The sequence below is a fragment of the Chlamydotis macqueenii genome, chromosome 2 (assembly GCF_036417535.1).
Source record: "Chlamydotis macqueenii isolate bChlMac1 chromosome 2, bChlMac1.mat, whole genome shotgun sequence".
Lineage (NCBI taxonomy): Eukaryota > Metazoa > Chordata > Aves > Otidiformes > Otididae > Chlamydotis > Chlamydotis macqueenii.
The window spans coordinates 142428857-142554244 of record NC_141557.1 but is presented as its reverse complement, the minus strand read 5'-3'; the positions used below and the strand labels follow the sequence as shown (position 1 = coordinate 142554244).

Below are 125388 nucleotides of genomic sequence, written 5' to 3'. Positions count from 1 at the left end.
GTTGAGGAAGGACAAAAATATACACTGCAACAATTTGTGATTCCAAGGCACTCTACTAAGTGCTTTCAAACCATCATGGACTGATTTACTGGTGCAGTCTTGGATCTTTCCCAGTTTCTCCTGTCTAAATTGAGGAAGCTAATTATATTGTATAATGTCACCTACATTTTCATTTGTTCTTTTTCAGAGGGATTTTGCTTACTCTGTCTGTATTTTTTTTTCTCTTCCAAGCAAATTTATTTTAGTTGGATACTTCCCTACAAGTGATTTGAAGAATGCTAGATATTTAGGGGTAAAAGTTAGTTTTCTTTGTTTATTACTCTCATTTCTCACAAGAGAGTTATCCCTGCTTAACACAGTAAACTATGTCAACCGTATTAGATAAAATAGCCCCTCCTAATTTCACTGGTGTAAATGAACTGTCTGCAGTAGGTGGAAAAAAAGTTGGTCTTTTAGCGAGTGCCACCACTTTTTCCTCCTCTCTATCCATGTGATCAGTATTTTCACAGACGGAGAAGAAGGGAGAAGTCCTTAAGTTGTGCTGATGAGGGTAACTTATTCTTACTATCTTATAGAATAGAACCATAGAATCATAGAACAGTTCGGGTTGGAAGGGACCTTTAAAGGCCATCTAGTCCAAGCCCCCTGCAAGGAGCAGGGACATCTTCAACCAGATCGGGTTGCTCAGAGCCCTGTCCAACCCGGCCTTGAATGTTTCCACGGATGGGGCATCTACCACCAATCTGGGCAACCTGTGCCAGTGTTCCACCACCTTCACTGTAAAAAAAAAATTTCCTTCTGTCTAGTCTGAATTTACTTCCTTCTATTCTAAAATCATTATCCCTCATCCAATCACAACAGTCTAAAGAGCTTCTGCTAAAGGGTTTCTCCCCATCTTTCTTGTAGGCCCCCTTAAGGTACTGGAAGGCTGCTATAAGGTCTCACCGGAGCTGCCTCTTCTCGAGGCTGAACAGCTCCAACTTTCTCAGCCTGTGCTCACAGGAGAGGTGCTCCAGCCCTCTCATCATCTTTGTGACCCTCCTGTGGACTCACTCTAACAAGTCCACGTCCTTCTTATGTTGGACGCTCCAGAGCTAGATGCAGTACTTCAGGTGGGATATCACGAGAGCAGAGTAGAGGGGCAGAATCACCTCCCTTGACCTGCTGGCTACACCTCTTTTGATGCAGCCCAGGATGTGGTTGGCTTTCTGGCCTTCAGGCACACATTGCTGGCTCATGTTGAGTTTCTCGTCCACTATTGCTCCGAAGTCCTTCTCCTCAGGGCTGCTCTTGATCCATTCTCTGCCCAGACTGTATTTGTGCTTGTGATTACCCACATGTAGGACCTTGCACTTGGCCTCGTTGAACTTCATGAGATTTGCATGGGCCCACGTCTCCAGCCTGTCGAGGTCTCTCTGGATGCCATCCCTCCCCTCCATCCTATTGACTGCAACACACAGCTTGGTGTCAGTGAACTTGCTGAGGGTGCACTCTGTCCCACTGTCTATGTTGCCAACAAAGATGTTAAACAGGGCTGGGCCCAATACTGGCCCCTGAGGAACGCCACTCGTCACCAGTCTCCACTTGGACACTGAGCTGTTGACCACAACTCTTTCAGTGAGGCCGTCCAGCCAATTTGTTGTCCACCAAGTGGTCCGTCCAGCAAATCCATGTCTCTCCAGTTTAGAGACAAGGATGTCATCCGGGACAGTATCAAATGCTTTGCACAAGTCCAGGTAGATGACATCAGTTTCTTGTCCCTTGTCCATTGATGCTCCAACCTTGTCACAGAAGGCCACCAAATTAGTCAGGCACGATTTGCCCTTCATGAAACCAATCACCTCTTTGTATTTCATGTGCCTTAGCACAGCTTCCAGGATCCTATGACCTTGCCAGGCACAAAGGTGAGACTGACTGGCCTGTAGTTCCCCAGGTCTCCCTTGTTTCCTTTTTTAAAAATTGAGGTTAAGTTTCCCCTTCTCCAGTGAGTGGGAACCTCACCTGACTGCCATGACTTCTCAAATATGATGGACAGCAGCTTGGCAACTTTATCTGACAGATCCCTCAGGACCTGCAGATGAATTTCATCAGGTCTCATGGACTTGTGCACCTTCAAGTTCCTTAGATGGTCTCGAACCTGCTTTTCTCCTACAGCAGGCAGTTCTTCATTCTCCCAGTCTTTTGCCTTCTGTGACTTGAGGAATGTGGCTAGCATTGAAACTTCCAGACTCTTTCTCTGCCTACTATTAGCAAAAACCTTTTGGATTAGAGGAGTGGAGGCTCGCCATGGGCATCATAGTAGCTGCTCTGGGTATGGAGGGCTTTCAACCGTATTCCTAAATGAGCTTGGGTGGTGAGAGACTGATTTGCCTCCTCTCTCTGGACCCAGGACCTGGTACCAGCTTGTATTTTGAAATGCAGTGTGGGAGAGGCCCTAGCACGTAGGTGTTCTGTAAGCACAGTTGGCTGAAAACTGAAGAAAATCTCAAATTGGTTAGATAGTTTTCTGGTTTAAGGCTGAGAGAATTGGGGTTGTTCAGTCTGGAGAAGAAAAGGTTCTGGGGAGACCTATTAAGACTTAAAGGGAGTTTATAAGAAAGATAGAGATAGATATTTTTAGCAGGGCCTGTTGTGATAGGACAAGGAGTGGTCGTTTTAAACTAGAAGGAGGGTATATTCAGACTGGATATAAGGAAAAACATTTTTTTTTCAGTGCGGGTGGTGGAACACTGTCATAGGTTGCCCAGAGAGGTGGTGGATGCCTCATCTCTGGAAACATTCAAGGCCAGGTTGGACGAGGCTCTGAGCAACCTGATCTGGTCCTTGCAGGGGGGTTGGACTAGATGGCCTTTAAAGGTTCCTTCCAACCCAAAGTATTCTATAATGCTATGAATGGGATACTTTATAAACATGATTTCTATGGCTTGGGATGTTTTGTCCAGAGCAATTTTACACAGAAATACAGTTCATATGATCAATTCTAAAAACTTTATCATGTCTCATTCCTGCAATTCTGTTTACATGCTCAGTTTGAAATATTCTGACTGAACTAAGTGTGGCATATTACGTGCTGAATTAAAGGTGTAGGTAAAAGTCTTTATAGGATCGCAAACTTACTCAATATTTTCTCTTTGAATCTGACAATTCCATTTTGATTATTGTTCAGTTAGTCAGTTGCAACTCAAAGGAGGAATTTTTGAACGAAGCTAAAATTCCTGCGTAATGAGAATTCTTTATACATTTCTGTTTTATTCTTGACCTGCAATAGCAATGTTTCTAAGTAACTGGGCAATAACTGAATTCCTGTGCTCTAAGAAGCCCTGATAGTAATAAGTCAAGGATTTTTTTTTGCAAGAGTAAAGCAATTATCCAGCTAATTTTCAAGAATCCTACCAACACCATACAAGAGTCTATTTTTATTGGTCACTCACAGGCCATTCATTCATATTCAGTACCTTCATTGGTATTAAAAAATGTACCCAACTTGGGCGCTTCAGTTTCTTTTTGACTGTTCTGAGTTGTCAGATACTACACGGGTTTCACAATCCAAAACAATGAGTATATAGACGTTATTCAACACATAAACCGTGGGCTCACATTGGCACAGCAGGTGCTTAGAACATCACCACATGCCCCTGTAAGGTATGGATGCAGCATTGCCTTCCCTGTTTGCTGCCTTCTAATCTCTCTTCCCTGACCCCTCCTACATTTCTGAAACCCAAGCTGCTTCAGAAGAAACATCAGTATTCTTCAGTCCTATGTGATTTTTTTTTTTTCATTCAGTCATAAGATTGTCCTTCAGAGTTAGTACAGAGTATCCTGTACCAGATCTCAGGAATATATTAATTCCTAATGTAGTGACAGCTTGAAAGTCCCAAATCTCCTGATTTTGTGCAAGAAATAAATTATTTTTTGCCCTTTTTCTCTTTTCTTTTATGGAGTCTACTATGTCATTCCATCTCTCAATTCATTATTCATTGTTAAAAGTAGTAATAATACCCTGAATTATTACTACTCTTACAGTGGTGCCTAGAAAGCTTAGTCATGTATGAAGAGTCTAGTGCCCTAGATATTGATAGAAAAAATAGCACAGACAACAGCCTGTTGCCACAGAAAGCTCAGAGAGCTGTAGACAAAACACAATGGGTGGGTAACTCGGATAAACGCAGCAGGCTGAAAGGAGAAGACAGTGAGGTTTTGGAGATGGAGGGGCATTGCTGGAGAAGAACTGTTTAGGCCTTTCCCAAAGTATTACACGAGCAGGAAATTCTCACAGTAACATCCATCCATGCAAAACCAGCCAATTACTGAGGTCCTGCTTTCACTGCACCCAGTTTGAGCTGTGCGCTCTGTTGGTGAGAGAAAGGAAATACTGGTTTGCCTGCTCGTTTTCTTCAAAATCCAAAGGCAGCTGTGCTTCAGCTGTTTGGATTTTCAACTAAGGTTAATTCTCACAGACCTGGAATAGAGCAGCTTTGATAATGAAAACATGCCTGAAAGGGATGATAATTAAAGCTTAGCATATGGTATTTTCTATCTAGAAATCTACCTATCTAGGTTTCACATCTGCCAAATGATCAGAAAATTAATCAGGAGGTTCAATTAATTCAAATAATAGGCAAAGGCAGAAGTGGTAGCACTGCTAAACTGCTTCTAAAAGCATAAGGGTACAGGCATTTTTTTTTTTTTTCATTCAAGCAAACAGTCTTTCATTACAATTTTAGCTCCAGTACATGAAGAAATGAGCCAATATTTTGTGAAAGTTCAGTTTACACTCCAGAGACAGAAGGCACTAGAATGACAAAAGCTAAAGTCTAATTGGAAAACAATTTCTTTCTTTTGTATTGAGATCATTAGCACTTATCTGACACTTTCTAGTACTGTTTTCCTAAAAAAGCTCCACATGATACCAGCTGACATACCTCAGATAAAATCAAATTGTGCAGCATGAAAAGTTTATGAAGAACAGTATTAATCAACATTAATCAACTTTGGCATTTTACTAGGCTAAGGGAAAAATTGCATTAGGCCAAATGAGAGTCAGCAAACGCACGGTAACATGACGATGCCTGCTTTATGTTCTGCTCTCCAGACCAGGATTCTGCCGTACTTAAAAGCACAAGTATGACTAAAACAAGATTCATTCACTAGCTACATGAATATAATTACATTCATAATGAGTTCCTAATAAGTAGGAAATCAAAATATTCTGAGAAGGGATTCATCCACACAACAGCTTCGCTATTTTTACTAGCAATATTAGTCTAAGAAAATATATGACCTTTCAGTACAACTGTCACCTTCCCTAGGCTACAGTATATTACAAATCGATGTGAAAAGTATATGTTAGGATTGCTGACAGACTGCAAAGATATTTTAAACATTAAAGGATGACAAATTTATATTTTTATTTCCAGCTTTTCCTGATGATAGTGAGGTAGGAGAAGCAGCAGCAGCTGGACACATTATCTCTTTTCAAGTGGACACAAAAAAAAAACACCACCCCCAAAAAAACAAAAACCACTGCCTATGAAGAATTGTCTTGCAAAAGAAGAGACAGAAGGGAAAGGGTAATAAAATATGAGCTAATTTTTGACATTTCATCTTGCATTTCAAAGAAAAAAAAGAAGAAAGTGTAGTGAATTTCCTTCTTTGAATGTAAAGGGAGTTATTTCACTCTCGGTGTGCAAGCAATCTCTTAGTGAGACAATACTCTAGACTATCAGCTGTTAAAGCCTGTCTTGTCTGTTACAAAAGGGACTACATCCAGTGCTATACAGTTGATGTACTACAAAGCTCAAACAGGATACACTTCTGCAGAAAGACTTTCCAGCTTCATCTCTACTTTTGCACAAGGAAGATTTCCACAGCTAATTTACATGGTCTCCCGTGGAGCAAAATGAGCAGGCATTGAAGCTTTCTAGCCTCAGCCACACAGTGGATTGAATTTGTTCTACACGTTAATTTAGGGGAGCCATAAACCTGTTGCATGAGCAAAAGCAAGAAGGTATCCAGCTGCACTGAGGCTCAGATGTTTCTAGTTGCTTCAGCAATGCAGTCCTGTCCTTACAATGCTTGTCTCATTACTGTTGTACTTCTCTCCATAACAGTGGCTAGATTAATCTGTCTTGAACATGAGTTGTTCTGATGAGCAGCCACTTTTCTGCGAGTGTATTCTTCCCTGTGCCAGCTATTTCAAAGGACAGCAAGTAAGAAGCCATCAATAACAACTGATGGCATTTTGTTGGTGATACTGTGGATTTCATAGGTATTCACTTGTCATTCACCATCATTTTCAAGAGCATTAATGGTCATCAGCAGTTCAAAAACCATAAAGAGTAGCCTGTAACACACCCATGTCCAAAACTCAGTCATAAAATATATAGAAAAATGAGTTGGATATGGAAATAAAGCATTGCTATTTATGTGAAAATCACTGCACCCCAAGAAGAGTGTAGGAAAAGTCAAAATTTGACAAATCTGCATCAAAAATGGGTTACATTTCTGGTCATCTAGTTTTAATGAAACTGGCAGCTTGTCTTCTCCAAGGAAATAGTGATTTACAGCAGTGACCTAGGGGTTTTCCCTCTTTGCTTTCCCTAACTATACAGACCATGGATCCAGTCTCCAGATTGCAAGCTTTACCAATGGTGTCTTTGGTAGAACACAACAGAACAGAATAGAATAGACTAATTCAGTTGGAAGGGACTTACAATGACCGTCTGGTCCAACTGCCTGACCACTTCAGGGCTGACCAAAAGCTAAAGCATGTTGTTAAAGGCATTGTCCAAATGTCTCTTAAACACTGACAGGCTTGAAGCATCGACCACCTCTCTAGGAAGCCTATTCCAGTGTGTTTACCATTTCTTCCTAATGCTTCTATGATTCTAATGCCAAATCTAAATCTCCCCTGGCACAGCTTTGAACCATTTCCATATATCCTATCGCTGGATACCAGGGAGAAGAGATCAGCACCTACCTCTCCACTTCCCCTCCTCAGGAAGCTGTAGAGAGCAATGAAGTCGCCGCTCAGCCTCCTTTTCTCCAAACTAGACAAGCCCAAAGTCCTCAGCCACTCCTCACAGGACATTCCTTCCAGCCCTGTCACCAGCTGTCTTGCTCTTTATTGACCAATAGATGAGATTTGATCTCACTTCAAAGATAACCCATTTCATACCAAAAAAAAATGTCATTTGTCTGCAGCAGAATATCGACAACCTCATTTTAAAACAGGCAGTCAGATTTTGCCCATCTGGCTATTACTGAAAGCACTTCCATTGCTCAACACCTCAACCTTTCTGTTGTAGCAGAGAAAGTTAAATTCTTTCTATCCTTTAGTGGATGCAGCCTAAGATTTAAAAACGGAAGAGCTGCGTCTAACCTGTAGTAGCAAATGACTGCAGGCCAGCTAGCGATGACACTGCTGACTCACATCCTGAAAGAAACTAGGATATGCTGGACACATGGCTGCTTGCTTCTCTCATAAGGAACTGTTTCTCATTTCTAGTCAGAAAGTTGCCCTCCGTGACTCTGTCCACCTGATGTAGCATCCTAAGCTTTCACATATTCATCTGCTATTGCCCTGAACTCTACACTGTTACTGTCCATGATGTCATACCCAGCAACTATTTAACTCCATCGCTTTATATAATGTTTTTCTTTTTCTGTAGCAGTATATAGGATGAGAAATACATGCAAAGATATCTCAGCTTTGCTTTGCTTTTTCAAGAATAGCTTAAAGAGGAAAAGGTAAACCTGCCACTGCCTCACTAATCCCTTTCATAGGGAGGAGTATATTGTCTCTCTATCTGATAATGCCCATACATGCTTATCAATGATGTTTTGCTGCATTCAGACCTTCATCCTCAGAAGCAGGATGAAGGTAGCATGTAGGAAGTAGCATAAAATATTCTGTTTGTGTTTATATTAACTTTTTTCCTAATTGGTTATACATCAGGTATATACCGATTGCCTCTTGTACTTCTCCAGTTTTGGTACAATGAATTCTACATTATTTTTGGAAAAGAAGAAAAATCAACTCAATTCCCCCCCCCCCCCAAAACGGTGATGTTACATGAAGTAAAAAATAAATGACAACAGAGTAGAGTGCAACAGAACTAATCACTGGAGGAAGCAAGATCTGGGGCGATAGGAGGCAACGTTTGCATGACTCAAGAAAGAATAAAAATTTCTACAGGGCATAGATTCATGAGTCAGAACCACATATAGCAAATAAGCAACAGACAAATTTTGATTTATAGAGATATAATTCTATTGAGAGTTTCTGTTAACTGGACCATAAACTATCTGAACTTCACTCCTGTGGTTTATAACAGCACTGAAACCTCTTGCTATACTCCATTATGCCTCTTTATTTTCCCTCGTATTCTCACACACACACAAATGTAGGAGCCTGCAGGATCTGAAGGACTAGTTAAATACTGAAAGGATCAAATTTATCAGATTTCTAATCACGTGCCATTTAGAAGCATTTTACTTCAAGACATTATGTAAAGAAAAAAGCATTTCAGAAAACTGATAAAATAGTCCACTAGACAACATATAACATTTGTAGTAGTTTCTACGTAAATGAAATTAGCTGATGGCTGAGAATAGGATTTTCAAAATCCTCTAAGCACCAGATATGAACAAATAGAGGAAAAGCTAAATTAACCTGCTTAATTCTGAGTATACTAGAATACAAATTGCCAGAATTATGCGGAGTACACACATGCATGCATACACACCCCCCGATACAGGCAAACCCACATTTTTCCCCATTTCTGAAACTAGTACCTGGCTGTGTGGGGTTGCTTAGGAGACTCTGATCCAAAGAGTTATGTCAGCGGGATTATGTAAACTCCCAACAGGTCTACCAAGGCTAGATACATCAAAGACAGAGGCCAGACAGAAATTTCTCTCTTGATTCTTCAAGCGTGGGAGCTGGATGCAAGGCTGACCACCTCCTCCTTTAAAAATATTACTGGCTAAGTCTTCACTTTGTCTCCATGACAATTTCCATCTCAGCTCCTCGGATTAGTGGAGAGTCCCAAATGAATTTGTGCAACAAGCATTAGTCTAATCCTGCCTCAGCAAGAAGCTGAAACCTTGAAGTAGCTGATGCTCCAGAGCCACTCCATGTTATGTATAAGATTCTGGCATGTACATACAATGCTGCAAGCTGGAAAAATGAGCTCAAGTTATGAGGGAGATGGAAAATTACAGTATTGATATTCTCAGCATGAGTGGGTACAGATGGTCAGGAACAGATTGTATCAAATTGAAGAACAATAATAAAATCATGAACTACTCAGGTTCCCCAGCTGGAGGGAAAGAGAGAGTTGCACTGATTGTGAGTGACACCATGTAAAGAGGCCTGCGAGACAGACAACGAACCAATTAACAGCAAAGGAGCAGGTACACAGTGCAAGGTAGTAAGCGATGATGAAAATCCTCCAAGTGCTATCACAATACAAAACCACCTTCTAAAACATCCTACAAAACCCCATTAGCAGCAGCACGCCCTCGTTGATACGGCTGGGTATGAATGGGAGAGTAGGGACAACTAATAATGGGCTGAACACGACCTGGGAACCTGGAATTTGTTCACACAGCAGTATGGATGAAGAGCCAGCTTTGATAACTAAATCATCCATTGATGGCAGGAACATGCTTTTCTGCCCACAAAATCACATCTGACTGGTTTTAACAAAACCACAGGCATACCAGGTTTTAATCTGCAGAAATCTTTGTTCCTCTGAATGTTTGGGCATGTAAGTTGCATGTGCCGACAGTGAGTGCAACATATGTGCTGCCATCATGAAAATAAACTTAAAGCAAATACTTGCGGAAGCAGCAAATAAGAAAATCGCAATCCAAATTTATGGAATTTAAATGTCAGTTCTTAAAAAACACATTTTCCACAGACAGGCGTAATTTTCAGCTTTCACATAAACAAATTTTGATGATCTTTAGTAAAACATGTTAGTAGAACTAAGAATTTTCTGGTATTTTTCAGTGTCTAGAAAAAGGAGGGGTGGGTCACTGCAATGCTGCAGAGTGGCATCATCAGAGAGGTGCTGGCAAAGGAGAACCTCCCAAATGCTCAGGCCAAAATGCAATTAAAAATGGAAAAATGGAAAAGTGGAATAAATGGTTATGAAGAAAAGACAATCACATTGGCAGGCAGCAAAAAGGGGGAACCTGAGGATTGTCTTTCAACCACAAAGAGCTTGCAGGTGATTTTAATCATAGCTAGAATGAATTAATAAAAAAAAAAAAAAAGAAGAAATTTTATTACCATAGAAAAAAAAAACCCCTACAAGTTAAAGAGGAGAGGAGACTCTCATTGCATACTAAAAGTACCCTGTCCCCTGAAAAAAATTAAGTTGGATAATGCAACTAAGACAATAACTATGAAAAAATCATTGCATTAAGCTGAAGCTAGCTTAAAAAATGAGAACAAAAGCACAGTGCAGGGTAAAACAGATCAGATCTGCTCAAAGAAGGCAGCAAGAAGGAACACAAAATTATGCTCTAAATCTTGAACTGAGCACAAGAGAATAAGTCCACTGTAGAAGAATTTAGAAGAAAAACCTTTAAAAAAACTACCTGAAAGGCACTTTTAATGCCTGTAAAACTGACGTAGCATCACAGTTCTCTCCAGAAAATTATTTTACATACTTACGCTGAATTGGATTTGGAACATTGCTGCATCTTCAGGTACTTTAAGAACAACAGGCTGCTTTTAGCAGCTTGATCTTACGCTAACCGTATTTTCAGCCTGTGCACTGTCACTGAACAACCAACGTGCACCAGCAACACATGGGACATACCAAACATATCTAGGTTGTGTTGACTTTCAGAAAGCCTTTGAAAGGATCTCTGAAACTTTTCCGTGACTCTGTAAAATACTCAGAAAATTTTGTGGGTTTCATTAAGACATCAGATGGGCCAAGATCTCTAACCAGCTAGTTTGGACTTAATGCTGAATTTACCGTATTTTGGAGGTAACAGATCTTCAGAAATTCTGTGGTCAGGTCACGCACGTGTGGGTCTGGACATTGCTGATGGTATCTGCCTCCCGGCGACATTGATAAAAAACATGCCGCTAAAGAACTGTCAGAACTGAATAAAATGTCCTGAAGTCAGAAAGTCAAAAAAACAAAGGTGGTGAAAAGCAGTGTGTAACCTCAGGCGATTGTATTGCTCCATAAGAGGGAAGTCTTGAGAACTGCTGTTTATTAGCTCATTTACTAAAAGAGCAACTTTTGCGTGATTGCATCTGTGAGTAAATGACAAGTGGAAAGCCTTGCTTTTCGGTGGCTGGCCTCCAGCAGGGAAATCTAACACCCTCCATGACAAGCTAGGAGTCTTTTGTAGCTATGCATTAAACATATACCTTTGGGTCAGGAAGGAATAGATGGAAAAATGCTTTCAGCATTGGTATTCCCCTTGGTCACTTGGGGAGACAGAGCCGCGCAGAATAAAGCAGGCCCTGTTCTCGGACTGGCCCAAGACACATGGACTTTGGCATTCCCAAAGCCAAGCAAGCCAGAGAGACAACTTCAGCAGAGTATTAACTGAAGCAAAAGTTTTGCAAGAAAATTTGGAAAAATGTGAAGGCATTCGCTTCTGACAGTACAGCTTAAAGGCAGCCGAACTCTTACACTTCCGATTATATGAGAAGTGGGTTGAATTAAGACAGACAGATAAAATGAGAATCTGACTGATCTGCAGTTTCTTCCTTTGGATATCTCTCACTGAAGGACTTAACTGGTTAGTTTAGCATCCCACTGCACACTATTTCAGCTCTTCCCATCTTGTGAATAAAGTTTTTGGTCACTAAACATTTTAACAAAACTTTTTTTAATAGATTTTTTTTGAGCATTTAGTTCTGATCTGTCCTGCCACATTTTTCTGTGTCTGCCACCTTAAGTGCATCCCTTAGCATGACTACCCAATTGAATTTTGACTCAGTCCAAAATTCACCAAGATGTTTCTTCGATGTACAGAGGTCAGTCAAAATCTCTGTCTAGGGCAGTTCACGCAAAAGACTCTCCACACAGTAAGGCACAAAACCCATAAAGGTATTTGTCTTTTGAAGCAAATTACTACGTATTGTCCACAATTTTAAAACTGTCACTCAGCCAGATTCCTGGTTTTATTCTTTTTCTTCCCCAGGGAAAAAAATCCTCTTCTGATTAAACCTCAGTTTCAAATCACATTTAGACGCCCAATTACTGTCTTAAGTTTATTCCACAGTTTGACATCAATATCATAATCCAGTTACCTACTCCATGCTGATTTAACTTGTGATAGTGAATATTTTCTGCTTAAGATATTGTACTGCAGCCAGTGGACAGCCATAACTGACAGGATTATGTAAAAACAGTGGCTTATCATGAATATCCTAATGTTTTCTGATGTTAAATACTCACTTGAGAATGATGCAACTGCAAATATTGCCAGTGGTTTTGTTTGCCAAGGTTATATTTTGCCTTAAGTCATGCAACAGAACACAAGCTCCATTCCTGAAATAGCTGGTCTATAAATATGATACCTTTAGATATCCAGCTGAGCCAATGAATCTTTTGCCGTCACACTTAAGTGCTGGATTATCCCATTTGTCGGGGGAAAAAAAAAAAAAAAGTAGGCATTTTAGATATTTCACCTTACATTCTTATGACATAAAAGAGATTGATTTTTCCCCTATCGTCTTTACTCAAACCGAGTGAGAAAACTGCTGACACGCTCCTTCCTTTTCCATTTGCACCTCACAGCTCCCCTGACTCCTGCCATGCCAAACCCCACCCCTTTGGCCAGTTTGCAAATCCTTGTTATATTCTGGTAATAATCCTTCCCCTTTGGCTCTCCTCTCTTCTCATCCTCCAAGCATTTTTGATACCAGGTTTCCTTCCCCCCAGTAGATCCCAGACACTATGCACACCATAGTGTAGGTTCATAAGCATCTGCAAATGATGAAAGCAACCATATGTCTTCCAGAGCTTAACGATCCTCATTTTAATGGGATTCAGGGTAACGTCCCACCAGATAATAGTATATGGCAGAAATAACCTCAAGAAAGACATATTTCTGTTTTCTGGTTAGCAAAAGCTAAGTGATACAGCAAAGCCAATGATGACCATAGAGAAAGCAAGAATTTCTGAGGCACTATTTAGGGAAGCAGGGATGCGAAGAGAAAAAAAAACAGAAGAAAACCATACTGCTGGAAAATCTGTAATCCTCCGACCAAACCCATTTTACAAATATGGAGAAGTGATTTCACCCTCAGGTACTACTCCATGTCTAATCTGAATCTCAAAGTGCAGAAAAACAGCAAACAGCTGTTCTTGCAGGACAGTGTGAAAGTGAAATGAGTAATGACCGAATGCTGCTGCCGAGCTACCCAGGGATGTTTGCCTCAGATAGGAAAAGTAGGAGCGCTCAGACTGAGACTCTGCAGCTGTTGATAAGGTTTGGCTCTGTCATGAACGAGTGGACTTCTCTGATGCAGGTGTTTGATACAAAGGCCTCTCTCAACAGATGTACCAGATCCTCTATCCCTTGCTACTTCCTGCCATTCATCCTACTTTATGCCATAACAGCTTTCACATGCTGTTTTGTAAATTAATGGTATTTTTCAGGTTGCTGTGAAAAAAAATTGTCATATTCTCCAATAAGTCTCTTAGAAAAAAAGTCACATCTTCAAATAATTCCACTCTGCCTGAACACAAGTTAGAGGCTTGGACATCAGTCTTGCAATAAATATGTGTGTGCAGCACGTCTACTAAATCTATATTAAATCTGTGGTTTTTTTATCACATTGTGGTTTTTAATCACATTTTTACAATGACAGTCAAAATACCATGTCCATCCATTTATCGTCTTAATAATCAGCAATGCTCCTTTGTCTGCTGAAAGATCTTTGGTTTTGCCCACACAAGCCCTAAAAGTAGAAAACATGATGCAACATGCTATAAACTCCTGATCATATCCATCTACCCACTGAGAAGACATTGTTTGCATCTGCTGAAACTGCTCCAGGCTTGGACAAAATGAAATCACTAAGTATACTAGCATTTATTAATACAAGAAAAACTTCAAAAAACAAGATCTTCCACCTTTATCCTAAGATCTACAGAGATCTCAGATCAAACTTTCAAGGCCCTGAAAAACAGCAGCTCTGCCTAAAGTCAGTATGACAGTAATTACTCACCACCTTTGAAAACAGGTCCTTAAGTTTGTTTCAAACTGTGTACAAAGAACATGATCTTCAACTCAGAGGAAGTCTGTATTTCTTTCATTTAATATAGTAAGGAATGATACTTTCAGCAGTTTTTAGTTGGTGGCATTTGAACTATGATCTTTGATTTTGTCCTAGAATTCTTCATATACCTTCTTAAAGGCTCAGAAGTCCCAGGTGAGCACACCACAGTCTTTTCTTTCCAATTAAAGTCCCTCTTCTTCAGATGTCTTTCCATCTTTCTCTATTGAGAGCTCTTCAGGTTTCCCACAAGCTATTATCTGCAGAAATTTCTTTGTCCTCAGTTACAGAACCTCATTTATCTCCCTTCAAACGTTTTTAGACTTTTGCGATGTTGAATAGCAGACAAGAACTTCCAGGTGTTCACTTGTCGCTGGTTTTGCTCATCTGAAACCTAATCGCCTCTGTGTGCGATGCTGCCCAAACCTAAGCAAATATTCACAAGTTAACCAGCCACCTTTGGTATAACAATGTTAATTATAAAACAAAAACATTTTAAATAAATCACTGAAGTATGGAAGAAATGTCCCCTAAAAGTAAACATTTATCTTTACTGAGTATAGAGCAAGGTGTGCAGAGATACTCATCGTGCCTGTACTATAGACATCTAAGGTTAAGCAAGATGAATCCTACTCCAGCCACCACATTCTTGGTCCAATAACTAGGATCAGAAGGCACTTGCAGAGATTTTTTCACGTGACAGAGCGTAATAACTGAGGTTATCTGACTAAAGGCTAAGCAAATCAAACACAAGGATCAGAAGAGTTAGTGAAAATCTAATCACTAAAACCATCTAAGAATAATTCAGATCATTGTTCCTGGTGCAAAACTTGCTAAAACAAGTGTAGGAAAATCCCTAGAAAGCTGTGCAAACTGAGGGATTATGTAAAGAGGTGTAAGACTTCTTACATGATACAAGAGGATGAGAATTTAGAGACAGAAGAGAGAATTTGGGGACTACATCAAATTTATCATGGGATTTTTTTTTTAAGGGGATTGCAGCAATGTGCAAAACTTACTATGGGATGTTTAAGGGAAGCCCCAAAGGTACGTAAAGGGAAGGACTAAGGCAGACTGGGGAGAAACAAGTAAGAGAAAACCGAGGACAAAGAGGGTAAATGGGGTCAGTCCCACGTGCACAGCTTACTGATTACGCTTCAACACATAAGCCTTGCACTTCATCGCTGCCGTCCATCTGATACTCTCATTACCCTCTACTTCTAACTGGTCTTGTGTGCATGTTGGTGTCAATGCCAGCAAACTCCAAGTGGAACTAGCCCATGAGTGGGACAATAGGACTAAGTATGAGCCACTGGAGCAGGACCACATGCCTGAGGGACTTGGAATCATAGAATAGTTTAGGTTGGAAGGGACTTTTAAAGGTCATCTAGTCCAATAGTCCAACCCCTCTGCAAGGAGCAGGGACATCTCCAACCAGATCAGGTTGCTCAGAGCCCCGTCCAGCCTGGCCTTGAGTGTTTCCAGGAATGGGGCATCCACCACCTCTCTGGGCAGCCTGTTCCAGTGTTCCACCACCCTCACTGTAAAAAAATTTTCCCTTACTTTCAGTTTGAATCTACCTCCCTCTATTCTAAAACCATTACTCCTTGTCCTATCACAACAGGCCTTGCTGAAGAGTTTCTCCCCGTCTTTCCTGTAGGCCCCCTTTAGGTACTGGAAGGCTGCTATCAGGTCTCCCCAGAGCCTCCTCTTCTCCAGGCTGAATAGCCTGGACTCTCTCAGCCTGTCCTCATAGGAGAGGTGCTCCAGCTCTCTGATCATCTTCATGGCCTTGGTCTGGACTCTAACAGGTCCGTGTCCTTCTTATATTGGGGGCTCCAGAACTGGACACAGTACTCCAGGTGGGGTCTCACCAGAGCAGAGTAGGGGGCAGAATCCTCTCCGTTGACCTGCTGGCCACGCTTCTTTTGATGCAGGCCAGGATGTGGTTGGCTTTATAGGAATCATAGAATAGTTAGGGTTGGAAGGGATCTTTAAAGGTCACCTAGTTTGGGCTGTAAGCACACATTGCTGGCTCATGTCAAGTTCCTTGTCCACCAGCACTCCCACTTCCTTCTCCTCAGGGCTGCTCTCAATCCATTCTCCACCCAGCCTGTATTTGTGCCTGGGATTGCCATGACCCATGTGCAGGACCTTGCACTTGGCCTGGTTGAACTTCATGAGGTTGGCACGGGCCCACCTCTCCAGCCTGTCAAGGTCCCTCTGGATGGCATCCCTTCTCTCCAGGGTGTTTGACTGCATCACACAGCTTGGTGTTGTTGGTAAACTTGCTGAGGGTGCACTCTATCCCACTGTCCATGTCACCAGCAAAGGTGTTAAACAGCACTGATCCCAATCCCGACCCCTGAGGAACACCAGTCGTCACCAGTCTCCACTTGGACAGTGAGCCATTGATCACCACTGAGTGTGGCCATCCAGCCAATTCCTTATCCACTGAGTGGTCCGTCCATCAAATCCATGCCTCTCCAGTTTAGAGAAAAGGATGTTGTCCAGGACAGTGTCAAATGTCTTGCACAAGTCCAGGTAGATGACATCAGTTGTTCTTCCCTTATCCCCTAGACTTGAGGGTCTAGAGGCCAGCAGCTGGGGGCAAGGGGGGCTGGATGCCAGTCCCTGCACAGACTGAGTGTCTCTCAGCAGCTAGAGACCCACACTGCAGGTGCATGCACACTCCACAGGTGAACTTCAATCCTGGCCAGCTGGAGAGGAAGAAAGAGGGTGGAGCTGCAGTATCTGAGTGCAGCCTATGTTTACACAGGTGCCAGTAAAGGCACTGCTCTCCCTGTGCTGATTTGTGGCTGGCAATGTGTGTGTTTATATTGTGTGTAGGTGTGCACACAGGTACTGTTTTGTATTGTTACGGGCTTGCGGATATAGAATCACAGCAGCCTTGCATCCTGTAGATTGGGAGGGGGAAAAATCCTCCAAGTCCCAAAGGCCATGGAATTCTGTTACCACAAACAAAGCGAAGAATATCCACAGAGATACCAGTAAAAAAAAAAAAAAAAAACAAAACACAAAAAACTCCAGTGGATTTTTTTTTTTTTTACTTCATCTAAAACTTTTATCTAGATCCATACACACCTCAGATCATCTGAACAGACTGTGAACACCACCTGCAAAAGTCCAAACGACTGACTTCCAACCAGAAAGCCCTAGCCCACACCTACACTGATTTTAAAACTAACACGTTTCTAGAAGTCATAGTGAGACTGGATTTTGGAAAACACATTTTCCTGGAATGCTAAGAGGGTGCCCCACTTGATGGCACAAGACCACATCCATCAAATTTGGAAAAGGAATTCATAAACAAATACACAAGCCTCCAAGTACCCTTCTAAATTTAAAATTCCTTTTTTTTCAGCATACTCTTACAGTCTCTCTAGCACAGTTTTAGCCAACCCTGATCCTTTGAGTTGCTCCATTTAGGGGCCTGTCTGAAAGCAGTAGCGCACAGAGGTCTTTGAACATGAAGAGATCCTTTGGACATGGCTCATGCAGTAGGGCTCCATACCAATACCACACTGTAACCAAACTAACTTCACAACTGAAAGCTCTCTAGCTAGATTTGGAGTTCTGCGCCAAAGCTAATAAATTCCAAGTGACAGGGCTTGTACACACCAGAGGTTATCATGACTCAACAAATCAACAACCAACTACATCAACTCAAGCTAAACTGACAAGGCTGAAAATTTTTAATCACATTCCAGAAGATTAGTCTGGTTTTGCAAATTGTGCAAGACTTGACTACAGCTGTGTCACAAGCCGTACTTTGGACGGCACATTCTCCCTCAATTTTCTCAGTGTTTCAGGAAGGAAATAAACTGTATTTGGCACAGAGTGCGCTGTATTAGTACAACAGGCACACAGCCAGCATCAGTCAATTCCCTGATCTGTTCCACTGCTTCTCATCATCCTACTTATAGCTCTTCAGATCTGCTTCTCTTCCTGCAACACCTCATAAGGTAAGTGACCCAGAGAGTCAAAGATACATTATGGCCACTTATCACCAAATAGCCGTAATTTTGCCATGATGATCTGGGAATCTTGCCCAAACAGTGCTGGAAGAGACAAGTCAAAGAGTAAGAACTAGAAACGCGTATGGATGTTAGTGTCAACAGATACATTAAACAGGATACTATATGAAGGCAAGTGCTCAAAGTGCTCAATCTCAAGATTAAAAAAAAAAGTTAAACTATAACATTTATTCTAATTAATAGATTTTTTTTTTAGTGTATAAACCCAGGAGGGAGTGTAGTTACAGACTGCATAGTAGTGCAAAGGTGTAAAAAAATCCTTTTGTACGGAAGTTGATAAGCAACATTTACTGTTATTAAATAGATCCTATTTCTGCAAGAAGAGCCTTCAGAAAAGCCTTGTAGGCATAGCTGAATTCCAGCATAGTCTTCTGATCACCTTAGTATCTTCAGCAACAAGCTAAGCCTATCCCACTAGAAGAGAAGCAGAGCACTTCCCAGACAAACGGTAAAAGAACTTTGGGCTACGGGTACCTTATGAAATGCAAAGATTTTATTTTTTATATATAAACTTAAAATAGAAGGCTTATAAGAAAACTCGCCTATAAAGTTTCTAGGTTTTATATAAATTTGTGTCATCTTTCATCCAGATTTTGGAAGTTTTAAATCAGCTAAAGAGACAAGATATTTATTCAACTATGTCATTATTAATATTAGCAACTTCAACAGTCTGAAGTTTTATGAAGTCACATAACAATAGGTAAGAAGACAGAACAAAATTATAAATATATTTACAGATGTCTGATATTTTTGTTGAACTCCTTTCGGATAAAAGAAAAATAACGTATTGTGCTGTAATAAGTATAATGCAGTATATTGTCAGCTGAAATAATCATATCTAATCCATGGCCTTAAGGTCACTTGTTTACTTTATTAAAAAATCCAAACAAAACAGTATAAGGACAACTCCTTTTACAACTCTATGAGGAAAAAAAGGTTTTTTTGGCCTCTGACAAATCTGAATCCATTTCATCCTTCTTTTGTGGTAATGGTACCACGGAACAGGTCTGGAACTACAGGTATCCTCCACCACCTACCAAGTTATCTGCTTATAATCAAAAGGGTCAAATTCCACTGCAATACACAGTGTTGAGCCGCTAACGTCACAAATGGAGGTGGCAATAAAAGATGATAGGGCCAATGCAACTATCCAAAGCAGATGATGACTTGAGAAATCAGAGCATCTGAATACTTGGGAGAAAAGCCATGCTTCTAGAGTCATATACTGCCTTACCAACGTCCATCAAATTTTGTTCTGTGGATTCATTCAATAGTGACATTTTCTTTCATTGTGACATTTTGAACATGTGAAAACAGTTATTTCACTACTGCCACAATATGTTTCTTCCTCTCTGACACAAATGGCATAGATCCTGGTTTGCTGTGCTTACGACGATTCAGCTCCCTAGAAACAAAAAACAGAATAATGAAGTTCAGTAGTCAGCACAAAGATTTAACAAATACTAGCTTCCTCCTTAAGCTACTAATGGAATAATACTCATGGATATCCTACAATTTTAAAAAAAATAAAAATTGCTCTGCTTTATTAATCAAAAATCATGTACTTCTCCTTTGAGAAGAAGGATTGTCCCTCTGAAAAATAACTTTTAAATTGTCTAATTTAGAAAAGTTTCAAATTGAACCTTTTCTTGGGAGCTCAGCGTACTTGGTTTTCACATCAACAGGATTTGCTGCTCAAGTTTGTAGATTCTTTCAGCTGAGAAAGATGATTACAACCCACCCCTTCCTGTTTTACTGTTAATTTAATGGCTCCAGCAAAGTACACCACCTTCTTCTCCTAGAAATACCAATAAGTCAATGATCCAGGTGACTCAAAACACTCATCCTGGAGTCTGTTCATGAAAAACAACCCACAACCAATCAACCAAAAAACCCAAAACCCAAACACCAACAAAACAAACAAAAAAAACCTCCACATAGCCAGAACAGGGCATTTTGTTTCCATTGCCATGTTGCATCATGTCATGCTTAGCAGAGCATTGTTGCTCCTTCCAATACAGTATTTGCTCCCATTTCTTCAGTGTACTTTTGGGAAGCAACCAGTCCTCGCTGATACTGTCACTTGTCTGCGTTTTCCTTACAATCAAAGGTTAATCAATCCAGTAGCTCATGATCACTTATTCAGATATTAAAAGTAGCTCATACTTGTTCCTCCCACACACTGTAGATCTACCACTCCCATACATTGCTGCTACAGCACTGCAGTGATGCATTTTAAGATCACCAGAAAACAAAACCAGAAGAGGAAGACATACTTTCGCCGACGAGCTTCTCTCATGATACGCTGTTCCTTGATTTGGCAATATATGCTCTTAGGCAAGTGACGGTGTTGAGCTATGCGTCTGATCTGTGGGTGATACTGGAACTTCTCCTTCAGCTTCTGATTGTAATTCATAGCTGCCTTCTCTCGTGGTGCAAGCTACAGGGAAAACGACAGACAACCATGTTATAAAAGAACAGAGATTTAACTGTCACTATTTTCTCTACAAAACAAAATTCAAATTTTTAATTCCAACGGCATCCTTCTCACAAACGGCTGTAACCACAGAAACTTCAGAATTAGGGCAGGTAAGTAATAAAACCCTACAATTTCAACAATACCCCAATGCCCAAATGCAAAACATTCTCAGTTTCAAAGCTCAGTGAAGTAACTGAATTTACTCCCTGAAAATTAGATTTCAATTTGCTGTAGAAAAAGAAGAGAGAATAGAAATAGCTGATAGTAAAACACCTTTGATCAATGTCTGCCTGCTTTCCTAACCTCTGATGATGATCAACTTCTGCTTGTGAAAAAAAGATTTGCAGGCATTTTAATCACTAGCCAGTGTAAGTACAAATGCTATAAATGATATAAAATGCTATAAATGCTATAAAATGTCTCCATGAACAGCTTTACAGATAGCCCTTTAGGCGGCCTAAATCTTACCCAGCGCCTTGATCCATTAGGAAGCACCATGTACATATCAGATTTCAAGTATTAGCCTGACTATATGGCACACGGGGACTTACAACTTGCATCACACAGCTAAAAATATCTTAGTATCACAAACATGTGCAATACAGGTAAGCTAGTATTACCATAAAAGACCTTAATTTTATCCATGTTTAACATTATGTCTGAGCCACCAGTGACAACAGCGAAAGTGAGTGTTGTGGTTTTGTTTAGTGAGGAGGGGCTATGGTGGCAGCTTCTGTAGGAAACTGCTAGAAGTCGCTCCCCTTTGTTCAGTGGACTTGGCTGGGCCTAGGGCAGACTCGCTGCTGGCCAAGGCCAAGCCAATTGGTAGCAGAATGTTGTGTGATAACGCCTCTGCGATAACGTTATTAAGAAGGGGAAAACAGGAAAAAAAAAAAAAGAGAGAAGATGTGAAGAAGCTGAGCGGGGGCAGAGAGAAGGAGGCACAGGCCTCGTGGGCCTTGCAGGCCTCACCCTCTGGTTTTTTCCACTAGGTATGTTTCCTTTCATACTAATGCTTATTTATCAAAAGGGAAAGATCTGTGTGCTGTATTTTTGTTTTAAGCATGCATTGCTTCACAAGGAATATCAGTTTCTGTGTATTTTGGATTTGCTCAGAACTCTGGGAATTTCAGCTGCATTTCGGTCTAGTGAGCTTTCATATAAACAGAAAATCTGTTAATATTAAATACTAGGAGAGGATAATCCTATCTTCTTCCTCTTTCCCAAAATACACTCTAACTCAAATATTTCAGACATTTAAAAACCCTCCATATTCTCAAATAAGCAGTAGCTTGAGTCTTTTGCCCTCCCACATCTGTTGCATCCACTATTACCTGCACCTAAAGTATTAAAAGCAAACAATAGTTCAGCTTCTGTGTATTTCAGCTTCGCAACCAACTCTGGTTCACTAATCTCTTACTTTCCAGAAACACAGAACCTGAGTTTCAGACACTAACAAAAAAAACAAACAAACAAACAAAAAAACAAACAAACAAAAAAACCAAAATAGTAACAAAAGCAACAACTTTATTACACAAAAAAAAAATTTGGAAATTCCACCTACATTATTATAAAACATGCTTTTCCCCCTGCTTTGAAATCAGCAATTGGCTATTTCTTCTCTACTCTGGAGGTCACTTTTAGAAGTAATGTATTTTAGAATATTTCATAAACCCTGAAAAAACAAGTATCATTCTCAGATAACTTTATTCCAAAATACCATTAATGGTCTGAAAGCAAGTATTAATAAAACATACAGCAAAGAAATTTGTCCTCTGGAACAATACAGAAACCAGTTACCAGATGCAGAGTTGCTCATTGTTTAGAAAATTCTTACTCAGGCATCAGAGACACATAATACTCTTAAGCTCTGTTTCTCCACAGTCTCTTATTTGTAAAAACAAATCCCTCTGCTTTACTTACATTTATCATAACCTCTCAAATTGCAAGTGAGTAAATTTTATAATCTTAACCCACTAAAACTAACTCCCCCTGCCTTTTACTGGATTTCCACCTAGTGAGCCAGCCTGAATAGCTGGTTCATTCTCAATAAATCCCAGGTGTTTCCACTCTGCAGAAAATTGCCAACATAATCCAAATTAAAGAGCTTTTATTTTAATTAAATGCAATGATTTTTCTTTAATTTAAAAAGAGCAAATTGCTGCTGATTTAGTATAACCTTGATGATTCTACAGACAAGAGGTGAATCTGTAAATTAAAGATATATCCAGGTTATCTTATTTAAAAAATTAATATAGACTAAGCAGTGGTTATGTTTGAGTCTGATTCCATTTTTACGTGTAACGTGTTATATAGAAAGGCACATAGCTGGTGACTTTCCATCCAACTACCAAATGCCAGTGCCCGATATACCAGGCTGTGCTAAGTGCAACCTCATCTACATGATGATAAAAAAATTTTGCAGTAATGAGAAGTTTCTGTCTATTTCTGAGAGATAGCAGATAGCTAAAAAAGCAGACTGCAGTGATGCACTGAATTCCAATCTCTCTCTTGAAAGTCATTTTACAAAGGTCAACGTAAACAGCTGAAGAGAACAGCATTACTTCCCATTCTGCTTTGAGCTGGAGAAGATGCCATAAACGCAGCACGATTAAAAGCAGTAGTAGAGATCTTGTTTATGGAGACTAGAACACTCCACAATGTAATAAATTAGGATTTATATGACATCATGAGTGGAAGACATGCTCAAAAATAATGTATGACCCTTTTTTTCATACATTGCAAAAGTGAATGTGCAACTTCCTTCCTCTAGGAGGAAAACAGAAATTATGTGGCAGAAAGACAGCTGATTTCTGCAATTACCACAGCAATACTTCACAGCAAATACCGAGAGTGGAAAAAGGGGAAAAAGAACTCTAAAATGCAACAAAGTTGTCAGCAGTAGGAAAATGCATCCTCAAGTAAACTGTCTATGCCTCTTTCCACCCTCCAGATGATAGAGGCTGGTTATTTTTCCCATCTAAGCAGAAAGAAGGTAAGCATTTTTCCAGAGTCCCGATTGAAGAGCTAAAAACACCTTTAACAAAAAAAAAAAAAAAAAAATCTCCTTTCAAAGAGGGCTGTATTTGTACTGTGCAGTGTTTAAAACTTCACACTTCTAGACTACTATAATTCAGCATGACAGTATGAAATGGCTTTTTATCTATCCTGTCCAGGTTGCCCTTCTAGGATAGCGCAGACAGAGCACAGATGCAACATATTTTTAGAATGCAAATATATCCCAGCAATTTTCTACACCATAGCTTGTCTTTATTTATTTTTTTTCCATTGCTCTGCTGAAAACACCTTTCTAGAATTATTGCTATAAAATTTATTATTCATTGTTTCCTTGGACTAATAACTTAAGGCTTCTTTACAGCTAACTCGACGACACAAAGAGAAGGGTAACACAGATGGTAAGAGCACAAAACGTTTTAAGCTACCTTTGCATTGAATCACAAACCCAAAATCACTACAAGAAGAATGCCATGTCACACAGTATCTGGTACTGCTTGTTATCAGCCTTATCTCACAAAATGGAACTGTCTACTAGAAGCAGACTGAAAGGATATACAATTACATAGACAGTTTTGATGCGCTCCTGCTAACGCACTTTGCTAGATCAAAACCAAGACTTGTAATTGCACTGTCCCGTCTTTTTCAGTCCTTACTCAAAAGTGGTTATTTCTGCATCTTGTGAGAAAGCAGCAAACCTATGCTCCACTACTGTTACACTTACTCCTTACACTAGTTTTACATTTACTGAAATAAAAATAATTCCCAAGGAGAAAGTTTCCTTCTTCAATTGTTCAGTGCACCATTCTAATTCTTAACTACTTTGAAAATGTGAAAGAGCCAAATTTTGCAGCTGTTACTCAGCTTTAACACTCTAAGAACCACAAGTATAGATTTTTTTCTAACATGTTATAGAATCATAGAATAGTTTGGGTTGGAAGGGACCTTTAAAGGTCTTCTAGTCCAACTCCTGTGCAAGGAGCAGGGACATCTCCAACCAGATCAGGTTGCTCAGAGCCCGGTCCAACCTGGCCTTGAAAGCTTCCAGGGATGAGGCATCCATCACCTCTCTGGGGAGCCTGTGTCAACATGTTCCACCACCCTCAGTGTAAAAAATTTTTTCCTTACATCAAGTCTGAATCTACCTCCCTGTACTCTAAAACCATTACCCCTCGTCCTATCACAACAGGCCCTGCTGAAGAGTTTCTTCTCATCTTTCTTATAAGTCCCCTTTAGAAGACTACTATAAGGTCTCTCCAGAGTGTCAACAGATTGAAGAACAATACAGCTTTTTAATGTTTCACTGATGGTCCATTGCTTTCACTACAATTCAAAAAAGCCAATCTATCCCTTTCTTCATATTAATTATATTATTTCTATTTTGTTAACTGAACCCTCCATTACTGCTGCTTTTCCAACCTTTTCACTCAGATAAGGCTCCATTTTCTTATTTTCCTCAAAAGCCAAAGTCATTTACCTTTTTAAAAAAACAAGATTTCTCCAAAAGCACAGGTATAAAAGCCTCAAACATGCTTAACAAGTCAAATTCCATGTACAGTATTTGAACAGTCTAGAGTATCTTGAAAGTCTTGTTTAATTTTAATAATGTCTTTTGCTTCTAGACATGCAGAGCTAGGTGTTTTCTGCTTTAAAAATAAAACCTGTTAAGTCCCAGTTAATAACAATTATTTAACCGACTTTTATTAAAAAACTAAACACTAAGTTCTTTCAAATCAACTTCTGTAGTAGCTCCAACAGAGGGATTTGGAGGTTGTTATCCCTATGTAAAACCCATGTAGACTTAATTGTCAAGGGAATGGAGACACAGCATGCCTCTGGCTCCTCCAGAGATTTTTATTCTTACTTTAATGTTTCACTGATTTTGAATAATGAGTGCAATGCCAGAGACATTAAAAAAAATAAAGGAAACATGCATGTCAGAACTGATGACTGCTAGGGTAGCCACAGTTCAGAAAGTACAACTTTCCAACTAAATAAATGTTCATCAGTCACAACATAAGTACTATATACTCACTGTAACTTCCTTGGAGCCCAGCAATGCTAAAAATAAATAGGACTAACTAGTCACCAAATAAATATACTATTTTTATTACTAGTTTTATTACTATTTTTCTTTCTCTTTCAAGATGCTAGTTTCCATCCAACCCCAACCCAAAAATATCCATCTTAAAATACAATGTATTACAAGATGTTAGCATTATGTCAGAAATACAGTGACCTTTGGATGAGTCATTCAATCAAATCTTCTCACCAAAGAAAACAGCAGACCAAGCAACTAAGCATTAAAGACATATTCTGACACTTCCGATAGGATTACTGAGTGTTCAGCTTTGAATATTCAAAATGTTCAAAAAATAGCTGCAGACTATGGAAGAACCGGGCCTTTTTAAAATAAGAAAGCATATGTCTGTGAAGATAAGAACACCAATCCTCTAAAAAAGAAGGAGCAGGTATAAAGAAAAAGAGTGGAACCTCATAAATAGCCATTAACAGTTGCAACATTAAGAATCACAGGAACTACCAGGTTGGATCAAACAAGGATTGGCACAGTTGTCTGAATCCAAGCAACATTTCCAAAGTATATCCAAGAATATGGTAGGCCATTAAGATTCCACTCTTAAGCTCTATTGGCAGCAATTACTCTCTAAACATCTGAAAAACAAAATTTCATGCTGCTTCTAAAAAAAAAAAAATTTAACAGTATAGCAGCTTTGGACAGTTACTAATCTAATACGTGAATTCTGCATCCTGCTAAATTCAAGGCTTCAACAGCATCATGGTTGAACACATTTCCACACAAGATACAGGGATGTGAAACATTATCTCTTCTTATTATAATTCTTTACTAGTTCATTAGCATTATCCATGTGAAATGAGAGCATTTTTTCTATATCATTCGTTATGTCCCTGTGTTTCTGAATTACTTTGCTTTCTTAAGATGCCTTTGGATGCTGCAAGGTGGTTTTTTAAGATAGGATGACAAGTTTTGTGTCCTAAACAACAGGATGACTTTCATTTCTGGCAGTAAAAAAAAAAACCCACCAAAAAAATAGAAGACAAAAACCAAACAAACAAACAAAAACTCACCCCACCAACCAAAAAAAACACCCTCAAAACAACAAACAAACAAAATCAAACAAAGAACTCCCCCACATGCCACTTGACCTGTGTTATAGATAGCCGTCGACTTAGTTCTCTTGGGAGCTGATAGCCAAAGAGCATTGATAGAAACGCTTACAAACCCTTACAGGCATGCATGCTACAAAAGCTGTATTTGCATGATCCCACAACAGCAGAACTGAATTGTATCCACAGCCTCCAAGAGGCATGTCAAACAGCAACAATGTACTTCCAAACAGGAAAAATACAGACAGGCTATTTTATGTAGGATTCACTGCCAGGTCAAGAAACGCAAGAGTATTCATATGCAGGTCATATCCAAGACCCAATTGTTCTTATTGCTGGGGCCAGTTTTCACTGCAGAAAACAGCAGAATGTCATTTACCGCTCTACATGCTGAACACTTAAACAATAGCTAAGTTGTCCTTTTGGTATGTCAGGTTTCTACGATATAGGAGTAGTTGGGTTTGCCTATTACTGCGCAGAATGAAGTACCCTTACTCTTTCATAAGAAAAGGAGCCAATGTAATCTAAGAATTGATAGAGCGAATTTTCTGTTCACACCTGAAAACATTAGGAATCATTCTAATGAAAATTGTTATTTCTGACATTCTTTTTACCCACTTGTCCTTCACAGAGTAAAGATGCATGGCAAAAATACCACACAATTCTGTTGTAGAACAGTATCTTAGAGAAAGACAGCGTGTTCCTTCTGTACTAAGTGTGAATATAGTGAATAAAGTTTCAGCTAATACTGTAAAACCAGGTGAAAAGGGCATTGCTATGACCATATGGATACAACAGCAGGAAAGCAGGTAATATTTCTGCCCAATACTGCACTGTCTAAGCAAATTCAACATAAAAGTTAAATCAAAAAGTAAAGCCTATAATAAGCTTTGCGCAGTCCTTGGAATTAGCAAGTATGGTGCTGATATTTAAACATTAAATGTTCAACTGAAGCACTACGTTCCAAATACCTACAGCAGGCCATGGCTAGAGATACACATATTGTTTTGGCTGTGCTACTCCATACCCAGTGCTCCACAGTGCACTACATCTCATTCCACATTGTAGTCCTAAGTACTCCTACCATTCCCATTCATCTGCCACCTCTCAGCTCTGCTCCAGTTCCCTCCTGTACAGATACTATCACCTGATGTAGCTTCACGTAACCGCAGGCAGCCCTAGACATAACTAAATAGATCCATCCCCTTAACTGTACAATATTTTCCTCTGAATTACAGCTTCCCTTTCCTCCCCCCTCAATCTTTCACAAGATCAAGTAGAAATTCCCCAAGCATTATTTGACAGCTACGCTGATGGGCTCAGAAAAAGCAATGTAAGCACCTCCAAAATACCACAACAATATAAAGCTATGTAAAGGGATTACTCCCAGCAAAGTGTCAAATTCATTCTCCAAAGTCATTCGATGCTTTAATACAACTGTGCAGACGAATTCTAAATGATGGGATGACCTTCATTTCTGATAGTAAAAAAAAAGACCCAACTACCAAGTAAAAAAAAAAAAAAAAAAAAACCCCCCCAAAAAAAAACAACCCCAAAACAAAATAACGACCAACCAACAAAAAAAAAACCAAAAAACAAAAAACTCCCCCACATGCCACTTGACCTGTGTGGTAACTGTAATAGAACATTTTGGCTTTGTCTACACATAAACATTTGAAGAAGTGTAACTGAAAAGACATGTATCTAATTAGACTGGTGTCTGTTCCTACTAGGAACACTTCAACTAAACTGACTTACATTGAATTAAATGGACCTCAGACACCACACTAGTTTGCCCACTTGATATCTGAGAATTACATAGGTTAACAACAATCTCAGTTATGCATCGGTGCAAATGGTCTATTTTACAACACATATGCTTATCACAGTATGAACTGCATATGAACCAGCCGCATGCCAGTAACAATTTTTAAAACTAATAACTCTAAGCTTCAGTAGAACGACTTACGTATGGCAAACCAGAATTTATTGCTTTTTCTCTAGTGCAAAGGGATGAATTCTCACCTGTTGCACTCAGGTTAAAAAAAAATCTGATTTGGTTCAGTTAGAACTGATTACATTAAACAAGGTCAAAAAAAAAAAAGAAGTCATCTTGTGTAGAAATAATGAGACGTGTAATATTATTATTATAAGCTGCAGTAAGTGCAATGAGCTATACTGCATATGTCAGTTTTCAAATTAAATACAAATGTCAAACTACAATTTCACATTTCCCCTTAAGAAACAAGTTATTAGGAGCTGAATAAGCTGACCAGTTGTAATAGCAACAAAAAAAAAAAAACAAATATCTTGTATTGTGATTAAAAAAAAAAAAACCCAAATGCAACTCTTACCACTCCCAGCTTTTCAGAAGCATTAGCTTTCCACAGACGAATATTCATCTCATCTGAGCCACACAGGATGTATTTGTTATCTGAAGTCCACTTTACGGTGATGACATGCTGCATTCGCTTTGTATGATACACCTCCCTAAAGCAAAGAGAAACATTTGTAAATGATCTATCATCCCTTTTCCCACCAACATTACCTTTCAACAGCAGAAAGCACTCTGTTAAAGGCAAAATATATTTTTGCTGTTGGGGTGGGGTTTTTTGTTTGTTTGGGTTTGGTTTTTTCCTTTTTTTTTTTTTTTTTTCCCCAAAATGACTTATTAAAACACAGACTTGATCTTAAGTCTATATAGAGAGAGATTCAAATAAACTATGATGGTTAAACTGATAAAGGACCACCTAGGATAAGATGCTTTTAAAATAAGTGCTTTCATAGCAATTACAGTAAAAAATTAAAGAATAACTATTTTTGCAAAACATGCCATGGGTATACAATATGATATGCACACTGTTCCTGAAACAATTTTCATTAATATGCTGCTACACTAATCAAGCATTACAGAATGAAACTGCAGAAGAGTGGCTGCCAAAGAATCCGACACCATCATTACAAACAAAAAAGAGAACGGTAAATAAACAGCTCAAACTGTCTATTTATGTCATGGCAATGCTTTGGCTACTCTGCTTTGTGATTTCCTTCCTTTCCACATAAATAGACTTCCTTATCATTGTCTAAAGGACTCTAGGAAAAAAAATTTAAACCCTAAAAACTCAAAGAAAAGTCTCCAGTCCTGCAAACAAGATGTCAACAAGACATGCCAGCCAGTAAAAAAAGGATTTAGAATAGCTGTGTGGCTACTAAAGCATAAACAACATTTCATTTCTGCCGATCAGACTTCTGCTCAACAAGTGCTGGCACCTGTTGAAAAGTGTTTCTACTTATTAGATTTAAACCAATATTTAAATGAAACTCTAATCTAATTTTCATTAAGTATGTACCAAACAAGTAGAACAATATTATTCATAAAGTTATTATTTTATTTCTGCTATAAAAATATAGGACTAAGTACACTTTTCTGGTAATTTTAATTAGTGTTTAGTATTCTAAAGCTGAAGAATAAGTTAAGGCCTACTTATTGTCCACTAATACCCACTCCTTTGGTATATCAGTCACGCACTGCAGCTTAGAGACTATTCTCTTTTTTCTACACAGTTATTTGTACAAACAAAATCCATCCAAGTAGTAATGGAAAGGAAATATGAAACAATATCTGTTCAAGGTCTGTGGAAAAACTAAACTGGAGTTGAGCTGGTGGGGTTGTGAGAAAAACAAAAGTAATCAATATACCACCTTAAGTAAGCTTTAATAAGCTTAACCACCTCTTGTAATTCACACTCAAGTGATGCTCAACAAGAACAACCATGTGGAAGACTGAGCATGAGTACCTTCAGAAAAACATCAATACTTGTATCAGCTTTTTACTGACGTTGATGTTTAATAGTGTATGTGCACATATGCATTTTCATAAGCATTTCTATGTTTACTTTCTATGTTTACTTTCATTTTATTATTTGGCTCAGTAACAAAGCTTTTCTTCCCCCACTTTTGGGGAACTAAGTCCTTTTCCTTTCCTTACTCTGAATTTTCAGCCTTTGTCTCTCCTGTTGCTGTCATCACAAGTTATTAAGTACTGTTCTCAGGGAAAGGAAAAACACAAAACACAGCCAAGGAACTTGGATCTGTCATTTTAAAAAAACTCACACAGACATCCAGTTCCATTTACCAAGAATTTACTTAATTTAATCAACTTCATAATAAATCTTATTTCTTATGGCTAATCAATTTCCTAATTTAAAATTTCATTTTAAAATAAAATAGCAAGCACTAGAAATTAGGAGTTCTTCAGATTGGCAGGAGATCGAAAGTCAAAACCAGAATACCAACAGGATCCCCTGCCCTCCCAGTTTTCCAAGTGGGATCAGATTTTCCATTTGGAGACTTTTTCTCCATTCCATGGGATTAATTTCAGCTGTGCAATTCTGAAAAAAGCCAAGTTTCTAAAGAATTTTAAGGGTCACAGAATGCCCTAGCCAGCTTACATGAGGCTAAGTGCTTCATTTGTAAGGCTCTTCCTCAGTAGATTTATGGCCACCATGCAGAAGTGGAGAAAAGGGGGCGTCAAAGAGGAAAATTCCATCTACAGGTCTTGGCAACAACCTGCTATAATGTGGAATAAAGCCTTTTACTATTACATTATGGGGTCTGCAAATTTCCCCTGAATGCTGTGCTTTAACTTTGCGTATGACCACTTTTGCGAACACTACTCTTTCACAGAAAGGAAAATCTGTAGAACACGAGCTGCTAACCATAATAATACAATAAATATTGGATTATTAAATAATTAAAACTAAACAAAAATAAAACCAAAACAAACCAACCCAACCTACAAAGGAACTGCAATATCTAATTACATTTAAAATACTATTGCAAGACAGGAAGAAAGTGAAAACTACCTGTAGACTAGTTCTAAAGGAAAATTTAAATAGCCCCTCTCAATCTTTAATGCAGGAGCATACAAACAGTTACACTGAATAATGCATACATAACTGCATCAATCAATAATAAAGACTCCTCTCCCAATCAGTATTTCAACATTTCCATCCCCCCAAACCACCTAGAACTTGACATACTAGCAACTTTTTGGGGGACTGAAGTCAGAGAGAGAAAGGGAACTACAAGTAAAATAAAGTCAAGAATAAGGAAAAAAAAAAAAAGATGAAGAACTGACAACAGAGAATAATGAAGGTAGGTTTATGAAGAATAAATGATACCAGACAGATCTGATAACTTGCTTCAATTTTGATCAAATGGAAAAAAAAATAAAAAAAAAAATGGAGACACAGTAGATCCAATCTGAACTTCAGCAAAATATTTAATACACTGCCTTATCAAAACTGACAGGAAAAACTAATTCAAAGTGAATTATATTCAAAGCACTGTCACATGAATCAAAACCTGCTTAAGAAAATACGAACAAAAGGTAATAACCATACTGAAACGGATCACAAAAGTGTCCCAGACTGATCCTCAGGGATTCATACAACACCGCTTTTCACATAATGCCTTTAGCAACCATCCATACAGGATGAAAACAGTCCCTAGAAAACCAAATGCTACGATGTTGTAAGGCACTGTAAACTTCAGTGGTAAGCAATGCAGTACAAAGTGACCTAAAAACATTAAAGATACATATAGAGGGAAATAAGATGGGACTCATCTTGGTAAAATACAAATGAGTACACCCAAAAACAACAAGTCACTGCAATTTTAATCCAAAACTGCATAAAAACTGCTATCCGTTAAGCAGGTTCTTCCCTTCTCCAGAATTATCTGTCAACTACATGACCTGTCAATCTCGAGTTATACACAGAGTAAGATTTCTATATTCACAGAAAGTGAATGCCTCAATGAAGATGTTACTGAATGAATTATGAATTTTGAGGACAATCAGAGGGAGGTTATTGGAATGAACGACAGCAAGAAAGGTGTAAAAATTACTCACCTGCTGTGACCTTTGTCTACAGGAAAAATACGGACAGACTTATCAAAGCTGGCAGAGACAAATTCTTTCCCAGTGGGTGAGTAATCCACATCAAGAACAGCAGATACGTGATCCATATGCACCGTCACAGGTGATTCAAGAAAGCGCATATCGAAAGTATATAAGCTTTAAAATAAACACACCAACAGCTCAATATCTTAACAGCTCCCAAGTAAACAGTACATTTTTGCTGAACAGCTATTGTAATCATACATAAAACAGACTTAAGGATAGATCCATATTGTAGAGGAAACTCTTTAAAACTGTTCAAAACACATTAAAAGAAAGAATAATGCAGTGTTTGGTGCTTGAAAAAAGTTTAATAACCAGAGGCTTTAATTATTGGATCAGAATTAGGTTTCTCCCTCACTGTGAAAGAACAGATAGTTTCCATTATTCCCTTCATCATCTGCTCGTGGGTCACTGACCAAACCTATTTCTTCTATCACCACACTGTCCTCCTTTACTGCATCTTCAGACATAAGTGTATAACCTGAACTTGGACAAGCATCTCTGAACCATTACAGCAAGCCTATTAACTCAGCAAGGTTTCTAGGTATTCCCATACTGGGAACTCCTAGTAATTCAGAGTCTACTGGGAAGTTCCTGTTTGGCTGGCACTCTTTCCTACTGCCTAATTGTTATTAGGCCAGGTAACATAGGAGTCCAAGGGAAGCTTGGTCCTTCGATACATGGAGATACTAGTTCAGCAGAGCACACTACCTGTAAAAAAGTATTACACTAAAAATAAATACACAGCTGCTGGACCAAAGCGGCTTTGCTCTCAAGCACTTCAAAGCTCAGGTGAGGTCTACCTGTACTCCCTTTGAATGAACAAGCCGATTGATACATAGCAAGGTATAATAGCAGAGTAGTTAATTAATTTCCCTAGTGTCAATAAGCAAAGGTGCTTTACAGACAAAGCATTTAATGAAACCTGCTTAAGATATAGTATTTAGTAGAACTACTAGATTAAAAACTTGTAATTTAGCAGGTTTCTCACCCTCCTTGCAGCAGATGAATGCATAACTAGAATAAATTCAATGTCTCTTATTCAATAGTTTACTGACAGCTATTGCTTTTTCCTTCTAAATACCCCAAGAAAAAGTATGCTAGCATCATACTCAAAACCGCTGCTCCATATAATCAGATAACATTTGCATGTGTGTTGTTGATATGCATTTGCCATTGCACTTATACTAATTGCTTCAGCTAGCAAGAAGACAGTTACAGCTACCATTTTTAGTATAGGGAAGGAAGGGAAAAAAAAAACCGTAGAAACAAATAGATTAGGTAATCTGGTAGCCTTACTATACCATAAGCAAAATAGGTGAAAAGCAGTACATTAAATACAGAACCCACTTTTAAGATCTGGGTCAGATTCCACTTCCTTGCAAAAACAACCTTAAGATAAGTGAAAAAATTCCTGTGTTCTAGAAGAAAACAGTGATCTATTGTTAGATCACCGACTTCCTGGAAAAAAGGATATGGAGCACAATTTGCAGTGGCCTAGTTTTGAAGAGACAGCTTTTTCAATATCAGATTAACTGTTCACATAAATAGTATTGTTCAAAAGTAAAAAACTGCTCCAAGACATTGAAGGGATAAGTATTTCAGTCTCTGGAACTGTTTCACAAAAGATTAATTTTAAGAAATGTTCTCATAAAAATAGCTGATCAGTACAATATATCCAGCTTCGCAAGAGCTGGTAAGAAAATAAACACTTCTACTGCCTCAGACTGGACCAACAGTGTTCATTTTCCAGGTCCTGTTGCAAATTACACTTGCATTGGTTCAGCTGCATTTTTTGTACGTTACTCTGCTTTTTTCTCCCCAGTACTGAAATATACAGAAAGAGGTAGTCCACTATCAAGTCTTTTTTTTTTTTTTTTAATCAGTGAGCCTATAATTCTCTAGGTTATTGCTTAAGTGATTCAAATTTTGAATTTAAGTAGGTTTTTTTAAAATGTATTTTAGTATGACAATTACTAAGATATAGATTGAAAACATAATATGATAAGGATTATCAGAAAGCAAGGTTACACTTACTTGTAATCTTCATTTGCTGCAGTAAAAACAAAAGCTTCCATGGGGTTCCAACACAGTGTATTTGTTCTCATGTTCAAGATAACCTGAAAGATATTCACATTGCTTGTGTACACCTTGTTACAGACAGTAAAATACTCGCTATAGTTCAAAGCTTCCTATACCACTGCAGACACGCACTTTCTAGGTACAGCAGAGGAATAGTGAGTGACATGACAGAATGTTTCCTTAGCAGTGTTAGAATTGGAACTGAAGAACTTCCTGCCCCCCATCATACACCCACTGCTTTGTGCTACTGCAATTAAATTTTCCTCTGTAAGTCATCTTAGAAGCAAATTCTTCTAAGTGGTCATTTAACAAGTAAACATGTTAGTGGCCAGCATGTAAACCTGGAACTTCTGAAAAATTTCACTTCTCCACCATATTTACAGGAACCTTTAGTGAATTAATATATAAATATGCCTAATTAAATGGTTATTTCAAACAATATAGTCATTAATTGACAATGTGAACCAGCATTTGCAAAGTGATTGTAACATTTTTGTGTTCTCCTAGTTATTACTAGCCTTTCATTATATTATCTCTGAAATTGCAGTTCATTAACTCTCCAGGACAGCTGCCATTTCTTGTTGAAGTGCCAAGCAACGTGTGCAGAAGTTACTGTGTTGTTATCCACTCACCACTATCCCTGTATTAGCAGTGAATCATTTCCCACACATTCGTAAGATTTGCTTGCTGCTAGTATGCAGATGGCTACAAAGAGGCCAGTTTGCCTTGAAGTGGAGGGCAGGCAGCTGATGACAATGCTTCTGCTTTGCTAACAAGAGGCACTACGAAGCGATATGTCGGATGCCCCCACCCTGGGTGAGGGAAGGGGAGGCAGGAAGGAGGTCAGCTGACCCCCCCTTACGACACAACAGCTTAGGCTTCTGCTGAGTCTTGGAGGAGTTTTCAACATCAAAAGCTATTTAAAAATAAATCCCATACAGTATGCCTGACACAAAGTAGATGTATAATTACAGAGCAACTTATTAACAATCTAAACAAGTCTAAACACAATGCTCCAGGCCAGCCATAATCCTGCTTGAAAATCCTGAAATTTGGGTGTTCAATGCTATGGTACTCCAAACTAATTTTTGTTCTCAGCTTACTATACAAAACATTGTAAATTTACATAAATACAGTTGTACAATTATAACTTTTACAATAATTCCTCTACTGAACTCCCCACCTCCTCCCAAAAAATTTGCCATTTTATGACTGTGTGCATATTCTCAGGATTCTCATTCTCCGTTAAGTCCTAATTTCCTAGATGACATTATTCTGTGCAGTATGAAGTCAGCAGTGCAAGACACTGCTTATTTTCAGAAATTACATGCATTCAGACATGAATGTAATCATCAGATCTCTAAAGTGATCTCCACTTTAAAAAGTTACTTAACTGGAAGAATAGGCCACTGAAAGGCTCTATGTTTACAGCAGTGCGGCAACTAGAATTTGTTCAGATTTCAGTCCTGTTCTTCTAACTATAAACCTTGCACAGATCTGGGAAGCTAAAAGTTAAGAAGGGTTCTTTATTCTTCCCTGTCCAAGTTCTTCAGCCACTGCAAAATGAGTACACAATTAACTTAAACATATATGTATGATAAATATTTTAAATCAAGCCACAAAATAACTCTAATACTGCCAAAAAACTCCTTTTAAAAGGAGTCAGGTTTGGTCAAAATCCATGCTCCAAATCTTGCTTCATTATTTTTTTCCACCCAAACTTCAAGTGTTCAGTTTATTTCAGTAGCGGCATTTGTAATTTAAACAGTGCCTAAGAAAAGGATTCTCCATACAGTTCTAGCATCATCTTCAAGAACAACTATGTAAGCAACCTGGGCTGGATATTAATCTAAAGACATTATTAATGGCATTTCAGAACTATCTAAACTTGTAGCAAAGCCATCTTCTTACACTATTTTTTTATTGATTATAGATACATTTAGTCATTTCATAATAAAAAAATCCTTATTAAGACAAATCAAAGTTGTGAAATCACTGAAGACTTGACTAGCTTGCTTTATTTACTTTTACCATGAGCACTTACTTAGAAAGAGCGTCAGTTTGGAGATTTTGAGATTACTTTAACAGAAAAACAGATGACACAAATAATTAATCTGTTCTCCTTTACAAGGTATTTGGTTCAGGTGATCAGCTAAGATTGTTACAATTTCAAGCAATTGATGACACAGTTCCCGTCAGCCGTTCAAATGCTGAAGTCCATCTTTAAAAGATTCTGAGCTTTCCTTCTGCAATCTTACAGGTTGCACAAGAATGTCATCTAGTTTTAAAGTGTACTAACTTCTATTAAGCCTTCCTCTTGCCATGCAACAGAAGTGCTTCCCTTCATCTTTTCTCAGCTTTTTTTATATTATTCATTTTGCACTTATGCAGCATCTCACCTTCTTATTCATCCCTCTCAGAAACCTAAGACTTTGAAACGCACAGACAGGACAAACAGGCAAGAGAGCTACTGCTTCATGATGTGGGAAGTTGTACTCCTATTTCCACTAAGGAAGAGACTTCCACCAAGTTCCAAACTCAGGGCAGCGTGTGAGCTGCTCTGCTGATTAAAGATGAGGAACACAGCAGTGCCAGGAGCCAGTGGCCATACATAGGTAAGGTACCTCTAATAAGCAGCACCCTTCTCTTAGGAGTTACAAAGCTCTCAGCTCTCAAAGCAGAGATGGACATTCAACTGCCTCACTACAGTAGAATCATCCCTAGCCCAGCAGGAAACCCAGTAGAAGCTACTGTATCCACAGACGGAAGGAAGTATTAATCAGTGTTGGAAATGCACCTAAGCATGCTGCTTACTACACGAGATACACATACATGCACACGCGTATATACTTTCATATATTTAGCATTTATACACATGTAAAATTCTGTTAGACACAAACTTAGTTTACAAAGGTTCAGACTACATCCTTTTAACTTTTAACTGCCGATCTACAGCATTGGCTGTGTTCCTTTCAACACTCACGTCTCCAACTGGCACTGCTGACCGTTTTTTTTATAAGCACTGTCTCAGCAGCCCAAATTAAACTTCATTAAAAATTCACAGAGAGAGAAAGAAATACTGTTATGCCAACAACATTCCTACTTTATAACTAAGTTAAGTACCATTCTAGTGACCGAGTGTATATCAGACCACTGTCATTGCAGACAGCACATAACACACCAGAAGGATACTCAATGTATATTAAAAAGCCAGAATATTGTATTTCAAGAAGAAAATTGTTAAGATAATTCTGAGGTTCAAAACTACTGAACTTGATTGAGCTAAATATGTGTGTATGAATTACTGGCTTCTTGTTTCAAATAAATACATACATTCTCTTAAAGATAAATAAGGATCTCCATGTCATTGGTAAATTCCACATATAGGTAAAATTTTGATTCCCCTGCAAAGGATTTCTGAATGTTTATACTAGCTGCACAGGGGAGGGTTTATCTCCATGCAAAAGAAAAACACTTTTTCAAATGCAGAGCAAGGCTCTCCAATGGCAGAAAGGAAATGCCTTAGAAGTTATCTTGTTTCTTTCTGGCAAGAAGGAAAAAAAAAAAGAAAAGAAAAAAAAAAAATCACACAAACACAGAGAGAATGCAATACAGGAACAGAAAGTTCTTATTGTGAAATTGCTGTCAGGTCAGGCACTTTATCAAGAATTACAACAGCACAAGCATGACAGCCCATTTAAATGCAGAAAAGGGCCCTTCTAATGCTGCATGGTTTAAAATCCCAACAGTAACTCAAACTCAGTCAAAAGACTCAAAACTAGACCATGAAAACTCAGTGAACTCATAGTTCACAGCTTCCTTTTCTCTGTTGACAACAGTTACAGACTATGTACAGATTTAGTATGATTATTAGTGCCATAAGCATCTGTTAAAAAGATTACCTTCTTTAATGGAGTTGATTTTCTCATATCATATAGCACAATATTTCTGTCAGAAGCACAGCTTCCCAAAAGGTATGTCTAAAAAGAGATAAAATAAAAAAGTTCCTTTTTCAATTAAGGAAATACACTCATCATTCTTTCTGTGGAGCTAATTATTCAACACAAACATTTTAAATAGCTTTCCCTGTATAATTCAGAATCCACCCAGTCCTCTCTACTTCACAAGTAACAAGCAAATCCTCATAAACACTTGATCTACTAACACAGCCCACCCAAGAGGTATATATATAATTTTTTTTGCCATGGAGAGGAGGAGAAGTCTTGATCACGGGGAGTACAGTACTGGAACAAATGAGAGCTCCACAGCCACATAACCACTACACTGACGACTGACGTATAAGATACATATATTGCTGTGGGCAGAACAGAGACCACTCTGCTTTTCTTCCTCCTCTCCCCTAATAACAGAGACAAAAGACAAAAAGATAAAAATATATGGTACTATATTCCAAAGCAATATAGCCATTAAAATATACGTATACATCCCCCTAAATATTATATTAAAACATGTACCAAAATCTAAATTTGGAAAAACTTGTTAAAGATGTTGTCAATAAGAGTTTAGATCTTACATTGTTCAAGAAAAAAAATATTTATTTCCAATACACAACAGAAACATTACCTCAATGGGATTAAATTTTACACTGCTTATGCTATCAAAACCCCATGTCAGAGAACACATGGGACTTGTCCTTTGCTCATCCCAAATGTCCACTTGATGGCCACAAGTGGCAAAAACAGCATCCTTCCAGTGGTGATCAATTCCTGTATACACTGTCTTTAAAAGAAAAACAAACAAAAAAACAACACAAAACCACAAAAACAAACAAACAAAATTAAAACCAATTGTATACATAAATATGCAAGTACATTCTCTTACAGTCTGACATGTTTTTATTCACTTACATTACTGAAAATCAAGTCACCACTGCTACCAGCAAGTAAGACTTCTCGGATATACCCTTACACAACAGACCAGCTTTCTGTGAACACAATTAACGTGTGGGCATGCTTGCATTTCTTGTGGATTTACAATGGAGTCAGCATTAGAAGCCCATTTACAAAGTCCTGGTTGACTTTAAAGCAAACAATAATTTTAAGGATACAACTACAAATTTTCAATGGAGACCTGAACAGATTCCATAGACATTATAACAACTGAAGTTTCAAACTATCTATTTACAAAAAGCATTTATTACAGTTCTTAAAATAAGCTTATTATAAATTTAAAGTGCTGAAGTATCTATTTTTAGTCTGCTTTTATCAAAAAGAAAGACATAAAGTCAAAATTTTGTTATTGAATGGCTGCAAGGTATTGGCATGAAAAGGAAGTTATTTAATGCAGACTAAGCACTGACGACACATATCTGAAGAGAAAGAGACTATAGAAAGATCTGACCAGTTTGCAGGAAGGGATTAGTAGTAGAGACAGATTTAAACAGTCTCTGAGATATCCCTTTTTGGTTACATGTAAAATAAATACAATAAAAACTTGAAGATACTTTAAAACTGCTATTATAAAATTTGATGCCCTCACCTTACAACCCACTAGGGTAACAGGTGATATCAAACTATTTCTCTCCCCTGCAAAACCTAGATAAGAATTGGTTCAAAGTTAATACAAAAGAAGAGATGTGGAAAAATCAAAACTTAGATTTACTACCTTTCCAAGAATTGTATGAATAGGTTCTTCTTCTTCTCCATATTCTGGGCTCTCCATTTTCCACTGCTTCACAGTTTTGTCATCACCAACCTGAAAATATTGGAGAAAGCATGTACAGTTTTAAATAAATATATTCTGTTCATTTTAATAGATGTGCTTTGCAGTTAAGTACAGGCAGCCTTTCAAAAAAGAATGATCTAAGACATACACAGAAGTAATGTGCTCTCACTTGCCTATTCACTGTTCCCTTTTATACCTCCAAGCTGAAGATTAGTTCTTTCCTTGTCATAATATTTCACTATAAATTGAGAAGGTACATGCACATCGTCTGGCTGGAATGGAGTTAACACTCTTCAAAGCAGTCCATATGGCACTGTGTTTTGGATTTGTGGTTAAAACAGTACTGATGAAGCGCCAATATACTGGCTATTGTTGAACAGTGCTTGTACGGTGTCAAGGCATTTCCCCCGCCCCGCTCTATCAGTCACCATCCCTGCTTTCCCCACTAGTGAGTAGTCTAGGTGTGCACAATAGACTGGGAGGGGACACAGGCACGGCAGATTACCCAAATTGGCCACAGGAGTATTCCATACCACGTAACATCATGCTCAGCAACAGAAACCAGGGTAGCAGAAGGAGAAAGAGAGGGTGAGGGATCTGACTTCCAAAGTAGCTGCTGCTCAGAGACTGCCCAGGGATCTGTCTGCTTGCAAAAGGAGGTGACTGATTGTCATTGTTGGCGCACCAACGCCTTTCCTTCATCTATTCAACTGTCTCTATCTCGATCCATTAATCTTTTCCAGTTTTCCAAACAGGTACTTCCAAGGTAAAATAGGAAAAAAGCGAGGTGGAATGATGACTGTTTTTTTAGACTACATTTTGTGATTCTTAATTGAATGGCACCTTAAACTGCAAATTGTCTTCCGGAAGTTATTTTGATGAGCACGTAAACAGTTAAAAGGCACTTTCCACTTCAGTTATTCGAGTTGCCTGTTCCTAACCCCATGCCACCTCTCGCACAAGCTCTTGCATGGCTATGCAGTGACCTGGATCAGGAAAACTGGACAAAAATAAGTTAGCTACAGAGGTTTAACTTCCTCTCCTGACAGCACTACTTCTGTTTCTTCTTCCTCTCTCTCAATTGTCAGGTAGAGGGACTGTCAAAAGGGGATTCTAATTTGGAGTTACTTAGAATTTTTTGCTATGGCTTCCCCTGTATCCTAACTACTGTCCTCATCACACGGTATGTACTTCAAAAAAGACAAACGTATTGTGGTGAAAACGGCTCTTCAATGCCCAGCTCAAAAGAAGCAAAACCTCAGGACACTCTACTATTCCAAACCAATTATTTTTAACGTATCATCTTAGAACTGTTTTAATGCACACAGGAAAACATACTATTTCCAGATGGTTTACACGCAACTGAATCAGTTGTGGCTGATGTAAGTTAATAAAGCTTTACCATAACCTTATTGAACATAATTACTCAAATGGAATAACCTTGAATTAATCAGCTTATCTTTAACCACACGGTATGAAAATGCTTACTTTTTTAAGTGTTTGTATGTCTTCCAATGAACATTATCTACTTCTTCAGTGAACATTATCTACTATTTTAATGAAAACTAGTTTAGGCAAGTTTTAATTACATGACATTTGCAAATGACATTTGCAATTTTCTAGTATTTATCCTTTCCATAGTCTTGAATAACATCGATATCACAACACTAAAAAATTTTAATCAGAAACAGAACTGTCAGGTTCACCAACAAATTGAATACATGCGTTCATACAATATTTAAATGTTGTATGCCAGAGGGTAAGCTGCTCACTGTAAAACAGATGGTGAACATGCACTCCGTACTGCTGCACTGTACTAAGGAGATACATTATACTTACAGTAAAGAATGATGTACCACAGAAACGAGCACACATGCCTCGAACAAAGCCTTCATGGGCTTGTATAGTACGAATACACTGTCGTTTGGTCAAGTTCCAAATTTTAACCTGTTAAAAACAGAAAAGTATTCTGTTGTTACTTAGGTTTTCTACAGCCCACAATTGCAGCTCATAATTCAAGTACAAGAGATCGCACATGTTGTAACGAAATGGCATAGGTGGCCTGAACGCTGGCCAGATTTTATAATGTTAAAACTACTTAATTATTCCCTTTGGGGGGGGGGGGGGGCAAGTTATGCTTTTTCCTTCTTACCCCTTCCCCCCACTCAAGCTGTATACTTAGTGTATTTTTGCATTCTCCTGTTTTTGAACTAGAATTCTTGCTATAAGACAGTAGCAGTGATAATTTCAGCAAAAAATGCATGTACTGTTAGTACCCAGTACTTTATGCACTCTACCAGTGGATAAGAAATTTGGCCAATGTTTCATTTAGATTTACTCCCCTCCTCTTTGAAAAGGTTAATCTCCCTTACACTACTGCATGACATACCTATCTTCTACAAAAAGCAGAAGCCAACCAGCTACCAAGAAGACACCTTTAAAACATACAAGTACTATCAAATGAACAATGTAAGGGTGAGAAACACAGAGAAGACAGAAAAGAGACAATTTTCTTCTGCAACTGACTCCAATAAAAGTGCCCTTGCCTGCTACTTGTAATATTTATGTACAATAATTAAATTAATATAGGTTTAGCATTTTTTAGGCAACATGCTAAATTATTATTACACAAATTTTCTGGTTGTGTGCCCCTTCCCCCTAGCTCATCTGACTTCATGTAAACTTCTGAATCTGTAGCAGTTTAACTTCTTCAAGGGGAAGGGAGGTCACAAGGGCAACACAAAGCAATCACTATGGACTGTAAATATTAACATTCACTGCTCCATCCTGCAGGACTGAATGTCACACCCTCTGCTCACAGCTGAAAGCTGCTGCCTAAAGATTTTTGAAACTCTTTCTGCACTGGGAGGCCACAACCTGTTGTTTGAGAACCACTGCCCCTAACTGGGCAAATTGTATCTTCTGAGAGAAGACAGGGTATCATAGCTGAAGAAAGACACAGAAGAGAGATAAGCAGGGCAAATAAAAAAAAAAAAACCCACAAAAAAACCCCAACACACCAACAAAAACAAACACACAAAAGAGGAAGAAAAAAGAAAAGAAGAAAGAAAGGTATCTTGTTTGTTGTGGTTTGTAACTGCAGCTTACCTCGCCATCACAAGCTCCAGAGAGCACTGTAGACAGACTCTTTGGATGTTTGGCCATGCAATTAACTCCATCTCTGTGGCCATCAAGTGAGCTGAGAAAGGGTTTTGCAAACACACGTTCTAGCTTTGTTGCATTCAGAGCTCTTATGTACTCTCTTGGAACCTCAAATGGATGCAATACAGGGTCATAGTTTCTTGGAACTGCAATAAGAATAACACAGACATTAGAAACCCATGTATGTAGTATAGTTCAAGGAAGCTGAATTAGCAAGCATTTCTCTTTGATGTTCCTGCCATGACAGAACTTTCTGCAACATGAACACTTTTGCTATTCCTACTGTTTTGAAATTGGTCTGTGGGATTGTTAATATGCTCACTTAACAAGCTTGAAGTTAATAAAGTCTGAAATAACTCTGAAATTACTTGATGTCCTTTTCAAGGGTATACTGCTAAACTAATAAAGATATAAACGTACACAACAAACTATAAGTTGCAGACATCTTGCAACTATTATTTAAAAAAAAAAAAAAAACCAAAGAAAAAAAACCCAACAAAAAACAAATCCCACACCACCAGCCTCCTACCAGTAAGCTCTAACATACACAGAAAGTACACAGCTACGTGGACATGCACAAAGAGAGACAAATTAGCTGTCTTCATGCTTAGTCAGCTGCAAGCCAGCCCTGGCTCAGAAACGAGACTCATTAGCTTGGAACTTTGCTAGCACTGTCTGGTTACCAAACAAGAGCATTTGCATCCAACATACTCCAGGCAAGGGTCTCCCTGCATCCGTGTACACAGATGTACCTTACAATAAACTGAGAAAGACAATGTATATTGACATTGTGCTTCTGGTTTTTGTCTCTTTCATTCTGTTTCATGCAAAAAGGTTGAAAAGTCAGCAGAGCAACTGACAACAGATCACTCATTAGGAACTTATACTTAGTTCAGTCTGCTGACTTCCAAAGATTATTTGATGGGTATCAAACCCTCTAAAATCTCTGATGAAACGGAGTTGGATATCACTCTGCAATATAACACAGAACTTGATTTAACAGCTTACACACAAGGTGCACTTAGAAAACTAAGATGTATTCTGCTACTGTCCCACTGGATAACTTTGATAATATTTTCCCATGTTATACGTATGTTACCACAATTAGATAACTAGAGGATGCTAGTTACAATGGTACTGTCCACAACACAGCCACATCTAGTTCACAACACCCACCTCAAATTCAATCAAATAATGAGGTATATGCAATTTAAAATACTACAGGAGTGTCGTACAGCTCAAAAGAGTTTGATTTGGGTTGGACTAGATGACCTTTAAAGGGCCCTTCCAACCCACACTACTCTATGATTCTGTTCTATGATTTTGCTCATCCAAGATATCCAGAGTTTTATTCCTGCTCTTTCTGATGAAGCGTGGCCATTTTGCAAGCTTTATTTCTGACCCTACGTAGAAACTAAGCCTCATTTCTATCCTGTTACTGAGGTGTAAGATCAGCTGTAACCGCGCTTTCAGACCCCGCTCCGGCACCCCGAGAACCCGCATTTGGGCTCCTGCCAGGCCCAGTGACGGGACGCGCGCGCACCGCCGGCCCGGGACAGACACCCGCGGCCCCGCCGGCGGGCAGCACGGGGCCGAGCCCGGCGGGGAAGGCTCGCGGCCCCGCCGGCGGGCAGCACGGGGCCGAGCCCGGCGGGGAAGGCTCACCCCCCCGCCGCGCCCACCACGACCGCCCCGGCGCCTCGCGGCAGCTGACGGCCCCGCCGCCACAGGCCGCCCGCGCGCATGCGCAAGGCGACCGTCACCGCCTCCTCGGCCGATCCGGCGGCGGGAGGGAGGCAAGGCCGCAACCCGCCCGGGGCTCCGCGGCTCGCAGCTGGCCGGCACCCTTCTCCGGGGCGGGGGGGGCCGGTGGTTTAGCTCAGCAGCGAGGCAAGGCCGGCGGTCGCCCAAGCTCCTGCCTGCCTGCCTTCCCTCCCTTCCTCTCGCCGCCCTCTGCGCTCCCGACCCACCCGCCTGCCCCCCGCTCGGGGCTCACCGCGCTGCAGGTCCAGCTTGGTCTCGCGGACGTAGTCGTCGGGGTTGCGGCTCAGCACCTTGACCCGCATCCCGCCCGCTTCCGCGCCGCCGGGCAACGCGCTGCGCCCCCCACCCCCGCGCACGTGACCGGATGCGCCCGGCGGGCTGTTCTCGCGCGACGCCGGGACCGGCCGTCAGCCTGCAGCGGGCGGGAAGGAGGGGTCGCGCGCCGCCCCGCCCCGCCCCTTGCACGCGCGCCGCCCGGGGATGAGCGCCGAGGGCTCCGCGTGCGCCGTGGAGGCGCCGGCGGCGCCACCGCCGCCCCTGCGGTCCCTGCTCCGGCACGTGCAGCTGGAGAACCTGGCGGCGGGGCTGAGCGGCGGCCTCGTCTCCACCCTGGTGCTGCACCCGCTGGACCTGGTCAAGATCCGCTTCGCAGGTGAGGCCGGGCCGGGCCGGGCCGGGCTGAGCCCGGGGTGCTGCTGCGGGCCCTGCGCCGCCGGGCCCGGGCGGGAAGCGCTGCGGTTTTCGAGGCCGCCCCCGCGGTGGGGTGTGCGGGCGGGGAGCGCCCCCGAGCCCGGAGCTCCTCGCTGTGGGCTGCTGAGGCAGACAGACGGTGCTTTGTGCCAAAAACGTACCCGTATCCCCGAGCTGACCGTTTCCAAGCCTGTGACCTGCCGGGTTTGGGGTTTTTTTTTTTTGCCCAAGCCCCTGTGCGGCCGCAGGGCAGCAGCCGCGGGCGGGATGGCCCTGCGGCTTGGAATAAAGAGGCCTCAGGCGACAAGGGACCGTCTGGGGCTGTTTTGCCTCTTAACCCAAAGCTTCATTTTCCTCTTGTTTCCAAGGTCTGTAAAATGTGCTGTGTGCCTCGGGCTGCTTTTGGGCAGGTTAGAGAACTGACCAGGCTTTTCCCCTGTCTCATGACCACCCGTGCCATGGGACACGGCAGGACTGTTCTTAACAGGCGGATTGCCTCAAACCAATGTTGAAAACGTTCAAAGTTCACCTTTATGCCAGGAATTTTCAACACTCAAAGCCTAACAGTAGTTTTACAATAATCCGGGTTGTTAACTGTAGTGGTATTGTTTCACAGAGAACTGTTAACTTGTTTATTTTTCCACAGGGAAACGTGTCAGCTTCTCCCTGTTTTGCTGTTAATGTGAGAAACACATTGCCTTTTTAGCGTATTCTGTTTTATGGAGGTTGAAACACTTTGCTGTATCTTTGGATTGTTCTCTTGAATGGATACATGGGTGTTCAAGATATCAAATAGTGAACTAGCACAGAGAAGTTCTACAAAATTTAGAGCATTACATTTCCAAACAGATTTTTTGCAAAGTTGGATTTAGACACTTTCCTGCATATCCCAACGTGGGCACGTCCTGGGCTGTGTTACAAAGAGTGTAGCTAGCAGAAGTGCTCCTTTCTCTCTATTTCACACTTGTAAAAGTGTGAAAGTACACACACAAGTACTGTGTCTAGTTTGGGGCTCACCGGTACAAGGAAGACATTGACATACTGGCGTGATTCCAGTGGAGGCCACCAGACTGGTGACACATGACATAGGAGGACAGGCTGACAGAACAGGATCGATCCAGCCTCACAAAGAGAAGACTGAGAGGAGAGAGTTATTGCAGTCTGTGACTGTGTGATTGGAGGACGCAGAGAAAGTGGAGCAGGATTTACCTTGGAGGTGAATGAGGCAGGAGGGAACAGACACAAGTGGGAACATGGAAAATTCCAGTTATTTATTAGGAAAAAGGATTTTTACCGTGAGAGTGGTCAAATACTGGAAGCGGTTACCCAGAGGTTGAAATCTCTTCAGCCTTGGAAATGTCCAGGAACGGACTGGACATGTCCCTGAGTAACCTGATCTAATGAGATCTTTTGAGCGGGGGCTTGGATTAGATGACCTCTGGAGGTCACTTCCAGCCTAAATTACTCTATGATTCTATATGATTGTTTCAGTTTTGTTTCTGATTTCCATCTGTCAAGTTTTGGTTGAACTTGCCAACACTCACACCTTTTTTAGAAAAGCTTGTTCTGATTCACTGAGATCTGAAATCCATCTTTGAACAGAATAGCTCAGGTACTGATTCCTAATACCTTCAGAATACACCTTTTGGCACGGGAGAGAATAAGATGTAGATATGCTTTGAGTTTAGATGTCATTTAGGGATGCAGGCTGTTCCCCCCTGCTATATATGAGTGTCAGTAACAGCCCTTTATTCCCATTGTTGGACTGCACTGGTGTGTTTTTGAACTATACCTAAGTTACTTGATAGTATTCCAATGTTAAACTTACTCTGCCTTACCTCCAGGTGGCTTTTTAGTCGGACTGTACGGAGAGAAAGAAAGGGATAATTTCACACGTTTGTTTGGATTGAAAATAATAATTCCTCTGTTTTAGAAAAGCTGAGATCAGAAATCAGTGTGTGAAGATTCTCAGCAGCATCCTTTGCAGACAGACTTGCTTTCACGTCTCTGATTTCCCACCTTGTTTAATATGTTTATAAACCTGATTTAAAGACAGCATGGTAAAAAGAGACTTTTCATTTGTGTTTGAGTTGTGAGTGATTGTCAAGGCATTGAGCCCTTGTCACAGTGTGCTCAGAAAAAGCATTTTGTCTTTAGTCCTGAAGTCACGACGTACAGTACTGTACACAAAGTTCAAAGGAGAAAGAGTAGTAAATGTGTCACAGAACAGAAAACAGCTGAAATTCATTATTACCAGGATTCATCTTGATTGGGACATGAAAACTATGCTGACTGTAAAACTTTGAAACTAATTTTCAGGAAAATTGCAATCTAGCCTTATGTCTATATTAAGAATGAAAGCTGCTGCTGTGTTGGCATCATAGAGTAATTTAGGTCAGAGGAGACCTATGGGGTTCACCCCTTTCTCAGATAAGGCCTGCCTAGGTCTGATTGCTCAGGGTCTTGTCTACTAGAGTTCTGAGTAGCTCCCAAGATGCCTGTTCAGGCAACTTTTTTGAATTTTTGACCACTTTGATGGAGAAAAAGTTCTGGTCAGAATTCCCACTATTCCAGCTCGTGTCTGTTACCTCTAGTCATCTCACCATGCACTGTATCACGCATGTCATCAGTAACCAGCTTACTCTCTTGCTGTTACAGTAGGAGCAATAGCAGTTACTGCTGTAAGTTGCAGGAATATCTGTGTTCCAAATGAAATCTCTCCCACAAAAACTTGCCTGGTTTTTGTCTTTTTGATGGTGACGTTTTATCAATACTTGGACAACCAGCTGTCTGGTTATTGGGTGGGAGAAGGGTATGCATGTGGTGTTTTGCTGCAAATCCATTCAATGAGAATAGAAGGACAGCACAGGAATGGAAATAAACTTTGCTTGTTCTAGTAAAAACTGACTTTGGAATCAGTAAGACATGACTGTTTAAAATATTCAGATCTTTATAGAATATTTTAAAGAAGATTGCATTTAGGAGTTGTTATTTGAGACTTGTCTGAACTCCTTATGGAAATGTGTTGTCAAAGACATTCACTTGAAATATGATGCAAAATTGCTGAGACGCTAAAAAGAAGAGACAGAAAACTTCAGTTTGAAGCTGCTGCTCATCAAAAATGCACGGCAGTGTATTTATTTGGCCTTGTTAGATTGATGGGAACTTTCCTCTTGGAGATCTTAAAAGTTGGTTTGTTTTTTTTTTTATTTCTTTTCTCCCTTTTTAAGTTCTTTAACTCCAGACTTAGGAAGCTGTAAACCCCAAATGTTGCACACTTTTAAAATAATACTTTTAAAACACAGCTGACCAGTTGATTTCATGTTTATTTGCAGCTTACTTTGGAGGCTGTGTACTTCTGTGGTGGCTTTTACACAGCTGAACTTCATGCTTCCTGAAATGTTTTTCAGTATAATTTCTTTCTTTCGTAGTAAGCGATGGATTGGAGCTGAGGCCAAAATACAATGGAATTCTCCACTGTATGACCACTGTCTGGAAGCATGAAGGACTACGAGGCTTGTATCAAGGGGTAACCCCAAACATGTTGGGAGCAGGGGCTTCCTGGGGACTTTACTTTTTCTTGTAAGTAGATCTGTAAAATGTGTCATATCCTGTGCAATGTAATGTTCAGATATACGCTGCCTCTTCTTCGGAAGGGTATAAAAATGTGCTAAGTGGCTTATAAACTTGTGATTCTTTCAGTAAGTCCAGGTCTGTTACCCTTTATTATGATTTGCTGGTTTAGAATTTAAGCAGTTTGAGTCAGAGACCTATTACTTTGTCAAGTACAGCACAATCCCTTGATGCTGTGAAAATACTAAAGAACTTGAGAGATGGTGACATCATTCATTAAGAATCCTCTAAAAGTGCCAATATACTGTGCTTAAAACTTCACGAAAAATAAAAACCTAAACTGACGTTAAGAATTAGAGAACATGATGGAGTTTTCTACTAAAGTTAAATGTTCAGCTTATTAAAAATAATTTTAGTGACGTTCACTTCTTACATTGTTTTTGTGAGTTGATGGGCTTTGCTTATAAAGACTGTTTTTTTAGTACTCAATCATTTCTAATTTATTAACTGTGTAACTGTGACCTGATTTACCACTGATCCCTATTAATTGAAACACTTGAGGAAATAGTTAGTATGACTATGCAAACCTTAGTTGTCTCAACTCTGTTACTGTTGTACTTCAGTCCTCAAGCTTTGCTATAGGTTCCTATTGACACTTCAGCTCCTGTTGACGGTTTCCCCATCCACAAAGACTGGAAACTGGATTAAGGGAAGAAAGCTCAGTGTATTTCTGAGCTAGGAGATAGATACCTGTCACTGTTGCTCTCCATAAAAAGGAGGCTAGCTAATCCATTTCTTTTAGAAGTTAATTCTTGAGATCTTACAGCTGTTTCAAGATGCAGTCCAACTGATACTAATAATTTATCAATTTAAATATGTATTACCATAGTTCACGCTAAAGAGCTAACTGCTCCAAGATCAGTTAATCAATTAAACAAAGATAGTTTGCTTAGATACCTGTTTCAAAGACTGTACCACCTAAGTGGTACAGTGAGGTATCTTAAGTGAGGCATTTTGTTGTTTGGGGTTTTTTTTTAAGTGATGTAGATTTGTTTCCACCTTGCCAAAATATATTTTACATTTTCCAGTTACAATGCCATCAAAGCTTACAAGAAGGAAGGGAAGCTGGAAAGTCTCAGTGCAACTGAACACCTCGTGTCAGCTGCAGAGGCTGGTGAGTTTAAATGCAAAGAAGATTAATCTTTGCTTCCAGCCTTTCCGTATGTTGCTCCCTGTCTCTGTGTGTCAGTGCTGCTTTTTCTTACAGGTGGCAAGTGTAAGTGTTCGAGTCCAAATGCAATCATTTATTATCTGTAAATAAATTAATAATGTCTAAGATTAATAGATTGATCACCCTGGTCTTTTCAGTTTTGCTCAGAAATAGCAGTTGTCAGAATACCTTTTGACCTTGTTTTCATTGTGTGTCGGCGTTTTTCATGTTTAGTATTCTATTGAGTCCCAAAATCTCACTATATAAATCTGCTATCAGCTTGTTAACTCATTATATATTTAACACTTAGAGCTGGAAAATAGAAGGCCTGTTGAAGTTAATAAGTGAATTGGTCATTCGTCTTTGAAAATCTTTATCTATGATCCAATTCTTAGAAACTAAAGATCTAAAATAAAAATACAACTTCGATCAGCAAGACTTTTAATATGTTGTTTCTAACATATGTTCTTGTACATGCTTCTGTGTTGTATTTAATCTAGGCAGTTGAGAAGACTTTATTGGGATGCTGGAGCATTTATTTAACGTGGAAATATAAGGCATATTGTTTGATGTGAAAAATAGTAATGGTTATTTTACAACTGTATTTTCATTAACCTATAAAGCTATAACACGTTGCTTCTTTTAACCTGTCAATTTGAATAAGCAAATTTCTCATGACTGAGCAGTCCATTAGATTTTGAACAATTGTGTACCTGAAGAATAACTCGGATAATCAGGAGTACATTAGGAAATTACTTACGTTCCCACACTACTGACTGGGGTGGGGCAAAAAAAGGGGATGTAATAGGAATATGCAAAAAGCTGTATGCTGTACAGAAGTACCTCCAGCAGGATTAGGTTGGACTTGATTGTGAGCTTTGAACACAGAGAGAGGGAACAACGGTGGGCATAAACTTTGCCTGTTTTAAGTAATATGAGTACTCTTGTAGGATAAGTAGTTTTGTCATTGTAGAAGTGTGTGTTACAGTGGGACAAGCTTTGTAGTTGGCATAACAATCAGTTTAACTTCCGTCTGTTCTCAGGAGCCATGACTCTCTGTATTACAAACCCAATATGGGTAACGAAGACACGGCTTGTGCTACAATATAACGCTGGTGTTGATCCGTCAAAGCGGCAGTACAGAGGAATGTTTGATGCTCTTATGAAGATCTACAAGATGGAAGGCATACGTGGCTTATATAAGGTAATAAATTTTAAGAGGAATTCCAGGATTGGCTGGCACCACTCAGTAGCATGGTGAGACTTGTAAATACTCATCCTCAAAAAAAGTGCAAGTCATTTTTTGTATTACCTCACTTACTTTTGTTCTCGGAGTCTTTTTTCCCATTGAAGAACTGCAGTGAAAAGACTTAATCAGGAAAAAAAGCTATTATACTGTTGAAATGTAGGAGATCACTGAAAAAAGTGTAGGCTTTATGGCTAAGCCATCTTCTATTGGGTGATAATGCTGAAATGAGAATAAACTACAAGCTGCTTTTTTTTGAGTCTTTCTATAATTAGAATTTGGATAAGGAGGGCAGCAAAAGCATAATCTATCTTGGTGCTAGTGCTTTGTTCCATTTCATCTCTTCTCTCTTTCTGACATCTTCTGGAACATAACATATGACTAAAGTAGTTGCTAATTTTTTCTTCCACAGTGGACGGTTTCACAACTGCTCATTTGCCCTCTAGTTATTGAGGTCTGAAATCTGTCATCTCTAGATCCATAAAATTTGCAGACTTCTAAATATGGTCTGCATATGCATGGGCTTTTTATTCCCTTCAATTCAGGGAAAAAGATGGCAACTGGATTTGGACTTTTTGCCTCCTCCTTCCTTCAGGCCATGACATCAAGATGCATTCATCAGTGCCTGGAAGGTGTGAAGAAATCCATTTTAGTTCAGTCTGGCTCTTCTCTTGCAAGTAATGCTATAGAACGAGAGCACTATCTCTTAGGAATTGTCCTGATTACTGAACATTAACTTATTTTATTTGCACTGAAAAATATAATCCTTCCTATGCTGAAAGACTACTATGCTACATACTGACGAATGACAAATTCTGACACCGGGAACAAGGCAATTTACTCCAAAATTGAAATTGTCGGGATTTCTGATTTGCCTGCCTGGATTCTGCTCTGTTCCATGTAGATAAGTTCTCATTTCTTGCATCTGCTGGGATTTAAGATGTCCTTCCATTGAGTTACTTTTCAGATTATTCGTGCCTGTAGTATGTGTTGCCTTTGGGACTAGACACTTCTTTGTAGTGTTAATCTGCAAGTGGGGAACTAAACCAGGTACTTCCTTTGAAAGAGCAAATTACTTGCTTAAATCTGCAAAGAAGGTGACCTAGATAGGTCTTGAGTGACCTACATAACTACGCATTCTGAGCAACCTTCATTTGACGTCAGGATTCTGTCAGCCTTTTCTATACTGGGGAAAAAGGCACCTCTTCAGGTGGCTCTTGGAGTTGTCTGTACTTTAGCATTCCTTCATTTTCTGGTTTTGGAGGAGTTTTCATGTGTTCTCTTTCTTGCTTTATTTGAAATTTCACAGCTGACGTTTTGTTCCTGAGTTGCAGGAACTGTAGTGCACACAAATGTCTTATTTTCCCTCATAATCTTAATTTCAGATAGAGTTCCTTATAGCAAATATGGAGATCTTTAGTTTCTTCCTGATTAATTCGAGATCAGTCTTCTAAAGAATGGTATTTTTGTCCAAGCAATTCCATATCTTGCTCTCTGTTGCCTGAGATGCTGTTACTGGTCTGAGCAATCCTTTTCCGTCCTTTAGGGCACAAGACTAGTAATGTCAGGATGCATTGGTCTTTCTAGCAGAGATAAAAGCTGTCTTTATTAGCTCTGTTGGGTATTGTTTGTTCATTAAACTGTAGTTCATCTGAAGCTGAGTTCCTCAATAACTTATTCTTCTTGAACTTGGCCTGGTTTTGAAAAGACAGGAGCCTTTTCTTCACTGATTACCCCAGTAATTATCTAGTCAATAATGTTACCCATCTTTCATCCATTCGGCTTTGTCCTTTGGCCTCCAACCTGCAGATGACTGAGGACAGAGCTGCTCTGCTGCATGTGAGACTGAGGGAAAAAACCAGCTTGGGATTACATAATTTGAACACACCTGTAGATCTGTTGGAGATCTCAGCTCTAAAAATTACTTTGCCATGAAGCTGAATGTCATGCAACCATCTCCATGTGAAGAGTGCTGTATGGTTCTTTTCAAGCGTAAGGCAGGAGAGATGAAACACTGTAAGATAATTGTAAGACTGTAGGAGTTGGCACTTTCAGAAAAACATAGAATATCTCTGAACTCTTGGGAAACTGTTAGATGTCTTGTCTGGAGTGACTGACTACTATCAATCAAGAATGCAACTAACATTCTTCCTGGCCTCTATGCTTCTGTATTTGTATTTTCTGTTTCCTTCTCTTTCAGCTATGAAGTAGAAGCAGCAATTAGAAATAGAGCAATGCTTAATAGAAAATAGTAAAATAAAAATGAAGTGTGGAAAATTTAAGGAGATTAAAGGAAAATATAGAGTCATCAGAACTGAGAATAATAATGCAGTATGCTAACAACAACAAAAAATCCTAGCAGTAATGAGTGCTTTTTACCAAGTGAAATAGATGTATTGGGCACTTCTGTATTGTCATTTCACCTTTGGTAGGCAACATTCTATACTCTGAGGATAAAGTATTTTTTCCAGTCCATTAATGTCTAAGGCACTTAGCTCTCTTTGTTTTGCTGTGCTATTACATAAATTGCTTATACTATTTTCCTTCCTCTTGCAAGTGTGAAGCTTGTAAGCTCAGTGACTTTCTATGTCTTTATGCTTGTATATAGCAAAATCCACTGAGATTTGGCCATCTTGATTTTAACTTTAGTTCCAAGCTCTACAGAGAGACAGAAGTGTAAGTAACTTTCACATAAAAGGTGATATCATTTTTCACCATGAAGGAATCAAGATGCATAGGGAGATAACAGCATACTTCCACTGTCTTTCTGCAACAGTTGTCAGAGCAGGGCACTCTGATACTGCTGGTCTTTGACAGACCTAGAACCCAAATGAAGACAACACTAAACAGATTACAAGGGGAATCTGCTGCATTCTTTCAAAACGTAGCAGAGGCTGCTCTGGGGTAAGCGCTCTCAGACACTTCAGGCAGCGATGTGAGTACCACATCACCAAATGAACCTTGTTCCCTGCTTTACTAAGAAGCATAGGCTTTCCATCATATACATTTGCCTATGTTGCTTTTCGTTGTGATGGACAAACTTTGAAACACTAACCAAAGGGACATTTTTCTCTTGTCCTGGATCTCCAGCACTTACACCTGTTTAAGCCAACTTTAAAATACATTCTTTTTCCCTACTAGCTGCTGCTCAAAATTATATGCTTTACCATTTAAATTTCTACTTAAATATTTAATTGTTTGTTGTTTAATCCTCCAAAAGATAATTTAAACAGGACTTCTTTGAGCAACCATTGATCCTGTCAAGCCCTCGTGGCAAAAATCTTCTCAAGATACATTTCAAATATTAAAGTAAAAAATAACAAGAATTACATAAAGTGAAATGATTTTAACATTGATCTTCGCATTCATATTCTAGATTAAAAATAAATATCAGATTCTATCAAATTTTGTGGTAAGAAAGATTTTTGTGTAAAATGATAAGAATAAGAAAATAGAGTAGGAGTATATTTCAAAAACTTCCTCAGCCAAGATATTTCATTACTGTGAAGAAATCAGTTTTGCTTTGAAACATTTTCTCCGTAAGAACACATTGTTTTGTATGATCAATAGAAGCCTGGGTCAGCTCTTATTTTACTGAGGCACATTGGCCAACTATTGCCTCACTCCCCTCTTGTGTTTTTTAATATTGGCCCAACATTAAAAGTGCTTTGGTCTTTGGAGGCTTTTCCCATCAGCACAAGATGTAGAGCGTGCTGGTACTCATTTAGCGAGTACCATCAGTGGATGCTTTAGGACTCTTGGGTGCAAGTTATCCAAACCTGCTGGATTAAATTTAAAGAGTTTAGCACTCTTAAATGTTGTTTAACATTCTTTTTTTGTTGGTGGGGAAAATATTATCTCATTCTCCTATGATACAAATACATAATTCTAATTCTTTCCAAGTAGAGAGCAATTACTTCCTCTGTCTTTTAACTGTTTTATTGTCTAATCATGGGCAAATGTTTGTGAAGATTTTTGCTGCTGTCACTATACATAAATTCCATACTGTTCCTTGTTCTACTGACCAGATAATTTTTTTTCTTTGATATTTTTGATAATTTTATTTTTCTCTGTTCCTCCTCTTTATATTACTGGTTAATTTTCTTTTCTAATCCAGGATTTCTGAAAACCAAAGATGTCCTTTTCCCTCTGTTGTGGTCCTTTCACTTCAGACTTCAGAATTCTATGATTATGCTCACAGTCGACAAAATATGGATGCTTGGTTTAATTCCACTTGTTCTCACTTGGGGGAGTGATTTTTTTTCTGGAATTTTATCTAGCCCTTAATGTATTTCATGGTCACTGATTATTAGTTCATGACCATTACTTTCTACTGTGAGAAGAAATTAGTCTTTGTTTATCAAAGAGATCCTAAAAGTCACTTCCTGAATGGTTATAATATCGTGAACTGAAGAAACCTATGGCATGCAGAGAGTCAGCCTCTGAAGTAGTAGAAGCTCTGTGCCATTTTATGCCTGCTGTCATTTTAATTTTTTTTTTCTGGAAGTTAGGAGTTTATGAAGTAATTTATCATTTTGTCCTGTTACACTATTCCAGTGGACTCCTACCAGGATCCCTTCTCTTTTTCTTCTTCTTCTCCAGGCTCTTAGTAATATATTGATAAATCTTTATTCAACGTTTTGGGCTTCCGATTTAGTCTCATAGAGAGTTTTGTGTCTTGACACATCTTTTAATTCCTCTGTCTTACCTGAGTCGATCATGGGAAATAAGATAAAACTGTTCAATACTAGTATCTCGGGGAAAATTTGGTTGTTTGAGTCCTTTTACCCACATTTTGATCACTTACTCCATTATGAATTGTCCCTTTGCAACAGTTTTCAGCAAGTTTTTGGCTCCCTTAAGTCATTTCTGGCTAAGATGATTAATTCCCCATGTATTTGTATTTTTCCAGTTAAGTGTTGAACTCTTCAAAAAGAAAATCAGTGCTTCTCAGAACCCATGCAGCTCATTTTCAACGGAGCTAGTCCTGCTCCTGGAGAAACTCCCGCCTTCTCTTTATTGTAGAGACACTTCAGAAAATACCTGTTTCCCTCCTTCATTTCAACTTTTTTGAAGGAAAGGGTTTCTGTATTCTCGTATTACACTTTTACTGTCCATTAGTGCCTCTTACAAATGGGGAACATTTCCCAGACTGCTTTGTTACCCCTTTGGTCACCTCTGCTGGGCTTCCTCGGGATGTGCTCTGAGCAGGGTGAGGAATGCAGTCAAACTGATCTGAATCTTAGATTTATTTCTTTAACGTAAATAATCCGTAAGTCCTTGTATGAGTTAGCTTTCCATCTGTGCCCTTCAGCTTTCCACTGTGCAAGTGTGTGTGTGAGTGAGACAGATATTGAGGTGCTGAAGCATGTCCAAAGAGGGGCAACAAAGCTGGTAAAGGGTCTGGAGAGCAAGACCTATGAGAAGCGGCTGATGGAACTGAGGTTGTTTAGTCTGGAGAAAAGGAGGCCCAGGGGAGACGTAATCACTCTCTACAACTGCCTTGAAAGGAGGTTGTAGCGACGTCGGTGTCGGTTACTTTTCCTAAGTAACAAGAGATAGGATGAGAGGAAACGGCCTTGAGTTGCGCCAGGGGAGGTTTAGATTGGATAGTGGGAAAAAATTCTTCACTGAAAGGGTTAACAAGCACTGGAACAGGCTGCCCAGGGAAGTGGTTGAGTCACAAGACATGTAGGTGCAGTGCTTAGGAACGTGGTTTAGTGGTGGACATGGCAGTTAGGTTTATGGTTGGGCTCAATGTTCTTGAAGGTCTTGTCCAACCTAAATGCTTCTATGATTCTGTATATACAAACACATTCTTTATATAGAAATGTATATGTCTTTAGCCTGTATGTCATTTGGAGAAAAGTAACATTTATTATACTTTTGTGTGACGCCTGCCATTAAGACTACCAGCCCAGAATCGGCTTTGAGTCATACTGACAGTTGTTCAGTCACAATTTGTAAAGTAATGGAAGATGTGCATGTGCACATAAGCTGAGCTGTCAGGTGGCATAGTTTTTGTGCATTGCTGTTTAACCTTGTTTTATTCCTTTTTTTTTTTTTTTTTTTTTTAGGGATTTGTGCCCGGTCTGTTTGGAACTTCACATGGAGCTCTTCAGTTCATGGCATATGAGGAGTTGAAACTGAGATACAACAAGTATAGAAACAGAGTATCAGATACAAAATTGGTACGATTCTTGAGAACAAAAATGTGTTGTGGCATGTGAATAAGCAAACATTTATTCCACAGACAAATGTACAAAGTACATTAATTGGAATGTAGAATATGTAGAAGGAAGTAATACTTCTTCAGCTTTTATGAACAAGCAACTTGTTAGCGCTGTTTTCCTGCACGGAAACCAACTTCTTATTTTGGCAAGTGTTTTGAGAATTTTAGAGGAAGGAATGTTTTTTCTCTTACTTTGTGGAACTTAGGTGGTAGTCTTAAACTTACATGGAAAACCAGTCATTTGCAAGTTGGGCAAAGGTAGTTACTTTTGGAAGAAGTGTTCCACCTGATAGAAATGAGAGGGCACAACACGTGTTTTAAAATTACTTGTAGCACTGTATATAGTAAACATTGCCATTTTTTAAAATGTGTATATTATAAGGGGGAAAAACCTAGAGTATTGTTTAGTTCAACATTTAAACATCAAATAAGATTTGGGGAGATTGGCTAATTTAAACCATACTGAAGGCAAGCCTGGCAATTTTTGTTGCTTTTAGAACACTGTGGAATACATCACGATGGCAGCTGTATCCAAAATATTTGCTGTGTCAGCAACGTATCCCTATCAAGTTGTGCGAGCTCGTCTTCAAGATCAGCATAATGCCTATTCTGGTGTGTTTGACGTGATCTGCCGGACATGGAGGTAGGCATGCATAATTAAAAGCTTGCATCTTGGAAAGTGAGTCTTGCAGAATCAGAACTGCGTTTACTGGCTTCCATGCTGATTTGCAGAACCAGTGCAGCACAGAGCAAACAAAATGTTAGCTGTACAAAGTCATTTTGTGCAAGATGCCACTAATAGCAATAATCTAAGGACAAAGGAGCAGATAGGAGAGGGTCAATGCTAGCCTGCAGGCGTCTGTTGTTTATTCTGTCTCTCTTCCCTCTTCCTCAGCAGATTTCACTTACAGGTTAAAAAAACAACATTGAGTTGGCTGTTTTGGGGCTCTTAAACAATGAAGTCTCACTTGAACTGCTTTACATTATCACATATGACAGGAGTGTTGTGCTGCTGGGAGTTGTGGCTAATCCAAATTCCTGGTAGGGGGAAGCAAGCTAGCCAGAGCTGTTTATACTGATGTCCCTGCGTTACCCTCGGGCCTGACTGCATTTGTAGTCTAGTCCCAGCTTCCCATAGGAGCTTTAGAGAACTGTTACCTCACACCTATGCATATCTTTTCACCAACCCTCTTCCCTCAGCTCCACAGGGAAGGTGAGAGTTTTCACACAGAGCTCTGCAGTTAGTAAGGTTGGGCACTTTTGCAGTATGTAACCAATATTAATCTTGCTTGGGACAATGTTTTGGGATTGCAGTATATTGCTAGAGAGACATGAATGGAGTCAGCTAACTCCTGGGGGATTAAGAGGTGCCACCTGAATGAGTGAATGGGGCTGTGTTATTCCAGGACCACCCCTGGCTCAGAGGCAGTACAACCATGTTGACTGAAGCCATTTCAAAGGGAAAATAGCTCTGATGTCAGCGCTGTGCTCTTCAGTGCTGCGGTCTGTAGGAAGAAGGCTTATTAGTTCTGATAAACTGTGAATGTCTACAGCCATTCTGGGCCATTACTGTACTCATTATGAAACAAATGCAACCTGGAGCCCTAGGGAGGGTAGTGTCAACCACAGCCAAGAACTTTCCAGGATCTGTGTTAATGTACTTGTCGTTCCAGGTGTCCTAGGCCTCTATAAAGCTGAGAAATAAGGAGCTGAGATTAAGTCTTTGAAACTTTTTAACAACCCTAACATGAATACTCTGATTCAAATTGGGAGAAGTTAGATTCTCATTTATTGGCCAGTGGAATAAAAATTCTGGAGGAGATGCTTTAATTCTATGACAATAAGTGCTGTCTTTTGTTAATTATGCTGACCCTTAGTTCACTTGCTGTTACGTGACCCAGAACCACCAAGCCTTTCAGCCCTGCTGGCTTCAGTGAGGTTAGATATGTAAATACTTTTTGGAACAGGCTGCAGAAATTTAAGTTATTTTATCCAGTTCTTGTGGCATGAAGAAACAAATAAAATTGTTTCCTACTTAGACAATACCAAAAAACAACCCAACAAAAAAACCACCCAAGCCCTAGGCTAAATAACTGACCTACAGAATACTATTGTATGTTCAGAAGAAAAAATGATGTCTTGAGATTTGATATATTATGGCTCTTTAAACACTATAGTAAGAAATTATTCTGAAATTGTTATTCCTAACCTGAAGTACCTCTTTCGGTGAGAGTGCGAGAAGAAAAACGTTAAGCTTTATTTTATGTATGTCTGATTCCTATTAAAAGACCTTAATTAAAACTAAATGTTTTTTTTTGTATCTTTAAAGGAAAGAAGGAATTCATGGATTTTACAAAGGAATTATCCCCAATGTGATCAGAGTGACTCCTGCCTGCTGTATTACCTTTGTTGTTTATGAAAATGTGTCTGGTTTTTTACTTGGCTTTAGAAAAGAAAATAATTAAAGGCATGAGCTTGTATTCATAAGGAACTTATCCTTTATTTTTTATATTTATGATCTGGGAGAGATTTAGTTCAGCAATCTTTTTTGAGACTGTCCATTGATTTTGAGGAAAGAACCTGGAGATAGCAAAACCCTGCCAACATCTCTTCTGCTGAATATTCCTGCATTGCTGCCTTCCTCCCTGAATCAGCTGTGTCTGCTTGAAACAGATGTCCCTGCAACTGTGAAATAATAATACTGTGACTGGGCGAAGGCAGCTGTGCAGCAATTCAGTTCATCCTGGCCTGCCTGGAATAACAGAGTAATCTGTTTTGACAAGTCTCGAGATAACAGTTGGTCAGATTCTACTCCTACAGAAGTGGAAAACTTTTATATAAAAGCAACCCTGGGGTCTGTCAAAACTTTCTTAAATCTCTTTATCCAAGTCTCATGAAGAAAGTATGTATGTAATTGTTCACAGCAATGTCTTCTGAATCCACCTCTGTGTTATTTGTCAGATTTTAGGATATGGGATGCTCCAAATTCCATTGTTCATCAGACACAAAAATGCTGCCTCGGTGGGGTGCAGCTGGAATTTCAAATTGTTTTGTTAAACAGCTGTCCATTCTTGGGTTTGAATAATTGCCAATCTGATGAAACCCAGTTCTTGTCTCATTACCAGGACAGACTTGCACTGTGGTTTTTGGCTTGTTTTTAGCGCCAGACCAAAGTGTATGTTGTGTGCATCGCTGGACGCTTACTTAATTCATTTTTCTCTCTCTTCCCTGCCTGCCGTCTCTCTCTCTGTCTCCATTACTGATACATCTGACCAAATATTACTAAGTAAATGCATATTCCAAAGTAGGCTTATGTTTTTAAAATGTGGATTTTTTTTCTAGTAATCCCATAGTGATGCAGTTTTCAAATGGCTGTGATAACATTACTGAAAATAAGCATGGTCATGTTTGTTATCTGGGAAAAAAAAAAAAGATTCTATAGTATAAAAATATTGTGCACAGGACCTTCTTTAAAAAAAAAAAAATCCATTAATGTCTTCTGATTTGGTCCAAGGAAAGGACTGTAAGAATATATTGATTGCTATAAACCAAATTACAGTACATCTCAGTAAATTTGTATAATAGTGATGTTTATTTGCATGCCAATAATTGCTGTCAATGATATGTACTTTTTGGAGATATGGTTTCTTTGGGTTTTTTTTACTCCTTCTTTAAGAAAATACATTACCTGCCTTAACATTTGCCTTCTGATGTTAGTAAGAAGTATTAAGAAGTATCTAGAAAGTATCACTTAACTAAGGAGGAAAAAATTAGCAAAGATTATTCAACAGGTAGGGGGAAATAATCAGTTTTGTAAGGAGCGGAGAATTCTATCCCCCAAAACACCTCAATAATCACTTAAAGAAGTTTCCCATTTAACAGAAGACTAATCTGAAGCAGAAATAAGGCTTTTTAATAAAAATTTAACAGATTAGGGAATTGATTTCAATTTTAAGTTGAAATCTGGAAGACTACAGAAACTGCTCAATATTTTGAATCTTAATTCAGCAATCCACTTGTTTGTTTCTGTTGATACTATTGCCACATACTACATTTTATGTATACTTTACTAATAAATTTACACTTTCTCCTCCACGATCCAGATGAGTTGATGATCTCATCTGAAAAGGGCTTGTGGCCATTATGGATGGCTTTGGTTTTTATTATGGACATTTCCATGTGTATTTCACTGAAGATCCAATTTACTGGAAGTTTACCATGCAAATTACTGTACAGATCTATAACAGCCACTAACTTCTTTTGCCTTTTGAGGGTGTCTGCTTGCTTTTGTGTGTTTTCTAGTACACACTTAATTGAACACTGACTTAACTCTGCCACACAGGGTCCAAAATATGAATAAATCATAAGAAAAGAATAAAAGTTATGCACTTACTACCCTGGGTTAATGTGCTCTAGGCCCAGAACAGCTTGCCTGTGCTCCAGGATAAATGCAAAGACAGGCTACGCGCTTGTACACAATCAGTTACTGTAAGTTAACTGACATTTTGTAAATTCACACCATAGCGTAGCTCATAGTGACTTGTTTGTGTTCAGATACCTTAAAACCCATCGTCCAAGCCAATGAAAACAGTACAGTTCTTCAGAGACAAAATACCAGCTGTAAAACTTGCTGGCTTGCAGCAGTATCACACACAAGCTTGCAGTTAGGAGAGCCTGAATGCCCTCCTAGCTGCCAGTGTGCTCCTGTAGCATTCTTAACAAAAGCTACAGACAAGAGCTACCACTTTGAGAGATGCCTGGGGAAAAGCTTACAACCTGTTCTGAAAAAAAAAAAAAGCTGACATTTAATCCTAAATAGCTGAAATAAATTATTTATCTCAGATGTAATTTTTTTTTCCTTTTAATTTCTGGGAAGAGTGTAGATCTCTGCATGTTGTACATGCTTTTTCTTGTTTTTTTAATTTCATTTATGTAAAATTGATTTTGTAATATAAGCATGACTATTGTTTCCCTTTAGAATCTGTACAACTTTTAAAAATACTTGAGTATATCACTTGTTGCATTTGGAAGAAAAATACTTAAAACGCTGAAGCTAATGCTGCACTGGCATGATTGGTGTTGTCATTTGTCCAGTCTGGAAGCTGCAGTCAAACAGCTGTGGCACCATTCGTTCACTTCACCAGTACACTTGGAAAGCTAAAGCATTTCAACCTGCCTTATTTCTCTATCTTTCAAACTATTTAATATGTCTAGCTTTTAATTAACACCAAAGTCATTATAGATATCAGAAAGGCTAAACCCAGAAGAATTATTTTATTGGAGCAACGAAATTAAGTTTTGTAACTGTAAAATAGTATCTGCATGCTAATAGTGGAGACCAATAATAGATGCTTATACTGAAATACAGTCTACTGAGAAGCAAAGAGGGAAGGAGAGCTTAGGTAGTCTATTTTTACTTGGCTATTTGGAACGAGGTAATTAACACTTACCACATCATCGAGGTCACAGTTAAGTCACCAGCAGTTTGTTGAGAGACTTCAGACTGTAGCAGTAGAGCGTCCTATTCTGTAGTCAGGTTTACAGGAGTAGGTGTTACATACGTTTTCTGAAGGCTAGAGCTAAGATCTGAGTTTACTTAGAACTTTCTATGAAGTATTCTAAAAAAAATGTGTATCATAATACCATGTAAAATACCTTAAACAGTTTTCTGATCAATAAAATAGCCTGAATTTTTTTTTTGTAAAAGGTCTTATTTATTTGATACAAAAAGTTACAGTAATTCTTAAAATGGTGGTGGTATATTTTCATACATCAAAAAAGAAATTTTAAAAGTTAATGAACTTGGATTTGATATTTATATTCTAAAATGATTATTAAGGAGCCTCTGCAATGTGCAAAAAAAAGGCTAGACAAAGACTACAGATGCAAGAGTTTGGTGCCTTTCAGTCAAATACTTGCATCCAACTCTATAGAAATAAATTCTGAAAAACATTGTACAAAATGGGGAGAGATTACAAAAAGGGAGGGAAAGTTATTTTGGCAGTTCTTCAATGATGATTCGGGAGACTGAATTCCATCCAGTAGAAGCATCTCCCCGTGGATAATCTGAGCAAGTCCCGACCCAGATGGCAATATCCACCAAGCCAGCATTGATCCCTTCACACAGACCTTCCACTGGTTGAAGACAAAAACCAGGTTACCTCAGCAGGCACAACCACTTTGTATTTCACAGCAGAAGGTGGACATGCGGAGTTAAGAACAGCAGTTCACTGCAAGCTCATGCTATTTAGCTAAACCTGAACAGCATTTTTAGAAATAAAAACTATTATTTAGAGATGTGGCAACACAGGCTACAGAGGCATGCACTGCCTTTATCCATGCTACTACTTGATGTCTGTTGCAGTACCTGAAGCAGATCACACTCCACAGGATGCCTAAATGGGAGCTTTACCTGCTTCTTTAAATGTCCACATTTACAATCTGGTAGCTGGGATACGGCTTCAGTCCCATCCAGCCATCTCCTTAGCAATGATGGGAGAGGGGACGGGGACACAGCCATACCTGGCTTCCACAGCTAAGCCCTGCAAAAGTGACTGCCACCCTGTAACCTTTTCCACTCCTAATCCACTGCCTCTGTATAAGGTTCCACTTCTGTTGCCCCTTCCCCCCCCCGCCCCGACTAGCACCACTAGTTGGAGGTGGGTTAATGAAGACAGGTGGGTCCTACCCTGTGATGACAAAAAAAAAAACCCTACCATAGCTCTAGATGTTAGATTTCATGCAGTCATGAAATAGAACATGGAGGAAAATGGAGAAAGAGTATAGACTTGATGTTAGTCCCCTTTTCCTAGTGTCACCTCCTTTTATCTGGAATGACTTCACTAAGTGGATATTGAGTAATTGTTCCCAGATATTTCACTTTGGAGGTACTTTTATGCCCCACCTGAAATTACAGTAGAAACTCCAGGAGGAATAAGTCTTACTTTATGCAAAGATAATGTGCAAATATCAGTCTTTAAAGCCAGGATGAAACTGTCTACTTGGCAGTAAAACAGTTTCTCCATATGCTAACAGCACAAAATGTCTCTATTTCTGTTGCAGCAGACATCAGTAGAACTGTCTCGATAGAAATCTCTTCCATTTCTAAATTGCAGGATGTTAAGTACCATGAAAAATACCACAGTAATAAAGCACCACTTAATAAATAATTCTAATATTTTTACTATTGATACGCGACTGTGAGACAGCAGAGTAGGAGTAACAAGTGTTTGCTGGCCACTCTTCTGCTTCTTCTTTCATTCTTTTGACATTCTAAGGCAGACTGGACTCTGCATTTGGTAATGACATTTGCTACTGGCTTCTATTTCATCTCTGTTCATGCGGTCTTGGCATACCTACCTGAAGAAGTTCGGTGTATATTAATAGTAGAATTCAGCTCCGGGCTTCCTTGATCTAAATATATTATGGCTTCAATAGGAAGTGGCCCAGCACATTCTGCTCCGTTAAAAGTGAAGTACCAGCGCTGACAACAGGCGTTTCTGCATTTTAGCCGAAGCGATCCACTGAAGAGAACACGGAGAGCGCTGTTCGAGCGCATCTTTGTAAATGTACATTCCTAAGAGGAGACAAAAATGCTTTGGGAGCAACCTGTGGCTTTGAACCTAATTATCTTATGTATGTTTATATTTAGGAAATATAGTTACATTTCAGAATATATTTATATTTATTTCTTAATATTTTGGCTATTCTCTTTAGTCTCTTCCTTCTGGGGGAAAAAAAAAAAAGGAAAAAAGAAAAACGCAGAGCCTGACAAATACCATATGGTGCAAAGATGCAAATCAGAAACAGTACCTCATAGATGGTAATGGAGAAGGGGAATTGTGGAAATTCTTAACTTTATTTAGATAATGCCTGATGTTGGTAGCCTAGTTACCTTCTGGGGTTTATTTAAAGGAGTATGAGCTGTCTGAAAGCTGCACTCGAGTCCTTGCATGACAGGACAGTACAATTTCTGTCTCCGTCACCAGAAATCCTGGATTCAACAATTATCACCAGATTTGTGAGAGGCTTAAACTCTGATAAAAGCTTGACAACTGAAAAATAAACATTTTCAGGTTTTTAAGAGGTTGTTATTCTTCAAAATGCTGGATTGGGGGCAGGGTGGGGGGGCGGTGGGGAGGGGTGCACACTATGGACAGTTCTGCAAGTACAGTAAGAAATGTCTACTCAAAAAAGTTGATTATCACTCCAGCCACAGCAACAGCAGTTAAATTACTCCAACCAATCTGCCATTGCATCACAGCTGGGATTGAGCTGGCCTGCTTCCCCTCTTCTAGGCTTCCACCATTATGTTTGAAAGTTTTATCCCCAGGGCTGCAGTGGAGGACAGACTGTTTGGGTTAGTCTGGGCACCACTTGGTAATTCTGCTCCTGAACAAACACTTGGTCCTTTTTGCAGTAGCATCCTGCAACCGAGTTTCAGTGAACAACCATCTTGAAGCAGGAGTTATAAAGACAGGTACAACGAACAGATTAAAGAAGTACATCTCTCCTCTTCCTTATGACTGAAAACAGTAAAAACCTCGCCCTATTTTGGGCAAGCTGGAGATACTTTTTTGGTAGCGTGACTTTCAGCTTTACAGTTACAGATCTCATCTTCTAAATGTACTCTTACACCAGCCACACCATTCTTTCCAAACGCCATTACAGAAGCTAAATGGCCACGTAGCTGTGAAACACAGCTGAGATGAACCGGAAGCAGCAAAACCTTTGGGACGTTCACCCTTACATGTGAAAAAGGACCCAACAGGGAATCTGTATGGTTGGTGCTACCCAGCTCATGGGGGCAGCTCGAGAGCCTGCTGTGGCTGGTGAAGTGCAGCGTCCTTGGCAAAGCTAACTTACTGCTATCTTCCCAAGATCGATGCCGTAATTGAGCGCGCTCCACGAACACTGCTTGAAGTTGGGCGTCCAGGACTCCTCGATGCTCTCGCGCATGCACTCGCCCTTCTCCCCTTTCAGCCCGTCCCGTCCCGGGATCCCAGGTGTTCCGGGGATCCCATTGGCTCCTGGGTTTCCATCTCGTCCAGGCACACCACTGGGGCCTTGCAAGCACACGCTGTTGTACTGAAACAGAATAGATCTCATGGCTTCCATCCATTAGCTCTGAGGCTAACCAAGATAAACACAAACAAACAACAAAACACAAAACCCCCTGCCGTGACACAAGCTAATAGGCTATTTCTGGATCACCAAGAAATGTGTTCCATAGAAAAAAAAAAAAGGAAAAATAAAATTTCAAAGCTAAACAGTGCCAGCAGAATTTGCCATAAAACTAAGATGCCAATTTTTTTATAAAAAAGATGCATACATCCTACAATTAAAAATTGGCCCAGCCAAGGATTAAAACCTGGTGGAAAACCTCAGAAGATTCAAAATGTTCCAATACAGAAACAAAAAAAAAAGAGTTATTTATTGATAGTTCCTCTCTCCTAACCCACCATTGCTTGTACAACTGTCTTGGCTATAAAGCTTTCATTACTATTTTTTCCTTTTTATTTTTTTTAAGTAGAGAAACTTTTACATTTCACAGAGAGCGGAGGTTAAGGGTGGTCTTCTTCTGCCATGACTCCCTATGGGACTGAATCATGTTGTGATAGCCAAGCCGTGCAAGTCAGGCTCCCAAGCACAGACAGCACGTCAAGTGTCGGTGTTGGACCTGGGAAGCTGCACCCTGGAATGATCCTGAACTCTCATAGCAATGGGAAGGCACGCACCACGGGAGGACACATCACTACTGTCCTCCCGAACATTGCAGTATTAGGGAAGGTCAAAGATCGCTCTCCCAGACAGCACATTAGCACACATTGCCTTCATACCTTATGAGATCTGGGTTTGCCCTACTTGGAGAGCAGGTTTGTGCGGCCCCACAAACCATCCTCCTTCTCCCAGCGGCCTGGGTGCCAGATGCCGGGGGGAGCACCCATGTGTGGAGCTGGCAGAACAGGCACAGAATCGCTGAGCAGGGACCTGCCGGGGCTGGCGACGGCAGGGCTCTTACTTTAAATGCTCCTTCCCATCTGGTGACTGACTGCTTCCTCCAGCCTCCATCCCAAAACCTCAGCAACAGCTACATTCTGCTCGTCCCCTTTCTCACAGCTATTTCTCTTCATATGTTTTAAACCACCTAACCCCCACCTGCTTCAAACAGCAGCAGTTGTGCACTCTGCCAGCCATGCCACTGTCCTCACCGCAGGAGCCGTGAACTACAGCCCCTGACCTCCCTCCTTTGTCAGACTGGAGGGAGCTGAACTAATGGATGCCAGCATTCCCCTACTGCCTTCACGAAAGAATCACAGACTGGTTTGGGTTGGAAGGGACCTTAAAGGCGATCTAGTCCAACCCCCCTGCAAGAAGCAGGGACATCTCCAACCAGATCAGGTTGCTCAGAGCCTCATCCAACCTGGCCTTGAATGTTTCCAGGGATGGGGCATCCACCACCTCTCTGGGCAACCTGTGCCAGTGCCTCACCACCCTCACAGTAAAGAATTTCTTCCCTATATCTAACCTAAATCTACATTTTCCAATTTAAAGCCATTACCCCTTGTCCTATCACCACATGCCCTTGTCAAGAGTCCCTCTCCAGCTTTCTTGCAGGCCTCCCAAGAGAATACACTGTTGGAAAATGGCAGTGGGAACAGCAGGATATCATCATGAAGAAGGTCACGTTTAAAAAAAAAAAGTCAGCTGGAGAGAGGGCCGCCCGGCGAAGCACTCACCGACCTGGGGGCCGCACGAACGCTGCACGGACACCGCCGTTGCGCACAGCCCCTGCGCCTGGGACCCCTCCGCGACAGCGACCGGCTGCGTTTCCACGCGTGGGCACTCGGCACCGAACCCCCGCGCGCCCTGCAAAGGGGCCCCGGCCGCGGGCAGGGCCCGGGCGCGGCCCTCCCGCCGGCGCCAGCAGGGGGCAGAGCTGCCCCGGGGGCGGCGCCGCAACCGCACGGGCGCGGGCCGCACCCCCCGGCGCGGAGTTCCCGCTCCCGGCGCGCCGCGCGTCCCGCAGCGCCGGTGGCAGGGCGAGAGAGGGAAGGAGCCTGGCTTCCAAAGGAAAAAAATGGGCCCAGCACGCGTGCGGGCAGCGTTCGCGGTGCCTAACGGCTGCTAAAGAACAGCCCCTTTATGTCTCGGTATTGACCCACTCAGGGACCCGGCCGCCGTTACCGCCTGTGCCGCGGGGGCTGCGAGACCCCGGCGAGGCCGGCGGCGGGCAGGGACCCGCTCCCGGGGCCGCCCCCACCCCCGCGGTGCCTTCCCCGGCTCTGTCCCGCTTCATCGCCCCGACCGGACGGGGAGGGGAAGGTGGCGGGGGCTGCAACCGCGACCCCCGGCTCCGGGCTGCGGGTGGAAGGCGGGCAGACACGCACCCGGCCGCCCAAATCCGGCCGTTCCTGCCCAAGCCCGTCCACCCCTTCCTCAGCATTTCCCCGATTCAGCACAACCGAGGCTTAACAAAAACTGCACGAGAGAAGCCCGGCCGTCCCCACCCCCCGCCCCGCTCCCGTCCCCGCTCCCGTCCCCGCGGCCCGGCCGCCCCCAGCCCCCGCCCCGGGCCCGTCCCGCCGCCGCCGCCGCTCTCACCCCGTCCAGCACCTCCCGCTGCCGGAGCGACTTCTGCTTCCCCTTGGGGGTCTCCGAGCCGCCGGGCGCCGGGGCCGCCGCCAGCAGCAGCGCCAGCAGCGCCAGCAGCAACGGGGCGGGAGGGGGGGCGGCGGCCGGGCCGTGGGGCCTGGTGCGGGGCATGATGCGGGGGGAGGCTGCGGCGCAAAGCGGCCCGTGTCGGCCGCTCCGGGCGGCAGCGCGGGGATAAATGAGCCTTTCAGAGAGCGGGGCCCCGAGCTCCCTCCCCGGGGAGGCCGGGAATTTCCATCCTGTCACCGAGCGGGAAGGTCCGGGCAGAGCCATCCCCCCGCAGCCATTGGCACGGGTGCCGGGGGTGGAGGGGGGGCTCCCGCCCCCTCGGGCCGGGCCCGGCGGAGCCTTCCCCCGGGGGCTTGCGGGACGGCGGGGGCGCGGGGGCTCCGAGCGGCCCTGCCAGGGCTCCCGATTTCCCGCTGAGGCCGGTAACACCTTCCCCATGAGAGAGCCCCAAAACCGCCCGAGGCCGCAGCAGCAGCCCGGTGCAGCGCGAGTGGAAACGGTGATGAGGCAGCAGCCGGGTGTGAATCATTCATAACTCCTTTAACAGGAGTCCAAGGCAAAGACACAAAATCCTACAGCGGAGTTTGGGCTTTTGTTGAAGAACTGGGTATTGCCCGAGCATCAATAACACAAGAACACTTGGCAACCCAGCGTAAACCACCCCATTTTGCTTTCTTTTAAAATAATATTTTACTTTTCGGCGTACTAGAAAGGCAAGCACTAGAAAATAAAGAATGCTGTGTGTCCTTAAGCGTTAACAGATATTTGAAAGATAACTTCCATATGCTGCCGTCTTTGTGGGATTTGCAGTGGTGGAGTTTCCAGAAGGGGGAGATAAGCTTCAAAACATTTTTTTTTTTCAGAAGTATTTAACAAAAACACACATTTCTGCTGGAGGAATGCATGTTACACAGCGCTGAGCCACTCACACTAGACCGCACAGAACCAGATTTTGGTTTACACTAAAGCTCTTCGCATTGCTCTGACTGCAGCTGCCTCCGCACTTCAGGCCCCTTCTGTCTTTCTCCTCTTTCCACGTCTGTACGGGCTGAACAGTAGCGGTGAAATGAGATTGGACCTGAGGTGACACTGCTGCCACCAATCCTGTCACACACTGTCCTGAGAACTGGGACTGAGGTCGGCCACGTCGCTGGGCTGTGGGCTCCTGCCCTGTGGAGAAGTGCAGCCACATGAAACATCCAGTAAATAATAATGGTTCCCTAAACCCATTGGAAAAACTTATGGAATTATGTAAATCCTTAGTTATAACAATTGCTGCTGTGACAGCCTCAGTGAACATCCACAAACGCGCACATGCAGAGCCTTCATTGTGCAATTGTGTGCCGCTGCCAGCAAACCCTCCCACCTCTGGTCTGGGTCAGTGGTGATGCTGTGGAGATGGTGATGTTTGGCTTCTCCGGAAGGTGCGTGTTCACACAAGCGCGGTTGCCAAGTGGCTGGGGATCCCCAGCATCCATATGGGCTGTTGCTAGGGCACGTCCCTGCCCCAACTGCCAAGCCTCTGTGTTACAGGCTTAATTTCTTCAGAAGATGTGCAATAGCTGGAGCACTAATGTCTGGCTTTGCCAGGGGAAGCAAGCTGAAGAGCGCTGTACAAGAAGGTCTTATCAAATAATGGTGGGACATCTGCTTCAAGCTCTGGTAAGTGCACTGTGCAGTTCCTAGCGCTCATTTGACTTGCAATGTGCGTTACCATCTGGAAAACAGAAATATCAACATCCTCCTTAGCCTGCTTCAGTCCGAGCAAGCCTTGCCATCTGCCAGGCTGATGTTCTGTGGGCTTTTGATATATTTAAACGCTTCCGAGGGCAGCAGCCATTGTTGAATGGTGTAAAGATACTCGAATTGAATCAGAACTATTGATCTGCTTTGCCTTAAATATTTCCCGAACAAAAGGAGCTATTGTAATAAACTTGCCTGAGCATTTTCAGACCAGGATCCATATTGTGTCAACTAGTGGTTTCTTCATCTTACCCACACTGCCATGTGAGATGATAGAATTTATCTTTTATACGTGGCTCACAGATGCTCGCACCACCAGGCTGGTGCCACGCACGCAGTCTCTCTGCTGCAACTTCAGCTGTTTTCCCTGCCTCCCCTAGCCTCTCAGCATCCCAAAAACCAGCCGCACAAGCCTGGAAAGGAGGGTGTGTGGTCTCTCTGCCTTTCTTGTGCAAGATCTTCCAGTTTATGAATACTATTTATTAGAGCACTGGTTTGAATTCAGCCAGTAAATAATTGCTATTCATTCCTTGGTCTTCACAAAGGAAAACAACCGCAATAGGATTAGGAGCATTTTGTCATGTAAACTCATTGCTCGTGATTCGTGCAGAGCCTGGGAGTGAAAGACCAGGTCCGTATTCCAAATCTGGTAGAAGAGACCCAGATCTGGCAGAAGAGTCTCCTTACACGGTGAGGAGAAGCTTTAAGCACTCAGAAACTGATTCTTCTCAGGTGGGAACTGTATTACTTGTGGCTTTTCACAACCAGGAAAACCAGGCTTAGGTGTCTAAATACTACAGAAGGCTCAAGGCTGAGGATCCTGAGCCAAAAGAGGCCCAGTAAGGTACGTGCCAAGACCCGGACCTTTCATCTGCTTTTAACTCTTACTTCTTTATACACTTTCCTCTTCTGGCGATGGCTAGCGATTTTGACTTTGATTGGCAGCCCTATCTCAGGGGGATATGCCCTGTACCCCAGGGCAAGCAGCGGCACACTCAGGGTTAGCGCTGCAGTGCTCGGTGGCACAGCACTCAGGATCTTTGCTGATCTGCCCTCGGTGCTTTTAATTGTGGGGTTCATAATTTATCTCTTGTTCCCTTTATTACTGATATTTTAGGGTGAGTCGTAAGTCGCTGTAAAAGGCTGAGATCAGAGAAGACTGCTGAATTTCTCGAATGGCTCTTTGCAGCCTGCCTGCTTGATCCAGGAGACAAAGAGCCGTCTGTGCTCCCGTAGATGAAAACCAAGCAAGAGCTCTCAGGGAAATGTATTACAGGTTTCAAAAATAGATTTCATTTTCTTCCACAAAACACCCCTTTGGAATTGCATAAAAATCAGTGGGATTGTGGCCTGGATCCCTTCTAACACCTTTTAATTTAAATATATTTTTTATATAGCATGCTTAATATTTTAAAATAATCCAAAACTTCTCTCCCTCTGTTTTGTTGCTTTACTAGCACAGATACAGCTATTTAACAAATCTTCTATTAGCTTCTACATGAACATGATAAGCATGGCATTGCAGTCAGAGCAGTGCTTTGGAGGTACATGTATTAACATTTGAATCTTGAAAACTAGTTAGGGGAAGATTTTTTTTTAGTGGATTTATATATATATATATATATATATATATATATAGGGGGGCTTATATATATAAAATATATATATTATTATACTCACTGATGTGCTCCTTCCACCTCTGAGAAAAGCTTAAAAGTGTAAGTCATATCAATATCCTACTTGCTGGGACTCGTACCTCCAGGTGACAGTCAAGTCATGCTAACAGTTCGCTAAGCAAGCCATGGAGAAAAAGAATCGGTCATCTGAATGACAGCCAGAAAGGACAGGCAGAGGTTCGAGCGTAATGACAGAGTTTGTCAAAGACAAGAGGGGCATTGACTGTCAGGAAAGCATATGCAAACCCTTCGGAGGCTTGTCTGCGAAAGACGTGTCCAGACACAGGAGGATGGCATTTTTTGAGTGTGAGAGAAAAATCCCGCAGTTAGGTGTTAATTCTTTACTTCTGAATAAGCACATGGCAGGTCTTAATGTTACTATAGGAGACATTGTATTTTTGAACAATAGAAAACACTAGAGAGAGGATTAACACATTTAATTACTCAGATTAATTCAGTTTTCAGTTGAGATAAATCTTTAACGTTGTTACCAACAAGTCAGGACCAGGACATACGTCAGGTACCAAGCAGCTCATCTTGTGGAAACAGCTCCTCTCACAGCCTGCTGGGGCTTCTAGGCAGACTTTTTTTTTTTTGTCCAAGTCTTCAGTTGATTTAGAGTCGCATTCCCCTGTAGCTTTTATACATATAATACATATGTATTATATACATATACATATATAGCTTTATATGTGGCTTTTATAACAGTAATTGAGGCATTGAATATCTTAAACTAGACAGCACTCACAAACTGTCAGACAGAATTAGATAAACCTTAGTAAAACTGTTTGGGAGAACCATCCGCTTCAGTGACAAAGGATGTCCAGACATATCCATATTGTAAACTTTAAGATGAAAAGCCCATACTCAGACCTATTTTCTCTTGATTGCTGGCTGAAAATGTCTGACTTTGAAGGAGTCTGGTCTGTACCTCCGCAAGACCGTCTCCCAAGAGCAGCCGGCGCAATCCTGGCTGCAGCTATGGAAACATTTGGATTGGAAGGGGCATCTGGAGCACATCTGGTGGAAGCAGGTCCAGTTAGATCAGGTTGCTCAAGGACTTGTCCACATGGTAGACTGGGAAAATTAATTCGGTTTTAAGTTAAATTCTTGAAGAAGATGGTGATTATAGAGAGCAGAAAAATGTACAGGGGGGCCTCCAGTGAATCATGTGCAAGGAGAGAGCTGAGGCTCAGCAGAAACATTGGCTCATTAGAGTGGTTGTGAATTAGTCAGTGGTAGAAAAATCACTTGGCTGCCTCAGGAATCCTCAATGAATAAAAAGACCTTTTGCAGAAAAGCTAACTTTCCTTGAATCCTGCGCTAGTAAGTAGTTGTTAGGATGTGAAATAGAATGCTCTGTTCAGACAGGAAAGCTTCTTCAACAAAGGGAACAATCTTCAGTTTTCTACACCATTCCTCAAGTGCACTGCCATAAGTCTGTCCTTCCAGTTTTGGAAGATAGTACCTCGAAGTAGTGACAATTCCGAATTTAAAGGAATGGACTTGAACTTTGACATGTTTGGGGCTTTTTTTAATCCAGGAAGCCCTTTGAAAAGGAGTTCCCCAGGATCAGCAATGCAGCAATGAGGAGTGGGCTGCAGGCTGAGAACAGGCTGCGTAGCACTTCAGAAACCAGAGGTCTGTAGCCACCAGAGCTGGCACACACAGAATACACAGAAGCCTGTGGATGTAAGAGGAGTTGGTCACCGAAACAAATTAATTGGCCCAGGACACTCAACAGTTGCACAAAACTTCCCGAGCCACAACTCGGCGAAGACAGATCTGAACACGCGTCATCACTCTGGCTCTGGCTGTTGCACGTAACAGTGGAGCCTGGGGCCCGCGGCATTCCTGAGACCCAGCTTCTCACATCTGCAGTGTCCCCCCAGGTGGCCTGGCCTCAGCGAAGAAGCACCATGGCTCACTGCCAAGCAGGGCTGTGGAGCTTCTGGGCAGCGGCTACCGGGTCTGTTCACTGATGACCCACTGTCACCAAAAGGGCAATGGATTTACAGGGGCTGCTGGGTCAGGCACAGCGAGGGAGGTTCACCATGGGCAGATTGGGGGGCTCATCCCATAGTTATCCCTGAGGCTACTTCAACAGATAAACTCTTGCATTAAAATTGTTGTACGTGCTGAAGTATAAATCTTATTTGACTTGCATCAACAGCTGCCTAGTGCAGTGGCACTGGAAAGGATCGAGCACAACACTGATCCCTGGCTCACATGGAGATGAAATTGTGCTTGGCCAGAACAGCGAAAGACCTCCCAGGTTCCTGTGAATGAAAATGTCTTTTCAAGTCCTTCTTTGAGTTCTATTTTTTACAGTAGGTGCTCATCTAACAATGCTATCATGAGGCATGACTTTGTTTCTAGTGAGGTTTCCTTACTTCTGTCCTTGTAACTTTGCTGTAATTACAGCATGTCTTGATTGATTAAAAATCTCATTTATGAGTTCACAATTTTCCATTGCCAACTAGAGAAACTTTCAGTACATGTGCCCTAAAAATATCTGATGCTGTTGAGGTTACATTAATTTAAAAAGCAAAGTCCTCCCTTTTTTTTTATTGAGCCTGTTTTCTTGGTTTTTCCTACATTTCTCCTTGCAGGGAACCTCATCCAGACTATCGGTGTCTCTCACAGTGTCTGTTCTCAGGATGACCTTGCCAACTAAAATCACATTTTAAGACAAATAGCTCTGACTAATTTCCATGCTGAGTCCTGACTTCAGGCAGCCCAACACATTTGCATCTCATCCCCCGTCAGTGACATCCCTTTGTGTTTCACAGAATGGTACATGACTGGGTTGCTAATCCCTGTAGTGCGGCCACTGTTTCTTTAGTTGAAATCTGGATCACAGCCCTGCCTGTAGGAATCTGGAAGGAGAACAAGTCCAAGAGAGGACTGCGTCCAGTGGGCAACATCGGTGACTCAAACCCAGTGCCAAGAAACTTTTTCAGCTGCTCCAGCATCCTGAAATCCTCTGTCTTTGGCTGGGTCATTCAAGACCTGCATGCACTCTCGGATAGTAGGTATGGCACTACTAGAGCTGGGTCTGGAGAGAACGTAGCTTCCCAGCTAGCTTAAGTGAGCAACTAGTTAAATAACTTCCTAATAATTTTCTCAAGGACCTTATCTGGCCATGACTTATATTTGTCCCCATGTCATTTCTTGTGATTCGGTTTTATGTGGTCAAGCAGATAATCAGGAAGATAAACTGGGATGCACATTATCTTCATAAAAACAGATATTTTGCTCATCCTTCATACACAACCAACAGGGAATATACTTTTTCTTTTAAGATCCCTTTGGTGACCATGCCTAGTGATCCCACCATCATCTCCATAACTTACAAATTTACTTAATGGAAGTAAAATTTCTTCTTGTCATTTCTCTTCACCTTGTGTTTTGAGAGCGAGTCCTAAGATATCCTAACGTACGTTCCTCTCCACTTAAAACATCTGATGTTCTCTCCTGACTATACTGCCATACCTGAGAGTACGCTCTCAAGGCTGGAGATCAGTGTCTCTCCAATTCATCCACACCCAGTACCCAGTGCCCATTTAGCACTTCCCTTCCACGAAAACTGCTTTCTTCCTTTCTTGCAGAGACTGTTCTCCTCTCCAGCTCCTGTTTGTGCCGAGAAACCAGCTGTGAGCCATTTAATGAAGGTAGGCTTAAAGATATCTCGTTTGTCGTTAAACTAGTAAGATCTCAAATAAAGAAACTTTTCTTTTAGATTCAGTTTCGATGAACAAAGTTGAAATACAGGGAATAACCATTAATGAAGAGCTAAGATGTAAATGTCCTGGCATGTTTTTAATCTTTTAATTATACTTTGTATCTCAAGTGCTTTTTAATAGGAAGTAAAATCCGGTTTCATAGATGTACATCAGAGAGATGCTCTGAGTTCTGCTTCTAGAGGTACAAAGCTGACAGCTCATGAAGGTGTGGTATAGGTTGCCCAACTTCTTTATTTTTAATTACGGTTAAACTCTAGTCCATTAAAAAAAACCTAAGTATGATAAGGGACAAAAAGAAGAGCAAAAGAGTAAGTGCAAAAAAAAAAGTAATGCACAGGAAATGGCATTTCTTCTCACAAGACTCTGAAATACCTGTGGTGCCAGCCAGCTCAATTACTGTGAATACCAGCGGTGAACACTGGCACAGGTCTTTACCAGCGAATGCAGCCAAACAGGGAGCGCTCAGATACCTTCAAAGACCAATTCAACAAGCGCCCAGTGTCAAGGGAGGTTTCTCCTTTGATGTGCAGCGATCTGAAACTGCACTCTGAGACTGGGTGGTCAAACTTCAAAGAGAAATGTGATTCCTCATCCTATTCAGCTACTGCATTTTACAGTGCTTTGCAGAATGCTAACCTTAAAGCTCAACTCTTCATATTTTTTTTTTTTTCTTCTTCTGAAATTCAACTAGATTTCACCATCTTTAAACCAAGCATATTCTGTATCCTGTAAAGAAAAAGGACCAACAGTTCTTTGTAAATCAGTTAAACAACTGGCAAATAAAAAAAAAAAATATTATGCTTCAGCTTGTTAGTACTCCATACTGGAATTGATTTATTTATTTTTTTTTTTAAGTTTAAAAAAGTAAAAGGAGTTAAAGATATTTTAAATATTGCAGATATTTTTCTTATTATCTGCTAAGAGTGCCTCTCAAATCTTACAAATAGAAAAAAAAAAACATTTTTTTCATATCCTGGGTTAGTTTTGCAAACTTGCACTATTTTTCTCCAAATATGTGCATAGCTTTATTTTACACTTTAGGTAAACTTCATCCCAATTTTCACTAAAAAAATAGCACAACAGGACAGTAAAACAGGGTATACACAAAATGTACTCTAAAACTACTGTAGTAGTAATCTCAGGTGCTGTTTATATCACAAATCGAGTATGATTTAGTATGCATCTTGTCCTTTGAAAAATTTTCTATGCAATCTCAAAACTCAGCGTAATGACTATTTTGAAGTGATTTATGACACAGATCCATTAAGACAAGTAAAAGCAAATTGGCACACATATTTTAAGGCTTGGAGAAATTGGCAGTATCTTTTATTTCAGCCTTCTGCAAACAAAGGCAGAAAACAAGACTAAACTGGCTGTATCAATCTTTTAAATTGTTGGATTGATAGTGCCTCTTTCAGAACACAGCCAGTCTCGATTAAGTGACTTAAGTTGATAGCGATGTCCCAGTAAATTGATGATGATGTCCCAGTAAGAAGTTATTCTTACAGTTTAAGGAAAGCCCCTTTACTATGAATTGTCTATTTTCAGTTTTAACTTTGGTCAGATAACAGATGAAAGCAAATAACCCAAACACCTTTTGTTTGAGAAACTGTTTAGGAGCTTCTTTATAGTCCATCACTATAAGGCAGTCTTCCATATCCCGACTCATCTCTGCACCTCTTTTCTTTCAGTTTCTTTCCCCCCATCATTTTTGTGGGCACTCAAACCACAGTTTGACTTTCCAGTTACTGTTGGGGTATTTCAAGATAAAAGCATCCAGAGATCACAATCTCTTTAGCTATAAAGGTCACCTTGGGAATTCACAGTCTGTACATTATTTCTGGTACAGCACCACTGGAACACACAAGTGTTACAATCTCTTTGTACCACAGATGCATTTCACTTCGAACGAATGTTATGATTACTGCTTAGTTAGTATTTCACAGTTCTTTGAAAATGAATCTATTTTTAAGCCCATGGTATTGCTGTAATTTCAAAATTACTTTGTATTCAACTTTATTAAAGCAATTACCACAAAAGCATGAGTTTTTCTGAACTACCTAAAAAAGGGAAGAATATCAAATAGATTTAAAGTGTGTATCAACATTTTAAGAAGGTTGCAGCAAGAGCATAGTGTGGAAATACATATTCTATGTAATCTAAAGGAGGTCTTTAACTAGAGGCTATGAAATAAAGAATGCTCTAAACATTAGGATGAAAGAACTAGTTCAGTTTCCCTCCGTGTTCATGCGAACAATTCCCAGCATTGTTCTATCTCAATTTTTCCACTTACACAGGAGGAATAAAAACATTGCCATACTTATTACCTCACACAGCTCTGAGAAAAAAATACATTAAAGGGTCTTAGGTGCAAAACCACTACAGTAATAGAGCAAACATGTAAGATCTAGGTAATAAGAAATATCAACTCAGAAGCTTTTACTATACAACAGTGTACTTTATTACTAACCAAGACAGTAATAACAAAACTACTGAACATGTGCATAAAGTTACCCGTTTACAAACATGACTACATGAATGAACAGTACTTAGTGTGCATTTTCACAGGAGACTTTTCAGATCTTTCTTACTGTCCTTCTCAGCAGCAAGAATTCTGTATATTTTAAATGGGGAAAATATAAAAGAAATAGCATGTCCTGTTTCAAGCAATAAATTACAAATGCTAAAATGCCGATGTCATTAACATAAAGGTAAATACATTCCATTTTTAATGTATGTTGGATAAAACAAATAACTTTGGTTTATCAGAACTGTAGGTCTTGTTGATTCAGCATTTACATGACCTTTGTACCACGCAATTTTGCTTGATTGTTCAAAGCATCACCATGAATGCTGCCTAACTTGGAACACAACAATTTCTCCGCATAATATAAAAATACTGAGAAATATTATATTTAGTAATCAAATGCAAGATGCTGAAAGGTCTTACAAAACATATTGACAACTAGGTTTAGAAAATAGCAAAATTCTGGCTCCAAATTATCTCAAGTTGACTCATCAATGTGACTTATCACATTGACTTAATTGGAGCCAGGATTTCTTAAGAGCCAAACGATAAAATCCTGATCCATATCAGTAGTGCTTGCTCTTGAGAACCACCCTACCATAAAGAAAGGCTACACATATTAAAGTCTTTTTGATTTAAAGAAAATATATTGCTGTAGTGTGTAGAAAATTAAGCTTCGTAGAAAAAGTATCTTGTTTTCAGTAAATATATTGTTAAACAAGCCTGTATATTAATAACTAAACAACTTACTTTCTGCAAGATATTTCTCTACAGAATTTAAAAAAAAACCCCTTAAATTACTTGCATAGAAATAATGTGAAACACACACTTCCACTGCAGCTCAGTAAAAAAAAAAACATAACAACAAAAAAAAAAAAACAACACCAAACCCAAAGTGTATATACTTCAGATTCTGTCCCCCATGCTGTGAGGGATCTGAAGTGTTTTCTTCTTTGGCACAATGCACTGAAACATCACATCAGGAGGGGCTCCAAGAAGCATTTATCTGAAGCAGTGCTGCATCTGATGCACTATCCCTGTAAGAGGATGCACAGATGTCTGACCAGTCTTGCCCCACACGCAAAGTGTGTGGTGCCTATTATATATAAAGGTACAATCTGCTTTACTCAGGACTAAATAACATTGTCTGATCACCACAGGACTGCTGACTTTAGTAACACCCAACGGAAGCATGTGAACTTTACCAAGTTTGTACAATACATACAAAACAGTAGTTCTAAATATTGACCGTAGGCAGTTATTTACAAACTTCATTTTTATGTACAAAATAAATCACTATAATTCCAGATTCCCTTTCATATTCAGTGTACAAACTACCATAAACCAGTGCTATAACTGATACATCAATAACACATAATTTAGAGAGTATTTATAAATTTGTGTATCCCTTAAGTGATACTGCTGTTTCAGACAATAAAAAAAGAGGGAAAAAAATAACAACAAATTTTGAAAAATATCAAAGATGCAGACTAACTTTTATGCCTTGAAAAGCAACAGTGCTTTGTAAGCATTATTTTAATGCAATTCATTACCAAGTGTTCTTTATGTTGGGAATAATATTTGTTTCTCTCATCTGTTTCTTAAATTATTGCTAGTCAGTCCAGCCATGTTCTATAGAACTTCAAATTCCATTATTCCTGGAGAGGATTAAATACAGTACATATTGCTAGCTGTCCCCACAACAAAACTTACATTTTTTAAGTGCAAAGCAAGATATGTGTGTTTTTCAATAAGGCACAGAATATCAGTTATTTCCAGTGTAACACAGAATCAGTTTTATACATTTAAAATGTTCATATAAAACTTAAATCTTTTAAGGGTTTGAACTGTTTCCTGAATCCAACTCTCTTCTGGTGTCTGAAGCTGAGTAGACACGTAGTGATAAGGAAGGTGACTGGGAGACATCAGGTATTTGGGAACAGCTGCTTTGTAACGTAGGAGACTCAATAAAGTCATTTTTAGGAGTTATTCTGTAAATAATGAAAAAATAAAACAGAAGGAGTCAATTTTACACATGGTGCATTACACTGGGGAAAAAAAGGTAATGAAATTATAATTATTTTCAATTATAATTTCTTTCAATGAAATTCTTTTCAAGAAAATGCAATACAGTTCTGTATGCTTTTCCAAGCTTAGGGTCACCATTGTTCTTTTTCAGATTTGTCATCTCTCAAATGACTGCATTGCAGCCAGAGATTTCTTGAGGGTGACTGTTCAACAATACAAGAACATTCTAGAAGCTGAAGCTCCAGCACTCAATGTTCCAAAGGAACAGAATAATCCTACAAAAATATAAAATAGCCCATATGCTAAAGATAGATGGCCATATGAAATAGTTTGTAAGAATTACAGCCCTCTTTGACAGCTACTGCAGGTTAATTTTATACTGAGGGTACACCGATTATTCAGAGAGAAGGAAAAGAAAACTTAGAAAAATAATGGCAATACACATAAACAGGCAAAAGATTGAGTTAAGGAGCCTTACCTCCCTTCACCTACTCTCTTCATACTCTCAGCCAAGCTACTCATATCACATGTGCTATCTGCTTTGTTTCTTTTTTCCACCTGATCCACCGTCAGTTTAGAACTCGATAACATTTGATCTCCGCTGTTTTCACGTTCCTCAACTCTTCGGGCTGATGTTCCATCTGCCTCTGTCTCTTTCTCAGATGTCTCTGGAGAGGTTTTAATTTCTGCAACAGTTTCTTGATTTAAGTAATCATGATTAGTGATTGCTACTGCAGAAGTTCCATGATTTGTTGTGCCACCTGTACTAGTCCCCATTGACTTTGAAATGACTTTCAATCTGTGCGAAGTTGATTTGTAGTGCTTCTTTTTGTGTTTAACTTTGGAATTGTGCCTCAAGAAAAATTCACATGATTCTTGCAGCACTCTTCGACTCTCACTGATTGGACTGAAAGAAAATACGAGCATGTAACTGAATGAAGAGGCTAGCTTTAGACATAATGTAATATAGCTTCGTACACAAAAATGTGAAAGAATAGCAACCAACGATGCAATCTGAGCTGGATGTTAATGAACACGAGGAAAACAATTATATGTGAAAAGAGGAGAAAAAAAAATCTGACCATAATGGCTCCAAAGTAATTATGTCTGTGGAACAATTAAATAAAGCAGATTTCTACATTTCTTACTTCTGCAAGTAGGTCCAATGACTTCAGTAGATTAATCATCTAAGAAAGGAAAGCAGGATTATCTCATAAGCAGCTGTATAACCAAATTAATTGTACGTAAAGTTCATTCAAGCAGAAAAAAAAGGTAAGCATTGTAAAATTGACTTCAGTATTTTTAAATTATTATAGTTAAAAGCAGTTAACATCTGAAACACAAGAAAAATTATGCAGGAAATAGAAAAAGAGGGAAGAGGGAAAGGAAGCTATAAGCTCACCATCAAGGAATGTAGATGTAAAATAAAAGGAGCTTAAGGACTGCTGCCTTGGGAAATCCAAAGAAATAAAAATATTTTAAAATGCAGTAAAATTTATGAGTAACGTAGATAATCTAAAATGAAATAACCAAGGAATAAAAAGGAATGGAAAAAATGACAACTGCAAGAAATGGATATTACATTTATAATCTGTTTAAATCCCCAGATATAAATTTACTAAAATTAAGTAATAAAACTGAATTATTCTGTTTCAGAAAAAAAATAAGGAACCGTAGATTAATACAATAAAAGTGATACTAAGGAGGGTTCCATGTAATTTTAAAATAAGACAAGCCTAGCAGAGGACAAAAGCAGAGGATGTTATTATTGCATGACAGTAAACACAGTTAAGTAGTGTGCCAAATGAAGTAGTCAGAACACATGAAAGGATTTCAGTTGATGTCTGAAATTATCTTCCCTCATTTGACTGGAAACCAGAGATGTATTAGCCAACGCTAAACACAACATGCCTTCTGCTCTGCGAAGAGATCAAACTAGCAGAAGAACGTATTTTCTGTCTTCTGAGAATGTTGTCAAAAAGTCATTGCATATGTAAAACTTCCCCAGACTTCAATGGAATTTTGCTGATGCCCACATGCAGCATTTAGACACCGAAAAAGAAAGCATCTAAAGGATAACATTTTGATTACTTGAGCTATACTTAAGAAACATGTCTGAAATCCAACTTATTTTCAAGTACACACTTCAAAAAACAGGAATAAAAAAAAAAAATAGTTCTTACTCTCTTTTGCGGTTTCTGTTGAAGAAATTGGCCCATTCAGAACAGGTCTTTTTACTTCCCACCCAGAAGACTGAAGATATGCCAACAATTAGTGTCAGCAAATATTTCATCAGAAACAAAAATATTTCTGGTCTTGCTAGTGCCTTTGCCTAGAAAATAACAGAGTTTAATAAAAGCAAAGAAGAAGATATGCTTGTTAATTGATGTTTTAAACGAGGAAAACAAATTATGTAAAAGATAGACTCTCTCCTTACGGCTGCCCTTTGTTGAGGCTTGTACTGCAAACAAATGTTAGACATGTACAGTCAAGTCAGATCTGGTTAATGTCTACAGCTCAATACACAGAGAGGAGATTAGTCAGAAGGAAATATTTTTCTTTTAAATTGAAAGGAAAGATAATTTGGGGGGGGTAAGAGTATTAGTAACCATGTTCTTCAGAGACAGTTTGTATGTATAAGATTTATCCCTTCAACTTAAAAGAAACAGTAAGTAGACGAGTTGGGAGTTAATCAGATTAGACAGCATCTTCACGGAGCCGCAGGGAACTACATAGTAGTTTTCTGTTTACTGCAAAATTAATCCACCTATTTGCAGAACTGGATCACAGGAGTCGAGACATTTTACTCAGTAAGAGATTATTATCTTCTGCTCCCAAACTGCAAATTTCATTCACATTACCGGGCTTATCGGCCAGTCCCATCTATGAAAGTTACTATTTTGATGGTCAGGTATCATTAGCTACTTAAACTGAAGTTTTTTATTTGGTTTTGATCTGGCCAATGTAATAAAAGTCTATAAGGTAGCTCAGGTAAGCCAAGGCCAAGCACGCCACTTTAAGCTACTCCACAGTTAGCACATGCTGTTTATTACAGGGACAGATCCCATTAAGGATGTCTTTGTGTAATATTCCTTGTTGCTATTTACTCTTTCCAATAGGTCAGTTAAAGGTTGAGAACACATGCTCCTTCTGTCTTATTATGCCAAGCTGTTACATTTAAGGACTACAAAATAATGGTTTGGTTTTTTTAGCAGCGTAAAAGCCTCGTTTTCAACCTTGTATAATTTCTACCATTTAGGTTGATAACAGAGCTCAGTGCAAAACCTGCTGAAGACAAAGTGCACTTATTAAGAATGGTAATGGAAGCAAAAACAACCAAGAAGTCGGTGAGTGATGCCACTCTCAGCTTACACTGACTGCAATACAGAGGATATAGAGGATGTTTAAGAACGTAGAAGCATCAAGCCTTATCATTCCATAATGCCTGTGTTTCTATTCCTCTTTTTAATAATAGTTTATTGCAGTAAAAACATAGATGGTAAGTGCAAAACAGTGAAAGATGACACAAGACACCTGCATTTCTCTTAGTGATAGTGTCGTCTTTTATATTTGTTTTTAAATGGAAAGAAACAAACCACAAATTACTTGCGATTGCAGGGAGTTTTATGTACTTTCTATGGATGAGTACTGAACAGGGGCAGATTTACTTTAAAAGCCTTTCCAAGCAAGTTGTGTTTTTAAGAATCAAATGTTAAATATGAACACCTCCATAATTTAAAGTGCTGTTGGATTGTTTGTGTTTTTTTTCTTTTTTTTTTGTTTGTTTTTTTTTTTTTTGTTTGGGGTTTTTTTAAGATTTCTTCACATTACTGAAAAACAGCCTGCAAATGACAGCTATCGTGGAAAAAATATACTGGAAATTTGTTTTGTAATGTCAAGTGTTTTACACTTCTACACCCTGAAGAAAAAAAAAGATGAAAATTATTTTAAGTCTATGGTTATAAACAACACTTTAAATCCAATTTAGACTCAATTTTCAAGAATCATTATTTCAGCTTCCACTGAAATCAATGCAAATTCACCTTAAGTACTCTGCTACTGAGCTAGGCATCCAAATACTAAGGAACTACTTTTAGGAACAGATACTGTGAAGAATTATCCTGCTCCCAACACAGTTTGTAACATGAAGTTCAAATATTGTAAAGATTATATATTCCCTTTACAGCTGTGAGTTGGAATTTAATTGCTGAGTGCTATCAATTTGATTAATGAACAATTAAGCAAAAGTATGATACCACTGATTTTGACTTAAAAAGCAACTAATCACTGCATGTTCTTGAACGGATTACTTAATGTGAAAATAATTTACTAACTGCATGGCAGATCCAGTGATGCATAAGGGTTTTTGCTAATTAACTTTCTAGTATTATTTATAAAGGAAATTGCTACTTACCTGATAAGGACAAGGAATATGGTACTGGTCACAGTGGTCAAAAACCCATGTCGTTTCCCAGATTTTCCGGTTCACCAGTTCATAGACGTAACAGCCAAGAAGCGCTACAAGTGGCACCAAGTATAAACCACTAAAAACTCCTATTCGGATCATAAATTTCTTTAGCTTCTCCTGGTTTCTGCCATCGTGCTGTATGACTTGTCGCACATGATTTAAAGAAATAATACCAGCTAAAAGAAGAGAGAGACCGAAAAAAACACAAAGGCACAACGGCAAAAGCACAAAGTACAGAGAGGCATCCAGATCATAGAGACCCACAAAACAAACTCCACTGATGTTGTCCCCTTCAACTTTGTTCATTGCAAGGAGCATAATGGTTAGAAAACCTGGTATTCCCCACGCAACTGCGTGGAACCACATGGCCTTTTGCGCAATAGCTTCACAGCTCCATTTTCTTCCTGCTGCAAGGAACCAAGTGATTGTAAGAATCACCCACCATATAGTTCCCGCCATAGTGAAAAAATACAAAACCATGAAGAGAACAGTACAGGCTTTGTTTTGGGAGCCAAGAACAACTGTTTCACCAATTTCTAACTTATCATCTGCCTTGTTACAGGCAGTTCTGTTCCCAAGTAAAAATCCGATAAAGTACATTAGAGAAACTATACTGTAACAGACGGAGTAATATATGATCGGCCTCTCTGGGTACCTAAACCTTTTTACATCAATCAGAAAAGTCAGGAACGTGAAAAGCGTAGCACAAAGGCAAAAGATTGAAACTATTCCAATGAAGCTTTTAGCAACATCCAATTCATAACTTTTGAAGTACATATTGGGACATGGAGGTGCACACTGATCAATTCCTAGAAACTTGTAGCCTTGTCCATTGGTAGTGTGTAGGTGTCGCGGACACCAGAATCCATAATCCCTTCGGGTCTGGCCTGGGGTCTTCTGAGTTCCATGTATGTTTGTGGTTACAGCAGCAGTGGCAGGAACAGTCTCATCACAATTGACTAGTCTACAAAAATAAACAGAAGAGGAAATATCTTTATACCCCTCATCCTCAGCTATAATTATTTCTTAGAAATAATTTAAAAAAAAGTGATTCCAAGCACTCTTAAATTTTATAAATAACGCAAAATGTGCATTATGTGAAAAAAAAAAAAAACAGGTGATCTCTTAAAAAACAGACTTCTATTTTCAGTTTCAGCTGTGTATTCAAACACAGCTATGTAACTGCCGTTCCCTACACATTGTTTCACTGCGTATGAAACACTACTCAAATTGCAATTGTCCTTTTACAGTCTTAAATTCTACTAAACTTTTATATACATAAACAAAAATATTTACAGCAGTTGTTTTTTTTAAATCTGGATAACAATAGACTGTTGGAGACAGCAAACAATCTTGTCAAAATGCAAGCTGCAACCAAGAAATGAAGAAAGCAAGCTGACGGTAACTAGAATTAACGGATTAGTAGTATATGATTATTACTGTACTTTTCTGTGTTATAGTGATATTTCATTGTCGACAACAATAAAACTACCTGAGAAAAGGCAAAAGCAAAAAATATAAGCATTATAAAAAATGATCACTATTTTAGCAATCGTTTTTCTAGCTCAAAAATGTTCACTTAAAAATCGCTCAACATTCAATTGCCCAAGGGTTTAATTCGACACAATATGTGACCTTTTTATATGGTTAATATAGTATTAGCAGTGTTGGACAAATCTTCAAATTAGATTATGTAAGTACAACTCAAACAGGTAAGCATTTACTCAAAATGGGATTTATATTTATACGCATTCCAAGTTTAAGCATGTATTTAAAAATAACAAGTTTTGCATTCTAGCTTTTAAAGTTTCTGTTATCTCAAAACATTCTTTGTCAAATGCTATTACAAGAGTCGCTAAACACCAGTTTGCAAGCTCAGCTTGAGCTAAAAAAACCCTTCACTTCTTTGTTTCTCTGCATCATCATGCTGTCCAAATAAATCCAGACTAATCATTAAGAAAACTGATTCTGTAGCAGATTCTTTCATTAACCATGGGCCAGACCAGTACGCATGGGAACAGTGCGAACTTTATTTACCCATGCCTTAACAGGCTTTATGTATATCTGTAAGAATAAAAGAGCATGAATCTCAGGATTACAGTTACTGCCCATCCTCACGCCAGCTCCTCTTCCATGGGCTCCAGCAGCAGGATGTCTGTTGCTGTAAGAACATCCTGCATTATTACATGGACTTCTCTGTATCGGCTACTGGGGCTATTCATCATTTCACATATCAACAGAGCAGGTTCATTTTCAGTAAATGCTAGCAGAAGTAGAATAATTTAAAGCTTCAGTGATTCCTGCAAAAATGTCATTTGATTTAAAATGTCATTTGAAATATATATTGAATAACTGGATTCATTTGTAATTTTCCTAATTTTTCAAAACAACTCTTGAAGACATTTGCTGCGCCAAGTGGCACTGTTGTTGCATAGAAGCTCACATTAGATGGGAAAAGTTGGTGCCTTCTTGTTTTAAAACCCCACAACTTCAATTTTTCTGCAGAAGTAAGGGAAATGGCCTTAATGCCATTTGTCTTATTCACGCCAATACGGACTTCTACCAGAGATCATGGCACAGAACTGCTGTCCCAGTTCTCCCTCAGCCCTATCCCAGATTAGCAACTGCACAGGGGTTAGAAAAATTAGAGTTTCTACTCTCCGCTCCTTTCCTGTACTTCTTGCCCTGATGGGTTTTAAAAAAAAAAAAAACCACACACCCATCTGGCCTTAATCATTTATAAATATCTGCAGTTGAAGGTCAGACTCTCAAGACAACTATACCAGAGTGTTTTCAGTAGTTTCCATTTAATGTGTACAGACTCATCGTTTCCCCAAATGTAGTATTAGGTGTCTTCTGTCTGGAATAGACATGTGAACATCTTTGAGAAAAAGGTGAAATTTACAAAAAAAAAAAAAAAAAAAAGAGACTTTTGGCAGGCACTGCAGGAAGAGCAACACAAGATTGAATTTGCACATTTAAGCAGTTAGGAGTAAGACAAAGCTTCTGCTATTTAATGCTCTGTGTCCATTCAAATATAGAATATTTTATATTTCATTATTTTATGAGCAATTATTTATAAAACCCCTGTGAAGTAAGTGTGATCATCCCCAGTTTAGAGATCAGAAACCAAAGCAAAGTCTATGCTATAACATTTAATAATTTTAAGAAACTTAGAGTAAAAAGTCATTTCTGGCAGGCATCTGAATAGTGAAAAGAACTACTGCAGATTTTTGTTGTAAAAAAGCAGGAAACGCAAGTGATTATTTGAATAATGAAAAAGTTTTAATCAAAAAATAGTCCTACGCATAAGCACTCATCACCAGTGATGAGGAAACTACAGCAAGGTCACATTTAACATTCTGCCTCAGATTCCCAACTCAGTCTACCTTAAATATGAAAATATCACCCCCACGCCTGTCAACATGACAAACACCCCACCTGGTACATTCCAGCTCTTCAGGCCATGTGATTCCAAAAGTATCCATCAGCTGCTTACAGTCAGAATACACTTTCTCACAGAGGCTTCGACAAGGGTGAATCACGTGGACTTGCTCCAGGCAGGCAGGGACAAAGGCTTTGCACAGAAACGTGTGGATGTCTGGTGAACAGTGAAGATTCATAAGCGTAAGAAAAGGCTACAGGGAAGAAAAAGGCTCTTGGTTAGTAATGTTAAAAAAGGTAATTCAAGGCATCAAAACCAACTTTCATCACTACGGCTCACATTTGTTCCCCCACAGGTTTGAAAAGACACTGGAAAACAGCGTTTGTTCAGCAGTTGTGAAACAGCAAAGCGCAGCGGCCTGAACAGTGAGAAGCTCCGTTAGTACTTCCAGCCCAGCCCCTGCCCCAGAATCTTGGCAAATCTGTAACTATTTAAACCTGATATTTCTTGATTTACAATATTAGAAATCTGAAAGGTATTATGGAAGTCTAAGATTTTTTTTAAATAGGGTAAAACATTAAGTCAAGAAGGGAGCAGGGATGCATAAGCTGGCCCTTGTGTTAGCGGGCACAGGCAGAAATAAAACTCAAGAAGCCAACCACACGCTGATGACTTGTTGGTGACTATGGACATGTGGAGTCCAAATCACAGATCAGCCAGGGCCATGAGCTGCTGGGCACTGCCAGCTCTTTTCACACAGGCTTTTTGATGAAATGCTTTTTGCATTTCAGGAAAAAGGAATCTCTGTATCACATGTAAACAGTCAAATTCATGCCTCAGGAAAGCTGAAATAATAGTTAACACACTTTGAAATGTGCTGATAGAGACACTACACAAAATTTCCGAAGAAGGCGGAACTTTTAGTAAGATCTTTATTTAGTAAGAATTGTATTTAATTATTTGTCATCAACAGCTATGTATCTCAAATATTCAACCAATGACTGGTAAAGGAAGGATTAACTTCTGAGCCCAGAATAGTATCCTTATTTTGGTCAGTATCCCAAATATATATACAAGCCATACCCTATAAAAGCAAGTCTTACTACTGAGCATGCAGTTTAAAAGGAAAGACATTGATAAGTTTTCCTCTTCAAAATGGAATATCTACAAATCCTCAAGGGACCTCAACAATAAACATAGGAATGTGTGGGGAAGGCGGGAAGGAAGAAGATAAGGCAGAGTAAGAATAACAGAAAAACGCTTCATGAAAGATCCAAAAAAATGTTGGCACCATCCTTCACCGCACTCCAGCTGCGTCCTGCATCTGCAGATGCCATTACAGCAGGCGCACAGAAGTCTGATCCCCCCTCTGGATGTCTGCTCTGGAGCCGCCTTTGCAGGAACCCAAGACTTGACTATTTTATGACAAGGAGAGAAGTATAGCTCTGGTATAACGTGCTCCAGTTCTGGGATTTGGATTATTTCCTAAATGCTATGCAGCTTCAGATGAAAAAAAATAGTCAGGAGTTAACCCTAAATGAACTAAATTTCCTTTGCACAATTATGATGCTTGTTTTCTTTCAATTACATTTTATTTGCTCCAAAATTTAATTTATGTTAGCTCTTTTGTTCCTGGCACTTACGATAAAATACAGATAATATAATATATAATCTTATTATAATATAAGATTATAATATAAGATTATTATAGATTATAAGAATTCATAACAGCCTGCGTAGTCATATAAAACTCCTATAGAAATTGAGTTTACTTTTGAAATTAAGTCTTGTAGAAATTGTTTTGACTGTTATGAATTCTTCCTTTTTATCACTCAGTTAATAAAAAATAAAATTAATTTTCTACAGTGAGTTTTGGGGTGCCAGTTAAGAACTTTCACAGACTCAGGTAAAAGAGCAATATTTTCTCCAGAAAGTAAGAGTTAAAAAAAAAAAAAAAAAAAAACAAAAAAAACCCAATATTCTTATCTATGAAATCAGTTTTATCTGAAGAGATATCTTCCTAGCTATTTTGACTAGCAACTAACAATTTTTAAATAGCATTTTCCAACATAGCTAATAAGGGTACATATCATAAGTTTGCTCCCTTGATACAGAAAATAAGTGGTGTCTGGTGAAGAAAGTCAGGACTCCCTAAATTTCACCTACCATTTTATTGTCCAATTATATCAATCACAAGACTTTTCTGCAACTCATTAGTTTGTTTTTTTTCCTTAGTAAATTCATGAGCCATCCCTCTTCCAGGTCATTTATGAGTTAGTTATGCGTCAGAGGTTTCAGTACAGATGACATGGGGAACCACTCTAGTAATTTACTTCCTGTATGACCAAACTATCTGCTAATGATTTCATATGCTACTTTGTGACAAAACATACATTCATTCATACTTTTCTTCTTGTTCTTTAGGTAGGCACTGGAAAAGAAAGTTCCTGTTGAGTTACCAGCATAGTTTATTTAAAAAACATAGGTTATGACCATGTCAAAGCCTTTTTGAAAACTGAAGTTGAATATGTACGCTGAATCACCCCTTTCAAAAAAACTTACTGAGTCCATAAAAAAAAAAAAAAAAACTTTAGTAGGTTTTACAGGCAATGATTTCCCTCAACCAAAACAACTCTATAAAACGTAAAACTTTGCCTCAAGCAGACACAAATAGGATCTGTAAAACAGATTTATTTTTAGAAACTGCCTACTTCTACCATTTAAGAACAGCAAAAAAGGATGTAAATTGTGCCTGGGACTCTGCTAACAATTATGTAACTTTAAATGTGGGCTTCACTTCCAGTTAGCCAATTTGGAAATGTTTCATTATAGAAAATAACAGGTCTGCATTTCCTGATGGACCATTAACAGCAAAATCTCACCAAAACTGAAGTATTTGCTCCTCCAGCTGTGTGGCCTGTTAACAAAAAGTGTAAAGCTGAGATCACAAGCTCACTGACACTAAGAATCAATTGCTGCATTATCTGGACAATGGGTGTCCCAACCACCAATCATGTTTTACCCAAGTGCTTCGTTGGGTAACCTGCACACATGCACACGCTGATGTCTTGAGTGTCCAAGTCTGGGATTAAACTCAGAATCTAGTACCACAGTCCTCTCCTCTTCAGGAAGTTCAGGATCTGCAAGTGGCAGAATCATGTGAAAAGGGCTTTTCCAGGAAACCAAGGCATTCTTCACATTTCTAGCATTAGCAACCATTGCCCTGTCATATGAAGGACAGAGATGAAAACTTGCAAATTTGCTGATGGCAATGCTAAAAACAGAGTGAAACCAGGCTGTTTCAAAACCAAGAACGGAGTCTCACAAAGCAAACACAAGTTCAAAAAATATAAATTCCCATCTTTCTGCCAATTGGAAAAAAACCCTGGTAAATATTAGACAAACTAGAACACACTAACAAATAACTACCAAAAAAACCTCCAACAAACTAATCACAACTGTAAAGCCAAAGATGATGTAGTCTGTAACAACAGGAGAAGTGCTGCCTCAAGGAATAGCAGCGAAGAACTGAGGGTTGTGAAATGCAAACTTCCTACTGTGTTGTCAGTGCAGAGTACGAGTGGCATGTGCCCTGTACAGAGACCTCCCAGGGCAAAACAGCCGGAACTGAACCCCGTGAAGCACACAGGTACCCACTGTGGACTGTAAATACGGTCAAACAATCAAAGGGAGTAGAGCAGCACTAGCCAGTGAGAGGAATATCCTCTGCACTGAGCAAAACACCAACACCTTAGTCAGTAAATTGTAGACTCTTTACAATGTATATCTATGTTATATTTTAGCCAGAGGCAAAAAGCCAGACTATCTCAGAAATCATGTTATGGTGTGGTCCTATGAGCAATAACACAACTGAGATGAGTGAAAATAAATGATGCAGAGTACAGAATAAATGCCTAGGTGCAAACACACTCTTAAACATGCTTGCCAACAAGTAAATTGTAGCCTAGAACATGTGAATCTCACACTCAGCATGCTTCTCTGTTTTGTGCTGGGCAGGCTTACAAGTCCAAGACACAACAGAAACAAACTCATTATTCCAGGCAGACAGTGCAGATGCTCTGTCCTACCTCATCTCAGTTTTACTCTGGAGACGATCAGGTGTCTCTAGGTTGGGATGTATGGTAATTACTAACGGATGGCAAAACAACTAAGTGAAAATGTTCTCCTGTACTCTGCTGATTAATGTCACAGAAATATTTAAATATAGAAAATGGTGGATCAAAATATTGAGGTCTTTGCTGCAATCAGCTATGGCAAACCTTGATCTTAAGATACAAGAAATATCTTGAAATGTTGAGATATAAAGAGCATAAGAGTCTTTGTTCAGCCACTGGAGCCAGTTATTTAAGGAGAGTAGGTTGTTGCTCTCTAACCACTGAGGTCTAGCTACCAAGTTAAAACATTTAGCTTAGTTAACATAATTAACACTGAAGTTAACTAAGTTAAACAATGAGAGACACCAGCTGTCACACTGTTAAGCAATGGTACCTGTTTCATGATTCGATATGAATCTTGTGACCTAAAGCAACATTACAACCTTGCCACTTCATAACTGTGTATTTCAATCGTGGAAGCGAACATGAGCTTAAATCTCAATTTCTACAATCACTCTACACTGTGCACCCCAGATCCTGTCTACATTAAAGATACACATTGTTATTCATTAAACTATTTACCTGCTTTACAGGAAATAGGATCTCACCTTAATGATTAATAGTTTACAGCACCAGACTCTAACACAACTACTGTCCAGTAAGTACCATTATAGAATTAAAGTACAACCTGAAAACCTAAACACAATATATTTTATATATACACTTGCATATGCGATATGTAGGAATCATGGCCACTGTCAACCATTGTGCATACAAACGGTCTTAAAAGAAGAGGCAGTAATTAGTCTTTACACTCACAAAGCTATACTAACAATTAATCTTCACTGTATCTTTAGCCACTTTTATAATGATAATCTGTTTCAGTTGAAAATGATGAAACAAGTACGGCACGGTTGATTTAATCCTACACTATTGCTTCAATAGAGCTATTCTCGACCGGATGGAACAAGATTAGCATCATACGCAGAGAGATTAATGCCTTCATACAATTCCCAGATGGGCTGGCAAGGGTGGTAATTTGCTCATGGCCACAGTGAATTAGCTGCCAAGAAACTCTGACTCCTAATTCATGCGCAATTAATTAAGTCACGATAAATAAATGTCCTAACACATGAAACTAAATGAAGGATGAAATTCTCAGGTTTTATTAGATTCAAAGCAATGCTGACAAAAGACCAGGTTCTTCCAACTGGATGCTATATTGACGGATTTAGATCAAAGGCAAGTTAAAGACATTTTTAAGTTGGTATGCAAGGATTTAAAAAATACTTTGCAGGAGGCTAAAGCAGTTTAAGTGTCAGTGTCTTGTTGCTACATGTCTGCTAGAAGCTGCTACTTCAACAGCAGAGCTGCAAAACAGAAATATGGATGCAGCTTATGCACATTAGTGCAATGTCAGCCATCCTTTAAACTACCAGTCAGGATGGTATGAACTAATTTGCCATTGATTGAGAGGGGGCCCAAACACTCCATGTCATGAGCTGAGCTGTGGGCAATAATCGACCATTGCTTCCAGCAGCAAGTATCAGTCATAATCTGTATTTTCCTATCTCAGTTAAAATTATATGAGTAACTCCCCCAAGATAAACCTTTTTCAGGACTAAAATTCACTTATAGGAATAAAACATTTTAGACATGAATATATATAAATTTAATATGCATTCGTGCATGCTAATTCGACAGAGCTAAAAGAAAACGATTAGAAGCACATGAATTTGACTTATTAAAATAATTACTTTCAAAACACAATTAAAGCAAATACAATCACGTTTAACTTAAAAGTTTGTCAAATGTTTTTAAAATTTAATTAATCTACTGTTCACAGAGGTAATCTTCGAAATCTTTGGTCAGAGTAGAAATCAGGCTACAGGAGTAGTTTAAAAGACACAAATAGTTTAAGTTTCCCACTCAAGGACAATCTGGAGTTCAAGGAGCTGGGGGCAGGGAGGTGCCGGGAAGAAAAGAAAAATGTAGTAAACAACCAAGGGGAGCAAACAATGCTGTTCTGCAATGAAAGATGTTTGCAAAGATAGGAGCTTTCATCTTTGTCCTTCAGCCGAACAGCAAAGGCAATGCATTCTCTTGGATTTTCAAAGGCAATAAGTTATTTTAGGGCTCTGAACAAAGCACGGGGACAGCTTAACTTGCAAGAGCTGATAAGCTGAACTGTTCCCAGCAGTCTGCTTCTCCCACAGTCATACAGATGTGGGAGCTGCTGAACCATCAGCACCTCAAGCATCATAATTTAGAAGGCAAAGTCAGATGGCAGCTGATCTTTAAAGCTGAGCTGTAAACTCCAGTGGCTAGGGGACTGACGGGCCAGCAGTCAGATGCCCACGCAGCGCCGATCCCGGGGGCCAGACCCTCATCACTCACCTCAAGCTAAACTAGCTAGGCATCAGTTCAGATCTCAGGCTGTGCAACTGGTCAGTGAACTTAACTACTCATCATCTAAACGTTCAATAAATTTGCAACAAAGTATATTTGCAAACTCTTCACCATCATTCACCCCTACACCTATATACACAATATACTTTAAAGCGTATTGAGTTGTGAACCCTCATACTAGCTCTTCAAAGTTGACGGGACTATTAATGAGAAATCCAACCAGGGTAAGGACAAGGCACATGGAGGAAGGTTTTCACAGGGCAGCAAGACACTCACTCACTTCTAAAAAAACCAAACCAAACCAAAAAACAAAAACCCCAAAAAAACACTCTTACCACCACAACTGGGCACTAAACTTGCCATTATACACATACACAGAAAGGCTATTCTACTTTTTACTTGTATGGGCTCTCAATTGTTTTGCATTAACTGCACCTGCAGAACTTCTTTCTGTAGTAAAATAACTTAGTTTCATGTTTTCCCTTCAAGTATTTCTTACACATCAAATAAAAATACATATATCCTTACATTTTTTTAACTGTAACAAAGATTAGAAACAATATAAACAGAAATACTGCATCTCACTAAGAAGCTACTCTGAAACAAAGTAAAGTGCAGGAACTCTAATACTTTCCAAAATCGCTTATTAGCAAGATTCATTGCATTTTGTGGTTCTAACCTAAATTATAGCTTGACCTAAATTATAGATATTCCAGCCTCTGCAATTTACAGTCCAAAACAAACATGAGAGAGTTTTCCCAAGCATTACAGAACTAAACTATTTATATAAAGCTTTCAATTATATACGGTTTTATCTCCATGTATACTATAGACACCATAAAAGACTGTCAAATATAAGTTAACTGAATGAAAGTATACAGTAGGCCCTCAAACATCTCAAGTCTAGACAGAGCCTCATTACATCTGGACTGCGGTAGCAGAACCACCTCAAAATAATCTTAAGTTCTTCATGTATTTGTCATTTATTACAAGAGTAAATGGATTTATTACTGAACTTTTTTATGCAGAATACAGGTTAGAAGATTACCAGTAATACTGTTGATAGAGTGCCTGTTATCTATAAAAAAGCTCCTCATTCAAAGGGAATTCCAGCAGAAGTCATTATTGCTCTGGTTCCAAAAAGCGTCAGACGAGATTCAGGGTTTCCCTGTCTTTGTCAGCGTGGAGATGCACTTTAGTGGAAGAGCACCACCCAAGTTACCAGAGAAGTAACCCCACATCATCCTTTCTTCCTTGCCTACTTCTCACAAACTAAATCAGGACAATCTCAGTCATGACAGGATTGATCTTCTCAAGCAATCTTCTGTCACTCTTCCACGCCATGAAATAAAGCAATCGAGAGCCAGATCCACAAAGGGGACTGGCTATTGCAACAACAACTTGTGATGCCTAACTTTCAGGCACATCACAAGTCCTCAAAAGCAGCTTCCCTATCCAATGTCCAAACAGAGAGGTAACCAAGAACAATATTCACAGTATTCAGGAAACAGAGATAACCTCCCAGCCAGAAGAAAATGCTCAAGAGGAGCAGGAATCAAGTTGTACGTATCTCCAAAAGTTAGACAACTAACACCAGGCTCCAAAGCAGCTTTTATGCAACAGACTACTCAGGGATCTATGTTCAGGCACCTCCTTTGCCAGCCTATAAAAAAAATTTCAGCAATCTTAAGAAACAAAAACCAAAGAGCTTAAGTCAATAGCTCAGTGACTGGTATGCTCTTGGGAGAAAAACTGGGAATCCTTGTTCCACTGAGTATTTAAGTATTTTAAATAAGGTGCTACAGGATGAACAGATTAAAGCAAGAGACATTTCTGTGCTAGAAAGCCATACAGTCTGCAGTTAGAGATTTACCTGCCATTGCCAACTCAGCCTGGAAGGGACAACCAGTCCTCTTCCCCACAAGACACTCAATTCCCCTTTTCTGAACCCAAGCCATGCTAATACTAGGAGAACACCAGAGCATTCGATGCCCTTTACCATCGCAGAGTTACTGGCATGGCAAGAAAGCCAGCTCTGTGGATGCAAAGGCTTTGCACAGACCAGCACCAGCCCAGCCAGGTGCCGTTTCTACATGGCTGCTGATCCTGCTCTGAGTCCACCCAGGAACACAGCTACATGGCACAATGCCTTTGGCTCAAAGCTGACCCTGTTACACCTGAGGAAGCTCTGCAAGGAGCCACACTGTTGCGTGCATAAGTTTTGCACTCTTTGCAGACCTGGGCTAGCTATGCTATTGGTTAGGTGGAAGTAGAGTTATTGTATATAAATTAGAAAACCATGCGACTTATGAAGTTAATTCCCATGCTAAGAGGGGATAATAAACTGACACCTTCAGCCTCCCAAATCCAACAAAATGAAAAGTAACCACATCCATCGACTTCTTGCCCGTATCTCATAAAAATGAGACATAGATTGTCTCATGGCCAGCCAAGCAGTTTGTCAGTGTCGTATGACCAACTGGAAACACTAAAATCTAAAACAGAAGTAAGAACTGCAGGTGATGAGGTGGATAAATGCAGCTTCATGGGCTTCAACTCAGTCATCTGACTTGTACGTGGCTGACTGACATTGTCTCTTACATCACAAAAAAGTGAATGGATTTTAGAGAAATTAGTCATTTTAACAGTTTTCAGTGCAATGCATTATCAAATGCTTTCCTGAACTTCAAATAGACTGGATTAGTCCCTAGAAAATCTGCATAAGTCGGTTCTGTCACACAGACGTGTTCACAAGGAGGACAGGATCTTCTGAATGAACTCTCAGTAACACAGGAGCGCAGACCAGCACAAGTCAGGCACAGCACTAGAAACAAACGACCTAAGAGTCTGAGCCACAAACCAGAGACAGTTCAAAAGAACAATGGAAAACTGGGTGGCAGCCTTAGTTTGTTCATGTTTGGGAAGCTTTCACTGTGTAGCCAGCTTTCTATATACTTAGCATCCATCATCTGCCGTAAATTTTGATCCAGAGCAATTTTCTGTAAAATTACTGCTTCTGGAAAGATCAGTGCACATGCAAAATGGAAAACCAGTTTAAATTCACTTCTATAGCTATCATCTTTACTACAGCTTGAAAGCATAAAATTATAATTAATAATAATAATAATTACTATTATTATTCAGAATAAATCATTATTGTATTAGGAAAAGTAGTACTTAAGATTTTTTAAAAGATATACATAAAAATCCATTCTGGAAAAAAGGTGATATTTCATTCCTAAGTATTTATGGGAAATAGCTCTTGTCTTCCCCAGAGGCATGTTTCTTTTGTGACATTTTTGTTCAGTTATTTATTTTTATGAAGATAAAATATCTAAAACAATTATAACCTGAGTAGTTGCAGGTTTTTGCCCTGTAGATATATGTATGCATCTTAATTAAATTAATTTTATTTATTTTTATTTACTCTTCATTTAAATTTATTCTGAGAGACAGGCCAATCTGAGAGGCAAGAAAGCAAGAAAAACAACTTGCTTCTAAACAGTATTTTAAAAATATGCAAATTCTAAAGGATCAACGAGGCAGCTGGTAAGGAAAGAAGCCAATTCCTTTACCCTATTACTTTATGATCACCTCTTCCTTCCTCCAAGTGCAAGATACTGAAATATAAGAAAGGGCTCTCTTAACAAAGCTAATTATGTTACTACAGGAGCCTCTTTCTGCATGCACCGCCTCCCACAGTCTCTCCTCCATCCCTCAAAAATCTCCACCCAAATCCTTGGCACTTTAAACATCCTGTCTCCTCCTGCTAGTGAGATCAAAGAGTCAAAGGAGAGACACTTTCTCAACAGTTCATTGCTTGCTGTAGCACAGAAGTAACTTCTCACTACTCGATGGGACAATCTGGCATGAGCTTTCACCCACTGCTCACACAGGTGCCAGGCCGAACAGAAACAGATACATCCCCAGCACCTCCATCACACTGGAGAAATCTTCACCATGAGAAGCTGGGGGCTGTAGGGAGCTCACAAGCCATGTTATTGTACTGTAACACCACAGGCAGCCAAGGACTCACATTTGCTTTTCTTCTCCTTCACACATGCCTCTGATAAAGAGAAGGATGTATCCACCTCCTTATCAGAGGCATATGCAATGGCATCTCTTCCTCCTCCCCCTTCCCCCAGCACCTCATTCCCAGACTGCTGCAAGCAAAAGGCAGCACGTGTCACCTTACAGCTGAAGTGGCACTGGGGAAGGCAGACAGAAATAACACTGTGCAAACAGTCACTGACAGGCCCACCGAGGACATGGAAAAGGACTAGAGCAGCTCTTGGCCCACCCTGCTACCCAACTGGTAAAGGATCAAGAGGCTTTAGACATGTGAAAGAGGTGGCAATGCCTGCAGGAGACTTTCCATCTCCTCATTAGTATAGTTGTGAGTAACCCTGCCTGTCACACAGGAGACTGGGGTTTGATCCCTCAACATAAAATTTTTAACTCTCTTACAACAGGCTGCCCAGGGAAGTGGAGGAGTCCCTATCCCTGGAGGTATTCAAAAAATGCACAGACGTGGCACTTTGGGACTTGGTTTAGCAGGTATGGTGGTGTTGCATTGACAATTGAACTTGATGATCTTAGAGGTCTTTTCCAAACTTAAAGATTCTATGATTTCTCTGCAGAGCTGCCAAACTGTTGGCTACAGCAGCAACTGGTGGGGCAGATGCATGAAGGCCTCTAAGAAGTCAGCCCAATCCTAGCGAGATACCTCCACCCTTATCAATAGCTGCTGTTCATCCCCATCCACAGGCACCTAAGCACCCAAGGGACGGTGGCAGGCAGCATGCTCAACACAGCAAGTTGGGACCCCTCCTGTTCTCCCTAGTTCTGAACACCTAAATTAGCCAGTGTTTCTTTATTGCTAGCCCACAGTGCTCATTTTGTTGGCCATGGTGCCTTCCCCCTGCCCCTTATCTTCCCCATATCTCCTGTTCTAAAAACTCAACGCCACCTTCTCTTCTACCCTTTCATCTAATGATCTGTGGGCCATGTAAACCATCAGTATATAACATTTTGTTTGTAGCTCCAGGCATACTCCCCAGAGAGACACCCCACCCAGCTGGATTCTTAAGCTTTGCTTAAAATGGTGCACCTTGTACCTTCCTAGCAAGAGCATTAGCTCATGTGAAGCAGTACAGAGCTGGGACAGAGTCTGGATAACCAGGTATTGCTAGGCCGTCATGAGGCTGGATGAGTACAGTCCCTGTCTGAAAAGCTGCTTTTAATTTCTGTATGCAGGATAAATGTGTGGAGAGTTTGGCCACCAAGTGCAGGAGAGCTGCAGTAATTACTGGGACCAAAGAAATCTGGTTGTGCAGGCCCTCTGGGGAATAGAGCATGGGCCAAAGGGGAAAGGATGTGGTTATTCTCTGAAAGAACTTGATCTACCAGAAGTTTAAGCACAGGAAAGATGGATGATTTTTTTTTTTTTTCCTGTGCCCCAGGACGCTCTTGCCTGTCTCACTACAGGGATGGAAAGGAGCAGATATCTTTGGTATAAGGATATCCTTGCTGTCCTGCAGAGACTGATTAGCCAGGCCTGTCCTCTGTGCCTCTACATCACAGCAAGTTTCTCTCCCCTCATTTACAGCAGCTGCTTCCACAGCTCTTACACTCCCCTGCACACCTCTCCTTCTTCTAAGAGCTAAGCAGAACACAAACAGGTCTCTACTCATCTCCACTACAGGGTTCAGAAGAGGGCAGATGTATACATCTTTTCCCCAGCAAGCAAATTGCTACAGTGGATGCAGCAATCACAGCTGCATATAATACACAGAAAAGGTCCAAAAAGGCAACAGGAGACAAAGTAATCATGTTTGTCCCAAAGAGCTGGTGAATCAACACCAAATAGATAGTGAGAGAGAGAAAAAGGCAGCAAGCTTTGTGGTGCAGATATTCCCAACCCATCCTCTGGAATGGAGCAAAAAAGTAAAGAAATGACACAATAGCAGTTTTAGAAATTGTCATACTTAATTAATGCATTGTCAAACTGGAAAAGAAACCATTGACATTTGACCACATCCCCCATCCCACCCGCTCCCTTCCCGGACCACTCGCTTTTTGTGGTATTTATCAACGAAGGCATAGATAATATCCTGCAGCCAAGCTGTCATCCTGAACATTGCATGCATCTTGCAAATGGAAAATTAAACTTGTACTCCACCTCCACCTGCATGCAATAAGGCCTGGGCTCCATACAGTCTTGTAATCCATGCAGCGCTGTGGACAAACAGCATCTCTCACCGTTGCAGGAAAGCATCTAAACACTACAAAGCTCTCTTCAGAAAGAGGGCATCAGAATCCTCTTCCATTCTTAGGCTACATTTATAGAAGACATAGGCATCATGAGCCTTACAAAGATGTCCACAAATATATCTTGGTGGTTCACCAAGGCCTCAAGACAACAAAGTTACTGTTGCTAGAGCTGCCACGGGCCAATGCACTGGATGTGAGCTGTCAGTGAGACCCCTGATCCCACACAGATTGACAACTCATGGATAACAGAGGGGAAATAGTGTGGGCCACCTGTACACAACGGTATACAATTCCATCCGCTTGTCTACTATTCAAAAGAAGTTAATGTGAAGAATGACATTTGAAATCATGGTCATCACATCACCCTCAGCAGACCTGTCCTCCCTAGTCTGGTTTGCTACTGACCAGGTGAAGCTCACAAAGTTCCACAGGGCAACAACCACTTTCTTAGAAACACTGAGATGATCTTGAAATTGCACCTCTCTGTGTCTGAAAGCTTTGTACCCACTGCTGGCTTTCCCCAGCTGCAAGGATGATGTGTTCTCACCAGCCTGGGCTCAGCTCCCAAGCCCTAACTGCCTCCTATCAATGAAAGCAAAGCAGTTCCAAACTCAGTAGCACTGTCCATGTTTTCCTCCTCTACATAAATAGCTTTAGGGAAGCTTGCATGACTCCATTCATTCACAAGGTGTCCTCCTGGAGAAGGCTACAGCCACAGGACTAAGCCCACCACTCCACACCTACAGTGCCTTGGTTTAGCCGATAACCACACTTAACATATGAGGTGGAGAAGAGGGAGCCCGAGATGCAGGCTTGAGAGTGAGACTCAGAAACCACCAAGCCTTGCAGCTACACATGAACACTTGACAGGGCACTGTGGAAGGGACAGCAAACTGCAGGAGATCAACAACAGGATACTACAGTATTTCCCAGAAAGGCCTGCTGTTGAGAAAGATCTGGAAGACAGCCTTCCGTAGACCAATGTCAGCCCTCATGCACAGCAGGACTCGCCTAAACCTAGTCCAGAGTAAAACCCCTTAGTCTCATGCAGCGGACAAGTAAGAAGTGTGCTAACAACTTCACCTAGTGATCACTTCTGTAACACCAAATCACTTGCTAGTGTAGACATAGCCTCTGAACATGGATAAAGATGAGGCTCTGGGAATCACACTGTCAGCACCATCTCAATGAACCCCAGTTAACAAAAGGTAAATAACCTCTCTTCATCAAGCATGCAGTACTTGGGACCCCCATGCATTCTAAGCAGTATTCTTTCAGAACAAGGCTGTACTGTTCACATCAAGTAGACAAGGAAAGTTGTTCAGACAAAGCAGCATTAGATTTTGCAGATGACTGATAAGCTTAAAGCCAGTGTAACTGGATTACACCTATTCGCCTGTCCGGTTTCAGACAATCTGCACAAGCTAATCACACTTGATGAAGTTTGTCTGTACCACAGGTAACAAACACTTTGTTAGTGGCTGTGATTTAGTGTACCCACAGGAATCAGCAAAGATGTTTTATGAATGTGTGACTAAGAACTAATGGTGACTTACGTTTCTTTGGAACACCTGAGAGCAAGAGAGTGCAAAAACAAAAACATACTCCCCATATTTCTATGGTACTGTACAAAATGACACAGATGTGTATAATTCATATGGTTTTGACCCTTTAGTCAAAGCTTTTCTGCAAGCAACATGGTGATGCTCAAACCAGAATTATTCACATCCAACTATTCTGTATTTCTAGACTTACCAAGCTCAGAAATCATACTACTTTGTATTTCCCTTGATCCATATGAAGTGTTTATTAAAAAAAAAAAAAAAAAAAAAAAAAAGAAGAAGAAGAAAAAATACTTTGGCATTTGCCAACTTTCATTTAACAAGCAGCAATTTAGCTGTTTCACCAAAATCTTTTGTGACCACCACTTTGTTCTGATAAGCTAGAAAAATCACCTTAGTTTGTCCTAAGTAATCTGTGATGTACAACATGCTACATTTATCACTTTTTACAAAAGCTTTTCCTACCTGTTAATATCAGTGATATATGGTGAAGAAATAGAAAAAAAAATGTTACAAGCAAAACATGAATTAAAGAGCCCCTTACGTTTGTACCATTGGGTCAATGGCCACACCTCTGCATCCCTTCTCCAACTTAGGCTCTGAGGCAGCATCAGGGACAAAATGTAACTCCAGGGAGACAGAGAATATTGATTGCTTGCTGAATTGAAGTTGAGTTACCAAAAATTTAAGAGCTGGGATTTAAGTGTCAAGTTTTAACTACTAGTGGTTCATGTATAACACCAAGCACTGCTCATACAGGGTAAGAGGGAGAGGCAGGATGCCCGTTCGTAGCAGTTTCAGTAAACTCACATCTGTGCTATTTCACAGAACATCCCAGTAACCACCTTCTACACAAAACAGGACTTACTTCCCCAGTGCTCCCAACCTACAGACGGTGGACAGCTTTCTCCTCAGTATGTACTGATTTAAGCTTGCCAGACACCAGCTTTCCAGTTTTCAGAAGTATCTTCATATTGAATTAATTGTAAGTTTATATTTAGTGGAAGCAAATTAAGTGATTACATTAAAAATTTTAACTCACTGAACTTCAGTATTAAGCTTTTGAAAGTACTTCTTAATCAACTTCAAAATAGTTTTGTTAGTTTAAACTGGCCCTCGTTCTCATACAGCCTCTCCCACCGCTGCAGCCGGTTGCACTGAACTCTCCACAGACGCAAACATTTTCTGGCTCATGGTCATGAACTCAAGGGAACGGAAAACTCACTACTGAATCATTTTTCCAGTCTCTCTGAGGTACTTTATTGTTCTCTGTGAGACATTTTCCACTGTTTTGTATAGTGCGCTTTAAAAAACTCACTGGCAAGCCTTTTGCCTTTGTATTTCTACAGACCCATAGATCTTAACCCAGGTCAGGAAGTCTTAAAGGCTTGTCCATGGCAGACGCATTCCAGAACTGCAGCAGAACAGATTAAGAGGCATGAACAAAAAGTTACCAACACAGTAATATTCCCTGTCTTGCTGGAAATAATGCCTTATGTTGCCAACCTATTCCAGGACAGTTAAAGTAGGAATTACTTTGGAACTAGAAGTGACTTGGTTTTGAAGTTGATCAGGAGCAGGAGTTACACCTTTTTAAGTATAGCTGTGACAAACCAGCTATTCTGCTGTCCATCCAGTTTTCTCACTAGACAAACCCTAGATCTTCAGCCTCCCAATCCGAGCTAGTAGCAACATAAGCAGTGTTACTGCTAAACTGCTCTGAGACACAGATACTGTAAGCATCTGCAAATACTTAGATTCCACTGTCAGGCAGCTGTTCAGCTAACATACACAAAACTTCACACCACAAAGTCATGTGGTCTTACTTTCATAAAAACACTGTTTGTTGTATAAACAAAACGATTCCAAATATAAAGCAAAACTCAAGTAGCTTAAATTCAGTCTGCCAAGTTTAAAGCTCAGAACAAATAAAAAAAAAAAATGGGGGGGGGTGGAAGGAGCAACTGGAAATTACAGATTTTCAATTGCAGAAAATGGGATCCCAGAGGACTGTCATCACTAGCCACAACACTCATAGCAGAGGCTGTAAGATTGAGTTAGTCTTTTTTCCTGCCCTAATTAGTTCAGTGTTCTGGTTTATAGCACATCATTATGAAGAGCTAATGCATGAGGCAGAACTGTAAGAGCTGGTGATCCAGCTGATTTCCTGGAGGACAACCACCACCTGAGACAGTGGGTCCATATGATCCTCTCCTGGAGGATTACTATGAAGACACCATCCCAGAAACACCAATTTAACACCCTTCCATAAAGTAAAGAAACTGTACAAGAGCCTTTGTGCTCCAGCAGATGGAAACCACAGCTCTTCTGGCTGTAAGCCTCCTCACAGCAGAACACATCTCTAGAGCTTTAGGAGGAAGTTAACACTGTTGTGGAGAGTGAACTTCACCTTCAGGTAAGACTCATCCCCTTGGCAATACTTTGTTCTTTCTGGGAGTAAACACTCCAGATAAATAATGGGAAGATGCTTCCAGAGGGGACAGGAGCAGAAGACAAGACTAACATCAAGGCCTTTTCTGCAAAACCACTTTGATTTCTTGAAGTCTCTGCCGTATGCCCTGAGATTGCATGATTAAGCAGCTTGCTCAAAGTCAGTTAAGATAAAGTGAAGAAAACATTACAAACCTCAATCTCAAACCCCAGTGTTTACATCCTAAGACCATGCCCAGTCTTGAGAACAGGCTGTGGGTAGGGGAGGGGGAAGAGTGATATGGAATTGAAAAACAAAGCCTTTAAACATTCCTACCAAGGATCAAAAGAAAGAAGTTTTAACCAATATACTATTAAAATTCTTTCTTTGGTATGAATGAAGCTTGGACTACCAATTACAGAAAAATTCAAGCTCTTAAAACAACAGAACTCTCCCCCACCTCCCAGCCCGCTGCCTCTTTATGGCTGCAAAGTGAAATTAAACAGTATTCCAGAAGTCAATAGCTCCTTCTTCTCTGCTGTAACACCAAGTCCCCTGAAAAGCAGAGCCCTTTAGAATTCTGAGAAGGTTGCCTGTTCCAGTCAACCATGGACAAACTATATTGGTGCCACTACTGAATACCATGTAGAATCACATCCAAATGTGTAAGTGACATTGGTGCATACTGGTCTACCTCAGGCCCAGCAATGAACTCCCCTAAGCTTACTGTACTAATTCCAACCCAACTGCTAGCAAGATTCAACACAAGGTACATACAACCTTCCTTACCCTTTTCCCAGTAAAGCAGGTGTCTGAAAAATTCAGCTTGACCAAGCAGTCAATTAGCACTGCTGAATCACAAATAAAGGGAGTCAGATCAGCACACATACACACCAGGTAATTTAGAAATGTCTGCACAACACTAGAGTAGTGATGTATAGCAAATTAGAGGCTAGACAGTAGCAACGACAGGACACCAGGAAGCAAATGAAACAGGGGAGGGAAATCAAATCTTAAGAGACACCGTCATTCCACATAGCCACACAGCCAGGTGGCTGAGTACTGATCAACCGCTGCAGTAGCCAAAGGTGGTTATAAGGTACACAGGACGGGGGAAGAGAGAAAACAACAAAACTTCCTACTACCATACAGTTTTTATAAAGCAGCTATTTGAAAACAAGTAAGCAATAAACCCTTTCCATAAGGAACTCCCTCCATGCAGAAGGAATGCACTAGGCACAAGTTACTGACAGTTCAGAAAAGTCAGTCATAGCAAACTAACAAAAAATGGCTCTGTGGTGTCTCTCTGCTGTGAGAGTAGCATGACTGGGAGGCACAAATACTGACAAAAGCTGGCTCAACAGTTGTAGTTAAGACACACCAGGTAAGAACCAGCAGGATACCTGATGAGATAAAGTGGCAGACGCTGTAGAAAGCATTCCTGACAAATGATGACTGGAGAAGGCACTGTGCAGCTTACAACCAAAGCCTCTAGCCTGCCTTCAGATTTAAAAGCCCACAATTTATCTGAGATCTGCAGCTGAATTCAGTTGCTTGCATGCAGATGTCTTAACATTTGATACCAGAATGCCGCATAGATCTACACTGGTTTGGCAAACACAATGCGAGACCAAAGCCTGGGCCCTTCAGGACGAGCAGGGAATCCCAACTATCCCAAACAACATTAAAAAAAAAAAAAAAAAAAAAAAAAAAAAAAAAAAAAAAAAAGAGCTTTGCCAACTGTACCAAGCTCCTCCTCCCACCTCAGAAAGGAATACGCAAATAAAATTTTAGTAGTAGCCACCTACAATATCATCTGTATTTTTTTTTAAACCAGAAACTTCTTAATTTTCAACTCAGTTCTGTCTCACTCTCTGCACAGCACAAGACGGTAAGCTTTTCAAGACCTAGGTCAAGATGTTCCCCCTCCTCTTACCACTGAAAAGCCATTATTAAAACAGGTTTAAAACTTGTTTTACAAGCCTCTCACCCAGAGAGGCTCTCACCCTTTATAGCTACAGCCATAGGCAAAGCCTTTCCACAAGGTGGCATATTCTCAAGGGAGCCACATGCTACTGTCAGTTCAGGTAGGAAAGTGTTTGTTTTCAGGAGAAAAAAAAAAAAGGAAAGGAAAGTTGCTCCTTCAGTCAGGAATTTCAGTATCCAGACAGAAGACAACAAAATGCAAAAGCCACAATTGAGAACAGGGCTAAAATTAAGGTTAGGTGTCTCTCCTTAGTAGACATAAGCTGAGGGGAACAAAGAGCAACCTCTAAAACATTATTTTGGTATTACCAGAGTTCAGGTGGGCCAAGATACCATAAGCTACGTCCTCAGAGAATTTCAATAATTGCTCTGTACATCAGTGAGGTGCCTGGCCTCGACATTATCGGCTCTGCCAAAGAGCTCTGAACAATCACATTGCTGTGCTACACCCATTCCTCTTCCACTCCAACACAGGATCCAAGGTGTGGAGGGTGGAAGGGAGGGTATTGATAGCTCCCCTTACACCATGCTTATACAACCAAGCAGCTCTCCTGCACTCCAAACAGATGTAAAGAAACATCTAGCTACTAAACGTTATCTACCTTGGCATTCAGTGCAACCATATCACAAACCATTTCTCAACGGAAAAAAAAGGTTGTTTCACAGCGTTCATACTTGCATCCTACAGTAGGGGTGGGAGAACTTACCTCCATCTGGAGAGCAGCTGTATCTTGATCATAGTGTCCCATGATGTTTGGGAAAAAAGTCATATTGTAAGGCATTCCTGAACATCTGGAAATAGTGATTGGCTCACATGTGAATAAACTGTGCCCTCGCACTAGAGTGAGAAGTAAACTGCAAGTCACAGCAAACACAAGTCCTCCCATTTTGTCAGGGCCTCCAACTTCAGCACATAGCTCTGCGCAGTAGTTAGACAGACCGGCTTTGCATGAGGGTAAAAACAGACATGTTCCTCCACCGGCTCCAGCGCAAGGCAAGCACACGGGTGTAAGGCGGCCGGTCACACTCCTCACCGCTGCTTTAGGTATTTTCCCATTTCGGCTGACCGCGATTTTACTAAATCCCTTCTTCCTCGAACCCGTACGCTGCAGAAGGGGGAAAAGACAGGCCAGAGTCGTTAACAGCCGGAACAAGCGGACCGCGACCCTGCGGGCCTTCCTCACAGGCCTGCGGGAGACAGCGACCGGACCGCGCCGCGCCCCTCCTTCCCGCTCCGCCCCCGGCCCCCACGCACCCCGCAGGGCAGGGCAGGCCGCAGCCCGCGCTCCTGCTACCCCGCGCCTCGTTCGGCCACCGCTCCCGCCCGGGCCCCGGAGCCACCGCTGCTCCCAACGCCCCGTTGTCGGCGCTCAGGTTCCCAGCCCCGCCCTGGCAAGCGGCGCCCGCGGGGCCGGGCGGGGAGCCGGCTGAGAAGTCGGCCCAGGAGCCGGGGCTCGCCGGGCGCGGCCTCGGCGCCGCATCCCCGCCACGCCCGGGCCGCGCCCCCCACCGCCCCCTCACCGGGACCCGCCTCCCGCCGGACGCTTCCCCCAGGGCGCCGCGCAGCCACTCCGAGAAGGAGGAGCCGCCGCTCACCGGGGACGGGACCCGACCGGCACTCACCTGAGTCAGGCCGGCAGCGGCCCCCTCCCCACCGCAGCTGGGATGGCGGCGGCCGCCCCGCGCCACCGACTGGATGTGGCGTCGGTAGGCGGGGGTGGGGGCGGTCGCGCGATACTTGGCGGGCGGGGGCGGGGCGGGGCGGGCGGCCCGCACCTTCCCGCCCCGCCCCGAGCCCCCGGTGCGGGCCGCCCCGGAGCGGGTGGGGCTGCGGGCGCCACAGGGGGCAGTGACCCGCCCGCCAGCGGGGGCCCGGGGCCCGGGGGCCCGAGCGCGCAGGCGTGTCCGTGCCCCGCGCACCTGAGGTGCGGGTTGAGCCCCGGGTGAGGAGATCGCCGGGGCTGTGAGCGGCACGGAAAATCCTCCCAAACAGTGACTCGCACTTGGGTTTTCATAAAAATACTCGATATTAGCTCTGCAGTGCTCTGTATTTATTAAATATTATGACGATTTACAGACTTCGAAACGCGGGGAAGTGAACTCGTCCCGCCAGTGGAAGCGATCCTGAGGTTCATTTCCCAACAAGGGCCTGGGCCGCAGCCGGCCACGCCGCTGACGAAGGTGCGAGGGTTCCACTGGCGGTTGGCGGCCGGATCCCACTGCCACCAGCCTGCAAAATGCCCGAATCCTGGTGAGATGAGAGGTGCGGACACCTGTGAGATGAGGCTGAGGCTGAGGAGGAGGTTGATACCAGAATTCGATGTGGAACGATTTAATTTAATGAAGGGAAGTGACCTGAGGTGTTTGCTAAGGAAAGGGATGCTGAGGTGAACACAGGGAAGTGAGTGTTCAGACGAAGGGGAAGCACCGGGTTCTGGTGCTCAGGCTGCCGCTGTCTTGCAGAGACCCGGCTCAAGAATATCTGAACTGAACCCCCGCTGCACCCATGTGTGCTGCTGGCTGAGACCACACACATCAAATACATGTCCGGCAGTGTGTTCACAAACACAGGCCTGCGCTAATGAGACCTAACTGTAGAAATGCTGAAGGTTATGAAGCAGACATGACCAAATTTCTCTGCACGGAGCCACCCGTGGTCTCATCAGGCTGCTGTTTAGCCATGCAACTCACTCTGCGCTCCAGGACTGGAACAGGAAACACCAGATGCCGAGACATGCAAACCAGGTTTAGAAATGGTTTGACAACCTTCAGGCAGCGCTGCCTTTCTGCTAGCATGCCCCAAGGTAGTCTGTGCAGTCAGGCATATTCACCCAGAGAATCCCTCCATAGATGGTGGAGAGTGTGAAGCTGCATGTGCATTTTTAGTGGACCACGACCATCTAAAAACTCTCTCTTCATGCAGGTCTTTTGTGTATCATTTGCTGTTCACTCCAAAGAAACATTAACCCCCTCCAGATTCTCTTATGTGAAACCATTTTAACACCCGTGTGAATCATGAGGAGGGTTATACATACCTGCTGCAGATCCACGTAGCTGGAATGGGTTAAATTTGCTGTTCGAACAAGCAACTGAATGGGGAGGTGACTGGCATTTTCCCAGCACGTTTCACAGGTGACATTAATTAAATGTTCTTGCTTGCAGGTTGTGGAAGTGAATGTGCTCAAGTGTACAAAGACACCTATGTTATCCTCTGTCGTTGTTCTAGTTCTCATCTTCCAGCTGGCTGCTGTGCTAATCTCTCAGCAGCTCCTTCCCATCCTAGAAATACTAACGTTTTTCTTTTCATGAGCTCTGAGAACCCGCACACTGTCGCTCTGGCAGTGAAAGCACCAGGAGCATGCAAGAGGGAGTCTCCCCCCTCCATGTCCACAAAAGCCAGTCTAGAGAAGTTCTTGCTCAGCCCTTGATCATAGAATCATAGAATGGTTAGGGTTGGAAGGGACCTTCAAAGGTCATCTAGTCCAACCTGATGAAGCTGCTGAGTTGCTCTCTGCACTGCTAAGACCATCAGTTCCTCGGATACACTTGAAGCCGTGCAGGGACAGGATGTGTTCAGTGCTGATTCAAACTCAGCAGGTTTCTACTGAATCCTCTTTTCTTTCTAATTTCATTGACTAAGGCTGTAGGCATTTTCATGGAAACAGCAGCAGAACTATCTAGGACCACCTATACCAAATGAAAAGTCTCTGCTTCCCAGTATGTAGGGTTGACACATTCTCAGGCAAGCAATTTTAATATGTGAAAACCAGCGTGTCTTATGTGATTTTCATGAAAGCTTAATAAAAACATTTGCTGAATCAACCAGACAAAAATCCAAGGTGTGGAAATTTCAGCCAGACCGTAGAAATTTGTCAGAGTAGCAAGCACCTGTAAGTAGGGTATTGTGAGGAGTTTAGCAGCCTGAGCTGTAAGCTCTGCTAGTATCATACTGTATAAATATGGAATTATATAAAGTGATGGCTTAGTTCCTTCCATCAGAATGCATTTTCATACATAAATTAAATCTCTGAAAAACAGATACGGCTAAATAATGTTGTTTTTCTTCCTTAAAGACTCTCATGTTTTTGTTAGATGATGGGAAAAGGCAGAGAAAAAGAAGGATGAGCCCTTTCTTCAATCGCATTATTAGTATACTTTCTTTGCTTACAACCTAGTTGCTAAGCAAGTTATTCCAGAGGTTGGTTCTCAGAGCCGTGATCTAAATATATTTGTTTCTGGCTCTGTAAAGGTCTTGACTAATCAGAGTGAGGAATGTGAGCACTCTCACTGGTATCTAGCAAAGCACCTTTAAGTATGATTAAGTATTTTAAGCGTGTGCTCAAATATATTGCTGATTAGGGATGCAGCTACTCGGATGTGTAAGCATTTTGTTCACCTGGCACTGGAGATATTGTTAACATTTCAGCTAATGTAATATTAATTTGCTGACCTTTCTCTGGCAGCATTTCAAACAATTTTAGTTTAGCAATTTTTGCTACAAAGAGCTTAAGTGATTTAGAGCCTTGTTTAAATCCAAGTCATCTTCAAACGCCTGTCAACAAATGTAGCAGAGGAGGTTTCAGCAGTGACCCACAGCAGCTCCCTTCCAAGCTCTCCTGGCTCCTACCACCCTTGCGACGGATGTGGTGGAACAGATTGTGTGCCGTCCCCTCTGCGCCCACGCTCCATCCATCTAGCTTAAACATATCCTTGGCAGAAACATTGACAGCTTGCCTGGGCTGTGAACTCAAGCACCCTTTTCTCCTTCAAATTTTTGTGGGGACATCCCTCCAGGAAAGGCAAACAGCAATGTGGCTGCGTTTACCTGCTGTGTGAACACGTTAGTGCCCCACGTGCTTATGTACTAGGGAGGAAGGATCTAAAATGCTCAGCAGTTGTCAGGAAGAAGTCTACCACTGAGACACGAGGGGTATATATGTGTGTGGCTTTAGTGCCTGGAGTCTGCACACAAGCAGTCATACACTGGCTCGAGCTTTCTCCTGTTGGCACATCTAAAAGCTTCATAACTAAATTACACAGTTGGAACATTGTACCCATGCTTAACTTAATGTAATTTAAACATTACAGATTTGCCAATTACATAGTTTGATGTTGGCTGATCCAGTTATAGGTTCATAATGTTCCTATTATTCTGCATTTAAAACAAATTATTCATCATTTGGTGAAATTTGAAAGGACTAAATACCCAGTAGATGGCACCAATAAATCCTGTTGTGAGACTTAAAATTGAAAAGTGTAATTCTTCTCTTTTTCTCCAATGCATTTTGGAAATGAAAACAACCTAGAAAAATAGCATTATTGATATAATTTTTTCTTATTAGTTTACAGCAATAGTCAGGGAAAACATTTCAGTTTATAAACAGAATGTATTTCCTAAGTCAAAACTCAGCCATTTAATCGAACACATAAACCTGTGAGAAAGGCTTAGTAAGAACACATAGATGTGTTGCAGTAATTTTCTGGTTATTTAGAAAGTCCAGTCTTTGATGAGTTATTGCCTTCTGAACACTTCTCCAGTCTCATGCAGCTGTGTCAGCTTAAACCTTTATAATACATTTTTTTCCATAAAGATTTTAAACTGCAACCCCCTCCAACCCACAACAGTAATGAAAATTGGCGAAGGAGACATTGAGAAAGCAGGCAGGTTTTTGCATTGCCATGTGCTAACCGCATTACTAGGTACTCGGAACCCAAGTCATCTTCTTCCCTGAACAAAGTATGACCTATTTAGACTTTAGTCCTTCAAAATATTATGACTGTGTGGGTTGTGGCACCCACACATAAGAAGATGTTGATTTCCTTTATGCTAGAAGAACTTCATCTTGCATTTGTAAATGGCAACACCGTGCCTTCATAGTGCTGCTTTAATAAAACAGCAATTATGCTAATAATATTCCTTTCCCAACAGGCTACCTCACCTAGCCTCAGATATTAAGCACTACGTAAACTAAACAGGAAATAGGCTTGTTAAGAGTAAACTTGCCTAAGAATGATCAAGGGTATTTCATTCCTTGTGGACTTGTAGCAGCCGCCTCTACTCCTGATAAATCTGCAGCCTGTCTTCTTGGGTGACAGTAACAGTAGGAGCGATGGTGAGTGTTTTTCCCACCGGAGCCCCTCTTACCTCTGCAGCTGGAGCAGTACTTACTTTGGACAACATCACAAAGGATAGGGGAAAGGAAGTCTGCGATACAGGGCATGAGCCACTTCCAATGGAAAAGACTGATACCAACCAAGCCCTCTGTTAGAGTGGACAGGCAAGGTACAGGTGATGCTGACAGCAAAACAGAAAGTCCTGACTTAGTGGCATGTGTTGTACCTTAGTTCTTTGCTCCCTCCGAAACACTGATGCATTAACCCGAGTTGAACTCTGTGCAACTAGCAAAGTGGAATTGACTTCATACACATTTCAAATGCTGCTTTTTAAGTTGGTAGTTCAAGATATTTTTTGAAATATGAGAATGGCAGGGTTACAACTAAATAATAGTTTTGGAAGATCAGGTGCTAACTGCTACAAGGCGATTCCAAAGGTACTAATCGACACATTAAAGGCAGAGTAATGAGCATCCACAGCACTGTTCCAGGGTATTGGCAGTTACACCCATCCCATGTCCAGCTAATGCATACTTTCGTCCCATCATAACAACCCTGTGCTGCAGGGACTTTCCGGGTTCTAGGGAACTCTGTAAGAGAGTGCTTTGTACAGATCTGTCTGTAAGTACATACTGCTGACATCTCCTCCCTCTGGGATTTCTGGAGTGGCAGATTCACTGTTTGCTAAACCGTGAAGGAAGAAGTTCAGATAGGAAATATAAATTTTTTGTTTTCATTGCTTCACAATCTCATGTTTATCTTTAACAGCATTTCTTTGAAATTCTATGGAGTGACGTTATTGTTAATGTATGAGAATTAAGCAGAAAGTATCATGATCACTGTATCCATCGTCTTTTCAAATAGAACTGCAAGATGTTTTCTGACAATTTTTTGGGCACTGTTGTGATCTATTTATGATAACAGTAAAATTGTTTTAATTTTGTAGTTTTAATACTTAGAAGTAATGAATGGATCTGCTTTTCCTAAGCTTCTTCCCAGGTGCTCCCAAGCTATTACAAAAGGGAAACATCATGCAAAATAGTAAATACGTTTTCAGCTGAGACATAGAGTTCTGCCTAAGACCAATGCAGAATACAAAAATGAGTCACACTTTAGATCTTAGGGTAACTATAACCACATAACAACTCATTTCTCAGGTTAATAAAATCTTCTGCACTCTAGGACTTGTTTCAGCAGTACTGTTTTAGACTAGGATTTGCAAAATATGCTTATGGAACCAGTTATACCACATGCTAGGAGATAGTGCTGACCACTGTTAACACTTATGAATTATGTAAACCTCATTTTCTCAGTCTCCCTCTGTGTCTTTTCATCCTTGGTGTTTAGAATCAACGATTATATCACCAGTCAGTGCCTGGAAATGAAGCCTTTCCATCCAAGAATTTGTAGTCAGAAAGATTATGAAGCCAAATTTTTGAGTGTGAAAGCATCCCGAACACAAATTATGACAAAGAAAATGTGAAATATTGTTAGATAAAAAAAGACAAAAAAAAGACAAAGCCAAAAATGAATGAGAAAGGAAAGGTTTTACGATATGTCGGTAGTAGTTGCAGTAGGCCATAAACAGAAAAAAAATTGTTTTATTAGCAAGGAGTTGATTCTAAGCACAAAAATACATTTTCTTGACTATATCTAGTTAGCATTCAAATTTGTCTTCCCACCTGGTGTAGCAGAGTTTTGGTAATTCACAGATATCATCAGCTATGACAGACAGACTATTTGAGAGAAGGGGAGTCAGAGAAGGGGCTAACCACTACTCTGTTAAGCATTTTTACATTATTTTCATAACAAAGTCTACTGGTTCCATGTTTGTGCCTTCATTTTCGTTCTTGGACTTTCTGCCTTGTAACAGGATGTGTTCAACTTGAACAGGAAAGAAGAGGTCAAAAGGCAAAAAGTAAAGCTTCAAGTAGAGAAAGAAGGTCAGGAGGCAAGGGACAGAGGGTTAGGCTTCTCTGAGGCAGTGGGATGAGAAGCAGAGGAGAAAGGCCAGGAGGCTCTCTGCCTCTCTGAGCAGGGCAGACAGGAGGCTGGGTGAGAGTTTACTTCCTAGATGAGGACAGAACATACTCAGCTCTGGGCAATTGCTAAGCATCTTATGAAGCATCCAGAATCACAAAGTAAAGCAAAAATATGGCATATGAGCAACAAGAAAAGAGAACCCTGAGACGCAAGATGGGATTTAGGTGTGCCCGTGACACAGGAATCCTAACCTGCACTTGCTAGAGCAGGTTCATGGTTCATGAAGGCCTGTTGTCTTGGTTTCCAAACTATAAATATGGCTGAGAAGTATCCACAAAGCATTCTGTCTTACAAAGGGAAAGTGGAAGACATTCATACTGTCATCTCTTGGATCCTACAGAGCTTCTGTGAGGCAAAGAGACACTTAGGGTTCAAGGGAGACTTCTCTGGCCTTCCTTGCCAACAGCAGCCTAATCATCATGGTTGTCTTTGTCCTCAGAGGACCTAAGCTGCCCTTGAATGATAGGGATCCCCATGTCTCTTTCCATGGAGACGTTCATGTAAGTTGGTGCGATGTCCCTGTCCCACAACAGAACACAGTTGGTGTGTTCTGAGGACAATGACTTAGTAATGGATGAGTGTTCGTTATCGTTTTTTAACTGCCTCAGTCCTGCACTGTTATAAGTGGCCGACCTGTGCTGGGCCATCTGGGCATAAATGACCATGGTGAGTCACCCCATGCCACCAGTGGTCACCCCATGCACTGATGATCCTTTACTCAAACTTTCAGGCAGTTTAAGTACTATCTGAGAGGTTCAATTGGGATCATGATATGCTAGAAAAACACATTCTCCTGGAACATTGTTTTTCATGGTTGAATTAGGGATAAATTTGAGATTAAGTTCTATGTGTGGTCCAACTTTGCAGTGGTACTATGCTGTAGGACTGATGAGTTTGATGGTGAAAACTGAAGACAAGCAGAATAATCACAGCATAGAAGTAGAGGCTATACATAGGTCTACTGAGCATCTAGATGGAGAGGCTGATCATGGCTGGTAGCTGATACAGACCTAAAGATACTGACAGCACTTAAGGGACTAGGCCAACCGAGCAATTCAAGTCTCTAAAAAGGGGAGCAGGGACATCCAGGAATGGCAGCACTGTTTACAGACATCAGAAAGAGAAGGGAGATGCCATTCCAAAAGTACTGTAACGCAGCTCCTGGAACCTTTTAAAAATGTCAGTAGAACGAAATGGATACACAAGACCAAAATCAGTTTAACTCAACTCAATTTCTGATGGAAATGCAATTGGAGCAATGTACCTAGGATTTTTCAACTTAGCCCTTGGATTCATAAATCCAATGTTACTGTCTCTTTGTGCATCAAATATCATAAGAGCTAGCATAAAGTAAGAACGGAAAATAACTACCTAGGAAGGTCATTCTTCAGTATTCGAGAGTGGTTATTTGCTCCTGTGCAAAGAGACGGAAAATAAATTCAAATCAGTAAAACAGAAAAATATAGTGGTTTGTTTCTATTCTCATCATTTCACTTGCATTATACAAAAACATGTCTCATTGTATTTTGCACTAAATTAATTCAACTTCCTCTGCCAAATTCAAGTGAAGGTGTTTAAGCAAGTGCTGTGGAGTAATTTATACTAAAACAATTTTAGTAGAAGACAAAGAACAAATTCTGTTACCATATCAAAAATGTTAATGAATTCATTGATTCACTGATAGAACTAGCATCAAGATTTCATCCAATGGACTGAAATTTCCATAATTCCATAATTCATATGTTTTCCTCATTCTGTTCTCCTCTCTGCGCCTGTTTTGGCAAGATACACATATTTCTGCATCTCTGCCAATTGCATTGTGTCTTTTCTTTAGCCTCTAGCAAGTACAAGGTTTTGACACTCCTGGGAGTAAAGAGAATAATTCAGCTAAGCTTTTGTTTGAGCTCTACGTGAACTGTGGGAGTGAAACTGTTGAATGCCAGGAAAGAATTCTCTAATTTCTACCAATTTGGAAGAATCTAAAGCTGCTTTATATTTAGAAGCTCTAGCTGTGTCAGTTCAATTGCTGGTTTTAAGCTGTTTCTGAATTTGAAAGAAATAAAAAGGGAAGAAAATCAAACCTGCATTACTGGAGCTTTCTACTTTCATACTAATTGACAGTAAAGCAACATGGTTTCTTCTGGATTACAGACTATTGTAGGTAAACAGCAGCAGCATAATACATGTTGATTGAACAAAGAAAGAGGCTATTTTCACTTGTGAACAAGTACAAAAGTAGTTTATTTTTATGTTGTATAAAATTATATTAAAAAACCCTTAGAAATACAAACCCACTGATTTTTGCCCACAGTTAAGTCACCATATACCACACTGGCAATCTAAAGAGATTAATGAGAATGTGCAAAATACACTAATTTTAAAGCCTTTATGCTAGTAAAGTAGACAGTGTGTTATGCAATGGTCTTAGTGGAAGTGAAAATCAGTGTCACTTGAATGAAAACTTACCTTTGGTAGGTGCAACCAAAGTAGTCAGTCAATAGAGCAAGAAAGATGTCACGCAGGTCTATCCCTGATGAATTGTGAACTGCTGTTTTAGATATATGGAAGAAAATCACGGAGTAGAAACAATTTATAGTAAATTGCAGTGGTGTGGCTGAGCAAAGCTTGAACTTGTCTGTCATGTGAAGAAGGAAATAATTATTTCTTTTGACCTCAAAGACATTCCAAATAGCCAGCAGAAGTGGAAGGTGCTATTACTTTTTCTGAGTAGTCTGAGAGCAGTGTCAAGATATATGCATTTATTGTACTACTCATGTCATAAAACAGGCTTTTGAGAGGACAAAAATATAGCTAAGAATTCAGTAGCACTGACTATTCAAGTATGTGGGATAAACACCATTTGACGAGAAACAGTTCAAAGGATTGAGCAGACATAAATGGGGCTGTTTAGCCTGGAGAAGAGAAGAGAAGCCTCTGGGGAGACCTTACAGTGGCCTTCCAGTACCTAAAGGGGGCCTACAGGAAAGACGGGGAGAAACTCTTCAGCAAGGCCTGAGGATGAGGGGTAATGGTTTTAAAATAGAAGGAGGTAGATTCAGATTAGACATTAGGAAAAACTTTTTTACAGTGAAGGTGGTGGAACACTGGCATAGGTTGCCCGGAGAGATGGTTGATGCCCCACCCCTGGAAACATTCAAGGCCAGGTTGGATGGGGCTTTGAGCAACCTGACCCGGTTGGAGATGTCCCTGCTTCTTGCAGGAGGGTTGGACTAGGTGACCTTTAAAGGTCCCTTTCAACCCAACCTATTCTATGATTCTGTGATTCTAAATCAGGATATCCTGAGCTACTAAGAAAAGATCATTAATTTACCACTGGAGAGGTTCATAAGGTGATGATAAATGTGGTGAATAAGAACCAAGAGTACCTCCTCTTAGAGAGCAGCCTTCCAGTTGCCTCAAAAGCATCCAACATAAAAGCCCTCAGTTAGTAATACTTATGACAGTGGGCTTCCAGGACACAATGTGCTTCCTATAGTAGGAAAGACTTCTCCATTAATCTAAGTGGATAACCACAAGTGATCAAATGCATTTGAGAAGTTACCACTCCTTGGTTCTGAACAACCAATCTCCCACCTGAGACAGGGTGACTGACCTGGGGTAATATCTCATTGCTCTGTAATGTAATTTGTGTGCGTAAACCACCACTGGAAGGTTCTCTGATGTATGAAAAACGCAGATTTTGAATCACTGCAGGATCTTCCAAGGAGGACACAGAGACTGTGAGTGTGGATCACTTGCTTCTGTCATGAGTCATGCCGACGTGATAGGGAGAGAGCTGAGACAAAACTTTCCCGCAAATGTTGGTCATAGAAGTGCTTGGAGACATTAGAGAAATTATCACCCATTGCTTGTATCCTGCTGTGGCCAGGGAAGCGTAACTTTGTATATTCTCTATAAATAAACAGGACTACATCAGAGATATCCAGATCTGTCATCAAAATGTCCTCCTAAATCAAATGACGTGAATTGTGCTAGTCACCTTGATCAAAAAAAGGAGTAACACATGGTCAGTTCTGGAAGGATTGTTTTATTGATTTCCTGTGTATATAACTAAAAGTAACCCAGACTTTTACTTTAGAAAAGTGGAGATAAATGAAAAACTTTGCCTTTCATGTGAGGAGTATCATGTGAACTCTCCTTAGTCCAAATTGTGTCCAGATCCAAATTCGGCTATGGGCAGCTGGCAGCTATGCTTCTGAAGGCATCAGGCCTGTTGTAGCTTATCTTCAAAATGTCAAGGTTGGTCCCTTCTAGAGCAGGCCAGCTGCATCCACACTGCATAGCTGTGGAGCTGGGCCATATCCAGCAAACTTTCCACCAGCTCACCCCTTGGCCTTTTCTGCTGTGCCATGTACACCACTTTCATGTATGGCAAGTGACTGCTCCAGCAAACTCCACAAAATCTGCCTGTGCACTCCCCATGCTGACATCCCCTTACTGCAAGAAGATGCTGCCCACCACTGCCACCGTTGCACTTGCCATTGCAACTGCTTTTTGATACTTCTGCCACTGCTACATTTACTGCTTATGTTCACGTCAAAGAAAATTTGATGTTATCTATGGTCTGTCCAATACCTGACTCCTACTCGTGAACAAAGTCTCCCCAGAAGAGCTGGAGACATCAACCCTGACAAGCAGAACAGCCGTCAATCCTAGGGAAGCCAGTTTATGGGCAGGTAATTGCCACAGACATGAACTGCCAGAAGTCACTGTTCTTGCCAGTTTCTCTGCAGTTCAGAAAAGATTTGTGAACCAGGATAGCAGTGCCCCTGGTGGGACCAAGATGTACAGGACAACCTGAGATAACCAGGACTGGATACTGAATTCTTGTATGGCGAGGAAATCTCCACAGTTAATGGAGGCATTTGGCAGAAGCCCATGGCAGAGAACAGTGCTCTGAAACCTCATCACCTTTAAGACCACTGATTTATGACTGTGTAAGTATGATCGTTGTGGAAGCTTTTGAAGCCATCATCCAGATCATTTATCCCTAAGTGCACTGGGTGTCTTTATAAATTGACGACTTACCAGTGATACTGCCATAACTAGTAGATACAGAGTATTGTGTCTGTGTCTGTGTGACCGTGTGTCTTCTGATGGGTTGTTCTTGTAAAGTGATGGAGTTGGCTCTAAAGCAAGGATGTCTGTGCAACTAGGTTGTGCTAATAAAACATTAATTAGGTTACCAGAAAGCTACAGCTTTATAGTGATGGGAGGAAAACCAGGGGTTGTAACAGGGATCGCTCCCTGAAAGTACAAGCACAGGGTGACAGTAGCGGCCTTGAAAGTGCAAGTGAAGACTGATACTAAAGGTGCTAGGACTGCAAGCACAAATCTCATGTGGTCAGTTATTAGTCACTAGAGGAGAACAGCCCTGTGGATTGGGTTAAACCTGTTTCAGGGATAAGAAAGAGAACAAACAACGAGCCTCCAACATAAGTAAAATATGCTATATATAGCTGTAGTAGTTTAGCCTCACTTGAGACCAAGCTACACAGTCTCTCTCACAAGAAATCCTTCACAACAGGCAGGCAGATGCCTCTCAGGATCTCTTCACATCTCATCTCCTTTCCACTTCTTGTAGCTGGGCCAGAGGGTGAGGGCCGTAAGGCCCACAAGGTTCACGCCTCCCCCTCTCTGCCCTTGCTCAACTTCTTCACATCTTCTCTCCTTTTTTTTTTTCTGTTTTTCCCCTTCTCAAATATGTTATCGCAGAGGCGTTATCATGGAACATTCTGCTACCAATTGGCTCGGCCCTGGCCAGCAGCGGGTCCGCCCTAGGCCTGGCCAAGTCCACTGAACAAAGGGGAACAACTTCTAGCAACTTCTTGCTGAAGCTGCCATCATAGCCCCCCCCCCTCATTAAATAAAACCAACACAATAGCAAATTCAAACAAAATACATAATTGCAAACCAATGAGGAAAGAGCAAGTAAGCAGACTGTTTTAGAAAACGTGTAAAAATTACTGCAAACAGACCCAGAGTGAGGAGGAAGAGGCCCTCCAGCATCGATATCATATTCCTCTTGGAGAAGATCAGGTGGAAAACTATGGACATTAATATCATATTCCTCCCAGGCTCCCCACCTCCTTCTTGGAGCAGATTGGTGCCATTGATCCTGGGATGCAGAGGGGCTGGGAGGAGGAGGACAGCCCCAGACAGTGGGGTGGGTGCTGAGCAGCGGGTATTCTTCCTGGGAATGGGCCGTAATAACTGGGCAATTTGGACTATCAGTATTAGTATATTGTTGTGGAACTGGACTGATAGTAATTCTTTTATTGGACTGCTACCATTTTTATTAGACTAATAATAAGTTCTTGGTGGTGCATGTAAGCTGTGCTTCTTTAGCCCCTGTAAATTGTACTGATTGTTTACTCTGGCACCCTGGCCTGGAGGACTGGCAGTTAAAATTCGGTACAGCCATCAACAGAGGACATGAAGAACCCTTCTGGGAGTCCTGTGACATTTTTGTGAAGAGCCCTTTGTAGGCAGCAGCCTGCAGTAATGACACAAGAGAACAACTGATTTTACCCAGATTGTAATTTCTGATGCAGTGGAATAGTACTTGTGACTTGAGCACAGCGACTGTGTAGCTGAGTGGAAAGCATCCGTGTACATAGGTGAACAGAAATGTGTGATGGATGAAAGTGAAGAGTGCTGTCTTGTGGTGAAATGTGTGTGAACAAACGTGAGGGCTGAGCTAGGGAAAAAACAAGGAAGTTGTGCGGGGTCATTCTGCCTGGAGAAGGAGGATGGAGATGTAAATGGTAAGGGCTTGGACTGCTGTTGGGCTGCCCAGGTGTTGTTTCCCAGGAACCTGGAAAGGAGGAGCAGATAGGAACCAGTTTTCACGATACGTGAAAACACCTTCCCAGAGTAATTAGAGGACTGCTCTGCAGCTCACAGGAGTTGTTTGTAACGCGCTGGCGATGCTCTCCAGGACTTGGCCCTGAGGCGTAACGCAAGGCCATCCATGGGTGTACCAGGCTGGGAGGTCTGTGGTGTGGTAGAGATCTCTGTAGGGCAGAAAGAGAGATGCAGCTCGTACTGCCTGCAGGGAGCAGCTCCTGGGCCAACCCTTCTCCTGGGCCAAAGCCCGGTTTTATCACAGAGGGAACTGGTTGTTTTGGTCCCGTGTTCGCTGGGAGTGAACACGCATATGTGCTGTGCAGATGGTCTGGGACTAGGATCCAGGAGCAAGCATTGGAGCTAAGTGATTTGGCAGCATAGATGCACCTTGTGATAAAAATGTATCTGTAACATGAAACACCAGTAAGAGTTTATTAGAGGGAATTGAAAAATACCTATAGAGTACAGGCTTAAGAAGCTGCTTTCCTACCATGGATACACGTAGTTGATGTGTCATAAGAAAATGCAGCATCCAGGCAGATAAGCTGCAAATACAGCAATTTCCTGCTGGAAAATGTGGCCCAGTAAATATTCTGGAAGTTATTCTGTTGTATTTATCAATTATTCTTCTAAATTGTCAAAAGATTGTGATGATATCAACCACAGACAAGGGACAGAGAATGTGTATTTGCTAGGTGTGAAATCCCAGCTAGAGCAGCAAAGTACTGCACCCAGAAGTGGGTGTGAAATACTTGCCTCAGCAATGATTTAAATACATTAGTTCATCTGAAAGATGGTTTTGAATCGGAAACATGAATAATGAATATTATTTGCATAGAGCACTCTACTTGGCCATTAATATTGAACTCCCTATGTTGCAACAGTTCCCAGAAGTTCTGATACTACCTTTGTGGGGTTGTAGCTGGACAGTGAATCAATGAGAAGTAACTTTGCTCATGTGCTTGGCAGTTTTCATAATGAGCTTTAGCTTCCCCAGGTCCATGTCTGAATTGGTAAAATTATGCTCACTATGATATAATAATGTGTATAATAACGTGCTGCAAAAACAATGCCATATTAATACCCTGAGTGAAGTGGAAAAAAATGTTTGGGGTGGGGAGAACAAATTTGAGGGTAAGGTGGATGCTACAGCACTGCAGAAGGGCTGGGGGACACTAAGGGACATGGGCAAGACTCAGCATCTGATATTTTAAGATCACATCAGCCCTTGAGTCAGGCACACTGAACATTAAGCCACTTACTAAGCATGACCTGGAAAGTTCTATTTGCCTTGCATGAACAAGCCAAATGCTTTTATTTCCTGGTAAGAGCAGATACAAATGACCATAAATATTTTCATGCCTTTTGTGTTTGATAGCTCCTCATAGCTGACAAAGAATAGGCTGCTGATCAGCTATGGTGCCTTTTCTTAAGCTGCTTTTTGACTGTGAGCAAATTGTTCTTTCTATCCAGGCAGTAATGCCCCAGACATACTTGCTAGTATCCAAACATGTGGGTGTTTTGCAAAGGTTAATGGAAATTAAATTAAAGCTGAATAATACTGATTTGAATGCAGGAGTGTGCAAGCAAGGCTAATTAATACAACTGGTAGCAGAGCTCAGTCCTGATCTGTGACACCACTCTCTTTCTTTCTCCCTCAACCTTATTTTTGTCCTCAGCAGCCACCCACAGCAATCTAAAACTGCTTGATTCGAATAGACTAGCACACCTGTTGTGGATGGATTTAGAGAGGCATCATGCTTTTCTTATTCAG

At 40.6% G+C, this 125388-nt stretch overlaps 4 protein-coding genes and 1 long non-coding RNA gene across 7 annotated transcripts; 2 read left to right on the top strand and 3 right to left on the bottom strand.

Annotated features, from left to right (window-relative positions):
* Nucleotides 1-18795: 18795 nt before the first annotated feature.
* DCAF13 (DDB1 and CUL4 associated factor 13) lies at nt 18796-45988 on the bottom strand. The gene is made up of 11 exons (XM_086741133.1): nt 45856-45988; nt 43806-44005; nt 42537-42644; nt 40638-40727; nt 39597-39752; nt 38915-38992; nt 34968-35050; nt 32880-33044; nt 29320-29455; nt 20601-20764; nt 18796-19729 (listed from the first exon to the last, which is right to left on the bottom strand). Exons 1-11 carry the CDS (start codon nt 45923-45925, stop codon nt 19642-19644), a joined length of 1338 nt encoding a protein of 445 aa, XP_086597259.1. The 5' UTR covers nt 45926-45988; the 3' UTR covers nt 18796-19641.
* A 57-nt stretch (nt 45989-46045) lies between these two features.
* Nucleotides 46046-61054, top strand: SLC25A32 (solute carrier family 25 member 32). The gene is made up of 7 exons (XM_086741131.1): nt 46046-46275; nt 49745-49895; nt 50975-51060; nt 52140-52300; nt 58420-58533; nt 59072-59217; nt 60904-61054. The coding sequence occupies exons 1-7, from the start codon at nt 46104-46106 to the stop codon at nt 61037-61039; spliced, it is 966 nt and encodes a 321-aa protein (XP_086597257.1). The 5' UTR covers nt 46046-46103; the 3' UTR covers nt 61040-61054.
* Nucleotides 61055-64381: 3327 nt separating this feature from the next.
* Nucleotides 64382-70420, bottom strand: CTHRC1 (collagen triple helix repeat containing 1). Its single transcript, XM_086741132.1, has 4 exons — nt 70179-70420; nt 67440-67661; nt 65934-66150; nt 64382-64709 (listed from the first exon to the last, which is right to left on the bottom strand). Exons 1-4 carry the CDS (start codon nt 70338-70340, stop codon nt 64567-64569), a joined length of 744 nt encoding a protein of 247 aa, XP_086597258.1. The 5' UTR covers nt 70341-70420; the 3' UTR covers nt 64382-64566.
* A 9420-nt stretch (nt 70421-79840) lies between these two features.
* FZD6 (frizzled class receptor 6) lies at nt 79841-110290 on the bottom strand. 3 transcript variants are annotated; one of them, XM_086741127.1, is made up of 7 exons: nt 110211-110290; nt 109295-109693; nt 89868-90064; nt 86373-87390; nt 84142-84290; nt 82437-82865; nt 79841-81921 (listed from the first exon to the last, which is right to left on the bottom strand). In XM_086741127.1, exons 2-7 carry the CDS (start codon nt 109472-109474, stop codon nt 81765-81767), a joined length of 2130 nt encoding a protein of 709 aa, XP_086597253.1. In that variant the 5' UTR covers nt 109475-109693; nt 110211-110290; the 3' UTR covers nt 79841-81764. The 3 variants fall into 3 exon arrangements, with proteins under 3 accessions (XP_086597253.1, XP_086597254.1, XP_086597255.1); XM_086741128.1 differs by lacking the exon at nt 110211-110290 and adding an exon at nt 109843-110119; XM_086741129.1 differs by lacking the exon at nt 110211-110290 and having other exon boundaries at nt 89868-90027; nt 109295-109412.
* Nucleotides 110174-111981, top strand: LOC147601847 (uncharacterized). Its single transcript, XR_015257727.1, has 3 exons — nt 110174-110294; nt 110665-110850; nt 111750-111981. It is a non-coding gene; the product is annotated as an uncharacterized LOC147601847 (long non-coding RNA).
* Nucleotides 111982-125388: the final 13407 nt, after the last annotated feature.

Coding starts and splice junctions, on each gene's coding strand:
- DCAF13 (XM_086741133.1), bottom strand. CDS start 45,925: ATGCGGGTCAAGGTGCTGAGCCGCAACCCCGACGACTACGTCCGCGAG. Junction 44,006..45,855: donor CAAGCTGGACCTGCAGCGCG/GTGAGCCCCGAG, acceptor TTCTTATTGCAG/TTCCAAGAAACTATGACCCT. Junction 39,753..40,637: donor TTCATACAATTCTTGGAAAG/GTAGTAAATCTA, acceptor TTTCTTTTAAAG/ACAGTGTATACAGGAATTGA.
- SLC25A32 (XM_086741131.1), top strand. CDS start 46,104: ATGAGCGCCGAGGGCTCCGCGTGCGCCGTGGAGGCGCCGGCGGCGCCA. Junction 46,276..49,744: donor GGTCAAGATCCGCTTCGCAG/GTGAGGCCGGGC, acceptor TTTCTTTCGTAG/TAAGCGATGGATTGGAGCTG. Junction 59,218..60,903: donor GTGATCTGCCGGACATGGAG/GTAGGCATGCAT, acceptor GTATCTTTAAAG/GAAAGAAGGAATTCATGGAT.
- CTHRC1 (XM_086741132.1), bottom strand. CDS start 70,340: ATGCCCCGCACCAGGCCCCACGGCCCGGCCGCCGCCCCCCCTCCCGCC. Junction 67,662..70,178: donor AGCGGGAGGTGCTGGACGGG/GTGAGAGCGGCG, acceptor ATTCTGTTTCAG/TACAACAGCGTGTGCTTGCA. Junction 64,710..65,933: donor TATACACCGAACTTCTTCAG/GTAGGTATGCCA, acceptor GTCTTCAACCAG/TGGAAGGTCTGTGTGAAGGG.
- FZD6 (XM_086741127.1), bottom strand. CDS start 109,474: ATGGGAGGACTTGTGTTTGCTGTGACTTGCAGTTTACTTCTCACTCTA. Junction 90,065..109,294: donor CAGCTGCTCTCCAGATGGAG/GTAAGTTCTCCC, acceptor TCTTCCCTGTAG/CCTTTTCTTACGCTTATGAA. Junction 82,866..84,141: donor AACAGAAACCGCAAAAGAGA/GTAAGAACTATT, acceptor ATTTTCTTTCAG/TCCAATCAGTGAGAGTCGAA.